The sequence below is a fragment of the Lissotriton vulgaris genome, chromosome 5 (assembly GCF_964263255.1).
Source record: "Lissotriton vulgaris chromosome 5, aLisVul1.2, whole genome shotgun sequence".
Classification (NCBI taxonomy): domain Eukaryota; kingdom Metazoa; phylum Chordata; class Amphibia; order Caudata; family Salamandridae; genus Lissotriton; species Lissotriton vulgaris.
In genome coordinates, this window is record NC_141693.1 from 456,206,176 (window position 1) to 456,350,354 (window position 144,179).

Sequence of the window (144,179 nt, forward strand, 5' to 3'; positions counted from 1 at the left end):
TAGAACAAGCAACATATTACAACTATCCTACAATCCTTGCAGGTTTGCATTGCAGGGCTCCCCTTGTTCTGTGTAGGCAGTATAACTTATTAAAATCCCATTGTATTCCTTGCCCTGATGTATGGCGTGTTGTATCTTGCATCCTAATCGATTGCATGTAAAGCACAGGGGAGCATCAGTCAAGGCACCATGGGATGTCCTGAGTCTCCTGCGGAGTCTCCTGCGGAGCGTAGGCATGTATAATTTTATTGTGTTGCGTGTAACATCACCCAGGCCTGACGTGTCATGCCCTACAAAATGGCTTTTAATGTAAAGGGATACGTGTAGTGCAGTAGATACACATTCACGTTACTCAGGAATTTGTGCAGTCTCAATAATATTTAAATGTACACACGCTAACACTTTCTCCTGCATTACCCTTTTGTGACTGCACTCCCATGCATTAATGCATTGCTGACGTGTGAACTCAGCCCCTATCAGTAGCATTCATAGGCAGAAATTAAAATGCAAGATGGTTGTTCATTGTGTTGGGGGAACAGATGTGTTTCACAGTGAGATGATGTTTGTCAGCGGGCGTGATTGTGGACATACGTATCAAAGAGCCATACTGTATGTTTAAGTTCTGATGCCAAAGTATGAGGTTGATGATTGTTACTCAGTATCATGGCACCATGCGTCAATCCTAGAAATGGGGCACCAAAGTGTGTTATGGACAGTCTGCAACACATGTAATTTGCTTGTTAACAATGTTGCACATTTATCGAGTCCTAAACACCAATTCTGGCCATTCAGGAGACTTGTTGTAGGAAACCCACCTCTCTATAAAGTGAACCACAATGGGGTACACTGTGTTGAGAGGTCGAGGAGAACCATAGAGGTTTACAGAGGCAAAAGTAGATAACACAAATGCTCTATTTTTGTGGAAGTGCATGTGAGCAGTTAGGATTATCACAAGGTAGTGCTGAGCATTTGTTGTACTCATATAGGCAATAATAATAAACACACTTAATGAACGAAGTCGAGACCGAATTACAAAAATAGTACTTTTTATATAAATATTCAGACCTAGAACTTTGGGTACAAGGTAAATACTTTTCACAATATGAGAAAATCGCAGTAAATGCAATATCTACAGTTGTGCGTAATTATGCACATTACATTTCCTATGATATGAAAAAGGCAATTGCGAAATCAACGCAATACAGTTACTTTTTTTGGTTCACCTATTGAAATCGGGAGGCACCGGCCAAGGTCCAAAGTTCCAAGGCCAAGTTCTCAGGAGCTTTCCAGGTTTCTCGCGGAGCAAGGGAACTGTGTAGCTGGCACATGTAAAGCAATGTGGGACTTGTAGGCAAGTCCGAGGGTTCGCAAGGGAAAGTAGTGGGCGCAAGGGCTCTGGGGCCACAGGAGCACAGCTGTTTGAAGATGTCACAGCCAGGCGGGCTGGGTGCAGTGAAGCTGTGCAGCTGGGCAATGGCGCACAAAGATGCACCTCGTGATCAGGAGCTGGCACCTTGGAGTGACTATTCCAGAGTTGCTGAGCCACTGCTGAGTTGAGCAATGAACCTTTGGCTGGCACTCAGAGACATCAGTCGGTGAACTGGATTTCACTGTTTTTGCTACCTGCGGCTGCAGGGAGATAGATAGCTCTGCTAGCTCACAGGAGTTCCTTAGAGATTTGCAAAGTGCTGATGACCCTTCAGGTTTGTGGAGGCCACACAGTGCCAAGACGAGCTGGAGGGTGGCGATTGTTGAGTTCTGTGGCTGCAGACAGGAGTTTTCGCCCAAAGTCCAACACAAGGTCTGCAGTTCTCGGTCCAACAGCGTTTCTTCATTCGTCTTCTTCTTGTGTCATTAAGAAATTGATGAAATGCCCACTTAAGAACTTTTTGGACAAAGGACAGGTATGGATTCTACAAAAAGGCAGGTGTAACCATACACAACACACTTACAACATCTGGCAGTTTAGGAAATGTTTATGCCAAATGTACCTACCATCTGTCATGTGCACACAACAGAAAACAGATTGTACTTCTAATTTTATGACAACCAAAACAAGGTTCACGGTTGCTGCTCTTCACTGAGTTAGCTAAACTGTTCACTAGATAGTGCTACTTATGCAACTGGTTGCCTGGCACGACTCTTTTACTGGGCTTCAAAGAGCGCTTCTCTCCACCTGCTCAAAGGACCTCACGCTGACAGGTGATCACTTTCTCTCCTCTCACTCAGTTAATGGCTAACCCTCTGTCAGGGGAAATAAACCCACAGTAGGTGAGGTGTCTTATCTTCTACTGTCTGCCCATATGAACCTTGGACATTACCTGGCAGTGAGTGTCTAGATTCTGAAATTGGGCTTCTTCGCACCTCTGCCCTTCTTATACCTCTCGCTCTTCAAATCAAGAAAATGTCACTCCTCCAATCATTGTTGTAGTATTCTTATTCCATCCCCTCCCATGTGCCTAGAAAGGACAGGCCTCTTTCTCATCATGGAAGCTGGCCCAGTCTTCCGTGTAGAGCTTTCCTCCCTTACGGGCCCAGTAAAATTAGGAGTCACCTTGAAAGCCAAAGACAAATTCGATCCTATTTTAATCTTTCAACAGTTCTGCCCCTGGAGGGACCTCTCTCAACATTGTTTCATATTTTACTGGGTTTTAAACTTCCCATCACTTTCAACCCTCATATTCCTAATTCCAGTTTCTCGCGGATCACTGTGGTATGTCCAGATCATAACATATTAATAATTGCAAAGCTGAGCACACCACAACTCCCCATATGTTCCTACTAATAAGAAAAAAAAACTAGAAAATAACCAGGAAAACTCATATGCTGGGTGAATGAATGAATGAAGTATTTATAGAGCGCAGGAATCACCCCGGGGGGAAGGGGGGGTATCTCTGCGCTATATGGATGCCACTGTTTTTAATATATAACCTGAACTAAATGTATGTGCATCTTATGTCACACTGTCTGCATACACAACGGGCATGCCAGATCACCGAATCTTGTGTCAGAGCTGGTTAATGTCGAATTGGTCCTGTTTTGTTGTTGTGAATTTTCAATTATGAGATAGTGTTGGCATATTGATGCGATCTACCCCAAGCATGAGCCAGCTGCCCATCAGGGTTGGCGTTCAGATGAAGTGGTTCCCGGAGTATATTAAGTGTTGCATTTCGTGACTTTGAAGTGGAGGAGTGTGGCTCACTGATTAGAGCGGCAGACCCTGATGCAAAGGTCTGGCCCGGGACCAGGGTTCAATTCCCGACGCGGCAGGGTCCTGAGCCCAAAAATGTCCACGGACTCGATAATTCTCGCCTCGGTGCCTACTCTAATCATGAGGTCCCACGCTGCAACTCTGGGCAATAGCTTGCTTAATCTCCACTACGGCGGCCCACCCGCTACAGGATGCCTGGCTTTCACCTTGGGGATGCCCAGTAGGGGTTATCTCACAGGGAAAAAGCTAGGACGGGTTCCCAAGGCAAGCGCCTTGATGCCTTTGGGTGATACGTGCGCTATATAAGTCGCAATACATACATACCAGGGGCTTGGAAAATGTATGTAGGCCGAAATGAAAGATGAATTCATTTAGTGAATGCTTCTGATTTCAAAGGCTTTACACTACATAAGGGTATTTCGGTACAGGGCTCTCACCCAAGTAAAATATACAGGTAACACTCTATGATGACTGATCTTGGGGACTGGTACACTCTCATTTCACTATAGGTTTTTATGTTTTTAATATACCTGCAGCAAGAGAAAGAGATCATTCCATGCTCACTAGGTTTAACAACCTTGATTATTTTGAGCAGAGTATGAATAAGAATGGAGCCATTGCTGTTGTTTTCAATATAATGCAAGGTTTCTGCTATTGTAGGGTAGAATGTAGACATATCGTAGAGAACATTGTTAGTATCTGGTGTTCTGTCATGTTTAGAGGATGGTTCTGGTATGCTATATTTTCATTCCCCACACTAGAATTCTGTTGTCTTGTATTTTCTTCTGCTATTTCCTGGCATGCAGCATTAGTAGATCAATTGTCAATAATCCTCTTTTTGGGTTGCTGCTACCCAGTAGAAAGAAAAAAGGCCAGCAAGGGATTTTATTGACTTACTGTTTATCAGCACTGGTAGGATCTGTTGTAAATAATCAGAGTACCTAAGACTGTTTTCAATCAGTGGCTGTGCTATGTTATTAGATTTTAGTATAGAAGTCACAAAGGATCAGTACAAGCAGTGTTACCACACTAACACAGTAAATAAAAGTAAATAATAAATAAATACAAAGAACCAGGGTTTTATGTTGTCTGAAAGTTATTATTTGTTTCCAAGACAGAAAATATATATCTTTATACAAAAGAGATAAACATTCATATAAAATAGGGTGCATACATAGATATTGTTTAGATATTCAAGATATCGATTATTTCCTCCTTTAGTATATCTAAATCATAAGTTCATACTGCTCAAAAATTGTTATTACATTGATTTCAACTCAAAGTCAGAAGAAAATCAAAGGTGACAAATTAGATCAAGGTGCAGAATTGGACTGAGTAGTCGACGTTTCGGTCTCTTTGGGAATTTTTTCACAAGACCATCATCAGGACAAAAAGAATTCTATATACAATAGATGACCCTTTTTACTAAATTAGAGACACGTCACTTGTATAGTCAGGGCAGCAGCAGCACTTTCAATTGTGGCGTTGATGCGAGGTAAAGAAGTAAATCTTATTGTGCCAAAATTTACTCGGATTTTATACAGAAGTGTTGCCAAGAATATTTCGACAGGATATCCGAGTTTGATCAATTCCAGAACACTCGTATTTTTTTCAAATCTCGATCGAAAGCCCGCCAAAGTCCAAACGAATCAAGGTGAGGCTTGATTCGAGCCTGTTAGTGTGGTAACACTGCTTGTACTGATCCTTTGTGACTTCTATACTAAAATCTAATAACATAGCACAGCCACTGATTGAAAACAGTCTTAGGTACTCTGATTATTTACAACAGATCCTACCAGTGCTGATAAATAGTAAGTCAATAAAATCCCTTGCTGGCCTTTTTTCTTACTACAAGTATTGCCCGAGCCCGCAAGGGTATATTGGGTTGCTCACCTACATATCTTGTTTGCTACCCAGTAGAGGCTTTTGGAGGGAGTGCTGTGGGGACAGGGCGGGGCAGGGTGGGGGGTAGTAAACTCTGGAATACGGCCGAACTGAAGTAAGTACATTAAAAATAAACGAATTACATTGCGCACGCTGCATCGCAATTTGGCGTTGCAGCGTGCCAATTCTAATTCATTTTATTTATGTATTTATGTACTTACCTCCGCTCGTCCGTATGCCGAAGTTTACTACACTCCCACCCTGTTCCTCCCCCACCCCGCCCAGCAGAACTACCTCCAGGAGCCGCTACTGCTGCTACCTCCATATTGCGGTGTGAAAAAGTAGAGCTTCAGCTGCTTTATGGGTGTGCCAGCTGATAACTTACAGGTTTCAGGTGGTGCTGGTTTTTAGGAATGACTTCTGATGTTTCTGGGATGGCACCCCTCTCTTAATAAGGGCAAGTGTGCTTCTTTGCTCTATCTCTCGAGGCACAAGATTATACCATTCTCTTTCTATGCAGAGGAACCAAAAGAAACACTGGCCAGGCCAGGGCTAAAATATATCCAGACTATAATTTGTTAGGTCCATCAAGAAATCATTCTCCGGAAAGGTGGAATGTGTTTGGTACTCTCATGCCAGCTCAGTGCACCAGACAAGCCTTCTAGACTTTATTGAACACATGAACTACCTTTTAGTCAGTGGCGGCCCAACTGCAATGGCAAATGGCAGAGGAGCGTCGCCCCACTGCCTGGCTAAGAGCCAGTAAATGAAAAATAAATCTATGTCATAATTTTAGCTTTCATTTTCTTTCTCTGAGCCAGCTTGCGAAGGGAGGGGTGGGGCATTGCGATGTGCGCTCCACTCCCTAAGGGCGCATGTGTGTTTTGGCCGGCCGTCTCGGGCCGACCAAAACACACATGCGCACTTACTCCTACGGACTCCCTGGTCTGCGCAGGACTTCTTTCCTGCCTGCTCAGACCAATCCCTGCGCTGCTCTCACGTGAGAGCAGCACAGGGATTGCAGAGAGTCCGTGGCATGGACCCAGTGTTTGCTGGGACCAAGAAGGACTATGTTGAGTGCGTCGCGGGAGGCAGCAGCAGGTACGTTTTTATTTTATATTTATTTTTTATTATAACCCTCATCCCCAACCGCGTGCTCCCCCTCATCAGCCTGCCCCCCTCCACCCGCCCCACCACCTGTTTTTGTTGCAGCCACGACTGCTTTGAGTAAGAGCAGCGTTTGTTATATTTGCATAGACTCAATCAGTGCAAAAAGCATGTTGCATACATGCATTTTTATAAATCAAAATGTTCAAAATAAGCCAAAAGACAGAGCAAGATATGATCTTATAAGAAAGTAAATTTCTACCCGCATGCCGTTTATGCCAGTAAGGCTGGTAAAAGGTGGTTGTAACAGTCCTGAATATCCAAAATGAATGCCATATTTACTGCAGTGTCAAGTCTTTGGAAGGATGCTCGAAAACTACTGTAACATTTGCCTTGTTTCCAAAAGCTGGCCTTTTTTGCTTGCAGAAAAGGCTGACATTCATTATGCCAACATTTACCTACTAAGAGGACAAAGACCATGGTAAATTTTGGTTGAAACATTTAGTGAGCATTCTGTTATGTACTGTGACTATCTGTGCATGAGAGCAGTGGTATTGGTGTTTGCTGTGAAAGGGGGAGTATGCCTGCCTGTCAAGATTCTCTCACTCCATCCACTTCACCAAGTGCAACAGGCAAGTTTTTTTTACCATCCTGGTGGTGGTTATGACATCTCCTCACAGGCTTTCTGGTCTTCAGATATGTTTCGTTCTTCAAACTGCTGAAGTGACTCTAAGGCTAGAAGTGGAGATGGCAGTACTTTATCAGATTCTGTCACATTTGTACTGGAACATTTACTCAGCTGAAAAATAGGCCCTGGGGGGCTTTGGGAGGCGACTGACAGGTCTAGGTCGCACCGCACAAGGCAATCTAATGCCCAGTGACCAATCGTGCCATTTAACCTTTACAAGGAGACAGAGTGTTCCACTTGCGCCCATTACATAGATAGGACTTGCCCTACTGTATCCAATTGGGGCAGTAGGGAAATCAAAGACAGGACAACATCTTTGGTTTGAGTTTCTGGCTTTCAGTTAGTTAGGTAGCTCATAGCCTCACATCTGGGCATCCTTTTAGATCAGGCCAAATCCTACTCAGACTTAGATCCTTGCTAGGTTCTCAACAATATATTACATTGAATGGTGAACACAACACAGAGACAAACGTTCTGCTTTGATGTTATCCCAGGTTGACATAACATGATTCCTCCACTCTATTCCTATATTGCTTCATTCATTTTCCCTCCCTTCTGCACCCTCTCAATTATCTCTTTCCACCTTCTTCCCCTGCTTGCTTTCGCCCTCCATTCATCTCTCCTTCCCTTCCTGGCCCCTTCTGTTTCTCTCCAATCTCTTTGAAGTGAACCCTGGGTGATGCGTTTGTGTTAATGATGTCCCACTTTTAGAACGCAACTATTCAATCATAAGTCATTTTTATGGAACATCCAGTGACACAGTGAGAGACTGTGAACTAATCTTTACAAGAAAAAGGAAATAGGCACCTATGAGTATAATTCGCAGATCACTAAGTGAACACAGAAGCGATTGACCGGCTTTAAGACAATTGTTGGGTTGTTCTGAAACGCCTGTGGATGTCTTGTGGAATAATGGCCTTTTGCCTGTAGGTTCAAATTCAAATGATAGGAAAACGTGGCACCCTCTTTTATAATTTCAGCATATTGTAATGGAATGGAATGGTGTCTGTTTGTTTTATGGTTTTATGTTTAGAACCAAACAAAAACTAAAATTAAATTAATTTGGATACAGCAGTAGTGAACAACTAAATGTGTGTGCAAGAGCCTTGCTAATTAGGTGAATATTCAAGCATATACAACACATACTGCAGGACACTACTTCATCTATAGAGACGTAGAATACAAAGAGATTATGATTATATCAAACAGTGAAAACAATTTCTCAAATAAGGTGTATTTTAATGGTTTAGCAATCTAATCTTTTTATCATCAAAAAGCATCAACGGCATTTCAGTTTAGAAATAGTATAAAAGAGCCTTACTCAGGGCAATCAGTGTGAAACCCTTTCTAGGGAGAATAAAAGATCCCAAAAAAATGGCTTGTAGAACCTATGGAATGGAAAGAAGTCAATGAAAGATGATGCAGTGAGTTAAACAGAGGACTTCTGTTGTATATGTTAATGCAGTACTAAAGAATAGAGTCCCACGTTACACGAACAAGGTGGAAAGGTAATTGCGTCCATTATGCTTATTGAACATGCTCCAGCCATCTCTTTAAAGCAAAATCCAACCATCTTTGGCTCTTGAAAAACATAAAGACCTGGCTTTTCACGTCAAAGCTAACAATGCAAGCTTTTCTCTGGCTCATTCTATTTCTCCAGCTTCAGGGTACCTTTTTTGTCATTGCTGCACTTCACAAATCTTTCAGCCATTCAAAGTAAAAGTAAAAGATTAATATATGTAATTTGTCTTTAGCTAAGCATACAAAATGGTAACCTACAGTTCTTAGCCTTTCACTTTTTCGGATAATGGAGAAAATAGGATATGTGAAAACCATTCAGGCTATTTTTTCTGTTTGCAACAGTGTTGTTAACTGAGACCAGACTAGTACAAATAAAGAGCACTGGCTCCTATTACATGGCAGCACATTAAAAGGGGCCAAGTAACTCCTAGATAACATTCATGGTGGTGTTAAGCAGTCTACAAAATACTAGCATGACATTGGGTGCACACTTTTGAACATACACTGGTTCGCTTGTATTTCTTACTATAAAGCAAAGAATAAAGCCAAGAAGGACTACTTCTGTTCGACAGCGTGGAAAGCCATTAGCAGCCCACACAAACTTTTCAATGGACTGAGATGTATTTACCTCACCCCAGCATAATAACTACCATACTCCAAGTTCATGAACACTGCAGCACATTTGGAGACTGTTTCTATCTAAACCTCCTCCCAAGCACCTAACCACATCTCAGGAGCACCCCAAAGGACACTTTACAAATTCTCATGGGGGTCATTAGAGGTCTCCAAGTGTCATAGCTGAGACCCTTGGCTTGCGTCTTGTAAATCCTGGTGCAGCATGTGCAACACAGGCCTTGGAGGTTGAACAGCAAATGCCAAGACTACAAGGGCTATATAGAAGTAGGTCTCTCACAAGAAAGCGTCCAGACGTAGTTAGTTGAACTGAGTAGACTTTATTCAAGTAAAAAGAAGCTTAGAGACCCCATCCAGCAGCAAGCCAAGTGTAACTGAACTCACAGTTCAAACAGTGCTGGGCAACCTTCACCACATTCCAGAACCAGGAATCTGTGGCTTACAAGAAGGTACAGAACACTGTATCACCTTCCCTCTTCATAAACAAACAGAAGATAGAACATAAAAAAGTAACCTAATGACAAAGGTAGGCATCAAATAAATTATTATTAAAATTATTATTAAAAATATTTATACAGCGCACTATCACCGTCGGTTTCTTGGCGCTCTTGATAAAGATAGCGGAGATCCAGGGGGGGAAATTAATCATATGCAGCTTGAAAGAGCAGAGTTTTTAGAAGAGAACGGAAGCTATCGTACTTAGAACAAAGACGGAGAGTTAGGGGTAAGGAGTTCCAAGTAGAGGGAGCCAAAACAGAGAAGCTCAGGCCTCCGTGTCTTTTTCTTTTAAATCTGGGGACCTCAAGAAGGTTCAAAGATGCAGAGCGCAGAGCTCTGGCAGGAATATGACGGGACAGGGCTGATGAAATGAACTTAGGGGCTGCGTCGTCTAGGGCCTTAAAGGTGGTACAAGCCATTTAAAAAAAAAAAAAAGAAACAAGTTGTACATAACACAAATACATTAAGAAACAAAATCTTGTAAACGAAGAGGAACGCACTTCAAACAAAGTGGTCTTATACACCTCTCTGAAACCTCAGATTCTTGTTCTACCCACTGTGAAGAGAAACCACTGGTGGGCCACAAATGTGGAGAGCGGCATTTTGCCACTCTGCCCAAATTCCAAATCCTGTGATCACTTGTCTTTATGGCATTCTTAAACACCTTGATGACCTGAATTGGCTGACTGAATTTGGACTTACCAGACGTGTACCCTGGCAACTTGATCTTGACCCAGTCACCAACTTCAATTATTGTGCTCTTCACAGCCTTTCTCATATCATAACAGACTTTCCTTTCATCCATCTTACATTTCTCCCTTTCCTTCCAACCATCCGTGCTACCCATCTTGTCATCAACCAACGCTCTCTTTGCAGAAACCCAAGAGGGAGCCACCTTCACGTTTAAACAGCGGAAAGGGAGCTACACCTGTTGAGGAATGAGGAGTGAAATAGTATTCCCTAACCATTCTTCTCACAGCAACCTCCCAGCAATCACAAGACCTTGCCTGGTGCATAGCTACCTTAAGGACCTTGATGAACCTTTCAACCACACCATTTCTTTGTGGGTGATACAGGGCAGAGGTCTAGTGTCTAATCCCCCTTGAATTCAGAAAATCCTCCACTAAACGAGAAGTGAATTGAACTCCATTATCAGACAAAATAGTTTGAAGGAAGCCTTCCCGGTCAAAAAGTTCATCCAAGAACTCTACTTCAACCGCAGACTCAACAGAGTTCACAATCTTAATCACCGGCCACTGTGAAAACAAGTCAATACACAGAATGCCATAACGACCTTGCGATCTCAACTTCACTGGCCCCAAAATGTCTATGGAAATGTCAGACCAAGGAGCAGCAGCTTGCTCTCTAACTAGCATGGGTTGTGTCCTACACTTGAACGACTTGTCACAAGTAGCACACTCTGCACACTCCTGAACAAGTCTTTCTATAAAAACATCCATGGCAAGCCACCTGTACACATCCCTGATTCTCTCCTTGGTCTTGGCAATGCCCATGTGCGAGGCATAAGCATTCCTAACCAATTTCTCCCTCAAAGCAAGTGGTGGAACAAGCTTACTACCACGCATAAGTAAACCTTCTACAATAGCCAAATCCTCCTTGACATACCAAAACCCCCTGAGCAGATCATCACAGTCCCTCGTTTCACACCAAATACCTTTCACCATGGCAATGACCTTTTGCAGAGTCATATGACCAACAAGGTGCTCCTTCCATTCATTTTCCGAAACAACACTTTCACTGATCAAACAAACATTCACATCCTCTTCCAAATCTTCTCCTGCAAACCACTCAAAATCATCAATCATGTCATCATTCACACAGCCAAGTCTTGAAAGACAGTCTGCAAGAACATTGTTAGAACCAGGTAAATACGATAATTCAAAATCGAATTCTTGAAGAACCACCACCTACTTGCGAATGCGGTGAGAGACAAGATCTATCTTCTTCTTGGTAAAAACCTCTTTGAGAGGTTTGTGATCAGATAGAATCTTAAATCTTTTACCCTACAAAAATGTTCTTAACTTGCGCACAGCCCAGAACACCCCCAGCGCCTCTTTCTCAACAACAGAGTAATTGCATTCAGCACCTCTTAGAGGCCTGGAGATGAACAACATCGTTTTTTCATCTACCTTTTGTAATAAAACAGCCCCTAGACCAGTTGAGCTGGCATCAGTCATGAGATAAGACGATTTTTCAGGGTCAAAACTACTGAGGCATGGTGCATCGTTGAGGTGATTCTTAATACCAATGAATTCCTTTTCACAATCTTTTGACCATACAAATTCACTCCCTTTCTTCAACAATTATCTTAGGGCCAAGGTTTTCCCTGCAAAATTTGGAATGAATCTATGGTAAAATTCAGGCATGCCCAAACATTTGATAAGCTCATCCTTGCTAGAGGGTGAGCGTAAATTGAGACTAGAATTTACAAGAGCCGCCTTGGGTTTGATTCCTTCTGCTGAAACAAAATGTCCAAGGTACTCAATTTCCTTGACAATGAACTTGCATTTATCAGCTCGAAGGGTTAGTCCGGCATCTTGTAACTTCCTTATTACAGACCTCAGCATCAAGTCATGTTCCAAATCAATTCCAAAAATAAGCATGTCGTCCTGATACATCCAATACCTCCAATAATGCCCTCCATTACCCTTTGGAAAACGAAGGCAGACGAAATTAGTCCAAAGGGCATTCTTAGAAACTTAAAAGTACCAAAAGGTGTCACAAAGGCCGTGTATTCTTGAGAAGAAGGATGTAGCCTAACCTGGAGGTAAGCAGAGGTTAAATCCAAGGAGGAAAAGTGTTTCGCCCCTTCAAGGGAACACAACATTTCAGTAATATTGGGTAGAGTGTAGTGGTCAACGACCACCGCTCTGTTGAGTTCCCTGAAGTCCACACAGAGTCGGGCCTCGCCATTGGCCTTATGAGCCATCACTACCGGAGACACCCACTCCGTTGCCTCGACTTCTTGGTTGATACCTCTGGCCAGGAGTTTGTCCAGCTCACACTTCATACTCTCTCTCACTAAGAGAGGAACACTCCTAACCTTGGCAAATTTGGGATAATATTTTGCTTAAGTCTTATGCGATTAACGTAATTTTTTAAACAGCCTAGGTCACTTGTGAAAACAGCAGAAAAAGCTTCATCTAATCATAAATCAAATTGTCAACCACCCTTACGGGTGACAACTCCTTCAGACCCATCTGAGGATCTTCGTTGGGGTCAAGAAACACATGCAGATGCCTTTGATGAAGCCAACTAATAAGTGAGTAACCTTTCATTGAGACATACATTTTTCCAGTGATCACCCTCCCCTTGAAATTAATTGACCCCCAAAAGTAACCATGTAGATCAATGGTGACTCCACCATATCCTTTTGGTCTGATATCAGGTTTTTTAAGGACAACTTTATCTTGTAAATTACTCTCATAAAATACTTTGGGAACTAGTGTAATATTGGTCCCAGAGTCAAACAGCATTTTGGCAGATGCATCATTAATTAAAACATCCTCATAAGGACCCTCAGGCTTATCTCTTGAAACCTGACAAATAATGACTTCTTCAATATCGTCATCGAAAAGATGAACTTTTTTTACAGTCTTGTGAACTTTACCAGATTTGTAGCATTTGAAAACATGACCTTTCTTACCACAAATTTAGCAAATGACTTTCCAACCTGGACAGTTCTTAAAATTAGCCATGTGGCCAGAGTCACCACACCTGTAGCCCTTGCCTTGAAAGTGCTTTTGATTAGAAAATCTTTGAGCTTGAAAAGAAGGTCTTTGAGCTTGGTAAGAAGATCTTTGAGCATGATAAGAAGGCCTTTGATCCAATGCACTTAGATTTAATAGACTTATCAGAAACAACCTTCACCTCAGAGTGATTGTTCTTATCAGCAGAAGATTATTTCTAAATTATGTCGGCACACGCTTTCGAATGCTCATGGCTCTTTGCGATGGTAATGAACTCTTGAAGAGAAGGATTGTCCTTTTGCCAGAGGACATCTCTAGTCTTGTCTTGAACGCAACCCAACATACAGCTGATCTCTCACTTGTTCAGAGGTGTGTCACATTCTAGTTAAGGATTTCACCTACACGCTGATGCGCACAGCTTGAATTCTTACCTTTTATGTTATGCGCTGACGTCCACAGCTCTTTTTATCTGGCTTCACCACATGTCTAATCCCACTCTTGTCGCCAAAATGTAGAAGTAGGCCTCTCAATAGAAAGCGTCCAAGCGTAGTTTGTTTAAGTGAGTAGACTTTATTCAAGTAAGAAGAAGCTTAGAGAACCCATCGAGCAGCAAGTGTATCTGAACTCACAGTTCAAACAGTGCTAGGCAACCTTCACCACATTCTAGAACCAGGAATCTGTGGCTTACAAGAAGGTACAGAACACCACTGGCTACTTACCCTTTATGAGTGAAGGTTGGGACTTCACCCTCCTTGTTTTCTGACTATTTTTATTATACTGATAGTGAATGATGTTCTATTCTTCACTATTTGTGTAACAAAAGTGGAGTAACATTTAGCTGGAATGGGACCTTCACTGACAGCTGAGGTAAGTAAAAAAGAATGATTTTAAATATATGGTGTGTTCATGCTCATAGGTGGGAATGTTTTTTTTAAGTTATGTACTTTTTATTGAAATGTAATATATGGTAAACAGTACAGTATCTAAGCAAAATATAACAGGTTATACAGAGTTCAAAGTTAATACAGTCGTTTGAAAAAAGGAATCTCTTCAAAACAGAAATACGAATTACAAATCTAGTGCTGAGAAAAACTAAATGAACCAGTAATAATGATTTATGATTTATGAGTTTTTTACAAAAAGGAAGAGAGAGGAAAGAGGAAGCTAGAAAGAGGAAACAGAAAAGAGAAGGAGAAAAAGAAGAAAAGAAAAAAAAGAGAAAACATGTTTTTATATGAGCGCGAGCATGTGTATGTGTGGATGTTTGTATCAGTATGAGTGAGCATGTCTGTGTGAGTGAATGTAGGAAAGTAGGATCTACGTTCATGCTTACCCCCACTTTTTGCTGTTGTTAGTCTGACTGGGATCCTGCTAATCAGGACTCCAGTCACTGTGCTTCCTCCCCAGGGCCGGATTGGGAACCACAACCGGCCCTGGCAAAGTGCTCGGTCGGCCCCCCCTCCCTACTCGGGGGGGGGGGCCCTGTGACAAAAACGGCCCACAGGGGCCCAAAACCGGCCCCCACCCATGCGGCGCACCGAGGGATTGCCCGGTGCCCGCTATGGCCAATCCGGCCCTGTTCCACCCTAAAGTTAGAAGTGGTAAGTACTTTGGTACCTTCCCAATTGTCTACTGATGGTAGGTCTCTAGTATATGGTACTAAAGGTACCCAGGGCATAGGTACACCATGGGTCTCCCATGAGCTGCAGCATGCATTATTCCACCCAAGAGAGACCACACAAACTGTGCCTACAGGCCTGCCATTGCAGCCTGTGTATGCTGGTGCTAGCACAACTTACGACAGACATATGTTTCCTTATATTGGAGGTCATTGCACTTAAAACCTATCAGTCACCCTTAAGGCAGGCCTTTCAATCCTGAAGGCAGGGTGCTAGGTTATAAGTGTGAGAGTGCCCTGCAGGAGCAGGACACCCCCTACAAACTCTGGAATCGATTCTCCAGGCTTTGTAAGTGCAGTCAGCCATTCTCATACATATAGTGGCCATGCGTCATGACGCAATGGCTAAATATATCTTGGCTATGCCGAACCTGGGCATGTTTGGTATCAAACATGTTAGAATCATACCCCAACACCGTTATCGGAGGTGGAGGTATGATTGCATGCACCAGGGGGCTCATCTGGGAAGTCCCCAGTCCTCCCCGTAACAGCCTTCCAGGGTCTGTCAGGAAGCTAGTGCTGCTGCCGACCCCAAACATGATTCTGCCCTCCTGCTGCTGAGCTGTGCTCAAACAGTGGAAGGTAGAACAATAGGTTTCCTGTCACAGGCAGGTGTGACTACCTGCCAGACAGGACTTAGTGAATTGGGCTTGGGTGGAGACGCTTGCTAGCAACACCAGACTGCTTTGAAGGGCACATTTGGTGCCCTCCTTACATACTCAAGTTTGAGCCAGTTTAGGGAGCCACTGGCTCCCGCTCTGGCGCAAAACTGGACAATGGACATGGAAGTATACTCCCCTCTGTCCAGCCCCTCCTCTGTGAGGGACCTTTGAATTGTCCCCTTTCCCTAGAGAGTACTTAAGGTCTTTCCTGTGGGTGGCTCTTCAGATTCGTTGTGGGACAAGATTCAAACCCAAAACCACTGCAACTTCGACGTCTGGGCACCTTGGACTTCACCTGGAATCGAGTCTGCCTCAAGGAAGACTCCTGCTGCTTCTGATCTCGCTGTTCTGTCAGTCTTCTTCACCATCTGTGCCTGTGCTTCATCCAGGTTCCTCTCCAGGCCTGTGGGGATCAAGGACACCCGAAGTAATCTCCCTTGGAGTGAAGGAGTCACCCAACTGCATCTGCAGGCACTGCAATGAAGCTGACTGGTCTGCTGCTCCTGACATCCCACAGACTCCGAAAGGCTCAGCAACACAGGTAGTGGTTCTGGACTCACTCGAAGCCTGACCTGTCCTCTCAGCAAATTTGAGGCCAGTATCCCTCGTTAGAACCGCTGGAACAGAACCCCTGTGCTCCTTGTCGACTTGCCATTGCCAAGGCTTGTTGGCTCTGGACTTCCAAGATCTTTGGACTACAAGAAGCTCCAGCCTCCGGTATCTATTCCTGTCATGATCTTCATCCTCACTGCATTCTCCTCTGCGCCATGGGCCTGCATCTTTGGTGAGCTGCTCAAGGTCCTCTTGCGACTCCTGTGCCCACTTGAGGGTCTTTTTGTGCTACAGCAGGCTTGCTCTGGCCTGCTCTGACTCTCCTGCAATTGGTGAGTCTCTTGGACCTTGCTGGTCCCAACATTGCTCCTATTTTGTTTACCACATCTGTTGCTGCTGCCAAGGCTTGTTGGTGCTTTCACCGGACACTGACCCCCTAGTTCTCAACTTCTGGTGTGAGACAGCTTGTGAATGGCTCCTAGTCTTCCATAGCGTTGCTTGGTTGGTCGTCACACCTGCAGCGACACGGTCACCGTCATCACTCCTGCATGTTCCATCATCGGTCATTGGTCTTCCGTGCCTCTGGTCTCCTTCGAGTGCCATAGGCTCTGTCCACCTCTGCTTGCAGGTACTTTTCTTCAAGAATTCATCCTTGGATTCTTCCATACTCCTCCACCTTCCTCGCCAGCGGCATCTTTCCTGAAGTCCTCCATTGTGGTGTACAGCAGTTTCCGACGTCACTTTGCACCTATGTATCCGCTTCGCTGGTGTAGGTATCCTGGTTCCTAGGCTATCCATGGGTGGGGTTACTCTCCAACCTTCTGTATTCCACTGGGTTTCTTCAGGGTCCACTGGGAACTTTCCTGTAGACTTGCATTGAGTACATGGCTGTGTTTCCACTCTGCGCACAGCCTTCGAGGAATTCTTGGGTACTTACCTAGTGTGGTTCCTTGTACCCCCAGCTCTTCTGAGTCTTTTAGTCCAAGTCCCGACTTCGGTCGCAGTTTGCATTCCACTTCTGCAGTATATAGTTTGATCTCCACTGTGTCTTTGTGCTTACTTATCTATGTACGTTTCAAATATTGTTTGTATTGTGTTGATATCTCCGGGTAGCAGATATACGAATGTGTTAGTGAGTGTGTATAATAAATATACCTATTTTTTATACCTACACTGTGTGGGTATTTTTTGTTTAACCCACACTACATGATTAGTTCTGGTAAAACAAGCTGCTTAACACTCCATCTGAACTAAGCCTGAAGGCTGCTCTCTACAGCTACCACTTAGAGAGCTTTCTATGATTGTCTAAGACCACTAAATTCACCATATGGGTTGTCTGGATTAGTGCAAGGTGCTTCACTTAAATAAGGGTGCATCATATACTAAATAAAACATGAAATAGCAACGGGTCAAAAAAGAGATAGAACTATCTAGAGAAACTGTGTAATCTCAACGGGGTACAATCACGAAATCCACAGAGAGTAATTTGTGGTTAAAAAATTGGGTTCCCATCAGATACCCATCCTGTACCGCCCTAAATCATTTGGGATCCTTCACCCGAAGGAAGTGGTAAACATCCACTATGGATTAGGTAGATTGTGGCCTAACCTGGTCAAAGACTGCAGAAATGTGATGGTAAAATTGATGGTATCAGGGGGTAATCCGACTAGCAGTGCAAGAAATAATGATAAAGTGACTGTGCTGTGTGCAAAAGTGGGTGGTTAAGATTGGGTTGTGGAAGTGGAAAAACAATTTGAATAAGATCCTATCCACACCCAAGGATAAAAACAGTGCAAAGTAGTGTTTAACAAATAACTACTGAGATGGATTGTAGGTCGACATGTTTCTGCAGTTGGTGTGGGGTCAAAGGATCCCCTCCTGCTTCATCAGGACCTTAATATGATGCTACTGCTAATATGTAAAAAGAAGTGAGAAAATAGACAAAATTCATACCACCCAATATGTGGGGAATTCACTCTCCACCTCACCTGGCTACAGCTCAGGTCTTGGCTGTCTTTGTGGGAGGTCCTCCCACAAAGACAGCTAAGACGGATGTCCGGAGTACCGACGGACAGAGCGGTGCTCCATTTTTACCTGAGCTGTTGGATGTGAGTGAGGGAGGGAATGTAAGTGAGTGTCAATTAGAATGTGGCAGTATGCTTGTGAGTCTGCTGTTGCCCTGGCATACTGAAGGTAATTCTTGTATTACAGTGGCACCCATGGCAAAATTCTAGCTTTGGCATACTGGAGGCAATTCTTCACAGAATAGGCACCTGTGGCAAAATACCAAGATTTTCAAACTTAAAGGGGGGGCTATGGAGAGAGGAGGGGCACGTTTGCGGGGTGGTAGCGAGGGAATCCGAGGAGGAGTTGGTCATAAGGGGGACCGGGCTCCACCAGCGCTAAGGACAGCCCTGAACATAACCAACTCGGAGATGACGACCCCGAACCGGCTTCCATAAAAAGAAAAGAAAACAAGAAAAAACACTCCCGTCCCAACTCACAGACCTTCAACTGGCGAGCGCCAAATAAATGCTAGTGCGTGCCAAAAGGCGCTGCGATCGGCGCGTTCCCGGCGCGCCACGCTCCTGGGCGCCCTCTGTGTTATTATTCTGTCCGAGTTGTATTAAAAACAATAAATATATTAAATGGATATGATTCGCGGCGTCGCTGGCTGGAGTGTTGCGTCTGACACATTATGTCTCGTGCACTGTAACCAGCTGCAGCCCCGACTCTGGCACTAGCGGACAGGCTCGTGCCTACTTTGGATGAGGAGGGCAGCCCCAGCCCATTGCTGGGGGGCACGGTGTGTGCTCTGAAGGGCTTGCGGCTCCTGTGCCCCTCACACCCCACCCTCTTCAGTGTGTGCAGCAGAGATAGTGCTGGAGGGAGGGCGGGGGAGGGAGCCAGCAGAAGGCAGCAGCCACTCACAGAAACAGTAGTGAAATATCCTTAACACTTTAACTGTCAATCAGACTTAATGGGGTATAAAACTCCAAGTACAGAGCCACCGAGAGAACACAGGCTGAGCGAGAGTGGAGAGGGAGTGAGAAGGAAAGCGAGAGACAAGCACGCAGCGAGGAAGAAAAAGAAGAGGAGAGAACGATCTAGAAAAATAAAGGGAGGAAAATATAGAAACCTATAAGAGAGCGGCGGCTGCAGAGCGCGCGCGAGTGGGGAATGCAATGAATGAGACGGTGGCACACTTATTTTCTACAAATCCTGAAATCTGAACTTGGCTGTGCTGAGAGGGGGTGGAGGCAGCAGCCTTCGCTGTACGCCCCCACCAGAGAGGCAGCAGTTACTGGGCCCCCTCCCTGGCCCGGGGCATCAGAGTGAACTGCCTCTCTCTTTAAACTGCGCACCCGGGTGTCTCTGAGCCATTTCCTGGCTCTAAGAATAGTGAGCGGCGCGCACGGAGGACCGAGCGAGCTCTGTGCACACGGGCTGCTGCTCCCTGCCAGAGGAGGCGGGAGGCCGAGCAGTCACCTCTCCCGGGTGGGACTGAACTGCTCGCTGCCCCTGTGGGTCCTGACTCCTGCACCCCTACCCGACCTGCCCCTGGAGAAGGGGTTTCAGGACTGCACCGAACCGCAGCACTCTGCCTTTACATTCCCGGAGGTCTGGTTTTGGACACTTGAAACGTGATATTTTTGGAGGTACTTTGGTGCTGTCCCTCCGTGAGAGTGGCACGTGCTTGGCAGTGCCCTCCCTGTGGACCGCGCACCCCTCGGAGCCGGACTTTCTCCTGGGTGGCCTCACCCTGAGCAGTTGGACCTTGTTCCGAGGGCACCGAGGATGGAGTGCCGGGCGCTGGGCAGCCTCCTGCTCTTCCCCCTGCACATGCTTTACCTGGTGCTGAAGGCGGCGGTGCGCCTGGTGCGGCCGCCCCGGCCCCGGGACCTGAGTGGGGAGACGGTCCTCATCACCGGCGGGGGCCGTGGCATCGGGCGCAACCTGGCCCACGAGTTCGCCAAGCAGAGGGCTAAGAAGGTAAGAGGTCAAGGAAGGGGCGCTGGGTCTCACAGCACCCTTGTATTGGGACCCCACACAGCGCCGCACACAGCAGACTTGGCACTGGCAACCTTGCATACACCACCCACATAGACCAGCCTTTCGTGTAGCCATCCACAATAACTCTCCATAGAGTACCCTGCGCTAGAGCCACCCACACAGCTTAACAAGGTGTGGACTTAGTTCTATATTTAATGTATAATGTACCGCTCACGCACCTTCCACACAGAACAACCTGCCCCGTGCCACCCACAAGCAGCACCCACAGAGCAGCCAGCACTGTATTCGCCGTCCCCAACCCCCGGAGCTCCCAGCAGAGAGTCACCGACACATCGCCATGCAGAACTGACTTTGCTAAATATCTACATCACGCACAGAACAGCCTGCTGTGTAGCTGTCCGAAAACAACAACGCAGTGCGAGGGTGTAAGCCACCTGTACCACATTCACACTACATATTCAGCACATACACAGTGCCACATGGACCAGCCTCGGCAGCATTCCCATCTCAGAGAGCACAGCCCCACATATGGCGGCACGTGCAAGACTCCCACCACGCAGCACGTGCAAGACTCCCACCACGCAACACGCGCACAGAGCATCCCCAGTCCCACCTACCTCACACACAGCAGCCACCAGAGCCGGGCTTGCCCTGTGCATCCACGGCATGGAAAGTACACCACAGAGCAGCTTGCACTGCACACCCCCTTGACAGAGTACACCTCCAGCGCGCCCTGATGAGCACCCAAAGGGATGCTCAACCGTACAGAGCAACCACCCTGCATACTGCCCCAATGCTCGTACTACAGCTTCCCCGCACCCTGCCGTGTGCTCTCACCGAGCGCACACGGTGGTGGAGGGTCAGTCTTCAAACGCACTGCTGTCTACAGTGGAGCATGCGTTGCCGTCACACGCTCCCCCACAGAGCAGCCCGCGTTCTTCCCCCGCCACACACCACCAGTTACCGCCAGTCTATGCCCACCTCACACAGATCCACCTGAGAGGACGCACTGCACCCCCCACCTCCCACACAGCACCTCCGGAGAGCAGCATGTATTGCATTCCCACTCCGAGCTCACTGAGTACTTTGTTTTCCTTCTCACACGTGGATTTCACTCATTCCTTTAGCACACGGTTTACTGTTGGTCTGTACGGCTTCTGTGACAGACGGACAGGAGGAGAGGGCGCATTGGGGAATCAGAGGAAGAGCCCGAACAGGCTATTATTATGCACTCAATGGTAATTTCCAAACCCGCCTCTTCACAGCGCCAGACCCCCCGCCAGGAAGTGCTGTGCTCATGAACTTGTTGGATTTAAAGGAAACGCGTTCATATTTATTTGTTGCTGTCAGGGTTGAAGCAGATGGCTCGCTGGTTGCTTCTGTAGGGGGGTGCTGGGTGATATGCACCCCCCGACTCGGTTCACAGTCCAGTACTTCCCACTCACTGCTAGTGGTGCCCCCGGGTTCTTCAGGGTGGAGGCACTGGTGTGCCAGGGGAACGTGTTTTCTTACCACTTGTTGGCCGGGCACAGCTTGCCCGCGGTGCCCGCCTGGTGATCTAAATAACGCCTCTAGACTGGCACTTTCTATAAGGTTGCTGGAGTGAATGAAGCGCTCGGGGGTACACTGACTCCCCCGATACCAATCAGATTGAGGGTGTTAAGATTGCAGCACAGTGAGCCGGGTCCACAGGGAGCAAGTCGATCGCTAGAACACACCCGCGGCCCCAGTCTTAAAGCACACGGCCCAATATCGCCTTAAATAAACAACGTCTCACCCACCTTTTCGCGTTTAGAGCACATACCCCCTCCCCGCATATACCTCCTTTCGTTGGCCGCACGTGCTTCTGTTGATCACATTCGCGTCACCACACCCTCTTCCACAAATCATATCACCCCACAAATCCTTCCAAATGCCATGTCACCCTCCATATCTCTCCACATGGGACATGTCCAGCACACCTACTCCCACTGATCCATCCTAAGTCACATCTCCCCTCGAATCACATCCTCGCCACGATTGACGTCTTATCCAACGCACCCCCAGCCCCCCCGCCACATCCCTGCTCACAGTCCCCGGCCGTTCAACGTGCAAAGCGTGAAAACTCTTGCGGTGACGCGCACTAATAATATGAGGAAGGACACTGTGACGAGACAGGTATCCAACACAATCAAATGAGTGAAGTTAGCGCGGTGAACTTTGGACAGACGGCCAAGTGCTTTTATTAACTCTTTGTGTCCCGCGTGGGCGACACTGCTGCAACTCACAGCATGTTCTGAGCACATTATAGGCTGGCCTTAACACTGCGACCGCTCTAAACAGGATCCTAATCTTTCACACCGGGTGGGGTGGGGGGTTTGGAGCGCAGGCAGCACAGGGGTTCTTGGTCTCCCACAGTAACTTCTGTAGTAACATACATAGCACACTATCAGCTGTAGAGGCAGGGCGCTTGCCTTGACGTAGCCCATAGTTGCTGTCTTCCTGTGCACTGTGGTAGTAGGCTGCGTGGCAGTACCATGTTATGCTGTATTTTTTTTCTCTGTGGTTTGCTTCCTTACTGCCTGCCTACTATGTAATGTAATGTTCTTTCTGTTTTTTACTGTATATATGTAAAGCACTCTGATACCTACGGGTCAAGCTAGCGCTATATAAAACGTTTAAAATAAAATAAATACATAAATACTGGGGCTCATTCATAGCCTGCCCCTACTTTGTAGCCAGGCTCATTATATGCTGGAATTTGTTGGTACATACTTGGGCGGAACATATGAAACTCAATGTCTACTGGACCGGTTGGCAGCTGTGGGAATGTTGTTCATTAGTGCAGGGCTGTACTACGTGGCCTGGAAAGGAAGATACACTCATTAACCTGTGATGTGCAACTGTAAGGGGAGTGAGGACTTTGCAAAGTGGCACAGGCAACGATTGTGACCACTTGACCTTCCTCATCTTGGCTAACTGGTACTTATAAATCTAAAGACAAGAGCACTAGTTTTGTAAAAAAAAACTGTCTTGGCTGGTTTCTTTCCTGTCTTTGCCCGCATGTCCTGAAGGGCTCAGGGCTACCAACGCCTACCTGAACCCGAGCAAGTCACCATGATCATTTCACAGTTTTCCCTATTAATGGCTCGAAGTCAGTAACCTAGGACCTGGTAAAAAAAAGAAACGGCCCCAGTGGAATACATAGCCATGAAATTGGTGGGAATGTTGGCAACAAGAGGCATGTGCCAAGATAAACAAAACATGTTTGTTAGGCGTTCATTCTTCTTTAACATGATCTGCGTGATCATGGACTGCCTGTTCCTGACCAAACAAACAAGATAAATACTTGGAAGTTGGAGAACTTGGCATGTTATTTTAACTCGGTCAAAGTACAATGTCTCCACTCAGTAAATAAAATAAATGATAGGTCTGGCTTGCATCAATGGTTTAAAAAAACAGCCGATGCCCAGGGTCTAGTTGCCACTGGGCACTCTCCTACTTCACCCCTCAACCCCTGTCCTTTTGCTTACAGACTTTTATCAGTCACACTCTTCATGAACGACAAGTCCTTATTACACGTTCCTTCTACAGGTTCTGAGTGGTGTTTCTAGTGCAAGAGTTAAATCCATGTGGCTGTGATCCCTTATTGATCTAATCAAAATTGTATGGGTTGGACCAAACAGGTCCATTCTACAGCTAACTTCCATAGGTGAAATGATCATTGGAAGTAAAGGACTATAACTTTACTTAGCTTAGGAAGGAGGTAGATCAATCGATGCGCTATAGTTCTAAAGGGAACAGATCCTCTGAAAAAGAGGCATCTCCAAAAGAGTAAGATCCCTTAAATGAGCTGATATGTAGAAGGCATTGCTCCCAAAAAGGGATGGATCCCTAGAATAGACACATACCTAGAAGGGGTGGATCTGCAGAAAAAAGAGTTCCACAGAAAGGACCGGATGAGATGTTATAAGAGAAGATCTACTGAAAGTGCAGCTCTCTAGATGAGGTGGATCCGTGTAGTGGACATATTAATAGTAGTAACCGTCCCATAGAAGGGTCAGATCCGTCAAAGATCCATTGAAGGAGCACATGAGACAGGCCCATAAAAGAAACAGACCTGCAGATAGATGAATCTGTAGTGGGTGTGGATTTTGAGAGAGTGGGTTATTTCCCCTAATGGATTGATCCATTGATTTCTGGTTCCTCAGTAGGAATGGATCTATAAAAGGGGGGAATACATTGAGGAAACTGTAGTATGGTAGGTAGATCCATAAAAGAGAGCGATCCATAGAAGCGAAGAATCTGTAAATGGAACAGAGCTCTGTAGATTAATGATTCAGTCACTTGATAGATCTGTAAATTGATAGATCAATAGACCTAAAAGAACCATAGAAAGTATTCGTCTATGGGAGGATGGATGTATGCAAGGTGAGATCTGACAAATGGAGCAGAGTTTTCCTGAAAGCAGAGGTGGTCTTGAACTTTCTTTATTGTTAGTCCAACATCATAATACTGCTTTTGAGAGTCTGGTTGCAGAACAGTGTAAACTGGAGAATCCAACTTTTTTGTTGTCTCTAATTTGGTAGCGAAGGCAATAAGGGAGCTCAGCTTCCTTGGTACCACCTAATATTGTCCTACCCTCAATTTTACTTCGCCTCTCAGCAGCCTACCTTTGACAGCATTCTAATATTCACTAGATTCATTCATTTTGGTATTTCCATTGGGGCCCTTGTGCTGTGAAAACACGCGATTTACAATATTTTAGGGGCCTTTTGATTCAAATTCAAATAAACTCAACATTAAATCACACATTTGAAGTAATTACTAATTAGCTAATTATACACATCTTTTGAAATGATGAGGTGGAACACTTCAATGGGGAATGCCAAATAATTGAAAACTTGTTTTTCCTATACTGACCAGTGGAGGGCGTGCAAGATGTTCTCCGTTTTGCCAGCCGAAACCATGAATGCTTATTTATCTTGTGGCATTTTTTTGATAACGTTTGGTGTGACATTTTCACGTTATTTTCTTGTGGTTTGGAAGAATTCGGTCAGGATCTATTTTTAGTCACCGTTTAACGGAGAACGTCAGTTAAAAATGTATTTTGTTTCCTGTAGTTTGAAGTCGCCAATGTAACCGGGAGGAGGTAGTGAGGTAATCATTTGATGCAATGTTAAATATTTAGCTAAGTCACATTTTATTACCATGGAAAGAAACAGACGAGCCAGATATTCCGTTTTCTTTCCTGCTTGTGTGCCTGCAAAACGTCTCGGTGAACTGGTTGTAAACACCAGCTACTGTTGTTCCCATAACTCTGCTGTGTGCCCCGCCTGGTTCTCCTTCTACCACAACAAACATCAGCCTTTGTGTGCAGTTGCTGCTTGCTCGTCGTCTTCATAGCAGTTATCTGCAAATATCAGCAGTCACGCCCAGCCCTGCCCTCTTGAGAAAAGAGTGCAAACTGTGCAGGATGCTGAACCTATTAGCAGTGGCTGCCACCACATACAACAAGCATTTGCAATGCAATAGGTCTCGTATTAGGAAAGTGTGAGCTATTGGCATTGTAAATGACACATTTTTTTAATATGTGTTGGCTTTGAAAATATATAAATTAATAGCATTGTTCTTAACAAAGCCAATAGATTACACTTTCCTAATGCGAGTCCTATTGCTATGGCAATGCTTGTTGGTAGCAAGCAAGGATAGTGCTGTTGTGGTGCCGAGTGATGATGTGGTTGGGCTGAGTGATTATGTGGTTGGGCTGAGTGATGTGGTGGTGTTCCTGAGTGATGTGGTGGTGTCCCTGAGTGATGTGGTGTCCCAGAGTGATGTGATGGTGTCTCAGAGTGATGTGGTGGTGTCCCAGAATGATATGGTGGTGCCCCTGAGTGATGTGGTGGTGCCCCTGAGTGATGTTGGGTGGAGGTGGAGGGTCGAGTTGGAGTTGGAGGGTGGAGTTTATTTCTTCGGTGAGAAGTGTGTATGTACCTTTAAAAGCGTCACGAAAGACCTACTGATATCCAGTGAACTTTAAACTAGCTCGGAGAAACAAGAGGGTTAGAAATGAGGAGAGTCAGCTGGTAACGGTAAGGCAACCTTTCCAAATTAGTGGCGAACCGATATATATTACAACAGTGAGCGGCAAGTGATGTACGTTTCTTTTATTTATGCAATGAAGTTCGGCATTTGAATCTATGTATGAACGGTACGGAAACACCCTATTGGTCAGGCATGGTCAACGCAGAACATAGAGTTGATTTGTAATGCCTGTATAAACTATAATTAAGAACATTGTTTGTTGGTAATGTTTTTAGTTACTCGTGGTCAATGTCAAAAATCCCCTCGCTCTAATCTATGAAGAAATTTTTAATCCCAATCTATTCTATTACATGGGTTGTTAATTTTGCACAGCAAAACTCTCATGGGTGTGCTAATCTGGAGCTGGTTTGGGATGAGAATGCAAGCTCCAGATAAAAGTAAATAAAGGCTCACGAGAGCAAGGCCAGCAAGTTCGGGAGCGCATTCCTTTGAAGTCTGATTGGGGGAGTGGATGGGGGGGAGCGGCTTCCTTTGGAATGCGAAAGTCTTAGATAGGCACATCGCTAACAGCGTGATGGTGGAATGGGGACGGTTTCACATAAAAACAAGCACCAAGGAAGTTGTTCAAGGCGAATAATGGGGCACACGCCCGTTTGGCAGGGGAGGAGGCTGCAAGTCTGTGTGTAATGAAAAGTGCAAACATCTGTAGAGCACTTCTGAGCTGAAGCAATAAGGGGGTTGAATGGAAACAGGCGGGATAGAGGCTCATGATGGGGAGAGAGGGTGCTAACTGGGACAGGGTAGGAAAGAGGGGAATGGACGGGGGAAAAGGCAGGTAAAAAGATAGATGATGCGGAGGGCAGGCGAGAGGGGGCGGGTGAAACAAGCTCTCGGCATTGCTGTGGCGGGGGTGTGGGCGGGGGAGCAGCAGCCTTTTGAAAAGTGCAAACATCTGTAGAGCACTTCCGAGCTGAAGAAATAAGAGGGTTGAATGGAAACAGGAGGGACAGATGCTCGTGATGGGGAGAGAGGGTACTAACTGGGACGGGGAAGGAAAGAGGGGAATGGACGGGGGAAAAGGCAGATAAAAATATAGATGATGCGGAGGGCAGGCGAGAAGGGGCGGGTGAAACAAGCTCTCGGCATTGCTGTGGCGGGGGGTGGGCGGGGGAGCGGCAGCCTTTTGAAAAGTGCAAACATCTGTAGAGCACTTCCGAGCTGAAGCAATAAGAGGGTTGAATGGAAACAGGCGGGACAGAGGCTCGTGATGGGGAGAGAGGGTGCTAACTGGGACGGGGAAGGAAAGAGGGGAATGGACGGGGGAAAAGGCAGATAAAAATATAGATGATGCGGAGGGCAGGCGAGAAGCAGCGGGTGAAACAAGCTCTCGGCATTGCTGTGGTGGGGGGGGGGTGGGCGGGGGAGCTGCAGCCTTTGAAGTCTGATGCCGAGGCTCAGACAAATGGTGGTGTACGAGCGGCTTCCTTTTAAGTCTGATGGGGGAGGGGGGCGGGGGAGCAAATGGCGAGCGCGTGCCCGGCGCACATGTACTGGCCATAATCAGCATTCCAAAGCCCTCTTGGTAGGATTTTCTGGTGCCCCTCTATATCTCTCGCCAGCAATGCGCAAGCGCATTGACAGGCGAGACCTAAAAACTGGTGGGGCGGGGAGGAGGGAGTGTGGGATGGGGGGCGCAAGGGACTTTAATCATGATAATAATGTAAAAAACAGTTAAACTTTCCTGCTGTCGGGTGCTGGGTCTTCCGTGTCTCAGCAGACACTGCGACTACGTTTCAGACTCCCTGTCCAATCCAGCGTGGGGATTGGCCTAAGCTGGCTGAAAAGACACTCTGCTCAGGTCAGGGAGTCTGTGGGGTTTCTCTAACCTGGCTGTTCAATACACCTAAGTGTGTATGTTTTGTTTTGGTTGGCCTGAGACAGCCGGCCAAACACACATCCACACTTAGAGAGTGCACATAGCACTCCTCCTTCCCCTACTCGAGCTCCGACCCTCCCTCACACAGCGAGCTGCTTAAAAATAAAACAATAATGAAATATAATTTTTTATATTTTTGCTGCTGGATCTGAGGCAGTGTGGCGATGCTCCTCCGCCATTGCGGAGGAGCCACCCCTGCCTATTAGGAAGTGCCTGCTTAAGCCCGATTCACAAAGTGCTCTGTTATTAAGGGACACCATTTCCAATTTTGGACGTTCCTTCAACCGAATGCAGTCTCCACGCTGAACTCCAACGCTTCCAGGAGCTTCCTGGCTGAGGCGACACAAGGAGAGGAACAGGTGTGTTTTCAGTTATTTCCCAGGGTAAGATTTTCTCCCAACATCAGCCATAGAATCATGGAGCCCTGATATTTTAAGTATTTTAAAGATTGAACCATCATCTTCACCTCAAATGAGAAAGAGAAATGTGTGAGTAGCACTCGAGTTGGTAAACCGGGAAGAGGGATTTTCGCCAGCTCCATCAAAGCCATTAGCCAGACCCTCCAGGATTTCGCGATTTGCAAAAAAAATCATTGCAAAATCAGCAACTTTGTAAAAAGCATGTGTTTTTTTTACCAAAAGTGTCAGGGAAATTCCAAAATTTGGCAAAAAGAAGAAATCCCTCCTGGTCCCCATGTGCCTTGTGGGCCCTAAACCCTGATAAAATGAATTCCTCCCCTTAGGGCCCATTCAGGGACATTCATTTTTATCAAGTTTTGGGCCAGCTGCCCACAGGGCACATCGCAGGCCGAAGGGACATTTATCTTTATCAGCAGCGGGCCCCAAACATGATTAAAATAAATGACCCCATGGCCTGCCCCCACAAGACCCACCAGGATATTGCGGCATGGATTACTAAATTTTACCGCACACATGCACACATTTTGCGTATTTTTTGTAGCTCTTTCTTGTGCTATTTTGATAAAAAATAAATGCCCCTCGGTTCTGCAGTCCCCATGGGCAGCAGGCGTAGTCATTAAAAAAAGTATTGCCCCCCCCCCCCCCCCCCGGGCCCGCCACGTGCACTGTGGGCCCAAAACGTGATCAAAACTAATGTCCCCGCGGGGGGGGGCTTAATTTTTTATCACGTTTTAGGCTTGTTGCACACAGGGCATACAGTGTGCCCGGAAGGCATTCATTTTTTTAAATGGTTAGGGCACGCCGCCCATACTGCAGGCCCTAGTCATTTGGAAAAAGAAATGCCCCATGGGTCCGTCCAGTGCCCGTGGGTGGCGGGCCAAAAACCTGGTAACATTTAATACCCCCTTGTACCGCCACCCACGGGCCACCTGGGGGCATTAGTTTTTTTTATCAAGTTTTGGTGCCACAGGGTTCAGGGAGGCCCTGTGGGTATTCATTTTTTTAAATGATTAGGTCTGGCCGCCCTCTGGGGCAGTAGGCCCTGGGGCATTTATTTTTTTGCCCAATAAAGTGTCACAAAAATTCCGCAAAATTTGTGTATTTGTGCCACAAAATGTGTGTATTTGTGCCGCAAAATGTGCATATTTGTCCCGCAAAATTCGGTAATCCATGCTGCAATATCTTGGTGAATCTGATTAGCTAAATGTGAGGCATACTTGCAGTTTACAAGCCAGCAGACTATATGGTACGGGGCAGAAACGTAACACAGGCCCTTTTGGAGCATGAGGCCCCTAAACCTTTCAGGGGCCCCATTCAGCTGAAGGCTAATAAATAGCTGTGAGAAATGGTAGGCTTAGTGGTCCCTCATCACATTCTTCGGGGGGCCTTCTAGGGGCCTCTAGAGCCCTGGGAATCACTGCCCACCTCCCCATAAAAAGACATTTTGGTGCTATGGGTGGGCTCCCCGGGGCCTCTGGAGACCCAGGGTCTCGTAGCCTTCTCTTCCTATAAACTATTTTTGCCCCCAGGGTGGGCTTCCTGGGGCCTCTGTCTACTCCAGAGGGGTGCCACAGCGATTTCTTTTTCTTTTTGGCCCCAGGGGTGTGGGTCCCCCGATGGGGCCTAGGGAGTAAAGGTATCCCTACCCTGCCCCCTTACATTATTATTTTTTCTTAACTTCAGAATAGGGGACTAAGTCCCCGAATCCTGTAATGGCTGCCAGCAACATTATTCTCATGTTGCTGGTAGGCAATCAACCCGGTCGCTCATACTCCTGCGAGAAGGTTCAAGGGAAATAAAGCTCCATGGGACAATTAGAATGCTCTAATTTTAAATTGGTGCGCCCGCTAGAGTCTCTCGAGGCTCTTGCGGACCCAACCGTCCAGATATACAATTATTTTTGTCCCTTAATTTCTCAAAAACTACTGAAAGGATTAACACCAAATCTCAAAAAGCACAATCTGCGGACCAAGATCTAGCTTTCTGTCAAATTTTCGGTAATTCGGTTAAGCAGTTTTTGCTGTTGCCTTGACTAAAGAAGTCTCTTGTAAATGGCCGCAGTTTACTTCAAAGCCAAGGCCCGGTTGATGGGGTCCCCCGTGGCTGAAAGCAGCTGCAATATACAATAATTAATACCTTCCGGGACCTGGTCCACCGAGGGGCCTAGTAAAAACAAGGGCAGGAAACTGCACTTGTTTTTATAAAAACATTTCAGCCCCCGGATCCTCTATGGATTCACAGCTAAATTAAAAACAATGTTTTTGAACCCGGGTCCTTGTTTTAATCACTGAGAGGCCGCCTCCACCAGGCCTGTGGGGTCAGGATATTCCTACCCTACCTCCTGGATCTAAATAAAAGAAAAAAAAAATCCTGAGATTCAGCTGAGTATGAGTCCCAAGATGGCTGCCGCCAACTCCTGGTTGTAGTGGTGGCAGCCAATCAGATCTCAATTTGAGATTTGTCGGATCTGCGGATCCTTCACATCCCTAGATATATACATACATTTTTTTTAATGACTCCAAAACTACTGAACAGATGTACAACAAATTACAAAAGGGTTCTTTTGGACCAAGATCTAGCTTTCTGCCAAATTTGGTGTAATTCTGACAGCGTTCCGGGAAGTTGTCTTGTCTAAAACCCCTATCGAAAACCTTTGCCACTTACAGAAGGGTTAAGCATGGGTGTAGCTATTGTTAGTGAGTAGGTTCACTGACACAGGGGCCTGATGGTTTAAAGGGCATACTGCACTCCACGTCGATCACCATTTTCTTGCACAAAGCTCATGGAATTCTTGCTGTTCGTGAGTCAAATACATTGGGAGTAAAAAAGTACAGTAGTTTTACAGCTCTTATTTATGGGTAATAAACTGGCACCCATCTGGTGCACTGATGTAATCCCGAGGATTTCCTGGACACCCTACAGTTTGCCTGGGTCTGCTCCATTCTCTGTAGACAAAATGTGCCAAGTGATGGCAGCAGAATGACCACACGCCCCCACATCTGCCATTTGCATCTGTTATATATACGGGGAGCAATTTTCTTCACCTTTTGGGTCTCAGTTCTTCAAAGATTCCTTGGGTTTTGTGATGACACAGGGTCTTGACTTTATATGAGCAGAGATTCACTCTTCCAGACCTTTTTAAGCCACACACACCCCACAAGAACTTATTTTTCATAAACCCAGGCTTAGAGTGCAACAACCAGACCAATATATTCACTATCAAACAACAGTTAATGTTGTGCTATCCTTTCCTGCGTTCCCAAGGCTCTTTCTTAATCTGATGGAAACTAGGTGGAGTGCCTGCGATGTTTTGGTGCCAGAGCTGTCATTTTGGGTGTGTCTGGGTTGTACCAGCGGGCACACCTGCCAGCAGGAATGTCGGCGACACGCCAAAAGGTTCATGCCAGTATTCCTATGTGCTGGCAATTATTCTGGTGTCCATCATAAATAATGGTAGGCATCGTGAAGCGAATCGATTGTGAGCAGAACGCCTTAACTCCACCTATGGAACCACTGGACTGCATCCAACAAAAATGACAACAATTGCACATGAGTTGCACAACACCCAGATCCCAAACCTGTGCAACCTCAACAACTCCTTTATATTGCATATCATCCCAGTATGTGAGGCATCAATGTTTGCTGTGAGAATCGCCCAGTCAAACTTTATGATGAATCCTCACTTAAAAACTAGATGCTAAATTGCTTCATTCTGATCGATGAATTACTCTAAAGTATAAATTGCCCTAATACATATATCAACTGTACAACCAATTTATAGCACTTATGTGACTTCGGAAAATGATGGATTAATTTCCAAATATGTATCACATTTGTTCACTATGTGGGCATTGTGTATTGCACGTTTACATCTCACTGTGTGTAGGAGGGGTGGTGGGGACTTCATAGTCCAGTGCTCTCACACCACACTGACATATGCAGACTTATATTGCATTGGTAAATGCTGATAGTATTACGTTTTATTCTTAACATCAAAACTCCACATCTTCTCAATTCTATATATTCTATTGCCAGTAACTAACGCAGTCCTTAGTGGCGGTGTGAGTGTTGGACGCTGTTTTTACTATTATTATTACCTCTGCTGATGTGAGAGCATGTATGACGAAATTTTAGAAATTGCTTGTTAAATTTGCCTATTTGCACAATCGGTCCGCGGCTGATTTCAAAAGCGCGCCGGACAGATCACTTTTAATTGTCCATTCCTACCTGTCCTTGTGACCGACGCATTGCCTACACTTCATTGCCCTCGTGGTCCCGTTCCGCCCCGGCTTGTGCCGTTTGTTGCGGAGGACCAGTCCGAGGTGCGCACTTCCTGGAGGCTGACACCACTTCCGCCCTGCGCTAGTCCTGGCAGGTGAGCGGTCTAGTGGTGCTGAGCCCGCCATTATTTAGATCGGCGCTAAACGCCCCCGGCTCCAGTAACTAACGCAGTCCTTAGTGGCGGTGTGAGTGTTGGACGCTGTTTTTACTATTATTATTACCTCTGCTGATGTGAGAGCATGTATGACGAAATTTTAGAAATTGCTTGTTAAATTTGCCTATTTGCACAATCGGTCCGCGGCTGATTTCAAAAGCGCGCCGGACAGATCACTTTTAATTGTCCATTCCTACCTGTCCTTGTGACCGACGCATTGCCTACACTTCATTGCCCTCGTGGTCCCGTTCCGCCCCGGCTTGTGCCGTTTGTTGCGGAGGACCAGTCCGAGGTGCGCACTTCCTGGAGGCTGACACCACTTCCGCCCTGCGCTAGTCCTGGCAGGTGAGCGGTCTAGTGGTGCTGAGCCCGCCATTATTTAGATCGGCGCTAAACGCCCCCGGCTCCAGTAACTAACGCAGTCCTTAGTGGCGGTGTGAGTGTTGGACGCTGTTTTTACTATTATTATTACCTCTGCTGATGTGAGAGCATGTATGACGAAATTTTAGAAATTGCTTGTTAAATTTGCCTATTTGCACAATCGGTCCGCGGCTGATTTCAAAAGCGCGCCGGACAGATCACTTTTAATTGTCCATTCCTACCTGTCCTTGTGACCGACGCATTGCCTACACTTCATTGCCCTCGTGGTCCCGTTCCGCCCCGGCTTGTGCCGTTTGTTGCGGAGGACCAGTCCGAGGTGCGCACTTCCTGGAGGCTGACACCACTTCCGCCCTGCGCTAGTCCTGGCAGGTGAGCGGTCTAGTGGTGCTGAGCCCGCCATTATTTAGATCGGCGCTAAACGCCCCCGGCTCCAGTAACTAACGCAGTCCTTAGTGGCGGTGTGAGTGTTGGACGCTGTTTTTACTATTATTATTACCTCTGCTGATGTGAGAGCATGTATGACGAAATTTTAGAAATTGCTTGTTAAATTTGCCTATTTGCACAATCGGTCCGCGGCTGATTTCAAAAGCGCGCCGGACAGATCACTTTTAATTGTCCATTCCTACCTGTCCTTGTGACCGACGCATTGCCTACACTTCATTGCCCTCGTGGTCCCGTTCCGCCCCGGCTTGTGCCGTTTGTTGCGGAGGACCAGTCCGAGGTGCGCACTTCCTGGAGGCTGACACCACTTCCGCCCTGCGCTAGTCCTGGCAGGTGAGCGGTCTAGTGGTCCCTCACCCTTAGTACTTAATGGGGACATGGAGGAAGCGCAGCGGACGAGCGCAGCGGGAGCGCCGACTTCGCGCCGAAGTCGCGCACAAGTCAAGCCCGTCTGCGCCCGTCCGCGCCAGTACGTGCCCAGGGCCCTGTCCCGCTGCCCCAACCTTAATCACTTATACCCGTACTGCTCTACTGCGGCTGCGTGGCCCCCCCTGTTCTTCGAACTCTGCTTTGAACTGCCACAATGCTCCACTCTCCTGTCCTTCCTGCAATCTCTCATTGGATTCTGTTGCATCTCGGATTGACCTCAAATCCTCCTCCTTTTGGAACACTCCCTCCCGGCGTAGCTCCCTTTCTTCCAAACTACCCAACCTTAGTCCTCCGCTGAAATTTATCAGTATTAATTGCCGTTCTCTCGCCAAACACAAGAGAGACATTTTTGACCTCTTACAGGCAGTCAGCCCAGCTGCCATGTTTCTAACAGAAACATGGTTAAATGAGAGCTCCGGCCCTGACATCGCCATGGCTCTCCCCACAGACTACACCTATGTTGGGCGAAACCGCCCTCTTAAAGATGGCGGGGGAATCGCTATCATTTTCAGGAGAGAATTCTCCTGCAAATGGGAAGACCTTGAGTTCCCTAACTGTGAAGCTGGTCTGTTTAAGCTACTACTCACCCCGCACTTCTCTCTTACCGGCACGCTGATCTATCGTCCGCCTGGATCTGCAAGTAGCTGGGCCGCCTCCCTTCCTGACCTCATTGCCCCACTCCTTTCACAATCAAATAACTTTTTGGTCGTCGGTGATCTAAATATCCACTTTAACTCTGCCTCATGTGTCACTGCTACCCGTCTTCTACAGGATCTTGGAGCGTTAGATCTCCACCTTCACAACTCTGATCCCACTCATAAGGCTGGCAACCTTTTGGACCCTATTATTTCTAATTTACCTACCATTTCGTACCAATCTTCATTGCAGGTCCCTTGGTCGGACCACTTTCTCGTAAATTTCTCTATTGAAGTGGCTTCTCCTAGACCACCTGCTCCTACCCACCCCCATAAAGCCAGCAGAAATTGGAAACGTCTGGATATCGCCAAATTAAACTTGTGTCTCACTAATTCAATGCCTCCTCTGCCTGGTAGTTTGTCTACTAGGGAACTACCCTCGGTTAAACGATGGTTGACTAGTGCCTTAGACGTTTGTCTTCCACCGCAAAAAAACAAATCCCATATCCACCATCCACCAGCTCCCTGGTTTACGGATGCCCTCCGATCGGAAAAATCCAAATGTAAAAAATTGGAACGCCTATGGCGCTCACACTACGATGCGGGCCACAAAGCAGAGTATAAGGCCGCTCTCAAATCGTACCACACTTCGTGCGATTGTGCCAGAGCCTCCTTTGCGAATACCACACTCCTCAAGGCACAGAACAGACCTAAGGCCCTGTTCAAAATGGTGAAAGAGTTGTCAGGTGCATCTTCCGTCCCTAAAGCCCCCTGTCTTGACACCCCCCAGTGTGAAGCTCTGGCCAAATTCTTTGTTGAAAAGATTGAGAAAATCTATGATACCTTCAACTCTCCTCCGGTACCCCCTCTCCCCGTTCCTACCTTAGGTACTCTATCAGCTGATACCCCCCCTTGCTCCACTCCCGTGCCTCCACAACTCCTCGCTTGGGAGCCCATTTCTCCTCCGCTTTTAAAAAAGTATCTACAGGACATACAATCTGGGTCCCCCCTTGATCCTTTGCCTCCCCAAATCCTGAGCTCTTTGGATCCAACCATACTTCTGATTATTCTCAAGGTCTTGAATGCCTCCCTCATTGAAGCTAGCATTCCCAAGGATTGGAAACACGCTATGGTGGTCCCGTTACTAAAAAAGGCCAACTTAGATCCTAATAATCCATCCAATTTTCGACCCATTTCTTTACTCTCATGTTTTTCTAAAATCTTGGAGAAACATGTTAACTCGTTGCTTAGTTCTTATGTGGAAACTTCTAACCTTCTTCATGGCTCTCAATCCGGGTTCAGGGCTGGTTTCTCGACCGAAACCACTCTCCTTGGCGTGTCAGAATCCATCAGGCAAAGGGTGGACAACGGGGAGACCGTGGCACTCATTCTATTGGATCTGAGTGCCGCATTCGACACCGTCTCCCACTCCATCTTATTGTCCACCCTGAGAGGGGTGGGTATCGATGGCACCGCCCTGGCCTGGATCTCCGACTTTCTGTCTAATCGCACGTTTCAAGTCTTTTCCACTACTTCTGTCTCCTCTACCTTTCCTTCCAATCACGGTGTTCCCCAGGGTTCTATTCTTAGCCCCCTGTTTTTTAATTTATATGTGAGACCTCTTGCTTTTTTGGCGGAACAGGCAGGTCTCTCTATTTACTCCTACGCTGATGACACTCAGGTCATCTACTCCCTCTCTGCTAATAGGCATTCCCCCTCTTCCTCCCTTCAAGCTGGTCTTACACAGATCTCGGCATGGATGTTGGAGCATAAATTAAAATTAAACGGGGATAAAACTGAGCTTCTCCTGTTTGGCCATGATACTCCACTCTGGGGCCCACAACACTGGCCACCGGAGATGGGCCCTCTCCCTACCCCAACCTCCTCTGCTCGCAATCTTGGCATCCTCCTGGACAACCAACTGTCCTTCAGGCAGCACGTCGTGAAAGTTTCCGCCACCTGTACCACCATCATCAGGTGGCTTAGGAAAATCTCGTGGATGCTGCCTGCCGACACCCTGAGAACTGTAGTCCAGGCTCTTGTCATCTCTCGCCTGGACTATGGCAACATCTTACTTTTGGGTGCCTGTAAGGAGGTAACGAAGAAGTACCAGGTAGTACAAAACATGGCTGTTCGCCTTATTTGTAATCTACCCGCCAGATCCTCAGCCTCGTCCCATATGCGTAAACTACACTGGCTGAAGATCGAGAGCAGGGTCAAATTTAAGGCACTATGCTTTATGCATAAAATAATGTCCGGAAAAGCTCCTCGCTACTTATCTGCCCTGGTTCAGCACTATCTTCCACCACGTACGCTTAGGTCCTCTACCCAGAACAAGTTCCGGATTCCGCGCATCAAGAGAGCAAAAATGGGAGGGCGCTCCTTTTCCTTCCTGGCTCCCTCTCTTTGGAACTCTCTTCCCCCCCCTCTGCGCTCTGAAAAATGCTTCCTTGCCTTCCGCAAAGGAATTAAGACCTGGCTTTTTGATCTGTAAAAACGGCTGGCTGGACTCTCCCACATTTGTGCTTACTGCGATTACTCCCAGCGCCGGGAAACCTACGGGTAGCTGTGCGCTTAAGAAATCTAATAATAAAAATAAAAAAATATAAAATATCCTTGTCCAATGGATCTTACATACATTAGTTAAATCTTAGTTTAGGAACAGCAAATGAGAAACAGAAAAAAGTGCACTATGTGACCTTTCCATTTAAATTTCATTTTATGTTTATGTAGACAAAATTGCCTTTCACACAATCACAAAGACAAGAAAGAAAAAATACAACCGTAGGTCACCAGAATTCACAAGTTACAATTCGGCAATTTCACTGACAACAAAAAAGTGAAAATAAGAAGCGCCTAAGGCCAGATGCTACATCTTAAAGACATTTTTGCACAAAAATATTTCTGGCAAATGAGCGAATCAATGAAAAATTATAAATAGAGTTTAAATTGTTTTTTGATGTAAAGATAAAAAACAAATCCAACAAGTCGCGACAGCAGTTGCGTTTACAATGTAAAAAGCAAATAACTCTCCCATCATTGCTAACATCTAGATCAGTCACCCTAGGAACAGAACGCAAGGGGATAATACTCAATCCTATTTTATACAATCTTTGCCCGCTGCTGCTGGTCTGTGGGGGGTAACAATTAATGTGTTATTAGCACAGTTAAAGATTTTCCTTCCAAGTAAGTTCAATCCCTTTGGGACAACAACAAATCAGATTGTCTCAAAAATTATTCAGAAGGAGAAACTTTACTCTTGTCTTTGAAACCAAGCTTTCTGTGCAAATCTTTAACAGAACAAATCCTTCTTACGGTCTTCTTTGTCCAAGCTTATCCAGTGCTTAATATCTCCTTCCACCATAAATCTGAAATATTTGTTTTCTTCCACAAATTTCAAGAGTGACCAAAAGTTAATAGTCACATATCCAAAATAATATACCAAGGTGTAAGCCCCAACTCCTGCCTAACTTCCAGGATCACAGTATCCAGCAGAAGATTTTGAACATGTTTCAAAACAGCAGATTTCAATATCGACTATTGTGGCTTTACTATCACAAACCAAAAGCGCAGCACCATACCACACTTATGAAACAATTTTACTTTTCAACGGTTTGAATAAAGGCACCTAACCCCTTCAGTAAAGGACGTGGGGTGGGGATGGCTGTATGTGGGAATATTTATACTAAAGTGCATCTGTCTGAAATATTCTGTCCTAAATTTCACTTTCAAAATATCATCTTAATGGGTTTTAATGTTCTACTGTTAATGCCAATATCTTTGTAAACAATATTTAAGACATGATAATTATGTTCGATAATATTCTGACTGCGGTATGCTGTTTTAAGTCATATACATGCTACTTAGTCTTGGTCGCTGCACCCAGCTCAGAAAAGAAGAGCTATAAAAAAATGATGGAATATCGTGACTCAGCTACCTCTACCATGATGTGCAAATGTTTCGGGAGAGCTTACATTTGCAGCCAAATTTCCTTCAGATAGCTATTTTGATGCATGGGCATGTGCATTTTCTATTATTCATTGAAGATGTGAAGCTCATCTGGGTCAATCTGCACCTGTACACACAAACATGTTTGTGGAGAGTTTTTTTGTTTACTTTACATAAGTGCTAGCACCACTTTAAAGTTGCTTCTGAGAAAATTGATTCTGTTGAGTGGCAAATGCTGGTCCCGGACAACTGGGTCACGATTGCCATGACTGGTAAAAGGGGAAGAAAGAACAAAATTATGGGCAATAGACTAGCATAATGCATTCACGTGTGCTTATAAGTTGTTAATCTTCTCGACTAGAAGCTGGTTGAGGTGATGAGCTGTATAAATGGCGGAAAAGACCTGCATATGATTCTCAAAGAAGAACCCAGAGCTTCTGGCTAAGGAGGAATGGTTGTTTCCTGGAGAAGTGAGTAGTGACAGACTTGAGTGATCATTAGGTGGGTTGCAAGAGATAGAATATGTCAGCTTTTCCTAAATTTGATTTTAGCCGCCAGGGTAAGTGGGTGAAGGAGGAGAAAAGAGAAATGTGGATTTTTGAGCACAAAAAACGCATCGATCTAAAAGGCATTTTGTGGCTTGGGGGCAACAGAAAGTTTTTTAAATCAATGGTAAGCAAAATATTCTGAGGCAGTGGTTTGTGATGAGGTTGGACGACTACGTAGGCATTCCAAAAAAGGTGGTATGGGTCAAACAGATGACAGTTTTTTTTATGGAGGATTGAAGTTAATACTTGTGCATATGTTCTGTGTGAATAAGGTACATGAAGGTAAGATTGTGTTCTCAATAGCTGTGGCAGTAGGACAGTGAATGAATTTAGGTGGATTTTGTCTGGTCCAGCACTGATGTGAGGACAGCAAGCGAAAGGTTCGATACTGCAGGGATTGTATGGATTCAGTTCTTTATGAGCAGAGCATCCATACTGATTTAAAGGGTGCAGAAGATGGCTGAACTACAGCTTCATTAAAAGGATCAAAGGAGTTAAGTAGTTGAGGGTCAGAAGTTAAAGGAGGCATTGACAGTGTGGTACTTGGTCAAGGTGCATAGAGCTTTCCAAATAAAACTGGTTCAGAATTTTAATTTATGCTAGTAGAATTCCCATTGTAAATCTGAGAGAATAAATATTTTAGACTCTCTTCAGTCAACGAAAAAGGTGACTCGTTTGCCCCAAGTATAGTAGATGTTAAGACGCTAGACCTATTCTAACTGAATGTTTTGATATTCACTCTTAAATTTTGAGGTGGAAGGATTTGTTATGAATAAAGAGCTGTATATTAACAGCAAAACTAAAGTTAAGCTTTTTTTAAAAGTATTTGAGACTACTACTGAAGTGCACTGCGTTTATCATGAGGCATTGAGACAAATTGAGTGCTGGGATGTGAGGCAGTGTGCTCCCACCCTCCTTCTGTTTGAAAAGGCTCCCTTGAGCCACTGAGCAGACGAGCTTGGGTTGATGAACCTGGGCCAGTGATTGGTACCCGAGGCCTGAGAAAACTTTGGACAGCATTCCCTGCACCCTAAACCGACTTGTTGCTCTCCACTGATGAAGACATTAATCGAGAAACAGGTGCCTAAAGTTGCACAGCGCAAGTTGCACCCGCATGGGTGAGAAATTAAAATACTACTACTGAAGTTGGTGGTATCCACTACACTTACCATGATGCATTGGTGCAAATTGGGTGCTGGGGTGTGAGACAGTGTGCTCCCACCCTCGTTCTAATTAAGCTCTGTTTGTACCATGTGCTTTTCCTTTGAGACTTCATGTGGGTTTCATTTCCAGTTTTTAAATCATCGGCACAAAGACTAACTCTGATTGTAGTTGGGTTGTAATTGACAACCCTCCAATTCCTGAAAGAATGCTAAAGTTAGTGGAGAATCCATTTATTTTCCTCCAGTTTCGTCATTTGCACCAGAAATGTGTGGAGTTTTTCATTACCGCCCAATTCAAACTCGGGATAGTATGGGCATATTCCAGATACATGTGTCCCAGTTGATGCAGTATTTGGAGCATCCTTACCTGCAAGATGATTGGTGAAGAGTATGAACGTTGAGGGAAGTGGAAAGCAGCAGCAATAGTAAATTCTTTACTGGTATAAATTGAAATGGCGCGACAAATGATCTTCAAAAATGTTACTGGTCCTGTCTTCGTCCAACACATAATCTCCAAAATGTACGCATGTGTCAGTTGAGGATATTTCCAGTTCTCCCAGCTCAGAAGCATCCTGTAGTTGTATCTCACCCAGGCTGCACAGTGTTATAGGTGTCACCCTCATTAACTCTGAGCTTGGAGTATACCAGTCTCCCCTGAACTGGCTTACACAAATACTACTTCGAAGATGTCTAAAATCGAATTTTATTTTCTCTGGTTCAAAAATTGAGACTCATTTTCATGCTAAATCTGTCTTCACCAGCTCCATCTGTGATTACACATCAAATTCAGAACTCCCCAGGTCCCCAAAATCTTCACAATAAAGTCACCTTAGATATGGTTTACTGGAACTTTTCATAAACACCCAAACGTTTTGTTTACCACCCATTTAACACCACCTCCATATTTGTGGGACACGGCCATCATTATTTCTTCATTCGGGCAGTGAAGTTTTGGAAGCCACTTCTTCCAATTCTAGGTTTTCACCTTCTGATGTCACTTAGAAAGCACTTCACCAATCCGCAGTTCGGTCATGGCTGCATCACTCAGAAAGGGGATTGCATCTGGAGACCATTCAGTCCATCAGGTGTGGGTTACTAATCCCAGGATAAATGTAAATATTAGCTCAGTCAAAGTCACAGAATGTATCATGTTTTTCAAAGTTTTTACTGTTTTGTGAAGAGTGCCTGAAAGATTTGGTAGAATTTCTCATTTTATTTTTTCATTGTTTTGCTCCGACATGTATTCATTCGGTTTACTGACCATGTTTCAATCGGGTATAGAAATTAGTTGCTGACAGAATTTCACGTCTCTTTTTACGCCTTTGCCCAGTGAAGACACATGACCAGTGTTTGTCATCAATACAAACATTGATCAACAGGTGGAAGAAGGACGGCATCTTGAACACAAAGAGTTATTTTGCAGACAGATTTCTTGTTGTAGCTGAAAGCTTAACTTTGAATTTGTCCATTACGAAATACTGAACTTCCTTCGACCTCAACCTCAACCCAGTACTGCCACCGCAACAGAAAATAGTAAAAGAGCCAACATCCGGAATCACACTTAACCACCACTGCATCTGAGACACATGTCCCACTGTGGCTTTTTTTCTGGGTAATTATGGATTTGCCGCATTCACCACCTCATCATTCATCTGCTACATACACAATCTGCAGATTTTAACAAAAACAAGTTGTGTTTCTAGGTCAAACGAATCAAAAGTTACTGAAAAAGTGGCAACGTTGGTTTGCGTGCAGTGGAACACCCATTGCAACGGTTAACTGGTCATCTTTTGGGCTCTTTTTTCTGCATTTGGTTGTTAAACTGGTACTAATGAGGTGAAATATTTGCCCAGACAGTATACTTGTGTATAATTTACAGAATAAGGAAGTAATAGTATCAAAAATGGGCTGCATTATGCCGCATAATTTGCCTATTCTTGCACCATAATTTAGTCAACGCTCCACAGAATTTGGTGCTTCCCTGCCACATAATTCCAGTGGACAACAATATAAACTGTGATAACACTCCCACTCGACCTATATCAATTTAACAATGGCTACAGCTCACTGGGCTCCCCCTTTGCTATGGGACTACAGTAGATGCAACAATGTTTTATTAATTTACATTCTTGTTTATTATCTTCATTTTTTTGAAAGAGTAAAACGATTTTTTATAGAAAACATTTCTTTTGTACTATATATAAAATACAATTTGTGCGTGATCCAACAGTTTATAATATATGATATAGGTCGGGAGTGTTTTCGCAGTTTATATTGTTGTCTTTTGCCCCCTTCTCCCAGACCGTACAATCATTCTTTAAGGAGGTACCTCTATGTCATTACATAATTCCAGTGGCCCACATAATTTGGGAGCAGCGTACAAGACACCCCCAAGGAGCTCCCCTGTTGCGGTAAACCTGCAATCTGCAGTTAATAAAGGCATGGGGAAGGTAAAAACTGCTGCAATGTGGAAAAAACAGCTGCAAAATGGAAATCAAAATCCAGCAGGTGACTATCTCCACAGTTTCCCAATAAAATAAGGCCAAACTGAAAAGGAATTTCTGAACGTTGTGCTTTATAACCTAGCAAGACTCGCCCCAGCAGTGGTCCCTCTTTTGATAATTAAATAACATCTGACCCTTGTGCGTTAGCTTGACAAGGGCATGTGTGACTGGGGCGGCTATTTTTGTTCGCGCTGCCTCAGACATGCTGAAAACATTTTGTTTTGAAACGGATACTGTTGATATTTCTCTGGCTTTTGCAACGTGCCAATGGCACATGAGTCACTGACGCCACTCATTGGCACGCTCACATTAAAGCACCGAGCGTGCTGCCAGAGCAGAGCTTTAAATATCAAGGCAGCCCATGGGGCGCTTGATATGTTATCAAAATAAAAGCTGTGTTAAACTAATGGCGTTAATAAACTCTTAATTCAATCCAGTGTGACTTGAATTTAATTCTGGCAAAACACACAGGCCCTCCGCTTCAGAGCGTGTGCAGCTGTGTAAGAGGTACTGCCTTTCACACAACTTTCCTTGCAAGCAAATAAGCAAAAACAGTGGTTAGCAAGCATTGGCAAAGTCAATTGGGCTGGCGTTGGCTGTCCCACTTTGACTTTGCCAATATTTTTGAATGTTTTTTGCAAAACTGTGCAAGGAGGTTGCTATTTGAATGTACATGCACATTGTGCTCGAGAAGATCTCCACCCTCAGAGTGCTGAGCCAATGGCTGTAGAGGGATGGCCCCTTGTCCTATGATCTGTGTGGTATCAGGCAGCCAATAAAATGAGAACAATACAATGAAAGGCTGGTGGGTGAAAAGGGCAGGTGAATGCCCTAAGAAGTATATTATAATTATCATGTTAGTGAATTCAAAATGTCTTGGCTAATGTCAGACCTAAGACACACAGGGAATCGTCAGTTTTTACCTTAATAAATTCACTGTATTTAGGACCAAAAGGATATTTGAAAGAATTATACTTAAGGAGTTTCGGATTTTTTAAATCAAGATCTAAAACATTTTCTTCTTTAAAGTCAAACCAAACTCATAACTTCAAAATAATCATGTTTAGGACAACCATGCAGAAAATGAATTACTAATACATTTTTTCGTGAATTCCAAAATGTAAAGTGATATACTCTATTGTGTACGAGCACTACCAATTATAGTCAGTGAAACAACTACGAATGAGTTAATCTGATGTCAGAACCCAACAGAATCCCTGTCATTGGCCTTATTGTTTGTTCGTTTTCTAACTGGCTTGTGGCATAATCTGTAAGTAGTTCGTTCGGTCTTGGGGTAAAGAAGATAGTCCAGCTCACAAGCTTCCCCTACTACTGTGTTATGTGGTGTTCCTCTCTAGCATCTAGACAAATAAAGAAGCCTTGTTTGTGCATATTCTCCCTTAACCCCCCCTCCCGTTGGAGGTCGTGATGAAGATGGGTGCCCTCCTCCTGTCACCTACTGGTCTCATACGCACACTGATATCTTTGTATACAGATTGTAAAGCCCCATAAGTCTCCTCATAGTGAGTTTAGAGGGTTTGACAAAGGGAGTGATGAGGAGCAGGAGGGAAAAGGAAGGACTTCCTTCCAAGTGCAGGCCGAGTCCAACCAATCCTGGAGCTGTTTGCATGCTGTTTGCAGCATGAGAACAGGATTGCTTGGAGCAGGCTAACCCAAGGCTCATTTTTAGGCTGGGGGCCTGCGTCAGCAATCCCCCAGCTGTTTCACAGTCCAGGGATTGCTGGGTCTGAAGTGCTCATGTCTAATAGGCCGGCTGTAGACAGCCGACCAATCTCACATGCGCACTGAACCCTGGGAGACTTCCTGCACCCTCACACTCCATTTGCGAGGCCGGCGGCACACAGCATAATAAAATGGTAATGACCATTTTAGTATTCTGTGTTTACCACTGCGTCAGCAGGTGTGGGAACACTGTTCAACCCATGAAGAGAAACGTCAGCTGCTACCACTGACTTTATTGCGGAGTACAAGGTAAATAATGTTAGAGTAGTGGAGAGGCACCAAGATGAGGGATCGTCTTTGCTCAATGTTGTGGCCATAGAAGGGGAGGAAGGATTTCTAGAAGGAGAGAGTATTGTAGCCCAGAGGGGCTAATGCAAGTGAATAGGCTTTTGTGACACCTCTTTCTCTGGTAACTATCCCAAAATATTCTCACAAAAGGGAGAGCGAGCGGCTACATGCCCAGTTGCGTTCTCCCAAAGCCACTATTCGCACATAAGAATGGAAATAGAAAAAAAAGATAAGGACCCAGTCCGAAAGGAATGCCACTTCCTAGGACCGCCCAAGTATCAAAAGTTATTGAAGCAGATGCCTCGCTCTCTTTATCCCTTGGCAGGAGCTTTACTGACCACCATACAATCACCACCAAGTATGGACTACTTCATTCACAGAGCACGCATAGGAACATGTAATGAGTCCGATAATAGGAGCTATAACACAAACATGTAGCCAATTTCACTCAGTGGTTCTGAATGGAGCACCCAAATGGAATATGTATTCAAACAATGCCTATTGCAGGCATGACTCCGCCACCACTGTAGTAAAAAAACAAGACTAATATTTATCCAGCCTAATCGCCAACATTTCCTAGCCAGATTTAACAATGATGATCCTTGTGCCTTTGATTTCATTTAATTTAGGCAACTAGAAGAAAAAGACAACAGGGCTAGGAGTCCAATGGGGTCCACAATTTATCTATAGAATAGGAAAATATACCTTTTTGCATATCTAATTTAATGACGTTTCTCCCTTTGGCAAGAGTGTGACTATAGAACGACACTACGCTCAGGCACGCCGATCCATAAAAAACTCATAATAAGGGTAAGCAGAATGTGTGCATGATTAGTTTACGTAACAATTGATTACCAAGCATGTATTTAGCTTGAAAGATTGCATTGTATGAAAAATGAATTTGCTTCTAGACCATCGCTTAGTACCTTTTGATCGTTTTCACTATTTTAATTTAGGGATGGCGACCATAATCAGGGGTGGTCCTATCCTGACTCCGTTTCTGTTATGTTCCCATGAAATTCAGAATGGACCAACAAGCTATTATGCTCATGTATAACAAACTGTACATTTGGATTTGTCTTCTTCCTCGCTGACACGCCTTTTGTCTCTTAGGTATATCCCAAGGACGGAAGGCTGACATCGCCGAGGCCTTCCGTTCCGAAGCTACCCGCTCCGAAGCTACAACTAACCACATCCGCTCCTTCCCCTCACCATGTAAACATAAACTGATAAATTCTTTGGATTAGGGGTCATAAACCCCAGCATATTTTATTACAAACATTATTAAAACAAAACACACAGCATTGTGCGTAGCAAGGCAGGGATATACACTATTCAGCCCTGTTAAAGGCCCCAGACGGGTTTTAGTGCAGGTCAAAACATGTTGGCGTTTATGTATTAGGGTTAATTGAACAATCAGATTCAACATAAAGCCTAAAAAACTTTTTATTTATAGCCCGGGTACCCTACAAATAAAAGAACCCTTTGAGCATACCTGTAGGTATTTTTAACTTTTCACCCTCTTCTGGATCCCTGCTTATCCAGTCTGATTTTATCTAGGAACTTCCATTCTTTTGGTTGAGTCTGCCCTGGTGGTACAACCCAACCACAGTGTGGATAGGCGCCAATGATGAAGCATGTCACGATAAAGTGAGTGAGGCGTCTACTCTAATATCTTTGATACCCGGGCGGTCCTAGGAAGAGGCATCCCTTTCGGACTGGGTCCATATCTTCTTTTCTATTTCACCTAGTTGCTCTTGTGTGTGAATAACCATCCCAAAATGCCTTCTTAGATGGAATCTATGAGTTTCTTTTGAGACGTTGGCATTGACACCATTTTACGATCCATTGTATTGAAAGCTTAAGAGAATTCTGGTAGGATCTAAATAGCACAGACCCCCTTTGTCTATAATTTCTGGAAGGTTCTCAGGCACTGCAATCTTTGTTGTGTTTGTCAGATTGATTGCTGGGAACCATATGTTTTGCTGACTGAGCAATATGCTGGAACAGATGTGGCACCTCTTCTGTATTTGAAGGCATGCTACTTGTCTCCCCTCCTCGGGGTATCTAACTCTAGGTTTGTTTTTCCACCATTGGTTTTACTCAGTAGCCTTCACACCTGTGGAAAAAAGCCTGTTTTAAATCTGCCATTCAGTTGCGCAAAAACGATTGGTGAGAAGGTTTTGATTATCTTAAATTAGTGAATGACTTCATGATCAGCGGGATACAATAACAGTTGAGTTTCTTTCAGACAGTTGGCGTCTTCCTAGCAAATTGGAAAATAATACATGGAATTGTGCAAACCCTGTATAAAAGTCCAACAGCCAGGGTGAAAGACGGGTCAGGGAGCACAACTACAGATTCAGCTTAAGCAGCAGAAACAAAAAACAACTTTTCCTTTTTCTGATATATATTTCTAAAAAGAAAAAAATGATCAGCAGAAGAAAGATATTTCGGGCCATATGTTCATATTTTTGTACGTTGTAGGTCAGCACCAGAGGTCTACAGTTTCTGTATGTTTCTATACAATCTGAACCACAGCATTTCTTAACCTGGGCTACTGTAAACTGATTATGATATCTGTTTGCAAAATTACTAACTGCTTTTTAGTGTGTTTAATTTCTTAGAACAGATTTGCCTTTGGTTGAGCAATGAACATGAAATCAACCAAACAATCAATCAGGGTTTCTTTTAAGTGCACTACTCACCTGTGAGGGTTTCAAGGTACTGGGGCCGGTGGGCGGGGGGCGGGGTCAGCTCCGGCTTAGCCAAAAAGCCAGGTCTTGAGGCTCTTCCTCAAGGTGTGCAGGGTAGAGGAGCATCTGATGTTGACTGGGAGCTCGTTCCAGGCCTTGGCTATGACGTAGGAGAAAGCTCTTCCGTCTGCTCTGGTTCTGCCGATGCGCAGAGTATCTCCTAGGGCGAGATCGGCGGAGCGTAGGTTTCTTTTGGGGACATGGAATGAGACTCGTTCATTCAGGTATTTGGGTCCGATGTTGTGGAGGGATTTTTATGTGGGGGTAGCTTGAAAACCACTCTCTTCTCGACTGGGAGCCAGTGGAGGTGTCGATGGTGCTGGGTTATGTGTTCATGTCGTGGAGTTCCGAGGACGAGTCTGGCTGCGGTGTTCTGTATGGTCTGTAGTTTGTGTAGCAGGAATTTGTTGATACCGGTGTAGAGAGCGTTCCCGTAGTCCAATCTGCTGGTTATGAGTGCATGGTTGACGGTCTTTCTTACTTCGGGGGGGGGTCCACTTGAAGGTCTTGCGGAGGGAGTTGAAGCAGGTGGAGGCGACGGCGTTGATTTGGCGAATCATGGTGAGGGAGGAGTCTAGAATGATGCCAAGGTTCCTGGCGTGGTCCGTCAAGGTGGGTGGGTTTCCAAGGGCCACAAGGTGTTGTCCCAGGCCGTGGGGGAGGGTCCGAGGATGAGGACCTCTGTCTTCTCCAAGTTGAGCTTTAGGCAACTGTGGCTCATCCAGCGGTACAAAAGGGGGTGGTAATGGACGGAGCATCTGAACCAATCAAACACTCACACCCAGTCAAAAGATCTGGGTTTAATCCATCACCGTTATTTAGCCCACTCTGCCACCCCAGTTCAAACATGGATATATGCAAAACAGTCTGACCCTGTGCCTCATGGGAACAGTCCAGCCAGAACTGCCAAGCCATGCCTTCCCTGGGCCAGAAACAAGCTCATCCAGGCTGCAACTTTTTCCATTTCTTCCTGGAAACTGAGTCTAGTGTCTTCAGGGTTCTTCGTGAGGGAGAGGATAAGCTGAGTGTCGTCGGCATAGGATACTATACTGAGCTCATGCTGACTGACAATGGCGGAGAGGGGGGCTATGTAGATGTTGAAGAGGCTGAGTGAGGATCCTTGGGTACTCCGCAGTTTATCTCTGTGGGTTCAGAGAGGAAGGGTGGAAGTCTGATCCGTTGGGTTCTGCCGGCGAGGAAGGAGCGAAGCCAGTCAAGGACGATTCACTGTATGCCGGCGTCATGGAGTCTGGCTGCAACAGTGCGGTGGGATATGGTGTCAAAGGCTGCAGAGAGGTGTAGCAAGATGAGGGCCGCGGTGTGGCCCTGGTTGAGTAGCACGCGGATGTCGTCAGTGGCGGCGAGGAGGGCAGTTTCGGTGCTGCGGTTACTGTGGAACCCGGACTGGGAGGAGTTGAGGATGCCGTTCTCTTCGATGAAGGTGGTCAGATAGGCGTTGACAAATTATTCGGTGACTTTGGCTGCGAAGGGAAGGAGAGAGATGGGTCGGTAGTTTTTCAGGTCCGTTGGTTCAGCAAAGGTTTTCTTGAGGAGGGGCTTGACCTATGCCCGCTTCAAATTGTCAGGAAGATGCTGGATTCCAAGGAGGCGTTGATGGTGGCGGCGGCTCTGTGGAAGATGTGCAACGGGCAGGGTTCCGTGGGTGCTCCTGAGTGTGTGCTCTTCATGGTCGTGGTGGTGTCCAGGTGGAAATGGTGGGCTGGCTGTCAATGCATGGGGAGCGGGGGGTATCTGGAGTCTGTTCGCTGAAGTTTTCAGGTGGATGTTGGAGCTAAGCTTGTTGCAGAGGTCCTGGGATGGCGTGACGTCCGCGGCTTTGCTGAGTGTTTGATGAACTGTTAAATAACGTTGAAGAGTTCCTTTGAGTTGCTTGCGTTGGTGAGGATTTTGTTTTGGATGGAATCCTCCTGGTGGCTTTGATGAGTTGATGGCAAACTGTTGTGGCGTTCCTGTATGTGTTCTGGTCCTTGGAGGTTTTGCTGCTTCTTCTTCGTTTTTCGAAGCGTCTGGCTTCTTGGAGGTCAGTGGTGAATCAGGCGGCCTTCCGAGGGGTTGTCTGTCGGTGTGGCGGAGGGGTGCGAGCTTGTCTGCGCAGCTGGATATCCAGTGGTGTAGTTCCTTGGCTGCAGAGTTGGCATTGGTCGTGGCGGCGGGGGGTTGTGGATGAGGGTGGAGTTGAAGTGTTCCGCTGTGACCTTGCTCCATTTTCTTTGTGGCGGGCGTGGGGCAGGCTTGTGTGCGGTGGTGGTGTTGAAGAAGAAGTGTACACAGTGGTGGTCTGTCTAGAGGGGCTTTGAGGTGTGACAGAAGTGGACTTTGGTCCCTCCTGCGAAGATGGGGTCAAGGATGTGTCTGGCTTTGTGGGTGGGGGTGGTGACAAGCTGTTTCAGGCCGAGGTTGGCAAGGTTGTCCAGCAGGGCTGTGCAGTCGGGGTCACTGCTGTTGTCGGGATGGAAGTTCAGGTCTCCAATAAGTATGTAGTCCGTAGAGGTGATGGCGTGAGGTGCGATGAGGTCGGCGATGGAGGTGGCGAAAGAGGCACAAGGCCCTGGGGGTCTGGAAGCGAGGGTGCCGCGAAGTGTGGTTCTGGAGCTGGTTTGGATCTGGAAGTGGAGGTGTTCGTTTTGGTGAGGCAGTCGCTCGAGCTGCAGCTGGAGAGTCGGAGGGAACTCTTGTGGAGGCGGTCCTTCCTCTGGATCTCGTATCCATCGGGAATGGCGGTGGCGATGTTGGGGCAGAGGCAGCATTTGTACAAGTTTTCGTGAAGAAGGCAGCGTCTGGCAAGAGGGTGTCGAGGAGTTCCCAGATCTCTACGGCATGTCTGTATAGGGAGCACGCGTTGAGGAGGATGCACTTGAGGGGTTTGTGGTACAGACGCCCAGCGTGGGTGAGGCGGTCCGGGGTGCTGCGGAAGGTGAAGGATTGATGGCAGTGTTGGGAGAACTGGCCATGAGTGGTGTTCGGCATCAACCACTGGCAGTTGTTCCTTTCGGGGTTGAGTGCGAGGAGGGTGGCGGAGTCGTATCAGTGGAAGGTCGTAGATCCAGGGTTCCTGGTACTGGTCACAAGCGGGTTGGCAACGGGCGCAGACAGGCTTGCCTTTGGCGCACCCTCAGCAGGCCAGCGGCGCGTCCACAGGGCGGCCGCACAGCAGCCGCCATTAAATAGGGAAGCGCAGCTGGGAGGCGGGAGAGGGCTTTGGTAGGGGGATGGACCGCAGGGGGTCAGAGGTGGGAAAGGGTGGCGGAAAAACAAAAATACAAGGAGGTGTTACAATGGCACAATGAGCACAACTGGAGACAAATAAGGCACAAATACAACAAATAAGGTAACTGGTGAAAATAAGGCACAGATACAACACTTACAATAAGGGACAATGAGTACACTGATGTAGGGAACAAGCGTGGAGAGAGATGGAGTCAGAGAGCAGGAGGGCCTCGAACACCTAACAGGAGGAGGTGTCGGGGGCAGCGGCAGGTGAAAGCACAGCAGAGCTGCTGGGGGGGAGCGGGACTCAGGCCAGCACAGACCAATGATTTAATAGGTTTTTAGGGAAGATGATGGGTATGACCATATATTTTAAGAATAAAAATACCCTCTTCGTACAATAAGAGGATATTGCAAGTCACCTCAGAATTCCATCACCATACAAAGGAACTCAGCCTTTGGCCTTGTTCCTGTCTCTGTATGGCCTCATAAAACTCATTGGCTTGCAATTTCCTTGTAATGTAAGCTGGGTATACTTTATCACATAAATAATCAGGGAAACTAGCATGATGCAGTGAATGGGCATATTATGCTGCAGGCTTGACTAAATTATGTGGCAAAATAAGGCAAATTGTGTAGTCTAAAGCTCGACATTCTGTAGCAATATGTTTCTGCTATTTTTACTGTTTTTTAGCACATACAGTAAATGACTGGCCAATGTTTGTGCCTCATTAGTAGCAGTTTAGCCCCAGAATGCAACAATCGGAGACTAAAAAGTAACGATTTATCATTTTCAAAGAATTTGTCAGGTATGAGATGCCATATGTAGTGCTTTCGGTTAAGTAACTTTGAAGGGTTTGAGCTAACAAAAACTTTTTTGTTGAAATCTGCAAATTATGCAGTAGATGCTGAATTATTTGCAAATGCAGTAAATCGATATCTGTGCGAATTCCGCAGGAGAGCTACAGAATGGCATCATTCCAGTTAGCTGGAATATAATTTATACCCGCGGTTTTATGTTATTCATATTAGCAGTTACTGTTTGAGCGGTTAAACGGTGTGGAGATTTCCCTTACCTGTGTGTTGAAATGTTCATTGACATGTGCTATGGGGGAGCTCACCCAGTGGTTTATTTGCAGAAGAATACGTGCCAGGAACAAAGGAGCAGATTCAAAGAGAAGTGGCGGAGTAAGGCGTTAGCCTTCCTGGCTTAACGCACCATTTTTACAAGAATGTGGTGCAGCCCTGCGTTTCCACCTGCGCTGGCGCTACACTTAGCAGCCTAGCGCCAACGCGGGCACCCTTGCACAATAGTGCAAGGGTGTCTGCGTGCAGGGGAAGATTGTTTATGTACAGAAAGGACCCCGTTCCTGCACATAAACAATCTTGAAATGCCATTTTGTAACTTGTATGTGTGCTGCAAATGCAGCATACATGGAAGTTACAAAACAGCATTTTAAAAAAAATTATTGTTAATGTGCACAAAGGGGACCGTCCTGTACATAAACAATCATTGACCTTTTGCTGTTTTCATGTGTGCTGCACAACGCAGCACGCTTGAAAACAGCAAAAATAAGGAGAAATTAAATGTTTCTCCGCGTTGAACCAGGGTAAGACCTGGTTTTCCCTTGTCTTAATTCTGGCGCTGCCTCCTATTTAAGACTCCTTTGTAAATAGGGGAAGCATCAGAATCAGTGGGTGTTGCGTTAGAATGCCCACTGCAACACCAATTGCCCTCCGCTTTCACGCTAAGCATAGCGTGAAAGGGGGCCTTATTTACAAGGCAGCATTAAGCCATATTAAGTGGCTTAACGCAGCCTTGTAAATAAGGCAAAGCCACTATCGCCACAGGAACGTCGCAAAAAATTATGTTCCTATGGCGATAGGGGCTTGTAAATATGCCCCAAAGTTTTTAGCAGAAGCCCCCAGCTGGTGCTATCGAATGTCGGGGTTGCCAAAAATCAAAGTTACATAATCTTGATTCCCTCCTAATGTCCTTTCACCTACCGCCAGACTCTCCCTGATTCTTTATCTCATTATTCCCCGTTCTTTTTCATCCTTGCTTTCTTCTTTACCACTGTTTTTCATCTTTCTATGCCTCCTTCTTTTCCCCTTTTGTGTTTCTCACTGTCTTGCTTTGGGTCAAAGTCCGAGGAGGGAAAATAAATGCAGGTCCCCAAAACTGAGTGGTGGGCACCACCTGCAACCACTGGCTCAAATTAAGCATTGGCATCACCTCTTGATAAAACCTGGTTGCCTTGCTGTCCCTGTCTACAGAGTCAAAGTAGGTCTATGTTTTAATAGTATCACTGCAGCTTTTCCACTAGCAGGAGGAGAAGAGGTCAATGACACCAAAGCGAAGTTTTGTGGTTTACCATTTTAGCAGGTGCTCATTTAATCTCCTCTAACACTCAGATGCCCCAGTCCTGAGCGCACTTCGCTTCTCATCCTTTCGGCCTAGCCTTACCCCTCCTCTGGCTTCCTTCATGTAATGCCCAATTAACCCCGGCGGCCGTGACTTGGCTGGTGCACTTCAAGGCGCCTCGTAGGATGTGTGATGATTGATACATGGCTTGTGGTGGTGCTGGAAGACCTCCTTTGACCCTGGTAATGTGGCAGGGAATGGCGGACATCCTGGTCATCGGCCAGCCCTGGCTGCGAGGAGCAAGGTGATGAGAAAATAGCGAGGGACAGACAGGGAGGTACATTTAAAGCAATTTATATAGATGGGAATAAAAAGAGGAAATGTGCGAAAGACAGTCAGGAGCAAAGGCGATGAGTGTGTGAGAGAAAGACGCTCGGCAGCCTCACGGTCCTTGCCTTTTACGGATTTAACTTAGCTTAAACGTGAGGCCAAACATTCCCGATGACCTCTTGTGCTAGCGCTTGGACGGCTGAGTTTTCTCAAATATCTCGCAAGATATCATAGATATGTCCTCATCTATTCAAAACCTTTAACGTTGCCCAGGGCAACCAACCTTTGAGGGTCTTAAATATGAGGCAAAATATAATGGACAAACTGTTTGACCCTGGGATTGCGCAGGCTATAAGTTAAATCCCTTTCTGAATGTACTTTTTACTCCTGCCTTCAGAAGAACTTTATGAAACCACGTCTCTCCTCAAAGGTCCTCTGCTTGGACTGGACTGGAGGAATTTGTGCATTTATTCTACTTGCAACAACATATGATCAGGGTCGAACTGAGATATAAAATAGGCCAGGGCATCAATAAAAAAGTGTGCCCCATTAGCAAATCGGATAGTTTAAAAAAAAGTGCAAGTGTCCCTTGTTTACAAATCGGTGCAGTTTTGAACCTGGGACAACAAGCGACAAGCAGTACAGGTGTTTTACAATGTATGGGATACTGCATGCATTTGTGCCGGCTGAAAGCTATGTTTGTGAAACTAGCTGAGAAATCAAAAGTAAAAACCCTACTCGCCAAAACAGGCTCGCAAACAGCCAAAAAACAATTCACACACTGACCTATCAGACCTGCCTTTCAAGCCCTGCCACATTCCCCATAGACTAGTCCGACCGTGCATGTGATTTACATTGGTATGGAGTTGCTCTTGGTTTTTATTGTTCGTTTTAAATGGGTTTCTCTTTTTTTTTATTATGACATTCTAATAGTCCTGCCTTGCATTTTACCTTACATAGGCTTGCATGTGTGTTTTACACTTTCATAGATGCTAGTGCTCTTTGATGATGTACTTACTGATAGTTGTTTCAATTTTAAGATAATTACTGTTTATTTTTGCTGTTTTTTGGCTTTTTTAACTTCTGTTGCACAATAACAGGGCAACACACTCCAATATGTGCCTTTAAGAGTTAGCACATTCAGGCACACACAGATGCAAGTCCGCTCCCACACATAAACTCCTTGGAAAATGATGTCATGGCAGGAGGTGCACTCTGCCACTGTGTCATTAACAAAATCCAGTGACGGGAGAGCAGAAATGTCTCCTGACAGCAGTGAACAGAGATGGAGCAGACCATGCTCGGAAGTGGTCTCTGACGCAAATACAAATAACCCGAGACCAAACATTCTGTTGTGATGAGAGAAAGCAAGGCACAGGTCGTGGTTAAAAATGGCTTGCACAGAAAAGGGAACAAAATACAAATATTACCAGATATCTCAGCCTTCATGCTCATCAGACACTGCATCATGTGAAAGAGTAAAATCTACCATATCTTCCACAAGGGTGAAACCTGTCCTTGATTTCTAACTCCTCTAGCAGGAGATGGAGACCAGAAATGACAGGACCATCTCACCATGCCAGAGCACACACCAGTGTTCCTTGACACCTGTTGCAGGGGATGTCCTTAGGCAACCAGGCCAAAGACCTAAACCACTGGCACACATGAGGTTGTGGTCACACAGCCATGGAAGGTGGCTGCAGGAGTGGATCGAGGCAAAGCACTCTTAGCTCAAGGGTAATAGCCCTCCTCCGGACAAAGCAGCCTCCACCCACAAAGCTCCTCGCCACACAACTTTCCAGAACCAGCAGACGCCATTTGCACAGTACTGTGTGCCTGTAGCTGTTGTTCATAGGAAGCAGGTGTCGCAGGTTCAACACCAACGCACCCCGGCCAAAGTGCAGTGAGACGCACACTTTGCAGACTCTTCTGTAGGACAAACTATATTGTATGTATTATGGATGCTGGATACACTGACACACCCACACACATGGTCTAACGTGCAATGTATGAGCAAAGGGAGTTGCCACCAAGGCAGACCCAGGCGTACAGGTGTGGACACACGTGGGAGCGCGAGGGAACATCCAATGGCCACTGCAATTGTATTTTGTTTTAAGGCACAGGAAAACGGCTTTCAAAGGTGGCATGCACCTGTTGGTGTTGGGGGCTGGAGGATTGCCGTGGGGGGTGGCGGAAGGGGGGCTGCAGGGGCAAGGTCAACCAGCATTTCAGTTGGTTTGGGCCAGGTGCAGGCCTTAATGTTTCCTTCTGGTGCCCCTGCAGCCCATCAATGTGCTCGCTGTATCCTGACACTCATGTTGCTGGTTTTACCCACTCACCTATCCCTAATAACAAGTAACATGGGGAGCTAGGTGGAAGTTTTTTTTTGTTTTGGTTCAGTTCGATTTTGCTTGTCTCATTATTCTTGGCTGCATACTTTCACATTCTTGATTGTGGTTGCTGGTTTGGATTTTTCTCATATTTTGCAGCAGCAGGATCAGTATTATCAGGAGTCAAAAAGTCCAGGAAATGTTGGATTAGCTTGGCTTTAAATCTTTCTCCAAGCAAGGGCAGTGGTACTATGGTGTTCAGTCTGGGCCAGAGACAGGCGCTACAGCTGCGTTCTCTAGCCCTTTTGGGCAGGTGGGGATTTAGTGCTTGTGTCAGGGGACCAAACTATGGCTCGGTTGCCCAGGCCCAAACCCCAATGGATGGCTGGAGGATCCCTCTTATGGGTTAACTCTGTTATGGTTATTTCCTGGTTCAGCTTAATGTTACCCAGGACCCCTTGTATGAAGGAGAGGGTGAGTTTGTCCTGTGAAAAGATACATGTAGGCGATCCCTTGGTTCACTGGCGCACAAGCCAATTAACTGGTGCTGTAAGGGCCAGCTAAGTGATTAATCAGGACTCCAAGAAAATCTTGGTTAGAAGATTCAATGTCTTGATTATTATCAAAAAAACATGTAAGAAAGTTTTGGGATATATTTTGTAACTCTGAACAAAACATTTATATTTTATCCTTTGATGCGTTATAAATATATCCTGAGAACTTTTCATTCTCAAACGCAACAATCAGTCGGACTCAAGCTGTCCATTTCTTTCTTTTATGTGTTATCAAGTGCTTTACTTTATAGTGTAAGTTAGCCCCTTAGGCGTCGCCCCTCCCTTCTAGCCGGCTTACCTGGGGTTTCACACCAGTGTAAACAAGCTATCCTTTTGAAACCACTAGACACCTCCAGAGTATCTGCACCATTGTATACATTACTCTACCTGGCAGCAACTCTGCCTCGCCTCCGGTCTGTGAACTGCTCTCAAATTCAGAAAAAAGGACACCTGAGAACACCAAAAAAGTTTTTCAAAAAACATTTTAGCATTAAACTTGTTCATGGACGGAAATCTGTGCCCCATGGAAACAGTGTTTATCATGAACAATTTATGTTTTCTTCAGAACATTAAAAGTTGAAACACTGCAAAGAAGCCACACTCATGCTCTTAATATAAGCAAAAAGTCCCACTGGCGAGTAGACATATTCAAGTGTACCAAGGCTGAGATTTGTATGATCACGGGAAGGTATTAATTATGATCCAGATTTGTAAAGCATGAACATATCACCCCTTAAGGTTTCAGGGTGCTGGAGGGGGGGAGATTAAGTGAGCAATTGCCCAGAGTCACATTTGCCGAGCTGAGGTGACGTCTGCAGCGAACCATGAGCCCCACGCTCTGGAGTCAGTCGCTCTGGCCGCTGCGCCATACCTTTCCCTTTAGGCGTTTGATTGCATAGGCTATTCCCTCTGTGCAAGACCTCGTAGCATGACCTCATGGTCAAATAGATTTATGGGGTACACATGTGAACTCTGTTTTAGGACACTTCATCTTGCCTGTTCTTCATGGAGACATCATGAATATCCTGAATCAGGCCTGCCTAACTCCCAGATGAATTACAGAGCCTGGTTCAGTGAAAGCCTGACTGGAAATCAGTTTTTGCCAAATTAGCCAAATTTCTCTCTAATGGGGAATAAACAAAATTAGAAATGCCTTAAAATTTGTGACTTCCTACTCTGACCAGGCCTCTGGGGCTGGGCGTATTTACTTATTTGAAAAGATCCCAAATTTTAGCGAGTCATGAAATCCTGGTGGAAAGCGTCTGACTGGCGCATGTTCAAACCTCCCAGGTTTGGCTGCTCTTGAACTGGTACGCAACCTTTGAAAATGTGCCATAATGGAAAAAATGACTTCTTTCCTGAGTGTAGTGTGCATTGTCTCTGGATACAACACTGCCCTACAGTGTGCTGGGACTCTCATTAGAGAGATCTAGGGAAGTATTCTATCACATGTCGCCATGGTTCATTTAGAGTGCAAAGGTGCAAGGCTCCATGCACACCATTTAAAGCACTGCACATCTTGAAATCTGTGCAGGCAGTGAGCGAAAGTGCTGGTCATCTTTAGGCCATATTCACGTCAGTGTGTAATAGGTACCGTACTCAGGCCACACACAGTAAATTCTGTGTAGATCTTTGGATCAGGTAAAGTCTGTGTGTACGGGATACAGGATTCAGTCCCATGCTGTGAACGCCTTGCAGTTATTTGAATCAGCCCAAGTCTTTTTTTTTTAGTTAAATAATTTTTTATTTAAGAGAAAGAACACAGAAATACAAATACAATATTGCGCTCAGAAGAGAAGTATAAACAAATATTGTACAATAATACAATCTATGAAAAGTAAGAGATATATATGGAATCAAAAGATTGCATATAATTGTATTAAAACTCCTAAAACTGCTCGATAAAGAAAACATAATAATTATAAAACTGAACTTTGTATTAAAATACTGTGTTCTGGTAGAAATTAGGGGAGAGTATAATATATTACTGAATTTTATTTATAAAAAGAAAGGGGGTGAAATTGGAAAGAATAAGGACAGCAAAGAGAAAGCGACAGGAAAAGAAAAAGAAGATACTGAATAAAAGAGGAAATTATAGGGAAGATAAGTGTGATGACAAAAAAGTCGTGAACGGTAGACTTAGTAAATCAGATTAATCTTAGATGTATGGATGCGTGGGATACAGAAGCAATTCTATGTTCACCACATTGGCATCAGACCAAGTGTTGAACATAAATGGTTCAGTCCATACGATGTGAGTGCCCTGCACTTTTAATCAGTCATGGCTGAGTTTAAGGGGTATATGGTTCAGTCCACCCACTGTAAATGTCCCTTGCCTCAGGTTCTGCCAGTGTGAATGGGGCTACAAAAGGCAATAATATCACTTCACAACTTTGCTCCAAGCGCAAGCGGCAAAGGCCCTGTCCTTCTCGAGTGTGTAAGGACAGACACTAAGTGCACATGCACTGTAAACTCGGGGTTCATATCGGGTTCAGTCAGTGTCTAGCTGGGCAAAGAGTTTTTCTTACACTGCAAATGTACAGGATTCGGGTTCAGTTGCTGTATGGGAATACTTGTAGATTGTCCCGCGCATTGCATATTCTTTCGGTGTGTAGTGGAGGGCAGGGCTGTGGGACAGACTAGAAATGTAGTGTACATCTAAGGCCCAGTCACGGATTTCTGCATCCTCTGCAAATGTACTGTGCATCACAGGCTCAGTCTGTGTGTGGAGAGATGCTGGGGCCTGGCACGCGGTAAATGCCCCGCACATGTCCCATTCAATCGGTTATTGTTGAGCCGCTGACAATGCCGCAGCCACACTCTGAGTGTCACGTACATGTTTACGTCAGGTCAGTAGCAGTGGGAGTATACTCCCATGTATAGTCGCGCAGGGAACCGTGCCCTGCAGCACAGTGGGCGCAGGCCCTGTGTGTGTGTGTGTGTGTGTCAGGAGTTGCAGGCCACCTCAGCCCACACAGAGCCTAACCCTGGCTCTTCGAGGGCCTCATGTCCTCGGATACCCCCAGTGCCATCTCCGGGGTACAGAGCTTGGATGCGGAGGCCGATAGCACTGACGCCAGCAGAGCAGAGGCCCATCTGTGTGCAACCCGACCTTTGACCAGCACAGATTAAAGTGATCCTTAATCGCTGGTCACAGTTGGCTGGGTACTTTGTCGTGGATGCAGCCACAGAATTTCAAAGCTACACGCTGTGTTTATTGTTTTGTACTTGCCTTAGCGCTTCGTGCCCCTGACGAGGCGCCGAAGCGCATTAAGGGACGCTGCACCGTCGGAGTGTGCTTGGGTGCAAGAGTGTAGGGGGCTGGTGGCACGCCAGCTGTTTTCAAAAGCATACGTAAGCTTTCCACCTCACTGCGGAAGTTGCACTACTTGGGTAAAATTCTGCCATCTTCTGTCTTGAATGAAGAGAACGCATACAAACCCACTCCCGGAATATCAAAGGACTGTGGGTGCTAGGCATCACCAACATATCCAGATACGCGGCATCAACCTCTATAGAAATACGTCTCACGTGTCGGTACACTGCATGAGCAAAGGAAACCAACATGAGAGAATATTGTTAAAGCGAGGAGGAGGGGGAAAGGGGGGGGCGCTGGTTTGGGGGTGCGCTAGGTGGCTGGGGGAAGTTGCAAGCCCCAGTAGCTTTTTTAATGGAACTAGAATAGGGTACCGTGGCGCTCAAGGAAACTTTTCCTGTCAGGCCCAGAGTTCAGGACACGCACATAATAAGGAGCCTTCTGTTCGCCAAGGAGGCGCACAGAGGTCTCTTTGTATTCTGCGGGTGCTCTGGAGCATGACAAGAGCTGTGTCCTTGCACCCTATTCATTGACTTGATGAAAAACATACAGGTGCCAAGAATGGCCTGCAGGTGCTCCTTAAAAACACCTGACATGCTTGGGCCTTAGAAGGGCGTCCAGCTATGGGGAAATAAAGCACGACAGGCAGTAATAATACTTTGTTTTATGTAGCACTTCCTTAGGCGATTCTGTTATTAATCTGTAAATAATTCAGCTCTTACTATTACCCAATGCAATGGTACTCAGTTTACCGCTGAATAATTCTACCTCTTTTTTCAAAAGACCCATAATGTCTGTATATTTAATATTTGTATTTCTATTTTATTTTTTATTTCTATTTTTATTTTTATTTTATCATTATTTTATTTGAATGTATTATTGTTGAGTTTGTAGGATGATGTGCATTCGTTTATTTCCTAACATAACCTGCAAGCTTTTCGCTGACATTCTACTTAGCATACTGGTACTCTCTAGTCTATGTAAATCTCTTAATCCCTAGAATGCTCTCCTCCACCCTACCTCCGTGGCTCCTCAAGAGTGCGCCCAGCCTACTGCTTGATTGCTATTTGCGTCTCAACATTCTTAACATTCAATCATGCTCCATCTAACCCCACCCGGAACTCTAATCTTGTGCGTTACGGCGGACCCAACTCCTGGTACATTAATTACCCTAACAAAATGACCAGTAATGCAAAAAAGAACTTCAAGCACAACATTCTAAAACAACACCCTGATACACTCATTGTAGATAACTATCGCTCAGTGGCCAACGGCAGCACGAAAACAAACTTCATTTTCTACACTAATCGCCCGGCTCAATGGAAAATCAGCTTCTCTCTTCAACTTCAAGTCGCCAAGTCAGTAACAATTCCCTATGGTGAAAAAATCTCCACCACCATCTCTCCGCCCTTCAAAGGGGATCTCACCATTTCCATTTACAGAACTGGAACCATTCTCATACAAGCCACCGACCCTCACCTCGCCACTTTTGATCGCCACTTCCCCACACTTCTCACCTCGCTAAACCAACTGAGCGATCAAACCCTTTCTCCCCTATCCCCCACTACCCTCCCTAATATCGGGAAACCGAGCCTATCTCCCTGCCCTGACGACCCTCTCCTCAACTCATGGACTTCCACCATCTCTTGCTACAATCACTCTACCCCCATTCTCACTCTCCATCGCCTAACACCCACCATTCTCACATCTACTGATCCCTCCAGGAGTAACAAACCCACTACTAACAACCCCCCCCAAGGCCAATCTTAACAGTTTGGTCTCTAACCTCAGCCCGCCCGTGACTGTTATGCCCACAAATTCTCCTCTCTCTACCCCTGAGAATATGCACCCTCACACTCATCCTTCCCCTACCACCTACACAGAACCTGTTCCCACGACCCTTACTTCCCCCTGGTCCAACGGCATTTCCACTCCAATGGTCTCTATCCTCCCTTCTACAACTTCACCATCCCCCCGCTGTCACACCCCCCCCCATACACAACCCGTCTCTATCCTCTCAGACACGCCCCAGAACTCCGATAGCCTTTCTTTCATTTCTCCTCCTCCTCACCTGGACTCTAGTCCCACTTCTCCTCCTCTGAACTCCTTGATTGGGAACATTACTAATCCGGCTCCCTGCGTCCAACCCCTCCCCTCTCCTAATCCAAAGGACCTCACAGACTCTCCCCTCTCTACCCCTGAAAATCGGGACCCCTCCTCAAAATCTTCCCCTACCACCTACACTGTCCCTATTCCCTCGACCCTTACTTCCCCCCTATCAAACGTCATTTCCAGTCCTGTGGGCTCTCTCCCCCTCCTACCACTGCATTCTCCCCCTCTGATGTCGCACGCCCATATTCACAACCTGCCTCCACCGCCAATCTCGCTGACAATGCCCGGAACCCCGACGACGTACGCCCCAGAATTTCTCTCCCTCCTCATGTGGACACCAGTCCCTCCTCTCCTACACCGAACTCCTCTAATAGGAACATTACTATATCGACTCCCCGCCTACTACATCACTCTTCTCCTAATCCCATGGACTGCATCCAACCCCTCACCCCTGCTCAACCTCCCTCCATAGACCCTAGTCACCCTCGACCCCTGCCTAAATCCTTAAACTCCCTCAGCTCTATAGAAGAGCAACTGAACAGAATGGAGCAGAAAATTAACTCCCTTGCTGCTGATTTCCTTCACTTACAACAAGTCCTTCTCAACAGGGCCAAGCCACCGTGCTCCCTCCCCCCGAGGTGTTGTGCTCCTACTTCACTCAATACATCTCACATAGCCCCACAGTGCACCCCTCGACCCTCCAGCCCATCATCGAGCCAGGCCCACAGTCCCAACAGGGATAGCCAACCCTTTTCAGTACCGAAACCTGTTGAACTCTACGACTCGCACCTCATGTTGGACCGGAAGTCAGCCCCAGTCCACATCCCTGTTATTATCAGCACCAACAGAATCGCAACTACTTTCCACTCGCCTAGACCCCTGCTCAATACACCTCTATCCACCTAACTCCCCCCATCATCGAGGCTCCCTGTCCTCTCTCTTGCATGCTCCTAAACTGCAGATCAGCAGTACAACACGCAACTGACATTGCTGAAGCTCTTCTCGCTGAAGAAATTGACATCGCCTTCCCCACAGAATCCTGGCTCAATGCCGACTCCACCCCCATTCTTGCAATTCTCCCCCCCCCTTCCCCTCCCCCCCCCCTCCGGGTACAACCTCATCAGACAAGACAGGCCGATGAAAACTGGTGGGGGTCTAGCCATCTTGCACAGAGATGGAATACAGATTACCAAACTCAAGCCTGGAGTATACCTTTCGTTTGAATACCTAGGCGTCAAACTCACTACCAAGGGCATCCCACCAATCAAATTCCACACTATCTACCATCCTCCTGGAGAGCGTACCCTCTTCCCAGAGAAACTAACAGACTGCCCTGAACTCCTACGCCCGCTCCTTGTTCCCTACACCCCTCAGCGTACTTTACGCTCTTTAGGACAACACCTTGTGACAGTCCCCCGTTCCAGGCTGTGTAGAATGGGTGGACGTTCCTTCAAGGTCTTGGGGGCAAGACTGTGGAACTCCCTGCCTCTACACATCCGCACCCTAACCAACTTAACTGCCTTTCGGAAAGAATTAAAAACGCATCTCTTCTCCCTTATCTAGTCCTCTGTTGGTTATCCTCCTTCACCCCTCAGGTACTGGCTGGGTTAGCGCCGGGACGCCCCGTTGCTGGGGCAGCTGTTTGCGCTTTAAAAAACTGGATAACATAACATAACATAACACGATTCTCCTTGACAGACACCAAAGACGTGTTCTTGGGTAACCTCAATATCCACTTAAACAACCCAGAAGACTCAACAGTCCTGAACCTTTCCAACCTTCTGGAAATATATAACCTCAAGCAACTCTGCAATAAACCAACTCACATCAAAGGTGCAACTCTAGATGCGATCATAACAAACAACAATCTGATCTCCTTGAGAGAGTTTTCTCCCATTGACTGGTCCGACCACAACCTCATTCTGTTCAAGATTGACACCCTTGCCAACCTCCAACCTACCCGTGATGTCAAACCCAAACTCTTAACCAGAAACATCAAAGAAATACCTTTATCCGAACTTGAAGCCAAGATTCTTCCCCATCTTCAACTCCATCCCTCATCATGGACGGCTGATGACCTAACTTCTCACTTCAACTCAAGAATGGCAGAGGTCTTAGACCAAGTAGCTCCTCTCAAACTCAAACAACTGAGGAGAACCAAATCAAATCCCTGGTTTAACGTGGAGCTGAATGATGAACGGCGCCACCTCAGACAAACAGAAAGGTCTTGGAGACAAAACCCCTCATCCCTGCACCTAACACATCTTAGATCTGCTCGACGGTCTTACAAAAAACACATCTTCAATGAAAAGGCATCTTTTTTCCGCAGCCAACTAGATCTGGCGAAAAACAGACCAAGAGAACTCTTTAACATTGTTAAAAGCCAAACTAACTGCACTCCCTCTCAAGAAATCGAAGCCACCAATGAGCGATGTGAAGAACTTGCCACCTTCTTCATCAATAAAGTCTCTAAAATTGATCAATCCTTCTTACAAACTGCTAACCCCCCTTCCACCTTAACCTGCCCCCCTTCAACCTCCCTGGACGACTCGGAAAGAGCTCTTAACCAGGACAATCAGACCTACCTTCAGCTCAAAAACAATGCGCATTGGTCCGACTTTGAGCTAATGTCGGTAAACGAGCTCTTCAATATAATTTCCAATCTAAAACCTTCCTCCCACACCATGAACCCCCTCCCTTCCTCAATCATAAAAGAACTCAACCACACTATCTCCCCTTTCTGGACAAAAATCATCAACGCCTCTCTCACCTCAGGCTGTGTCCCAGACTCCCTTCAACTAGGACAAATCACACCCATTCTCAAGAAACCTGGGGCTGACTCTAATGATCTTAACAACCTCAGACCTATCTCTAACCTCCCATTCCTTGCAAAAACATTAGAGAAATGTGTTCTCCTTCAACTCAATAATCACATTAATGAGTTCAACCTCCTTGATGCCTGTAGCACGGAAACAGCTATGCTCAATGTCGCCGACGACATTCACAAGGCCCTAGACGAAGGAGATGCCTGCCTATTAATCCTTTTTGACCTATCTGCGGCATTTGACACAGTAAACCATCCAGCCCTTTTGGAGACCCTGTCGAAACGGCCCGGCATCAATGGCACAGTACTAAAATGGTTTACCTCCTTCCTTCGCCACCGCTCGCAACAAGTTAAAATTAACTCCTGTCTCTCAAAACCAACTAAAGTTACACTTGGGGTCCTGCAAGGCTTGATCCTCTCCCCGCCCCTCTTCAATCTCTTCATGGAGCCCCTCACAATCATATTGAAAAAAGCTGCAGTGAATGACTACCTTTACGCGGACGACACCCACATCTATTTCAGGATCAAGTCTCCCAGCGACATCCAACTCCTCAATACCACCCTGACCGAGATCCAAACTTAGTTCTACGTTAACCACTTAAATCTCAACCCAGACAAAACTGAACGAATCCTGTTCTCTCAAAAAAGTAACCATCGCCCAATCCAAAAGTAGCTCTGGAAGCTGGTTGCCCTAAACTGCCCCCTTACTCTATCCGACTCAGTTAAGTCTCTAGGCATCACCCTTGACAAGAACTTATCAATGGAGGTCCACATCAAAAACTCTGCAAAAAGTACTTTTTTTCTCTAAAACACCTCAAGAAACTGAAACCTTTGCAACCCCATGATTTTTTTTGTCAAATCTGTTTATTAGCATTTTAACATTTCATACGGTTCAGGATACAGCACAAAAGAAACAATCAAGTTATCATGGCATTCCGATCTTGCCGGTTCAACAGTCAATCATTGCAATTCAGTGTAAAGTGAGACCACAAAGTCTCTCTGGCAATGTCTCGTAAACGAAGTAGCTGTGCTCAGGACTGACCAGTGCAGGTGGGGCCCGCTTCGGCTCCCGGAATATTGTTCATGTCCATCTGGTGGTTCAGCCTTGCACGTAGCATAACTATGAGGTGGATCCTTTTAACCTTATATTTCCGCCTAGAAATGACATTATCCTAACAGGTATATAATAAAAGAGAACTTAAACAATAGCGACAAAATGCAGACATCAAATCACACCCATCCTCCTCTCCCCGCCCCTTCCAGGTGCCACCCCCCCGTGCAGATACGTCTGTGGGCTAGTGTGTGTCACAGGCTCGCGCATCTAAAGGCTGGAAGAGTGCATGACGGGCCATACGGACAGGAAAGCAACCCGTGTTTTATTTTGGCCCCAGGCCTTTCGTCTAAGACTGTTCAGTAACCTGATCGCCACCTTCCCCCGGCAACTGCAGGGCCTTAAGCATGCCCTCCCACTGGTCCGCCATGGGTTCCTTTTGTAGCCCCGTTGTTTCCTCCCTCCGTATGGCTATCCATTCCGCCCGGGCCCACGCCTGAAGGGAAGAGACCCATGCTTGCGCAGCTGGCGGCTTGCGCGCTTTCCATCGCCTCGTGAGGAGGCGCTTGGCCACCACCAATCTCAGGTCTAAGAAGCGGGAAGATGTTTTATCTTTGGGCGACCTCTTGAAAGGGTGTAAGATGTACTCTGGCCAGCTAAAGGGGATGATGCGGCCCGTGCACACCCCGAGCATTGTATGTATCCCATTCCAGTAATCCCCCAGCTTAGGGCTGTGCCATAAGAGGTGGATAATTTCTGCATCCAACTCATTGCATCTGGGGCAGGACGTGTCCAAGCGGTGGAAGTACCTATTGATTAGCTCAGGTGTGGGATAGGCTCTATGGACAATGAATAGCTGTATCTGGCGAAAGCGCATGTTGCAGGGTATGCGCACCGGGCTCTTAAGGACTCTCTCCCATTCTTTATCGGACAGCGCCCTATCCAAGTCTCGCTCCCACTTGCCTCGGAGCGGAGCCAAGCTGATCTCTGTGTGGGCTCTTAGCGATGCGGCAAACCAACGGACCAGGTGCCTGCCTCTCCCCATAACATGCAGATATAGCATGGTTAAGTGTTGTTCAGGCTCTGCCGCCATGTCTCCCAATCCAGCCGTCAGCTGTGCTACGAGCGAGCGATGCAGCAGGAACCCCCCTGGGGGACCTTTTCTACCCCATGATGACCTCAAGACAGTAGTCCAATCCCTAGTTCTCTCCAAAATCGACTACGGGAACGCCATCCTTACAGGGACTCCAAAAGCTCACCTAGCCCCTCTAAGAGCAGTGCTGAACATGTCCGCTCGACTCGTATCTGGAGTTGAAAGATTTTAACACATCACTCCAGCCCTCAACTGCCTCAATTTGCTTCCCATGGAAGGGAGATGTATCTATAAATTGGCCGCATCACACACAAAACCCTTCACTCTCCTGCCCCCAACTACTGAAACAACAAAATGATTAGAGCAGGCCAATCCAAAACACTAAGAAGCTCCAACTCACTCCTTCTTATTCCTCCGAAAGTGAAAAGGAAAAAAACCCAATACCGATCATTCTCTGGCAACGCTCCCAGGATATGGAACTCTCTCCCTGGAGTCCTCAGTTGCAACCCCTCCATCTCCTGTTTCAAAAGGGACCTGAAACTCCATCTCCTCAACAAATACTTTCATGACCAACGTCAACTAACCTAGTCTTCTTTATCCAAGTTGTCTCCCCTCTCCCTGGACTTTTAAAGATAGTGGATGACCGGACATACAGCTTGATTCATCAAAGACCCGTTTTGCGAGTCTTTAATAGCGATTCATAAGGAATCGCTATTACAGGCTCGCAAAACGGGATTCATGTAGGAATCGCAAAAAAAAATGCGATTCCTACATATTCCTTATTTGCGATTAGCAAATTGCTAATCGCAAATAAGGAATAACTCCCCATTCATTCCTATGGGCCAAAAGGCCCATAGGAATGAATGGGAAGTATTCCTTATTTGCGATTAGCAATTAGCTAATCGCAAATAAGATAGCGATTTAAAGGGTGCCAGGGGTGTCCAAAGGACACCCTGTAGCACCCCTTAGATGCAAATTTAAACAGGTGTTGCGTACACACATGTCCAAAGGACATGTGTGTGTGCAACATGCAACTTAGAAAAATGCTTTTAAAAGCATTTTTCTAAGTTTTCGCTATTTACCACGAGGTTTGACCTCGCGGTAAATAGCGGCCCGAAATAGCGAATTCGCGATTTGAAAAAGGATGATGAATTGCATTTAAGGAATCTCTAATAGAGATTCCTTAAATGTAATTCCTCGCAAATTTGCGAATTCGCTATTACCGATTTTTGCATTTGGGATGATGAATCCCAAATGCAAAAATTGCGCTCGTAAAGGGCCAGATTCTGAGAATCTGGCCCTTTGCGAGCGCTATTTACCTTCATGAATCTGGCTGTATGTCTTCCTCGCCCTTTCTTTTTGCTTTCTCCCCCCTCCGCTGCACTGCATATTTATTCCCATGCTGTATTTTTGTCTGTAGTTTGCTTCCTTACGGCACGCCTACTATGTAATGTATTGTCCTTCTGCTGTTTTACTGTGTGTATGTAAAGCGCTCTGATACCTACGGGTCAAGCTAGCGCTATATAAACTTTTAAAAATACAACAACAAAAAAATGGAGGTTGTGAATAAAGCAGCCAAGAACATTACTGATCACTTGCGCCACGTGTCATGTGTGCAAACGAGCACCTCTCACTTTGTCACTTCTCGCTGGCTCCCCCTTAGTATGTACTACAGCTGGTTGTACAATGCCTCCTCTGCTGACTCTCTACTAATCGAAGGTGGTCGAACCCCTCAAAGCTCGAGCCAGATGATGGGCTCTGGCTCAGCTTGAGATGCTATTGGAACTTTGAGCCCAAAACAAGCCCTGAGCTTTCATGTGGCTTCTGTCTGCCACTCCCGCTCTACCCTTATGCTCAAAGTTAAAAATAAATCATTACATTTTCAGGTAAAAAGAAGATACAGATAGAATACCCATTCAGTGGCGGTGGCTGCCTTCCTAAAGTGGTAGGTTGGCCGCAGGTGGAGAGGGAGGCGGGTTGGGGAGGGGGGAGGGAGGTATAAAATATAAGTATTAAAAACACTTACCTGTTGCTCCACTGACACCTGCCTCGCTGTTCCTCTTGTTGGCCGACTGCAAGAAAGGGATGGGCCCTCAAGGCACAGGCTCTGCACCCAATCCAGGAGCTGCTCTCACAAGAGAGCAGCGCCAGGATTGGTCTGAGCAGCCTTGTTTGCCGCTCAGAAGGTGCATTGGAGTCTGTGCTGTTTCTCCAGCCCGGCTGTGTAACACAATCAGTTTGGAGAAACATAAGTGCACATGTGTGTTTAACCGGCCTCGGATGGCCAGGACAAACACACGTGCACTTTTGAGGGCATGCTACTCCTCCCTGCCCGGCCTCGTCCTATACTTTTGTATTATCATTTTATTTATTGCATTTTATTTATTGACTGCTGGCACGGGCTGTGGGGTGACACTCCGCCATTGCAGTGGAGTTGCACCTGTACTCATTTTGTAGCTGATTTGCACAAAGTGAAACTAGTAAACCTGAGATAATCCCGGCTTCCCCACATAACCAAACGTTATGATCTTAGTCAAATATATAGTTTCACCAGTACGCATTTTTCTCCATTACCTCTCAATAAACCTATGTGACATATTTATGTAAAAGTTGTGACGTTAAAGAATTGAATTTTTTTACTTTTTAAGAGACTTTATCATATTTTACGTGATATTATTGGCTCACCCTCCTCTATAATTGATGGGCCACCTCTTTAAGATGGTGGCTTTCACCTCTGGGAACTTTCTTACACCCATATGCCTTGTTTTTTAAACGGTATATACAGACCACACCACAGATACTAGTTATTCATATGTCTGACTGTGTTTGTCTTCACAGTTTGCTCCTACACCCTTCCAAGGGCACAGCTACACACAGGGCACAAGTCCTAAAAAAAGAAGTGGGGGACGCTGACGTCACAACAGGAAATTACGTCAGGAAAGGTTGCTTACACCATCAGACCCATTGTCTCACCCCTTAGATGCGATTGCATCAGAGAAGCCAGCGCGTGAGCAGCGTTCTGAATCAGCTCCGATCTCGCCCCAGAGAGGCCAAAGAGTGAATGTGTGGCTCCATTTGCTCCAGTTATCGAGCTCCCGTTAAAATAAGTGGGGGGACATTGTCCACCCTCGTGGTACCCCGACTCGAGCCCTGGCTACACACTTGTTTATTCCAGTTTTACGAAAAGTCTCTGTCATATATGCACGACATACCAAAACTGATACAAATACCATACTACACATGCCCACTTGTTTCCATCTATGCACTAGTGTCTAATGCTAAAGTATCCTATCCCACTTTTTTTGCTACCAATTCACTCTTTGGCAATAAATCATTCAGGGTCTTGTATAGGGCGGCTACCCACCCGTGAGGGTCCCAAGGCGATGGAGGAAGAAGGGCTGCTGGTCGGACTTTGGAAGAGTTACAAAACATGATCAGACAGTGACGTGCTATGTCTCCCCACAATGTTTTTACTTTGCAGCACCTTTTAAATATACGATGCCAAGTCTTAGCCTAAATTAGTTGATCATAAATATTAGGTGTTAGTATTTACCATACCTGGTAACTGCATGCTCGCATGACCTTCTACATTCTTGCGGTGCCTAAAACATGTCTGAATGAACAACTCCCGCTTTCAGCGACGTGGGCTGAGAACCTCTCTGCACTCTGAACCCTCTCTGCACTCTGAGCCCTCTCTGCACTCTGAGCCCTCTCTGCTCTCTGAAACCTCTCTGCACTCTGAGCCCTCTCTGCACTCTGAGCCCTCTCTACACTCTGAGCCCTCTCTACACTCTAAGCCCTCTCTGCACTCTGAGCCCTCTCTGCACTCTGAGCCCTCTCTGCACTCTGAGCCCTCGCTGCACTCTGAGCCCTCTCTGCAGTCTGAAACCTCTCTGTACTCTGAGCCCTCTCAGCACTCTCTGAACCCTCTCTGCTCTCTGAAACCTCTCTGCACTCTGAGCCCTCTCTGCAGTCTGAAACCTCTCTGTACTCTGAACCCTCTCTACACTCTGAGCCCTCTCTGCACATTGAGCCCTCTCTACACTCTGAGCCCTCTCTGCACTCTGAGCCCTCTCTGCACTCTGAGCCCTCGCTGCACTCTGAGCCCTCTCTGCAGTCTGAAACCTCTCTGTACTCTGAGCCCTCTCAGCACTCTCTGAGCCCTCTCTGCTCTCTGAAACCTCTCTGCACTCTGAGCCCTCTCTGCACTCTGAGCCCTCTCTGCAGTCTGAAACCTCTCTGTACTCTGAACCCTCTCTACACTCTGAGCCCTCTCTGCACATTGAGCCCTCTCTACACTCTGAGCCCTCTCTGCACTCTGAGCCCTCTCTACACTCTGAGCCCTCTCTACACTCTGAGCCCTCTCTGCACTCTGAGCCCTCTCTGCAGTCTGAAACCTCTCTGTACTCTGAGCCCTCTCAGCACTCTCTGAGCCCTCTCTGCTCTCTGAAACCTCTCTGCACTCTGAGCCCTCTCTGCACTCTGAGCCCTCTCTGCAGTCTGAAACCTCTCTGTACTCTGAACCCTCTCTACACTCTGAGCCCTCTCTGCACTCTGAGCCCTCTCTACACTCTGAGCCCTCTCTGCACTCTGAGCCCTCTCAGCCCTCTCTGCACTCCGAGCCCTCTCTGCACTCTGAGCCCTCTCTGCACTCTGAGCCCTCTCTGCAGTCTGAAACCTCTCTGTACTCTGAACCCTCTCTACACTCTGAGCCCTCTCTGCACTCTGAGCCCTCTCTACACTCTGAGCCTTCTCTGCACTCTGAGCCCTCTCTGCACTCTGAGCCCTCTCTGCACTCTGAGCCCTCTCTGAGCCCTCTCTACACTCTGAGCCCTCTCTGCACTCTGAGCCCTCTCTGCACTCTGAGCCCTCTCTGCACTCTCTGCACTCTGAGCCCTCTCTGCACTCTGAGCCCTCTCTGCACTCTGAGCCCTCTATGCTCATCAGGAACCATTTCCCACCTGGCCCATATTACCCTCACGCACTCCGTAACCATTCGTCACCTGCTCTAATGTTAAGCCTCGTATCCATACCCGCTCTTTGCTGCCCGGCGCGTTTGCTGACGCACTACCTCAACATCCTGTCCATTTATGCCACACCAGACACACTATCCCAACCATTGCGCTTCCAGGGAATAGCTCGTTAACCAGCTACAAATATCCCTGGGAACCTCGTTGGTGTGTACAGCGCTATATAATAAAACCAACAAAACATACAAGCATTGGTAAATGCATTAGGTTTCGCCTATTTAAGTTACTTTTTGTTGTAAACTGATGCTGCATTTAGCTCCTTCGTAAATAATGGCATTTGAAGCACCTGCACTTGAGTGACGTCCCAGCTGCACGAGTTCAGCTGCGTTCGGGTGCACGAGGGCAGAGGGGCTTCAACATGAAGGCTTGGTTGCAGCGCACTCGCAGGGGACACTGGTTGACTGTCTGGGGCGGGAGAAGGCGGGGCGAGGGGCGTTGTCCCGTGCATCTCATTTACAGCCCAGAGTTCACAGGCAGGTCAGCCAGCTCCTAATGACATCATTACCCTTGTTTACCAGTCGCGGAGGGGAAGTGGCGCTCTGGGCTCGAGGGAACGGGGGAGGGCCGGGTCCACTTAGCATGTCACTTTAGCCTGCAGCTCTGAAGGATCAGATGCCGCCTGGAAACCTCTTATCATCGAGTCTCTTCCGCCTTAAAGTAAATCCGTGACTTCACTTTTTGCAAAGAAGCAGGCGGCACTGTATTTGATTACTGCGTATTCATTTGCTTAGCGTCGACAAAAAAAATGCTGTACAAAGGTCACATCAACTAGTTCGTTAGCCAGGCTGTGGACGGCAGCAGAGCACACGTGTTTGACGAGTGAATCTTTTAAAGGCCGCTGAAAAGTGTAGTCTCCAGATGGGGTGCCGAGCTCCTCGGTCTAGCAGTGGCCGTGGGGCCAGTACTTTATATGGGCAGGTGCATTAAGGTACTGAGTCCCTGCACTTCGTTCATTTGAAAGGGAGAGTACCTGCACTTCTCAGCACTAGCGCAATATTTTTAATGAGTACCAGCACTACTCAGAGGCAAGCGGGTACTCTGGAGTAGTGAGTATCCACACTTTTCTATTTCCATGAAAAGCAATGTGTGGCGCGCGACGCATGTGCAGCTAAACAACGTGTCTTCTAAGTGGTTAATTCTGCTCCTCATACTCTGCCCACACACAGCTCTTAAATGTCAACTCGCATGCATGATCGTGTCACCTTTTCACTCATATTCATCCTTCTGACCGAAAAAATCCCCATAAACTTTAGTATAGGTGACCCGATTTTTCAAACTTATATCACATTTCAAAAATGTTCATGCTCTATATGATTTAGTGGGATCACCCTCTCGAAGGCTGATTTCACATTATTTTTGATTCAAGAGTTTATCAGGCATGCAGTTTAGTTGATAGGCTAGATTTTCATGCATTGTATCTATTAGTTTGAGTCTTTGTACAGTGTGGACTGCATCAAGTCGATGTCAGGAGTGTTTTACAATGTAGAGGGACAATGAGGAGAACCACTTTCTTGAACATATAACAAAGCCATAAGCTAATCACAGTGAACGTATTGAAAGTCAATTGAGCAGACACTACTTGTCATAGACATTTGCCCTAGAGAGCTGGTCTAAGTAGCAAAGCAGTGAAAGTTCAAAGAATATATCGCCAATGTTCAAGGTGGATGTTAAGGTCACATATAGAGATGGAAGATGAGTAAGGCTAGAGTTATGTGGGATGTTAATAGTACTAGGCATGTCAAAGAAGTTAAATGGTGGTAAATGGGCTTTCTTTCTCTACATTGAATGGAACATTTGGACATGCAGCAAGCGGTTAATGGCACTAGAACCCTCTTTTTATAAGACACTGCTGTATGGTTCTTTGTTGTGTGAATATTTAAAAGGTGCAGTGTCACTATCTGACTTTACCACTAAATATGACCTTTTGAACTGACATTTCATACATGAAGAATTCATTTTCTCCCAAGAACATGAGATGATAGCGATGGAAAACAGTCCAGATTAACTACTATGCCAGCAGCTATTCCTTAGCATAGATGTCAATTCACCAAAATGGCAGTGGAAGCAGAAGTGAGATCACATACCCTTGGGCTGATCTCTGATTACATTCCTGAACAACCCACTGTCCCACTCGTAGTTACTAAAGAGCCTCCCGGAGGCTGCTGAAGGTTTAGGGGACGGGCAAGAATGGAAACTAGAAACACTTTCTTATGTAACCCCTCAGACCAGGATGTGGCAAGAGAAGTGTCAGTAGTAAAAAAAAAAGGGAATCAAGGGCTAGTATGTGCTACCCCTGCTATCCTCGCTCCTTAGCATAACCATCTGTGCATTTCCTCTGCCCCTAATTGCTCGAGAACACAAGCAACCACACATATGCTTGCTGGACTCAGCCGTAAAGCCCACATTTTACAAGCAGTTCTGCTTTTTTTTAGGCTATCCTGGTGCTCATGTCGTAACCCACCCAGACTACCATTGGAATAGACTAATTTAACTTGTCGCAAAATTGACTACATCCCCAACATAATCTTTTGTCAGAGTCAGGCTGGCTGGCACTTGGTGGTTCCCAAATTTAGGAATGTTACAGCCAGGACAGACTTTCTCCTCGTGCACCACTGTAATTTGGAACACTGCCTCTCGCTGTCCATTCCCCAGATCAATTTCATAGAGTTGCTAAGACCTGATTTAAAAACATGTAACTGCCTTCGATTGTGAAATGCTTTCCTGTACAATAATGCGCATCCTAAATTATAGCTGGTAGAGAGACACAGCTTTACATTTGGCATAGCGCCAACAAGCCACTAGTGTAAGCTGTTTACTTTAGAGAAGCTGAAAGAATATGAGCCCAATTTAAAAAGCTATTTCCAAACCTAAGTGGACTTGACAGCGAAAATAACATCACGTATCAACGCAAGATCCTTTAAAACGTAAAACCCAAATTACGCCCATAGAGCACCGTTTTTCTGGGAGAGAATCTGCTTATCGCAGTGGATTTGTGGGTATTTGCAAGATGAGCCCGCCAGCAAAAGTTGACGAACACCAAAAACTCCCATTAATAAACCTGTTGCTTATTCTTCCTCACAATAACATTTTTCAGAGATTTACTCGTCCCATGAGCAAGAAGAAATCCGTTTCTTGAAGGAAAGGGAGAGGCAACACCGCAAAAATAGAGAAGGGTATGTGGGAATTTGTTTCTCCACAAAGAAAAATATGTTCACTTTGTAGCGAAAACAAACAAAAAATAGTCACGTAGTGCAAATTAACTGTAGACTCACTGTTCCCATATATGTCATTACTTTTTCAACTTCGTGCGTAAATGGCCACACCCGTTTACTCCTGGAAATCTACACCGTGTAAAGGTTCCAGATACTTTTAAAATTCTAAGAGTTCTGTGAAAGTTATTAATGTATGCAGGCTGCTTAAATTCATGGCATAAGTATCAATAGTGCAGGTGGTGCAGTGCACCAGACCTCCATGTGGTGAAGGTCCCAATGCACCCAAATCGGTCCAGAGCCAGAAGGACCGTTTTCTGTGCATGTCACCCCAGCTAAGCCACTGCTAAGGGTGCATGAATCCAGCACTTGGCACCATCACCCACCTCGGCTCCTACCCCTTGTCCTCGGTGAGGACTATCTGGGTTTAAAGTCGAGTTAAAGAGCCTAGAAGTGACTGAAGTAGCAGTGTTGCTTAATCCCACAAACTAGATCACAAAACTGCAGGAGGGCAGATAAGCGCAAGGAGCTGCTGTTGCCGAGTGCACTCTGCGTGACCCCGTTTTTGGGTTCATCGGAGTGCAATGGCCTGACTCCCACTTGACCTTTCGTTTACCCACCCCGCTCTGCGCTATTCTGAGCGCAGCCCAGCTCTGTGCGCGGCCCCGCCCCTGAGAGCGCATGTGTTCTGAGCATCTGTATAGGAAGGTCACGTCACAGGGGAGTCTGTGGTGAAAGGCATGGATTCTCCGACTCGGATATGATATCGGGGCAGACACAAGTACTAACCACTTTCAAAAGCAAAGCGCCCTACCCATGCAAATAAGTAACTTCAAACATGTGCCAAGGCCTAGGGCCTCAAACCTTGTTGCTTCTGCTTGAGTACCTGAAGTAGCTTAACTCAAAGACCACAGGGGAGGTAGAGGAGCTTAATGAGCACATACCCCCGCCCCCTCCCCCCAAAAAACATGTATTAATGGTAGAAGTGATCAAATAATTTGCTACTTAGAGTCAGTTTATTTGAAAATAATAGCTGGAAACTGAAGAGGTCATAAATATAAATAACATGATTTTTTTTAAAACACATTCACGGATGGTTTTGAGAAAGCATTCCCCCAAAGTCTTTGTGAGAGGCCTACGTGATAGTCAGGTGAACTCTCCTCTACTCCCCCCCCCCCCACCCACCCCCACACACACACATACACACTTGTTAAAGGTGCACAGCAGCTGTGGCGTGCAATACATTTCAATAAACTGCACTGTAATTAGACCTGAAGCACACCCTTTTTCTTTTTCCTTAACTTGCTTAATGTTTCTTTAAAAAAAAAAAAATCCGTTTTGGCGTGAGGCACTCCGATGTGCTCCGTCCCAAACAAGCATCTGACATAATAAGCTCTGTAAGTGGCGCAGGATGTCCGTGTCATGAAGGAGTTGCACAGTCGTATGCACATATGTAAATAATATTCACACGTATTCCATATTTTCACCAAATTCGTCCAAATTTTATTCCAAGGTTTACTCGTTCTTTCACCATCACGTCAAAGACATAAAGTGTTCATGTTTTATGTATCTTGATACTCTGAGAGTGCCCATCCGGGCTTCATCGTAGGCAATAACTTAAAACTTCATAGTTCTAGAACATTCCATTCTACCCAATGCATTTCGGTCCACACGACCTCCTTCGGGGGTGTCTATAATGTTAAAAGCATATTTTAGTGGACGCTACATTTACACGACAATGTTGCAACTAACATTTAGCCCAAGTGTCCCTCCTAATTCATCAGTGGTATAACTAAATTAAATATATTGCCACATAAGCGTGCTCGTCACTACCCCTCCTTCAATCTTTAAACAGCCCGTCGGAACTGCCCCGGTTCACATTACACATAATCTTGATGTGTCCTCCCTGTGAACCTTGCGCTCGAAACCCATTTAAGGAAACAAAAGTGAACAATCAACAAAAGTACAACCTACGTCGATCTAAGTAAACAAGTGCACCTTCATGGCACGGACATCCCGCGCCACTTACAGTGCAATACATTTAGTCACAGAAAAGTTGTTGCAGTTACATAAAACCAGTACGCGCAGTTTGATTTACTACATACAGTCTTGTGAACACTCTTCATATCTTTTAAGAACTCGGCGAGAAGAAGTGTGGTTTACCCCAGTTTCTCATATCAGGAGGTTTGATGTGCCCCCTGTTCTCGCCTCTGGATTTTTTTTTTTTAGTTCAGTAATTTTTATTGAAAATAAGACATATATACAAGGTACAGAGTAAAACACATGGGGAATGGGAAAAATAAGGATAGGAAAAAACGCCCCGGGGGGGGGGGGGGGGGGGGAGATTGGGGGGCGGGGGGGAAGCCATGCAAACACTGTCTCTATTGGCCTGTGCCTGTAAGTTCATAGTCCATGTTCCACGCTGGCTTCATCTTCTTCTCGTAATCCTTTAGGCTTCTCCCACATCCCTTGCGCGCTGTCTGATTATCTTCCTACCCCCCTGGTGGCGCGAAGAGAAGAAGAGAAAGGAGAGGTGTAGAGATATAGAGAGTGCAGAGAGCAATTATGTCGCTGAGTAGGTGATGCAAGTGGATTGTGAGTGTTGCCTAGTCTGGACATTCAGGGAGGCTTATGGGAGGACAGGTAGTTGTCTAGCGACATCCACATCTCGCTTTTTTTTCCGGAGTTCGGTAGGCTGTTGGTTGTTATGGTGTCGGCTGCGCGTAGGAAAGTGACCCAGTTGAACCAGGCTTTAAAAGTTGCCTTTGCTGTGTCTTTCCAGTTGGTCAACACCATCTTGACCGCCGCTGTGAGCAGGAGGTCAATCAGGTCCCTGTCATTCCCAGATGTTATTGATGGGTCTATGTACCCCAGTACTAGATAGTGAAAGTCCAGTGCTAGTGTCTGTATATATCATGACTACCGTTTGGGGACTTTTGAGGTTGTGGATTCCTCCCCTTGACACAGGAACTAGTTGGCACCCAACATAATATAAGTGCTTACTAAATGAAGTTCCGACTATAGGTAGTATATTCCATTGATCACTATGAATATTATTTCAGACCATAAAGAAGAATAGCTTAACAGTTGGCTGATTTCCTGCTTTAAATTGCCTTGTAATATATCTCGTGGGTTAATGCACCTGCAGCTGATATCTTAAATCAGCACATTTTTGGCTTTGTAAATAACTACGTAGAGTGCTTAACTAACGCAGAAACACTCCAGCTATCAACTATCTGCTACGCAGCCCTTCTTTCCAACTTATCATGGCGAAGTATGGACAGATAAGAGGAGCAAATAACAAACCCTTAGCCTGGGCCCTGGCAAGGAAAATAGTACCCTTCCCGTCCATCCCCCTTCCCATGTGCTCTCTCTGCACCGTTTGGGGCATTATTTTCAGTCCAGTGCCACCTTCAAATCATTGATGGGCAGCATGGACAACCGACTTTGGTAGTAGTAATCACATACACCATACCAATGGCTCTTATTGACTACAATATGTGAATTGATACAAACAAACAGTTAACTGGTCGTACGAAAGGAAAGCTAGGAACAAGCCACACAGCATATTTCAACATTTCTGAATTATTGAACAAACATCATGTGTTTGTTTTTGACAGTGGGCGGCCAATCTCGATCTACCCAGAAGAGAATAAGTATTTCCGGCTTCCGGATGCATGTCAGTTTTCTACAATCCCTCAAGTTCCGCCTGATAACGGTCATGCAGCGTTTTAGGCACGAGCCATGCCTCTGCGCATGCGCTCTGTCGCCAGGGTCGCCTGGGCAGAAGCGCTGGGCAGGACGCTTGCAGGAGCAGCCCTACCTCAGCAGGGGTTATTCGTATCACTAGGTTGCTGCCCCTGCCAATTTTCTGGTCACTACATTTTTCAAAAGAGCAGCGTGTGAGCCGCAGAAGGTGACGGGAGACAGGGGTTTGGATGGGTTCCAGACGGTCAGAGTGCTCAACTCATCGCCTCGGAGTAACAAACAGGCTTGTTATCAATGACAGGATTTTTTAGAAGTGAACGTACCACACAGTCAATATTGGCGGTACGTGTGTACTCCTTACACATAAGATTTTGTGCACGTGCCCACGTCCTTATAGCTGTGTTTATTGTGATTTTTTTCAGGAGCCACGTGTCAACGCGCACCCTTCTTCAGATTGCCAGGGGCAACTGGCCTGCCAGGAGATTAACTGATTTCCAATATAGTTATAATAGTTATATAGTGCATGCGCTGATATGCACAAAGTAATATCCTATTTATTTCCAGAGTTAGGTGTGGCTAGGAACTGGACCAATAAATGGCTTCGTACACTCAGTGTATCATGTATAGTTTAAGCCAGGCTGTTCTTTAGTGTGCACTAGTTACAAGCTAAGGTATTTAACAATAAGCAGAACTCGAGGGCCTAAATTAGGCCACTGCAATGGAATCACAATCACTTGGCATTATGAATAACCCCCCAGCATTTTCTTTTTTAAAACAATTTCTGAATGGAATTTATGGTGCACAAAAAACTTGTTTTTCTTGCCAGATGTCATTGAATTTTAGCATGGAAGGCTGACTGAGGCGCAAAAATAAATACTTCAGAAAAATCTCTACACTTAAATTCAGTTTTGGTAAAGCACAGGCGATTTATTCAAGAGACAAGCCAGGAGTTGGCTCTCTCTAGAAATGGGTGTGTTCTTAAGAATCTGCAAAGCTCTCCAGGCTGGTGAGCTGTCTGCTGGCTTCTCCTGGGGGGGCTGCCTGGCCTGCAGATCTGTCAGCCGGTGATGAATGGCCCTGTCTGGCTCGACTGTTTCTGCTGCTGCTGTTCCTGGTTTGACTGAAAGATTGAGTTACAAGGACTTGTGTGTAATGGAGCTTCTGTCCCCATTGTACGGCTTCTTTCAACACTTAACTCCCCTAAGGGCAGGAGCTCGGAGGTCTTCAAAGAGTAGTGTGCTGCGGTGGGTGAGTGGGTGGAGTATGGGGAAGGTCAGGCAAGGGTGACTGCAGGCTGCTGGATTTACCCAGTTTTACTATCTGCAGTATGTGATAACCTTTATGGCATACACCACACTGTGGTTAGAAATGTCCCGGATCTTGAGACTGACTCTCAAAACTCTCTCAATGATATGTGAGAGCCCAAAATCTCTCAAATGCAATTCAAGATTTGTATCTGTGTTTGCACGTGGTTGCCACAATAACTCTTTTTTTTTAGGCCTGACACTTGTTTTTCATCGTCATACTTTGACCCGAGGCAAAACGGGTAAAGATGTAAAATCGAACACGCAGGAGGAAGTAAACGATAGGGAAACAGTGGCAAAAGAAGAAAGCATGGATCAGAATGAGAAGACAAGTGAGATAAGGAGACAGGAAGTGTAGGGTAGTGGAAGTCTTGTCTGCCAAGCAACACTGGCAGGGGGCTTTCAAAAAATCTTTGGGCCCTTTGCTAGCATATATATGTATATATATTTTCACATATGAAGCACTGCTTAAATGACCAGTTATCCTTAGTTCTCCTAGAACTGCTCACATCTACTCCCCTGTTATCCCTAGCACTGTACTTGTGATTTGAAATCTCACATTCTCTCTCTTATCGGTCCATTACAGTTTGGGACTAGAGGCAGGGAAGTTTTGGTCAGGGATGTACACAGTTGTCCCTTCTAGTCTTGCTGCACCAGGACTAATCAGTGGCCCATTCAGACAAAGCCAGCCTTTGGGCGTTAGGCATTTCTGCATCTGAGATACTGGAATCTCATAGTCCTTTACCCAGTTTTGCCAGGTCGGGGAGCGTGGGTGGGGACCGTTGTTTCACTTTTTCCCCCTGGCTGTGATATTTGGCTTATTGTAGCATATCCAGTCTCGCCTCGTTCCATATGTATGTGTGTAGTAACCGTGTCAATATCTAGTTGTTTTCCTCCAGGTCGGTACATCTCTAGGACGGACTCAGCACATCACAGTGGCAAGCCTGGTCAGCCATACTTCTGAAGACTCGCTGTTTAGTTTGTTATTCCTTTGATGTTTTGCTATAGTTGCTGCCATAGCCTTCAGATTGTACCGGAGCACTCAGAAATCGGAGGGGGGGAGGGGGGTCTCTATGCTTGTACAGACTTCTGGCACTATGACCCCACCTTGAAGAAAATTTACCAGACGAGTAACAACAGATAACTTGTATCTTCAAATGTAGCCTAATAGCAAGCATAAGTCATCAGTGCTTCACCTGTACTGTTGCTTGTGTCAGATTTACTGTGCTGCAGAAGGTAAAAGATGACATGTGAGAAAGTAAATCACAGAAGAATGTTTTTTATTGATTTAATGAAAGATTTAATAAAATCTCAAAATAGACACAAAAAGAAAATACTGCACACAAAAAAACTGATAGAAAATAGAGTAATTGCAGCAGCTGCATTGAGCAAAAGGGAAAAGTACAACACAGAACCTTTAAAAAGCATATCTTAATACGTCTTTATAGAAGTTTGTTCGACCACAAACTTTGGTACAGTTTTAGTGGCAGAATACTACAGTGGCCAAAGCAGAGAGGGTATGCGTGAAGCCTACGTGTAGGAAGCAGTGGTTTGTCTTGTCATGAAACCTGGCAGTTGCTCAACTGGTCAGCCCTCCTCTCTGTTACAAGCCACACAAGCAGACGACTGAAACAAGGACAGTAGAAGGCTCTACATGCCATGGATGCGTCGGTAAATAGATCACTCGAGTGACACCCTTACCTTTAGCCACTTTATCCAAGTCAACTTCCGGATACAGAGATGTGAGAACCTTCACATGTATAGTTTGGCACTTGTCTAGGATGGCCTGAGTTCAAGTTGGCATGTTTCCATCCTTGGTGTGGGCAATGTTGCAAAACCTGGCTAGCATGTGTTGTGGCACTTGGCAGATCCGATGACGGCTGAAAGGGCACCTAGAAAAATAAATGCACCACGTGGGCCAATGCTTCGGATCACACACAGGCAAATAAATATAGGTGACTTGGAAGAGTCACCTGGGTGTGTGTGTTAGCTTCTTCTTTCTATCTGGGGTGTGTCTGGCAAAAAAGATCTAGGCCCTGCATGCACAACGAGGGGGAAGGGTGATATCTTACAAAAACCAAACCCAGCACCTTTACGATTGGGTATATCATGCACATGCACTCCACCGGTCGCGGGAACGCGCTTCATTCAAGGGTCCTGCACACATGAAGGCTGCTGTGCGTCCCATCCTATATTTTGCAGATTATGCTGGTATTTTGGATTTTGCTGTTTCCTTTACATTGAGGCACAAGCATTTTATGATGCAGGCTGTGCATAGTCCTATGCAGGTATAGTTTTAGGCACGATATTGTGTTGGTATTCACTATTCACCTGAATACGAGTAAAATGAATGGCAGGCCTTAGAGAGTCAGACGCTTTAAGGTTACACGAGGAGGTGTTTGTTGAACTGTGGCTTGTCTTCATATCAGGCTCCTTAGAGAAGCTGTTTGTTCAGGAAAGGCCTGGCACTCTCAAACTTGCAAAATGTATTCAGCGCTTGTAAGGTCATCCTGACATGACAGGTTTGCAAAGGTAATCTCCGTTTGTAAATGTAATCTCTGTTTAACGTACGAGAGACAGAATTGTATCCACACACTTTTTGAACCTCCAAGATATTTGGTTCAATAAAGCATATCCTTTTTTTAAAATAAAAATCAAAAAAGTTATTTATTTTGCGCTTTGCAATATTTCAAAAGTGCTATGGGCCCACCTCCTGCCCCAAAAGATTACAAAGTCAAGTCTAGTTTAAAGGGAAACGTGTGAATTTCTTGAATCAATGTCAGGAGCTGAGAAAAGGATAGAATCCGACTGTCTTGTTAACTTACTTTTATTACAGTATAACTGAAGTGTGTGTTTGTGTATATGTGTGAGTGCACGCACACTTTTGTGCATGTGCTTTCTTGCAGGTGGCAACTGGGAATATATGTGGCAGAGGTTCTAAGTTACTGCCGGTTCACCTGGACGATTTAGGTTCTAATCCAGGCCCTGGCTATTGACACATCTGCATTTTATCTTGGTAAATCAGTCCTCTCCTCATGCCTTCACCTGTGAACTTTATGTAGCTATGTGGAATGGAAAAATATTACACAGTACAATGTGTTATTGTGTATTGGCCCAGGTACATGCTCCGACATCGCATTTCTAGAGCCAGTCTTGAGTCGGAGCGCAGTTGTCACATTTATTCACATAGAGCCTCCTCCAGAGACCATAATGTTCTCTCAAAATCTGATCCTTGGAGCTAGGCTTCTGTTGTGTCAAGTACCAACACATGACTGCAGCCCTGCTGCCTAACTGCTATTGGGACACACTGAAACCGCACTGACACAAACAAGAGAAAAACAAGCATTGACAAAGCTGATAGATATGTCTGGCATTGACTGTTGCCTTTTGGCTTTATCAACGTTTGGCGATTTTTTTCATGTTGTTTTGGAGCTATATTGTTGAAGGAGCTCCCAGGCCCTCACTAAAATAATAAACGTTGACTAAAAGCAAAAATACTGCATGCTGTAGTGGGTGGAAGACAAATGTGAATGACACAGCAATAAACCAATTAATGAAGAAGGCTGACTGAAAGTTTCTGTAAATTAGCATGCTATATGATGGTATGTAATTTTACTAAAATCAAATGTATTGGCTAATTCCAGACCTAATGCAAAAAGATTGAGAGGCCTAAGGTGATCTGTGGGTGTTTGTTTTGTGATATTCAGAATCACAGTTATTGCTGTATGTTTACTCGTAAGTTTTTCTATTCTATATTTTATTTAAAGAACAATGCTTGGAGGCTTAAGTGATAAAATTAAAAACAATATTGTGCAGGTTCTAAATGAGAAATGTGCTAATTTGTGCAAGCACGCAACTGCCTCATTGGCTTCTAAGTGGCAACTTGGTGCTCAGCTTCTTTACAATTTTGTACCTTCATGCAACAAGAAACCTTACCCCTTGTACACTTGCGCTGACTGTGTCACACCATTGCTTTCATTACGGCAGATTATTTTATGGGGTCGGACAGAGAAGTGTCTGAAAGAAACCTGTGAGGAGGTGAAGATGATGGGCACAGAATGTCACTACTTCATTTGCGATGTGGGCAACCGAGAGGAGGTTTACAGACAGGCGAAGGCTGTTCGGGAGAAGGTTAGTATATGCACCAGACTCAATCCATTTATAGTAAAAGTATGAACACTGGGGGTAATAGCGAAGGTTCTAACCAGATCTTAACTCAATTGGCTGCTCTAAAGAGAGCAAGAATAGAAAGACAAAGAGTTTGCCTAACATTTGAATTACTGTAACTTCAATAAGTCAATAAATGTATATCTAAAATCTTTGGTAATAGTTTATTGGCCCCAAATTGTTTCCCAACCCTGGAGGGTGCTTTGAATCCATCTATTTAATCAATCCTTTTGTGAATATAGAAAAATCAATCCTAATATGAACACGTGAAACCAGTAGAAGGATTTCTGTCAAACAGTTATCTTGATCTAAAATCCATCCAGACATAACATATAAAGTTCTCCCTCCATGTTAAAAAAATGATCACTACTCCGAGGCATGTATTAAAGCCTTAAGAAAGGTGCAAACTAACTTGATACCAGGCATTGTTTTGAACTGCAGCCAATAAAAGTCATAGAAGAAAGACACAATTTGACCCAACAATCAGAAACATAGGGGAAACCTTTCCAATGCTTGGAAACAGCACATATTCTTTTTCAAAAGTGGGCTCCAAATAACTCTCCATACTTGCTAATGCGACCACCCATGAAATAAGAAAAAAAATGCAAGCTGCTATGCTCGTTGTTTAATTCAATAATCAAGGACTTATTAAATATCGACTAAAATACTTATGTCAATTACCCGTGAAAATGATTGGATGTCAGAATATCAATAAGAAAAATATTTTTGACATAGACATTGTGGACTTGTATCGTTTAGAAAAAAATATTGCTCCATTGAGTGTAGGATTTGTATTAACTACAAAGGTGGAATATGTAGTACACAATATTTTTGTCAGACAATATTTAGACCACAATATTCTATTGCCAGACTCTATAAAAAGTGAAATAATATTTAAGACACAGATCCTCTTCTGCTGGTCGTCCTGTATTGCAGGTGTGGAATCCATGCATTATATACAAAGTCTCATCATAAATCAACAAAACCTGTAAGAATAGGATACTCAGGGGCATATTTACTATCCCCTACCGCCACGGGGACGTCATTCGATTTTTACGACGTTCCTGTGGCGATGGAGGCTTCGCCTTATTTACAAGGCAGGCTTAATGCTCCCTTGTAAATAAGGCCCTGTCACACTATGCTTAGCATGAAAAGGGAAGACAATGGGTGTTGCTGTAGGAGTTCCACAGCAACATCCATTGATTCTGACGCTGCCCCCTATTTACAAGGGAGGCGTAAATAGGAGACAGCACCAGAATTAAGGCCAGGGAAAACCTGGTCTTACCCTGGTGCAACAAGGAGAAACGTTTAATTTCTCCTTGTTTTTGCTGTTCTCATGTGTGCCGCGTTGTACAGCACACATGGAAACAGCAAAACACCAATGATTATTTATGTACAGGAAGGTCCCCCCCCCCTTCCTGCACATAAACAATTATTTTAAAAAAATGCCCTTTTACAAATTCTGTTTGTGCTGCATTAAGCAGCACACATAGAAGTTACAAAACAGCATTTAAAGATTGTTTGTGTGCAGGAAAGGGGACCGTCCTGCACATAAACAATTTCTAAATGCACGCAGACACCCTTGCACTATGGTGCAACAGTGCCTGTGTTGAGGCTAGGCTGCTAAGTGTAGCGCCAGCGCGGGGGGAAAACCAGGGCTGCACCATATTCTTGTAAATATGGTGCAGCCCTGCGTTTCTGAAGTGGCGGAGTTAGGCGTTATGCCAGGAAGGCTAGCGGCTCACTCTGCCACTCCCTTTGTAAATATGCTCCTCAGTTCGTCTGTCGATTCCCAAAAACTTCTCAGTTGGCTACATTGAAGTACAACCATGGAATGGTTTGCCTTAAATTCTAAACTTTTTTTCACAATTCAGCTCTTTCAAGACCTCAAAAGTAACTTTCTCAGCAAGCGGTGATGGCTGTTAATCCAATCGATAGCCTTTTACCTGTGCCATTATCACCTTGTATCCTGCTACAGAATTAAAGAAAAGATGCAGTATGATTATTTCCTTTTGTTGTTCGCTACCCCCCCAGCCACCCCCAAACACCAGTAGCATAATGCAAAATGATGCCCCCACCTGCAGAATATGATGGAAGCCCCTGAGTCTCGTATATCTAACAGAAATTTACTGGCATTGAGCTGCTGAATGGAGGCATCCTGAAGTGTTGGAGACTTTCTTGAAGGGTTGGGGTCCCCAGAGGCTGCAGGAGCCTTAGTTGCCCCTGCTTCGCACTCTTACTTGGTAAGTCATCTTGTCACAGCGCTTAGAAGCATCACTACTGGCACGTAAAATTATACAAATACATACACTTTTTGTATTGGGCTGCATATCAACTGAATTCCCAGCTATGCAACCTACTAGACATTCCACATAACAATGTAAATGTAAATGTTTTTGTACTTGTATAGCGCACAGCTACCCGCAGTGGGTTTCCCGGCGCTTGTACGAATACCACAAGGGAACCCTTCCTGACTTTCCCTGTGAAGTGTCCACTCCTGGGCAACCCATGGTGCAGACCAGGCATTCCTCGTGTTGTGGGGGCCGTTGTGGAGACTAAGCAAGCTATTGCCCAGAGTTGCAGCCTGGGACCCATGATCAGGATAGGCACTGAGGCAAGAATATCCGGTCTGGGGAATTAATGAGCCCGAGACCCGCCAGGGCAGGAATCGAACCCTGGTCCTGGCCAGAGCTCTGCATCGAGGTCTGTCTGCTCTAACCATTGAGCCACACTTCTCCACTAACAATCTTACTGTTTTTCTCTGCACGTGTAATGTTGATGAGCATTTACCAATTAAGCTATGTGCCCGGTGAGCCTATTGACAATGACAAAGGATAAATCTATCATGGACATTTTGCAGTGAAATACGCCAATATAATTCACTGCATAGCTTGACTTTACCTTTATTCTTTAAAATTGTGATATTACCCTTGAGCTGTGACGACTGTCCCGTCTTTTCCAGTACCTTTTTCATTAAGAAAGGACTGAAATATTTTAAGGTTATCTGTCAAGGTCACTTCTGACACCGAGTATCAAATATGATGGGCAAGAGTTTTGGGAGTTCTATGCTTTTTGAATTGATCAGATTTGTCTTTGTGTACTCATCTTCTTGATTTTAGTGTTTCTTTTTTTAAAAAAAACATATTTTATTAGGTTTTCAAGGTACATAATGGGCCATTGCCCGCTGTAAACATGTTGAACATTGGATAAGTCCAAGGTGCTTGCGTTTGTGAGAAACTGGAACCCCTGCAAAACATGCAGGCAAAACAATGCAAACATGACACAGAGCATTTTAACGCCTTAACTGCGGCCGTTATTTCGGCGCAGTGCGGGCGTTCTAAAAGGTGGGCAGTGCCGCGTCGGCCGTTGGCCGACGGCAGCACTAGCGAGGTAGTGCTGCAGTTGGCCAACGGCCGACGGCAGCACGCAACGGGTTAAACCGCACAAAATAGATTAAATCAGGATATATATGCGACCACCAATTACAGTATAATAGTGTCTGGGCAGTTCAGGGACTGAACTTATATGAGGAAGTTATTCTATAAGGAGTCTGTATGCGGTAGAGGTGGTAGTTCTAGCGTTTATTTTAATAACTCGTGCAAACACAACAGCTTTGCACTTTCATTTCAGTTTAAAACTCCTGATGGTAAATATGGAAAATATGAAATAATATCCCTTCCTTTCATAAAATACCTCTATCAGCTTTATAGTATAACCTTCAAGACCAGAAAATCTGAGTGATTAAACTCATTTAAAGTCTAAGCATGCCTCAAAAACTTCTGTCAGTTGAACAAAGTCTGTCAGATTTTAAAATCAATCTAATAAAAGTGCTTCTTGGGATAAATCTCAGTTACTGGGGTGGCAGAGTGGGCTAAAGAACGGTGATGGATTAAACCCAGATCTTTTGACTGGGTGTGAGTGTTTGATTGATTCAGATGCTCCGTCCTTCACCACTCCCTTTTGTACCGCTTTTGGCCGCCATAAGTGTGGCAGGGTATGCTCAGACGTGAGTCCCTTGCTCACTTTGCCACTGGATTCAAGCAAGCCGGGCTGACGACGGCTGGAATGCCAGAAACTGGTCCTCGGAAGCTTGTTTCCGGTCCAGGGAAGACATGGCTTGGCAGTTCGGGCTGGACTGTTCTCATAAGGCACAGGGTCAGACTGATTTGCATATAGCCATGTCTGAACTGGGGTGGCAGAGTGGGCTAAAGAACGGTGATGGATTAAACCCAGATCTTTTGACTAGATGTGAGTGTTTGATTGATTCAGATGCTCCGTCCATCACCACCCCCTTTTGTACCACTTTTGGCCGCCATAAGTGTGGCAGGGTATGCTCAGACGTGAGTCCCTTGCTCACTTTGCCACTGGATTCAAGCATGCCGGGCTGAAGACGGCTGGAATGCCAGAAACTGGTCCTCGGAAGCTTGTACCACCCTTGTAATGAAGACAAACTCAACTTACTGCTATTTCCAGGTTTGCTTTTTGTTCGTATATTTAAAGGTTACATAGTACATTGTTTGATTCACAGTGTTGTGTTAATGTAGAGGGCATGTAGTGCTGGATGCATGATAGTACAGAAACGAATACATAGTTGATAATTGACTCTGATATTGTAAACTAGCCAGTGATAAGGCTCCATCTTCTTTCCATTTGTTTTCTGTCGTAAATATCATACTTTTGTACTGAGGAATTTCTATGTAAGTTGTCCTTTTCTAAATCATGTAGACTTTCTGACTTGGCAAAAGAAGATGCATGATGCTGTTTAAAAGCAAACCTTACCATGGAGAATCATTAGGTGAAAAAATAGGTACCTTTGACACAGCAAGTGCTGTTTAAAACAAAATACATTTCAGAGGTTCAAACAAAAAACCCAGTTGTTATATATAGAATATAAAACAACCGCATGTTGGAGGATGCTGCAAGATTGGCAAAGTAGCAGCTTTTTTACCAATCTGTATTATTCTTTTTGGCAGGTGGGTGATGTTACCATCTTGGTGAACAACGCAGCAGTGGTTCATGGGAAGAGCCTGATGGACAGTGACGATGATGCACTTCTTAAATCCCAACATGTTAACACGCTAGGTCAATTTTGGGTAAGAAGATCAGTAGTGATAATAGTATACTGTTGGTATGTTGCAATTGAGTCTTTTAGGTAGTTCATTTAATCATTTTCCCAGGGGATACTCCTGTAACTCGCTCAAAGCAGAATAAAGCCACAACTGAGGAAGTAACTCTTTCAGGGCTTGCATGTATCAGAGAACATCCAGCAAGTACAAATAGTGTGCCGAAGTTAAACTGTGCTTGAGCACATGCATGACAGAGCATGAGGCTAATGATCTCATTCGAGTTTGCCACATTTTGGTAAAAGGATATGGGGTTGGGTGTAATCTCCAGTTTCAGCTTGAATCCAAATACCAAAATAGGACACTTGCAAGTTTTGTGTCGGAATGTTGAGAAAGTGTCGTAATATTAGGACCTTTTCTGGTGGATTTTCACCAGTTCTGGTGAGAAATCTGTTGACATTTTTTGACTTGAGAGCAGGTGGAAGATGTCAGCGAGAGGCTCAGTGGAGGCCAGAGAGGTATGGGGTGGCACAACAGTCTAGGACAGATAAGGTGGTTAGGCCACTTGACATCTCTCTACCCCCCCTCCCTCTCCACACACACACACACACACACACACACAGCCTGTGTTTGCTACAGCAGTTTCACTGGGTGCTGATATGTCCAACACAGTACTTTGGTTCTGATCTGCACAGGCCACTCTAAAATAACCTTTTAGCACAGTACAACTCAAGCATCCAGCACACACAATTGGCCCTATTTTCACCTCTAGTCATCTGGAGTCCTTCAGAACTCTAGCACCAACCTCGCCTGACTGCACGTCGACGCAAATGCTATGAAGCAGCCAAAAATCTCAGAAAATGATATTCTATTTATAAAGCTTCATCCCGTAATGATACATTTAGAAAAAAACATCCATTCATGGGCTCTAAGCTTCGCAAAAAAGAAGAAAGGAAGTAAAATAGTCATAAAGGATGTTTACACATAAGTGAAGAGAATTAATAACTGTTATTTATTTTAATATGAAGTTCGAGAGGTTGTTAATCAACCTCTTTAATTTGACATTTCAGTCAACCAATCACGAGCACTCTAGCATTGTTTTCATATTTAAAGTTAAGAGACACCAGCGTAATTGCTCTATTTCACTACTTATTGCACCCGTCCAAAATGACAGCCATTGTCGTTCATTTAAGAAAGAATAGGACATTCATGTATTATGCTCATGCCAGTGAGCACTTCGCGAAGGATTTGAAGCTGATTTGTTCGACGAAATGTCTGCTGAGTTGGAATAAGTGTGGTAAGGGCCCAGAAAATGCACCTGTCTCGCTCGGACTCTGCCACCCAATCAAACTTTCATGAATTTGATTCAGTAATGAATTATCCGTGTTCATGCTGTATGAGGAGCCTTTAGTAATTCAGTAAGTTGGGAAATAAGTGCAGGGATTTTTAAAAGACATGCGCAATGGATTTCGGGGGCCTGCGCCCAGTTTCAGTTAAAATTATTTTCGCACAGCAAAGGGGCTTCTTTGACCGCCAGCATAAGATGGCGTTACTTGCGCGTGGCTGGTGCCACGGCGTGCTCGGCATCGGGCAGCGTCAGACAGGCGACCCAGTGACGCCAAACGCAGCAGTATGTCACCACTCGGCATTCTATGGCCATTACATAGTGAAGGGAGGGAGCCCATGTTGAGAGCGTTAGCTGACAAGTAATGCAGCCTATGAAATAAAATATGCCGCCTGTGGTCGGTGTGTTTTCCATTGCACAGCTAAGCGAAGTAGCATATGGAGTCGGATCCCTCAGAAGCACCGATGCACAGACTTAAACTTGGCTTTCGTTCCCTGTATTTGAATGTGCTAGGAATGCACAAAGGCTTGATTCAGAATGTTGCTGCATAATCGCTTCAACATGTTAAAAAGAGCGACCAACTGTTAAATAATTATGCTACTCCTAGACTTCAGTCTGTGTGCTAATCATTTTAACTCGTGACATCTACTTGTGAAGTGGTTTTTATCTGATCTATCGTGGTTTAAATTAATGGTTTCAGTGCATTCTGCCAGATGTCCATAGCCTCGAAAGGTTCACTCTTTTTAAATTAAAACAACCTTTTCAAAAATGTAGCTCAAAATGGGAAGCAAAGGCCCCTTTCAAAGACAACAAAAAGCAAGGTAATTTCAAATGAGGTCCAGCTCCCCTTATTCTGGAACTTCTACAGATTTTGTCCCAGGAGAGGCCTGAATCCTGGCCATTGGCACATATTCATTGACACCCATTGGTAGGGCAGAATCTGTTGATGAAAACTGTTGACCATGGTATGCTGCTAATGTCTGGCCCCCTTTCATGTAAGCAGATTAAAAAAAAATTGTATTTAGCATTTTGCAATTAAACATGAAACACTTTATCTAAGTGAATTTTTAGTCTATCGGAACTTGTGACCTGATGATAAAACCATGACTATTGACTTTACTAGCAGTTAATACCATAGCTTGAAGTGGACGGGGTCCTGCCGGTGCACAGCACTGGCAGTTCTTAAAGGTAGGTGCTGAGACCGGTCCCTATCGAGATCTCCATTTGCCCTCACTGTCAGGGTGAAAAAAAAAACAACTCGAATAAAAAACAAAACGTAACTCTGCAGTAGTATCACCCTTCACTGCTTTTGATGTAACTTAAAAGAGACTCGTTTTTTTTCAGTTTTATGTAGCACAAACTCGGCTGAAGGTGTTGGAGCGCCTTACATGTGCACCAGTTACACTTCACAAGGACACATTAATTTTTTGTCACTGGATGTCGAACGGATGTCAGGCTGAAACCTGCTTTCTCAGTACCAAAGTCCCCTCTAAGCTTACGCCACAACCTCGCCCTCAAGAACTGAGGCTTTTTCAATATTATATACAACTATGTAGTTTCTTTTTATTTATCATATGCAACTTACAGCCATTAACGAAGCTAATAGTCCTGTCTTGCAGGTGTAACGTTACTTGCGTTAAATATCTGAATGTATGGACAGAAGCAGCAACATACCAGTGGGGCAGCACACTATGCTATGTACAGAGTTTTAGCTTACATGTTTTAAGCCACGCCCTTAATTACATCGGCCACGCCTCACTGAGAGACCCTCTAGTTTTTTCACCCCACTTACAGCCCTGGTTAATACAATCTGATTTTCGCAACTTAGACAACTAAGAAAAAGGCAAAACTGGAGGTACACTATTTGGAAGCACAGATTTATGAGAAGATCAGAAAACTAATAAAGTTGCCGTTAGCATTCAGTAAAAGATAAAATATGTACCATTATAGCTCGAAAGAGCAGACCAAAAGAATATAGGTATATCAACTTTTCAGGCTCTTTCTATGCCAGTTCACTTTATCCCTTCATTGTCTCTAGTTATTCCGTATTTGTACGTCCACATCCCAAGCACAAGGCCAGAGAGCCCAGAGTTATAAGGGGATAGATTTAAAGAAGAAGAATCCATGTCAGGCAAACATTGCCTGGGCACCCCATTATGTGAGAAGTAAAGATAGCTGGTCACTTAGACAAGTTTTGCTTTCTTAAGACATAAAGCCTTGGAAAGAGAGCACGGGTTTCAGTTCAGATCAACTATTATGATCCTTCTCTAAGGGCACGTTGAGGGTAAAGCAGGCTTGAACTAAAGTTCAATGAAAGGACATTTTTGCTTTCGTAACTCAGTTTACAGAGCAGATGATAACATCAGATGTCACTGGAACTCCCAGAGATCCAGACTTTGTTTAACTTGCTGTGACACAAATGTTATTCTTGCAGCTCATTCAATATTTTTTTGCTTTTTTTTAGACCACAAAAGCCTTCCTCCCACGAATGATGGAGCTACAAAACGGCCACATCGTGTGTTTGAACTCCATCCTGTCCCTATCTGCCATTCCTGGTGCCATCGATTACTGCACCTCAAAGGCCTCCTCCTTTGCGTTTATGGAGAGCTTGACTTTGGGGCTGTTGGACTGCCCCGGGGTCCATGCCACCACAGTCTTACCATTCCACACCAGCACAGAGATGTTTCAAGGCATGAAAGTGAGGTAAGTGCGAGCTAAGCCCAGTGGTCCAACATCCAGTAAGCAACAGAATTCACCCCACCGCTGATTCTCTTACTCTGTTGTGAAGTAATACCACAGCCTGGACTTCCAGAAATCATCATTTATTTTTCTCACCTACTTTTTCTCAAGCCTGATTATCTGGGGTGTCAGTCATACTTGACTAGAAACACCCGCTTATTAAATAAAAAAATCTTTTCTATTAAAAATGCCAGAGTTTTTCCAGTTCTTGCCAGGATTAATGCTATGCTAAGGCAATCCGAGCCCGGGCTAACTCTGCCGCCAGCATCGGTGGCCCAAATTGCCAACTGAAGTAAAAACGGTAGCCCTTTTATTAGAGACAGAGGAGTGATAAAATGGAAACTGGTCTATGGCACCTAAAATTATTGCACCTTCCAAGATCCTTTTTCCAGGAAGGAGGCGTAACCAGCAGAGCTGTGAGTTTAGAACACGGACTGGTCCCGTGCTTAAAAAAAAACACAAGCATGGCTTTAATATATGTATTATATGAAAAATTGATGATTTCTGCCAGTTTGAGCGTATGCTAGTGTGGCCTTTACAAAAGCACGCAGTTTTTGTAGTTGGGGGATGTTTAAATGAATGCATTTATGTAATATGCTGAATGCTTTGAAAAAACCCCACTTACAACATTTTCCCTGCTTCTGGGCAAGTTTGAATGCGATAAGATAACCAAGCCCTGGCAGGCAGGAAATATAAAGGAACTTCGTGTGACAAAGGTGCAGAGAGGCATAGTTCTTTTTTGTCCAATAGTGTAGTCACAGCCTGCTCACATCCACTCGGTACAGAGTAGTATTAGGCTTGGTGAGGAGAGAGTGATGGAGACGTGGAGTGATTAAAAAGATTTGACTTGGTACTGAGTACAGTAGGCTGCAGATATGGTATTTGGATGTGAACAAAGAGTCTCTAATCATTGGCTCAACTGACTTGTGTGAATGGACCTGACTTGCTATGACAGTTCACAAAAACATTACTTGTAAAAACTGATGCAGAATAAAATGGTCCCTAGTTTATATCTGTGTTTGAAATTCCTTATGTCACTTATATCATTTAAAAGAATCCCAACAATTGATAGACAGTTAAATCAATATTCCTCCCAACTGGAGTTTCTAAAACTATTTGTGATTTTTTTTTTTAGGTTTCCCAACCTTTTTCCATCCCTGAAACCAGAGACGGTGGCCCGGAAGACTGTGGAAGCAGTTAAATTGAACCAAGCCATTCTTCTCCTTCCTTGGACCATGCATCTACTTGTTATCTTGAAAAGGTAAATATCCTCCCCAAGTCTAATACACAAAGGATAAATGGCAAGGATCCAATCTCCTGTCTTGCAAGGCTTTTCAAACAGCATGGCAAATCAGCTTCTAAGAGCTCACCCTCTTTGCAACAGCAGGCACGTTAAACAGGCATGATTTTGCACAATAATTATGGTATTTATGAGAAGCTCCCTTTGGGATAGTAGTGACAAATAGCAATTTTTATCTGTTTCTCTGCGGTGATTTTATATAGTGCAAAGTATGCCCAGGCTTCATCAGCAACACATTTTCAGAAGAAGGAAAAAAGTATCTAGTGGTGGTTGTTACTGTATCCTCGTTCTCTCAGAATAAACAGTACTAGACCACTTTTATTTAGTTCTGCTTAGGAGCACCTTATGGCACGACTTGAGCATATTATAGTTATAATGGACGTCAAATAGAGCATTTACATAAAAAGTGTAGGAGAGCAAATCAATACATTCTTACAGTCAAAGAAAATTCCCACGGGTTTCACAAAAGCATTATGAGGATGCCATGAGAATCTCACACGTCTGGGATGTTAGGGATTTGCACTATCATAAACCGTAAGCGACTGTCATCAAAGCCGTCTATTGGACTTTAAAAATCTTTTACCATTAGATTAGATGCTGTGTGCAAAACTTGGTAGATATGGCATAAAATCAGCATGCCCGTCGTTTTCATTTATCACCACCACAAAAACGGGAAGAGGAGCCATTCATAACTTGCTGGCCCTTAAAATTACAACCACAACATTACAGTAGCAATCATTCTTAATGCTCACAGCTGAAACCTACCACCCACAGTAAATATACTTTGCTAAGAACTAGCTAACCTTGACTTAAAAAACCTCATGAAATCTTGGAGTAGCACATCTTAAAGGAATCTAGGTTGCAGGATAATGTTTTGCAACTGTAGAAAACATATTTCTTTGCCAGCCCATACAGATGATAACACAGTATTAAAAGGCATCTCCTATGCAAGAGCTAATGGTTTTGCCAATATGCTTTAGCCTTGTTTTGTACACCAGCCTGGCTGCTGTTCAGCATGGCTAAATGTTAGTGGGGTAAGGAGAGTGACGTGGAGAGAAGTGCCGTAAAGTTGAGCAGAGTTGTGGTTACTGTTCAGCATGGCTAAATGTTAGTGGGGTAAAAAAAGAGTGATGTGAGAAGGGCAGTAAAGTGTAGCAGAGTGGAGTGTTATGGAGTGATGTGGAAGGGGTAGAGTTGAGTGGAGTGAAGTGGGGTGTCATGGAGTAGCATGGAGTGTTGTGGAGAGGCTTTGAGGGAGTAGAGTGGCGCAGAGTCGAAGAGTGTAGCATGGAGTAGAGTTAAGTGACATACAGTGGAGTGGTGTAGAGAAGAGTGGAGTGGCATAGATGCTATTGTAAAGTGGAGTTGTGTGTTGTAGAGTAGAGAGGCATGGAACAGAGTAGATTGCCATAGAGTGGTGTAGAGTGGATTAGTGTAGGAGAGTGGAACGGCATAGAGTGTTGTAGAGCTGATTGTCTTAGGGTGGGGCGGCATAAAGTGTTATAGATTGGACTGGCGTAGAGTGGAGTAGAATGACGTGGAGTAAATTGGAGTAGTGTGTCAGAGAGTGGAGTAAAGTGGTATGAAGGGAGTTGCGTAGAGCGTCAAAGAGTAGAGTGGTGTTATAGAGTGGAGTGCAGTGGTACAGAACAGATTAGAGTGGCATGGATGATGCAGAATGTAGTAGCGTAGAGTGCAGGAGTGTGGCATAGAGTTGAGTGGTGCAGAGTAAAGTGCAGTGGCGGAGCGTACAATGGCATAAAGTAGAGTGGTGTAGAGTAGAGTGGCACAAAGTATAGTGGTGAAGAGTAGGATAGAGTGGCTTAGCGTTTAGTGGTGTAGTGTGCAGGGGCGAAGAGTGTTGTAGAGTATATTGGCGTAGATTGCAGTGGTGCAGATTAGTTGGCATAAGAGTGCAGAGGGGTAGAGTGCATTGGCTTTGAGTAAATTGGTATTTCGAGCATTGGCATAGAGTACAGTTCTTTAGAGTAGAGTGGCGCAGTGAAGAGTGCAGTGGGTTAGAGTTCAGTGGCAGAAAGTGCAGTGTTGCACAGTAGACTATCAGAGTGCTGTGGTGTATAGTAGAGTGGCACAGAGTGAATCGGCGTGGAATGCAGTGGTATAGATTACAGTGGTGCAGAGTAGAATAGAGTGACATAGAGTGCAGTGACTTAGAGTAAAATAGTGTGGAGGGCAGTGGCGTAAAGTGTTGCAGAGTAGAGTATAGTGGTGTAAGTGCAGTGCTGCAGAGTAGATTAGCCTAGAGTGCATTCCGTAGAATGCACTGGTTTTGAGTAAAGTGGTGTAAAGTGCAGTGACGCATAGTGGAGTGGCATAGAGAAGATTGTTTAGAGTGGAGTGGTGCATAGCAGGGTACAATGGCTTAGCGTGCAGAGTAGATTAGGTAGAGTAGAGTGGCGTAGAGTGAAGTGGCATATAGTGGAGTGCAGAGACGACTTGTGAAGTGGAGTGGCATAGTTTGGAGTGGTGCAGAGTACGGTGGAAGGGCATAGAATGGAATATGCATGGTTTGATACCACTACCATTACAGGCAGCACATCTTCAATGGAAATGACCAATACATTTTGCACAGATATACATAGTTTTACTGATAAAAAGTATACAGGTCATAAACGAAAGTGTGTGGAAATGTCATCACCTAGTGTACTGATTTGCTTTGATCATATTAAAATATATGTTTCCACCACTCTTCAGAGTTACCAAAAATGTTCTTTATTTGCGCTATTCTATATCTAAGATATTCTGGAATATCTGTACATTTTGTTTACTGGCTGTTTAATTTCTGTTGTGTGCTAGAAAAAAATAACATGGTACAGCCTTCCTCAAGCACTACCCCAGTAGCCTGCATGAATGTCCCATAAATCCTCCCACTTTGAAGTCAGAGGAAGAAACGTAAACACCAAACTCCCTGAAAGACAGAGCCTGACATGCAATTGAATTGAATTGTTGAATGCACAGCAAATGTGACAAGATAAGAGAAAGGTTTAAAGGCCTGTTTACAGAAATCGAGTACTGGTGGAAGAATTCATTAAATAAGGTTTGGGAAAGGGAAGGGACAAACTCAAGCTGTACAGCGTAAAACAAATGGAAAGCAAGCAATTGTGGAGTACAAACCACAAGACCAATCGTAAGCAATGGGTGGAATTCATTCCCAAGGAAGGTTTTCAATGTCCCCAAGATGTCGTTGGCAAATCAGGCAGCGGCGGTGTCTGGTAGTGTTTTACTAAAAATGAGCCCATAATTATAATAATTTGTTTTGCATAGCACTTAAAACTACAAAGCTGCCATTTTTAAGCCTTGTAAATAACAGAGGTCCCAATTATTCAATTTAATAGCACTCATTTTACTATCACCGAGACATTCTAACGGCAACTGAGCCATTTCCGACACAGTATTTGCCACAAGATAAGATTAAACAAGGGAATAACTATCATCCATTAATCCATTCAACATGTTCATCTTTTCCACTCTTGAGTGCATTAATTGTTCAGTAACCACAATTGCGTGAGCATTTGAGACCTTTTCGTTATTCAGTAGACGCATGGCACAGGTTATCTGCATAGATCTCTTGCAGATTGATTTACCGACCGATCTTTACCAATTTCTGTTTTCTTCTGTTGTAAGCATTGTAGGAGAAAAAGCTACAATTTTTTGACCTATACATGCATACGTTTAAGCTACAAGTTTCTGACCTATACATGCATACGTTTATCTGTGACTCAGTTAGACATGTCTACACTATACTGAAGCCTAATGCTCCACTTTTTTCATGTGCAAAAACATCACATTTATTATTTTCTTCAATGTACATATATGTACCTTGACTAATTATATCTATCTCAATATGTATATATATATATATATATATATTCCAGAAGCTTGGCGAATTTCATGCCTGCACCTCCTTTCCGTGGCGGGCCTCGACGGGGTTTCGCCTCGCCCCGTTAAAATCCAGACACATTATCAAAACTCAACGCGTTTCGCAGCCTTCGCCGCTTTTTCACGTGAAAAAGCGGCGAAGGCTGCGAAACGCGTTGAGTTTTGATGTTGCCAAATAAATAGCACTTGGAAAAAGCAAAACTGGGCCACGACTCTCTGTCAAGGATGTATGACGGTAATGTGTCTGGATATATATATATATATATATATATATATATTTTTTTTTTTTTTTTTAAGGTACGTAAAAATGTGAAGTTAAGAATAATAAATCCCAGACATTCACTTAACTTTCGATATTTTTATCTTTGATATATAGGTTACAATTATGGTATACCGATATACCGTACTTGCTATGCCACACTACAACACTTTTAACTGTCTATCTGCTTTCCTAGTGTAAACCTGCATGTCTAGAGATTCATAAAATATCTAATTTCTACAATTGCAGACCGGTCGAAATGGTCACATGTGGTTCAAGGCACTTGTCAGATCGCAGGGCTCGCCGGGATGGAATTGGAAGCTTCTGCCCAGCAATAATATCTGGCTCGGCCTCGAGTCCTGCCCCCAGCCTGGTTCCTGATTCATATCCTGTGTTCAGCTCCATGCTTCCTATTTACGTTTCCACGCAGTGACTCAAACTGTTTCACATGATGCAGCCTGTTTGTCTGCCTCGGGCTGTACTGATTTTGTTCTGCCAAAGTTCCTATTTAAATGATTCCTCTCGTCAGAAGTAGCCTTGAACTGTGCTGCCCGGGATCTGTCAAGACTGCAGGGTATGAACCCCGACCTACTCAGTTGCACCAAGACATGCTTCAGAACTTGAAGGGATGAAAAAATCACACAAAGTGACCCTAGACTAAATGTATACAAAGGGGAGACCACTTTTTGGTTGATTTGTTTGGCAGTTAAAATAGATCGTTCAAAGCTAATGGAAAGTACAGTACAGCTTCAGAGTGAAGAAAGACAGGGTAAATATTGTAGTGTGCTGTGTTATAGCACTTCTCACTCTTGAAGAGGCCACGAAGCATTCGGGTTTATGTCGAGTTCTTGGGCTTGGTGATCATGGTTAATAAGGTGTTCAGTGCAGTAAATTGAGGGTTTAACTTCATAAACCACATAAATGAACCAACCAAATCGCCTAGTTTGAAAGACAAGTTGCGAAACTATAGAAAAACAAGTAGTTACAAGTAGAGGAAGTGAGGCTGTAGTTCCTCTTATAGTGATTAACTGGACCAAAACTCATTCGTATTTGCAGGATGCTGGTGCCACTTCCTCGCTTTGCACTTGTGAGCACAAAATTGTTCCACAAGTTCCTTTCCCTGCTTCATTCAGCCCTTCAAGTTTCTCTCCTGTTTGGTTAAGGTCACCAAAATAATCTCTGCCGAGTGTGGTCCTTAGTGGTTCGAAGTGTGGTCTTGGTTCAGATCATTCAAGGCAATTGACTCGAAAGACCTAAAGAGATAGGGGCTTATTTACAAGCTCATTGCGCCGCCGGTGTATCACTTTTTGTGACTCACCGGTGGTGCTGTGTGCTGGCCCATATTTACAAGGCCACAGGACTTTTTATGGCCTTGTAAATATGAGCCCCTTTCATGCATTACTCTGCGTGGGTGTTGATGTGGGTGTTCCCACACAACAGCCATGGAACTTGACACATTCCCAGATTGACATTTAGTAAAACTGGGAATGCGTCAGAATTCTACGCCTCACCAGGGGAGGCGTAAGCAGACGCAACGAGGAGAAAGAGGCAGCGAGGAGAAATACTTTTATTTCTCCTCGCTTTTTCCTCTTTCTATGATTGCTGCATTTTGCAGCATGCATAAAAGAGGAAAATGCCATCAATGTTTGATTTTGTGCAGGAGGGTCCCCCTCAGCGCAGGCACCCATGTAAATTACGCAATTATACCTGCTCTGGCGCATGCAGCCAATTGTGCAGCAGCGCAGCGGAAAGCACAGGGATACGTCATATTGTTGTTAATATAACGCATCCCTGTGATTTGCAAATGATGCAGCACAACGCAGCTAAATGGCTTGCAGCGCCGTTCTGCTTAATTTTTCTGTAGATGAGGCCCATGTTTAGCAGCTGAAAAGTGAGTGACTGTAAAAGTTGTGTCTCGATGATATAAAGAACATTTAAAGTTGGTAGGTGCAGGCCGCGACGCCCAGCCTCTCAACCTCGTGATTCCCCCACCCTATTTAGAGATGGGGAATTGTCAGATTTCCACTGGTGGAGCATCAGCTGGGTTCGCCACTGGAATTCCTTGTCTTGAAGGCCAGTCTACAGTCACAGTGGGGCTGGCATACACTATTAAGGTAGGTGCAACAATTACTAGATCACCCTACTAGGAAATGCCACACGTGGCATTATGTTCCAGGGCAGGAAATGCCACACGTGGCTTGACATAGATAGGCAAAGCTCATGCATGCCAGGGCCAGTGATTTATTTCCTAAAACAAACTCCCACTTTTAAAGTTTGTTTCAGAAAACCATAATAGTATGCTGAGCGGGACTGAATGAATTAGGGCGCCCAGTAGGAATATTGTTCCTTCTTTATGCAAATGCCGCCCCCTCTTTGGGGCAGAAGGCAGGGAGATCCCCACTAAGCTGGTACTGATCTCATAATGTTGGAGCTGCCTTCCACCAGTGGGCAGAGTCCATGGCCTCTGCTGCCTCCGAGGGCTAGCATTCCTCCAATCGGTGTCTTAAGTCACCCTGCGAATCTGTGAAGATTATTGAAACAAGCAGAAGCATTTTTATCGGAGAGTAGGTACAAGACTACAATTAAGGTTGACTTGGGGTAAATTACGGACGTACATATAGAAAGTTACAAAAATGATAGTTGAAAAGTACATAGTATAGAGCAGGTTCAATATCTTTGGACAGAGGTGGGTCCGCACATGGAGTTGATGGCCATATTCAGTTACGGTTTATGTGGACGGAATTTAGTGGTTCTGCGGAAGGGCTGGCTGCGCATATTTAGCTGGGCTTCACCCTTAAAAGGAGGACTCGCATGGATAGGGAAGGATGGCCATTTTTAGTAGTTGTAGTTCTCTTTTAGGAGGTGGTTCTGCACAAAATGTGGATGGTTCTCCATTAGAAGGTGGTCTGTTTTTGGGCGAGTGTTGAAGGGGAAGGGATGTGACTGCTTGTAGCTCAGCTTTGAGCGACTGCCAGCGCAGGGACGCTTGAGGGTACACAACTACAAACTACATTTGTGCAGGATCATCAAGGGATGCTTAGCAGGTTGCAATTTAGTCATCAATTGGGAGTTTTACGTTTGAGTATTGCAAGAGAGCATGTGGGGCAAGTATAGGGAAGCAGCCCCATCTATGTCTCGATCACTAGTGTTAGCAGTTTAAATAGAGCCCTGTCTTAAGCAGAAAGGCTTTTAGTCTACTATCAGAAGCGGGAGGCATGAGATTGTCACGGATGGTTAAAAAGCGTGTCTGTGGCCAAATTGATAACCTTGTCTAGTGTTGCAAGGACACCCTGGGGTTGGCAAGCCTTCTCATTGTGTTTGTTTCCCTCCTTCCCTCTGCAGCTTCCTGCCTACAGCAGCCCTGGAAGAAATACACAGATTCTCAGGATCCTACACCTGTATGAACACTTTCAAAGGACGGACATAGACCCCGAGACGAGAGACTGATTTGTGCAGTTACAAGAGGAGAACTTTTGGGGAGGCTGATGGACAGCTCTCCTGGCCTGCGTCGTATTGCCGTCACAGGACTAGTGCTGTTCAGAGGCAGAAGGTTCTCCAAGGTCGTGTCTGTGGAGCCAAGACCTTTTCGTGCAGCCCCAACAGCTGTGGCTGTCAATGCTTGGAAGGAAGACAAGGGGCCGCTTTGTACAGTTTTTCTTTTATTCTTTTAGGGTTTTATTGTTGAATTTGCTCTTAGCAAGAAGATTTCCAAAACATCTATAGACTATTGGCAAGAGCTTTTATGTTCTGTTTCATTTTAACACTTGCACTGTAGCACAAAGTTTGACGTAAACTTGAACACGTACCAGTTCGTAGAAGAATGATAGAAATGAAAGAGTGACTTTTAAAACTTGCTGGCCAGGTTATAAGGCTGGAAGAAGCCCATGTATTGACAGCGCTCTGCTGGGTCCAGTTTCAGAGAAGTACAGTTGACTAATATTCACTAGACAATGACCATCTCTCAATGATTACCTGGGCATAAGATCAACAACACTAGCATTAGCTACTAGATTCGCTCAAAATGAGGCGCTGCTAGTGTGGCACAAGACCATCATCTGCTAGTTTTCCTTGAGGAGCAACTAATGTACTATGAGATGAGTACCTTGTAGTGAACCATAGAAGGAGGCCCTTACATTGGACCAAAAGACTAGTAGACTCGGTTAATATTCCATGAGTTGAGGAATTCCTAGTGAACTGTAGAACGAGGACCTGCTAGACGAGACAAGGACCTGCTAGTGTAACATAGCCATGAATTTGCTAGTATACCACGACCCAGGGACCCACTAACGTAGTGTGAGGTAAGGACCTGGAGATGTACCCCAAGAATGCACTTGGCTAACGTTCTATCAGGTGGGAAATTGTGTACCACACACATGTCCATTTGCTGGTGTACCACGTGACCAGAGCCTTGCAGTATACCGCAAGCTGAGGTCCTGTTAATATAAGAAAATATACGATCCTACAAGTGTAGTACATGCCAAGGACCTGCTGATGTACCACAGTAGTGAACCAGAGCATTATGGCTTGATAGTCCAACACATGACAAGATACACAAGATTGGGTCCTGCTATTGTTCCATGAAAAGATGGCCTGCTTGTGTTCCACCAGCAAAGGGCCTGTTATGTACCACAGCTCAAGAACTGCTAGGGTATCTTATGACCAGAACCGGCAAGTGTGCCACAAGTCATGGGTATGCGATTGTGGTACAAAGTGAGGAGCGGCTTGTTATCCACAAGCAAAGGGCCTTTTGCTAGTGTATTAGGCCACCAGACCTGAAAATATGCCACAAGAGGGGCTATTGTACCAAGAAACATAATTCTTTAGTTAGCCAAGGACCTGCTGGCCTGCGACAATAAAAAAAACATGCCATAAACAGCCCAAGACTAATAAATGGACTGCAGCATGATGGGTAGTTATTTCTCTGGATGGAGAATGATGTACCATATGACTAAAACAAAGGAGCATTGATTTTAAGTTTGTAGCATAAAAATGGAAATAAACATTTCCAACTCTTATACATTTCTCGTGCATTACGTTATTTCACAGTGGATTTTGAGCATGAAGCAGTGGATACAATGTTTGATTTGCACCATTAGGTGGTACAGCTTCTCTGATCACAGATTGGGCAGCTCTTAGGAACAAAATTCAGGAGTACATTGCTAGGTGCCATGATCTATGTATCATCTGCACCAACAAGAGCAGTTAAATGGTTACAGGTCAGGAGACCAAAACGGAAAGTACTGTGGGCAGTGAATACCTTTGCAGAAACAGAAATGCACAATCATTGTACAGATGTGCATAGAGAACCTCCAGGCTACAAGGTGCTGCACATTGCAGTAGGAGATGCGCAAAGCACCTTCTTCCACTTCAACCAAACTTCCACAATGAAAACATTTACAATATAGGCTTCTCAAAGCTCTGATCTGGGCTTGGTGCTCATTCTTTGCTGAGAAATTCAATGACAGCTTGTTAATGGCATATCAGTTGTGCTAAGCAAGTCTATACAAATTATGTGAGTTTTTTTGTAACATTTTAAAAAAGTGGGAGCTCTTGTTTATGGTTGGCCACAATTGGAACTTGGTTGGCAATCTAAAGAGACCACTGGGTGACCGACCTTGCTAAACAATACATCAAAAATAAAAAAAACACTTTTTTGTTTTGTTTGCATATTTTGCTACTTGTTTGCTTTGATTGTATGTGTAAACATCGACAAGAAAAGAACAGTGGGATCAGAATATCAAGGAGAAAAATATCCAAAATGTAAGGGTATATAGAGAAATGCAAATGTATTATTCTCAACTCAACATCTCCATACCTCGAAGATATATGTGTGTGTGTGTGTGTATGTGTGTGTGTATATATATATATATATATATATATATATATATATATATATATATATATATATATATATATATATGCCAAATTCTCCGTCAACAGTAGCCTCTCACGGACAAAAGGACGAAAAACGGACCCCAGATTCTTGGTGCCAATCAAGTGATGTTTATTTAGTGCTCAGCCGGTCCGCCATTACGCGCTTTGACCCCCACTCGGGTCTTGATCACATGACGCGTTGCGTAATGAAAAAGCGACATTTAAAGTGATCCCAGCATAAAGTCAAAGTGCAAATGCATGGTAACTAAAAAGTTACTAATAGCAGCATACAAATTCTCAGTGCAAAACTTTTTACGCATTTTATAATAAGCCAATAAATATATAAATATGCTCTCATATGCTAACATTGTAAACACAAGGTATAAAAACATTTTTTGCAATACATACCCCAACATAAATTACAAAATCGTCTTTTATGTAAAAGAAGAAAATGCAATAATGTTAAAAATGAGTACTGACATATGGCATCTAAAATTTTATGCAGTGATCCAATGGATCTACACATAGCTAAAAATGCCTACTATTATACTGTATGTGTGCCAATCCAATGCATATTCCATTTTATACATGGCTATAAAGTGCTGTTGAGTGCACAACTTGTTATGCTGCTAGATGTAAGGTGCAATAATGCCCAAATGGGCCATCATAAACAATGTCAGTCATTGAATAACCTGCATTAGAATCACCCAGTCGATTCTGAATTTGTGCAAATAGTGCAAATCTATGAAAAAAGGGAAAACTAAAAAAGAGAGTGTAAGAACAATCATGATCTAAATTTCATATATGTGTAAGGAGATATGGCTATACAATGCATTTCATTTTCTTAAAACGAAATTGATATCTAGAATATATACATAACAGCTGATTCACACACACATTGCTAAGTGAGCCCACTCTGTTTTCAATCTGAAAATCTTAAAATTCAGAGACAGGTGTAAAAACCCTAGCTGGCATTTAACCCTTATGGATACTTAGGGGCCGATTATGATAGCGGTTTTCCCGCATCCTCCGGGCCGGCGGAAGCCACCGCCGGCCCGGAGGATGCGGGAAAACCGCTGTGGAGCCTCGAAAGACCCACCGCCATATTAGGAGGGCGGTGGGTCTTGAAATCCGTCCACAGCCTTTCCGCCGCGGTCGCCTTCCGACCGCGTCGGAAAAGCTTTAACATGGCTGGCGGTGTCTATTAGACACCGCCAGCCATATTAGGATGGTGTAAAATGTATGCTTTTCCGCGGCGGCTTTTCCGCCGTGGAAAAGCATATAGACCTAAACTTCGGGGCCCTGTTGCGGGCCCCCTGGGTGAAGGGGGGGTGGGGGGTGCACCTGCATTTGCGTGAACAAAGCAGCAGGCACCGTGCGGTGCCTGCTGCTTTGTGCACGTAAATACGGTGCATGCATTTTTAACATTGCGGCGGGTGCAGCTTGAAGCTGCACCTGTCGCAATGTTCAAGATAGAGGATGTGACCGCCACCCTGCCGGTCACATCCTAATCTGCACGGAGGGAACGCCGCTGCCCATGCGGACGTTCCCTCCTACTCTGGGGTCGCGGACGGACTCAAGTCCGTCCGCGATCCTAATGAGCCCCTTAGTGTTGAGCATGTAACGGGTTTCTAGGAGGCGCAGTTTCGCCTCCCGATTTCCACCTCGTTTGAGCGGTAAAACCATATCAATGATAAAATATTGGAGATGTATAGGGGTTACTATCATGCTTTTCCTCAAAATGCCTAGCGACTGGATAGGCTTGATCATCATCACTGATTGCCCTTATGTGCTGGAGTATCCTTTTGTGGGCTGGCAGTTTGGTACTGCCAATGTACCTCAACCCACAAGGACACTCCAGCACATAAACTGCATACTCGGTTTTACAGGTCAATTTCTTGTTAATCATGATAGGGTCTGATTTAAAGGGGCTGTTGTACTGTGTTTTGTTACATCCAAATTTGCAAGCCTTACAGCTTGGACACCTTCAGAACCCCTTGCACTGTGCCATCCAAGTAGTTGGAGCAAGCACTTCAGGGCTACTGCTCACTAGGGCATTACTCATTGACGTGGATTTTCTAAAGGTCACTGTTGGTTTAGCTGGAACAAACATACCGATGACTGGATCTCCTTGTACCAGATTCCAGTTACGGTAAAAGATTTTTCTGAGTTCCTGATGTTGGCTTTTAAACGTCAATATAACCCTGGGTTGAATTCCTATAGTTGTCATACTCTCTGCTGTCTGCTTAGTTCTAGGAGTGAGTGCCTCCCTTCTAGATAGGCTCCTAGTTTTTCTAATAGCACTGTCTAAGGCGCTGTGCCAAGAATCTCAGCTTGCTAGCCTCATGTGCAGCCTCACACTCCAGATCCGTACTACAGATGCACCTGATACGCAGCATCTCACCATATGGGATGCTGTGTATCAGGTGATGCGGATGATGACTCGTCGCATGCAGGACCGTGTTGCCTGCAGTGGACTTTCTAAACAATCTGGTAGCGATAGAATCGCTGTCTACATAGACCTCTACATCTAAAAAATGAACATACATAGCACTTATGGTCGATGTGAATTGAAGGTTGAGGCAGTTGTTATTTAGCGTGTCCACAAATTCTTTAGCACTCAACTCAGTGCCCCTCCAAATTAAAAACAGATCATCAATGTATCGTAGATATACAATTGCATGTTGTTCCATTGTCGCTTTGTGTTGTCCCATCAGGACCTGCTCCTTCCACAGCCCCATATGCAGACAAGCATAGCTAGGGGAGAAGCAGGCCCCCATTGCGACTCCCCTGATCTGCTGGTAGATCTGGTTATTAAATAAAAAGAAATTCTGTTCCAAACATGCCAATATCATTGAGAACATCTTGTTATGCATGGAGAGATTCATGGGACCCAGATTCAGATAATGCTCCACAGCTTTGAGATCATCACAGTGCCTGATAGAGGTGTAGAGTGAAGCTACATCAAGAGTTATTAAAAGCATATCAGAACACCCCACCACATGTTCAATTTTGCGCGGAAAGTCCGATGTGTCCTGCACATAGGATGCCAGCCCCTTGACCTAGTCTTGCAACCCACGTATTTAGAGGTATTCTCCATTACACTATCAATGGCAGAAATTATTGTCTCCCAGGTGGTTAATCAGTACATTTGTGAATCTTAGGAATGAGATAAAGGGTGGGGATGACCGGATGTTCCTTTTTTAAAAAACAATATTCATCATCCGGAATCAACCCCCCTCTCTTCCAGGCCAGTAATTTACGATAGTGATCATTCCATGCTGCTTTGACTATATGGATATTGCTCTTTCTGTAACATGTAGGGTCCGCCAATTGTTGTCCCACTTTTTCTTCCATATAAAGCTGGTGCGGCCATAGGACAACATTGCCACCCTTGTCCGCTTGTCTCACGATGATGTTATCGGATTGTAGTTTTTTATTAATTGCTTGTAGCAAAGATTTTGTTTGTCTATTCCATGGCGGACTTTGTTGGTTGCCGTATACAGTTTTTTCAGATCCCTATATATATATATATCTCCAAGGCACATACGTCTCCCTTTGCCGCACCTCACATCCCGGGTGCAAAACTCCAGCGGTGGTGAGCCACTACAAATTCATTCACTCTGTCAAACCAATAAGTGTCTGACCAAGAATGAGTGCACTCACGAGTAATAGGTTGCAAAGTCCTTTAATGTGCGAGCCTTAAAAGCCCCGACAGACTCGTTGCAGCACATCGCCTTTCTCAATGTCAGTTTGCATCTTTTTTTTAACCATTTTATAATCCATAACATAAATTCATTCAAAGAAAAGGTCTACAAGTGTTTATCATTCACTAGTTATAATGGCGGCCATCTTATAACATTTAAAAGAACTAAACATGTAGTGGTGATGTGTGTTAAAAAACAATATTGAAATCAATAGATCAACCGAAAAGGGTGGGAATAATAACACTTGGGGGAAAAAAAGGAATCACATTATGATTGATCAAATGTAATATATCCCTCCCATGAATTTCATCGATTCGTATAGATACAAAATGTTCAAATTGTCCCACTCTTCCACAATCAAGCCCCGAATGGGCAATGATAATCCATAATATAACCGAGACACAGTGTGGAAGTGTGTATTCTCAAACACATAAAGATTCAATTTCAGACAGCGAAATAGTATGTATACAGGAAGGTGATATGTATTCCTGATACTTCCAAACAATCTCAAACATTTAGTATAAATGCAGTACTATTGTCCATATGTGATGAGGACCTGTCTTCTTTATTCAAGGTGAATCCAAAGCTCCTTCTGTGCCCTCTTGCCTTCTATGACACTCGTATTTCCTGTATTTCTGTGCCCTTTTTGCTTTCTGTGCCACTCGTTTTTCCCTGTATTTCTGTGCCCTCTTGCCTCTAGTTTTTCCTGTATTTCTGTGCCCTTTTTGCCTTCTGTGCCACTCGGTTTTTCCCTGTATTTCTGTGCCCTCTAGCCTCTGTGACACTCGTTTTTCCTGTATTTCTGTGCCCTTTTTCCCTGCTGTGCCACTTGTTTTTTCCCTGTATTTCTGTGCCCTCTTGCCTTCAGTGACACTCGTTTTTCCTGTATTTCTGTGCCCTTTATGCCTTTCGCGGCACTCGTTTTTTCCCTGTATTTCTGTGCTCTCTTGCCTCTGTGACACTCGTTTTTCCTGTATTTTTGTGCCCATTTTGCCTTCTGTGCCACTCGTTTTTTCCTGTATTTCTGTGCCTTTTATGCCTACCGCGGCACTCGTTTTTTCCCTGTATTTCTGTGCTCTCTTGGCTCTGTGACACTCGTTTTTCCTGTATTTTTGTGCCCATTTTGCCTTCTGTGCCACTCGTTTTTCCCTCTTGTATTTCTGTGCCCCCTTGCCTTCTGTGACACTCATTTTCCCTCAATCTTGTGGCCTTTCTGCCTCTGTGCCACTCGCTTTCCCTTGTTTTCTGTGCCCTTTTGCCTTCTGTCCCCTCCATCGTCCCGCCCCGATGCTGCGGCCGCTCCACTGACTGCCCATTCACTGCCCCCGCCTCCCAGCTGCTCCTCCCTCCCACCTCCCAATATAGGCTGGCCGCTGTACGGTGAGGAGAGCGACCCTTGACACCACCAGGTAGGTCGCTCCCCCTCCGCACAGCACCGCCTGTGTGTCCCTGCCCCAGCTGCCGCTGCTGAGGAAGTTCGAGGCCCTCCACCACCCGCAGGCTACCACCTGCGCCTCATCCCTGGTGGCCAGTGGTAGGTCGTCGGTTTGTTAATCTTCCGCTTTATTGTTTTATTGTATTGCTTGTATTTCATGGTTGTGTCTGTGACTGCTGTTGTTCTGTCTTCCCCTGCTGCCTGTTCGTGGTCCGTGCCCGTTGTCCTCCCTCTATTCCCCTCGCTGTCCCCGTGTCTCTCAGCCCGGTTTTTCCTTCTGTACCCCTCACTGCCCCCGTGTCTCTGCCCGCTCTCTGCCTGTTTTTTCCTTCTGTACCCCTCGCTGCCCCTGTGTCTCTCAGCTCGGTTTTCCCTTCTTTCTGTTCCTCTCGCTGCTCCTGTGCCTCTCTGCCCATTTTTGCCTTCTGTTTCTCAGCTGCCCCTGTACTCTTGTGCCCTTTTTGCCTTCTGTGCCACTCGTTTTTCCCTGTATTTCTGTGCCCTCTTGCCTCTAGTTTTTCCTGGATTTCTGTGCCCTTTTTGCCTTCTGTGCCACTTGGTTTTTCCCTGTATTTCTGTGCCCTCTAGCCTCTGTGACACTCGTTTTTCCTGTATTTCTGTGCCCTTTTTCCCTGCTGTGCCACTTGTTTTTCCCCTGTATTTCTGTGACCTCTTGCCTTCAGTGACACTCGTTTTTCCTGTATTTCTGTGCCCTTTATGCCTTCCGCGGCACTCAGTTTTTCCCTGTATTTCTGTGCTCTCTTGCCTCTGTGACACTCGTTTTTCCTGTATTTTTGTGCCCCTTTTGCCTTCTGTGCCACTCGTTTTTCCTGTATTTCTGTGCCTTTTATGCCTTCTGCGGCACTCGTTTTTTCCCTGTATTTCTGTGCTCTCTTGCCTCTGTGACACTCGTTTTTCCTGTATTTTTGTGCCCATTTTGCCTTCTGTGCCACTCGTTTTTCCTCCTTGTATTTCTGTGCCCCCTTGCCTTCTGTGACACTCATTTTCCCTCAATCTTGTGGCCTTTCTGCCTCTGTGCCACTCGCTTTCCCTTGTTTTCTGTGCCCTTTTGCCTTCTGTCCCCTCCATCGTCCCGCCCGACGCTGCGGCCGCCCCACTGACTGCCCATTCACTGCCCCCGCCTCCCAGCTGCTCCTCCCTCCCACCTCTCCATATAGGCTGGCCGCTGTACGGCGAGGAGAGCGACCCTTGACACCACCAGGTAGGTCGCTCCCCCTCCGCACAGCACCGCCTGTGTGTCCTTGCCCCAGCTGCCGCTGCTGAGGAAGTTCGAGGCCCTCCACCACCCGCAGGCTACCACCTGCGCCTCATCCCTGGTGGCCAGTGGTAGGTTGTCGGTTTGTTAATCTTCCGCTTTATTGTTTTATTGTATTGCTTGTATTTCATGGTTGTGTCTGTGACTTCTGTTGTTCTGTCTTCCCCTGCTGCCTGTTCGTGGTCCGTGCCCGTTGTCCTCCCTCTGTTCCCCTCGCTGTCCCCGTGTCTCTCAGCCCGGTTTTTCCTTCTGTACCCCTCACTGCCCCCGTGTCTCTGCCCGCTCTCTGCCTGTTTTTTCCTTCTGTACCCCTCGCTGCCCCTGTGTCTCTCAGCTCGGTTTTCCCTTCTGTTCCCCTCGCTGCTCCTGTGCCTCTCTGCCCATTTTTGCCTTCTGTTTCTCAGCTGCCCCTGTACTCTTGTGCCCTTTTTGCCTTCTGTGCCACTCGTTTTTTTCCCCTGTATTTCTGTGCCCTCTTGTTTTCTGTGACACTCGTTCTTCCTGTATTTGTGTGCCCTTTTTGCCTTCTGTGCCACTTGTTTTTTCCCTGTATTTCTGTGCCCTCTTGCCTTCTGTGACCCTCGTTTTCCCTAGTTTGTTGTGCCCTTTTGCCATCTGTTCCCTCATTGTCCCTCACCGCCCCGCCCCTGCGTCCCCGCCCCCTGACTGCCCACTCGCTGCCCCGTCCTCGACTGCCCACTCGCTGCCCCCGCCTCCCAGCTGCTCCTCCCTCCCACCTCCCAATATATACCGGCCGCTGGCGCACCTAAGGCAAGCCTGTCTGCGCCTGGACCGCGCCCAGCGCCAGAACCCCTGGCCCCCGCACCCGCCACGACGACCGCCGTCACTAAGACACCAGCACTCTGCACTTTCTCAACTCCAGACGAACCCACACCTGCTTCAAAGCCACCCCGAAACGCACAAACGGTTCCGTCACCTGCCGTAACTGCAGCTACACCAGCCTCAGAGCCGACGAACCACCGCCAAGAAAGACCTCACCACCTCCGATGCATACCACTGAAAACTCGCTCTGGACGCAAACACGCCGTCGATCTCTGGGACCTGCTCAACACAACATCCCCGGACGTCGCCTTCCTGACGGAGACCTGGTTGAACTACTCCTCCGCACCTGACATCGCCATAGCCATCCCAGACTGCTACAAGATCACCCGCAGAGACAGCACCAATGGAGTCAGAGGAGAAATTGCCATCGTCCACAAGAACAGCATCAGGGTCTCGACTAGCACCGACGACGCGACGCGCTCAGCACAGCCGAACACATGCACTTGAAGATCCACACAGACCCTAACTCCACTCTCAGAGGCACCCTAGTCTACCGACCCCCCGGACCCCGACCCCAGTTCAGCGGCTCCATCGCCGACTTCATCAGCACGTACTCCCTGACCTCCACCGACTACATCCTCCTCAGAGACCTGAACTTTCACCTTGAGAACAACAATGACAACAACTCCACAACCCTGATTGAAGCAACTCGTCACAAAGCCCACCCACTCCACCAGACACACGCTTGACCCCGTCTTCTCCTCAAGCCCGCAAGTCTCTGTCAGCCACATCACCGAACTCCTCTGGACCGACCACTGCTGCATCCACTTTGCCTTCCAGAAACTCACGACACACCACCGCACCCAACAGATCCCCGCCGCTGCTGGAGCAAAATCATTGAAGACCAACTTCATGCAAACCTCGCTCTCAGCCCACCCACCGAACCCTCCAACACCGACGACGCTGCCCACAGCCTCAGACGCTGGATCGAGGACTGCGCCAACACCCTCGACCACTGGGGAAACCCCCCCCCCCCCCCCCCCACAGAGACACCAGCAAGAGGTCCAGCTGGTTCACCCCAGAACTCCTTGCCTCCAAGCAAGCCTGCTGGAAACTAGAGAAGGAATGGCACAGTGAACAAACTCCGGACAGCCACGCAGCACACAAGGACTCCAGCCGCAACCACCATCAGGGCGGCCACAAAGCCCACCCACTCCACCGGACACACGCTTCACCCCGTCTTCTCCTCAAGCCCGCAAGTCTCTGTCAGCCACATCACCGAACTCCTCTGGACCGACCACTGCTGCATCCACTTCGCCTTCCAGAAACTCACGACACACCACCGCACCCAACAGATCCCCCGCCGCTGCTGGAGCAAAATCACTGAAGACCAACTTCATGCAAATCTCGCTCTCAGCCCACCCACCGAACCCTCCAACACCAACGACGCTGCCCACAGCCTCAGACGCTGGATCGAGGACTGCACCAACACCCTCGACCACTGGGGAACCCCCCCCCCCCCACAGAGACACCAGCAAGAGGTCCAGCTGGTTCACCCCAGAACTCCTTGCCTCCAAGCAAGCCTGCCGGAAACTAGAGAAGGAATGGCACAGTGAACAAACTCCGGACAGCCACGCTGCACACAAGGACTCCACCCGCAACCACCATCAGGGCGGCCAAGAGGACCTCCTTAAAAGACCGCCTCGACAACAATGCACACAATAGCAAGGAGCTCTTCAACATCATGAAGGAACTCCCCAACCCTAGCTCCAATGACATCCCGCCGTCGCAAGCCCTGTGCAACTCCCTCACCACCTACTTCGACCGCAAGATAGCAGACATCCACGATAGCTTCAACACCCAGACAGCCCAAACAGACAAGTACACAACAGACCCTCTGCACACCATCGACCATGACCCCCTGCTAGCCTGGGCCAGCGTGAGCGTCGATGACACCATCAAGACCATGAGCAGAATCCACTCCGGCTCTCCGTCAGTCCCATTCCCGCACCACGTCTTCAACAAAGCAAGCAGCTCCATCGCACCCCATCTGCACAACGTCATCAATCTCTCCCTTGAGATCTTCCCAGAGAGCTGGAAACACGCCGAGATCAACGCCCTACTCAAAATTTCCTAAGGCAGACCCAAGAGACCTCAAGAACTTCCGGCTCATCTCTCTGCTCCCCTTCCTGGCCAAGGTCAACGAGAAAATCGTTAACAGACAACTAACCCGATACCTCGAAGAAAACAGAATCCTGGACCCTTCCCAGTCAGGGTTCCGCAGCAACCACAGCACCGAGACTGCCCTCATCACCGCCACAGACGACATCAGGACCCTACTGGACAAAGGTGAGACCGCAGCACTCATTCTCCTAAACCTCTCTGCCGCCTTCGACACCGTCTGCCACCGCACTCTACGCCGCAGGGATCCGAGACGAGGCTCTGGAATGGACCACCTCCTTCCTCTCCGGCAGAACCCAGAGCGTCCGCCTCCCCCCATTCCGTTCCAAAGACTCCGAGATCATCTGCAGCGTACCCCAGGGATCCTCCCTCAGCCCGACACTGTTCAGCATTTACATGGCCCCGTTCGCACACGTCTCTCGATAGCATGACCTCAACATAATCTCCTACGCTGACGACACTCAACTGATCCTCTCTCTTACCAAGGACCCCATCACCGCCAAAGCCAACCTCCACAAAGGAATGAAGGCCGTCGCCGACTGGATGAAGATCAGCCCTCTGAAGCTGAACTCTGACAAGACGGAGGTCCTCATCCACGGCTCCAACCCTTCAGCCTGGGACGACTCCTGGTGGCCGACGGCACTGGGGCAGCCCCGACACCCACCGACCACACACACAACCTGGGAATCATCCTCGACTCAACGCTCTCAATGACCAAGCAAGTCAACGCCGTCTCCTTCTCCTGCTTCAACACCCTCCGCATGCTCCGCAAAATCTACAGATGGATCCCGACAGATACAAGAAAGACAGCCGCCCAGGCCCTTGTCAGCAGAAGACTCGACTACGGAAACGCCCTCTACGTGGGAGTCCCGATCAAGCTCATGAAACGACTACAACACATCCAAAACGCCTCGGCACGACTGACTTTCGACGTACCACAACACATCACCTCCCATTTGAGAAAGATGCACTGGCTCTCTGTCAACAAGAGTATATCCTTCAAGCTCCTCATCCAGGCACACAAAGCACTCCACAAGACCGTCCCAGCCCACCTCAACAGACGGCTCTATTTCTACTTCCCCAACCGCTAGCTACGCTCTGCCAACCTCTTACTCGCCACCGTCCCGCGCATCCATAGAACAACCACCGGTGTGAGATCCTTCTCCCACCTCGCCACCAAGACATGGAACACCCTCCCACCTCGCCTACGACAGACCCAAGACCTGCTTACCTTCAGGAGGATACTAAAGACCTGGCTGTTCGATCAGTAGCGGCCTCCACCTCCCCCCCAGCGCCTTGAGACCCTCGTGGGTATGTAGTGCGCTTTACAAATGATTGATGGATTGAAACCTCCTATTTATTATTCAGACCTTGTGGGAGCTTTGTTTGCAGATCTATAATATAATATATAAAAGGCGTCGTGCTGAAACACCTCTGTCAGTGCTTTTAAGGCTCGCACATTAAAGCACTTTGCAACCTATTACCCGTGAGTGCATTTGTTCTAAAGCTTACAGGGACATTATATTAAGGCTCACATTCCACTCGTCCAAAACCAGTGAATTCTGCAGTTGTAGTTACCCGAGCTAACTAATTTCATCCCACAATCCACAGCTTATGACCTCACATATATTACATCACACATGACCTGGTGAGTGAAATCACTGATAATATCATCCACAGAACCACTCACACACCCATTCACAACCTGATACAACTTCACATAAACCCACTCAACCACTCACTGACTCATACAAGTGCTCACACACTCACTAACTGATTCATAGCGCCACTCATACACCCACTCACTCATACAGCAACTCACACAACCACTAACTCACCCATACAGACACTGATGCACCCACCCACTCATTAATACAGGCACTCACACATCCAGCCATACAGAAACTAACACCCACTCATACAGCCACTCAGTCAGTCACTTATACAGCTACACATATTCTCTCTCCCATACAGTCACTAAAACAGCCACTCACTCCCTCACTCATACAGTTACTCAAACACCCACTCGCTTACTCCTACAGATACTAACATGTACTCACTCACCTATGCAGTCACTGATACTAGCACACACATACTGCCACTCACATTCACTTGCTCCCACATGCATTCACTCATGTACTCATGCATACACCACTTATGCACCCACTCACTCACCCATTTTTTTTTTTTAAGACCAACGGTCCCAAACTTTATTTAGTTTCACAGATAAGTCAGTAGTTATTCATACAGTGTCATAACAATGCATTATTGTCGCAAACGGCACACAGCAAATAGTACATGGTGACATTTTGGTTATACATGAGTGAAAATAAACATTGGCTGATGGAAGTGCATTAGTCCATAAGTGACGGTAACAGGAAATGTCTCATGACGCAGTGCTCGCGGGTCGTAGCACTGCAGAAGGACCAGCGTGGTCTCGGGGGCCAACAGTTATTGTCCGGAGTTGAGTTCCCTGATCAGCACTGTAGCGGGTAGAGGCGGTGCCATCCCCTCTGCTGTTGTATGGGTCGCTAGGTGCCTGTTCCCTGACCACGGATACACCCAGCCTGCTGTATGCGAGACGCGAACAGGGAAGGGGGGGGCCAGCAGTATCATGAGTACAGTATGAACAGCCTCTGTGTCAACCAAAAGATATAACGGGGGAGCATAATACAAGGGGAGGGGGGAAACCTGTCAATAACTGTTGGACTTGCATTTGCGTGGGTGGTAGTGTATCTAAAACTCTAGCTGTGTGTGGTGCATCCTATGTGGGTCGCGCGGGGCGGGGACAATTGGAGAGGTGGCGTTGCTGCAGCCGCAGGGCGAGGGGGGAGGGGGGGATGAGGGGGGAAGCGGCAGGGGGACATCTCTGTCGTGCGAGGTCTCAAGGAGCCAGGGGGGGGGGGGGGTGTGGCGGCGGAGCCTGTGCCAGGCGTGGGCAGCAGGTGATTGGGCCCTTGCTATTCTGTGTCGGGACGGCACTCAATGCCGGCCTGGTCGCACGCTCGGTGGTAAACGAGTAGTGTAGCATCCCAGTCTTGGGCTATCGGGTATTTCCGTAGGCCAGCGGTCTCCCCCCTGTGTAGAGACACACTCTCCGCACAAGCCCAGTTGCTAAGAGAACGGCGCCAGTCCGCAGGGCGCGGCGGGGCAGCATTTTTCCATCGTCTGGTAATAAGGCGTTTGGCCGTAATGAGGCCCAAGTCCCAGAAACGCTCCCGCAGTTTAGTCTGCTTGGTTCTCTTGTAGAGTCCCAATAAGCATACTTCCCACGTCTTGGGGAGGGTGACGCCTGTTGCCGCCGTCAGCATGTCCGCGACCGCCGACCAGTACGGGGTGAGATGAGTGCAGCTCCAGAGTGCATGTAGGAAGCCGGAGTCCATGAGGCCACATCTGGGACAAGCTGACGAAGTGAGTCCAAAGTAGCGATTCAGCTTATCCGGAGTTAGGTATGCGCGGTGGATGATATAATATTGGATAATTTTAAATCGCGCGTTGCGGGGGACAACTCTGGCGCCTGCTAATACAGCGGCCCACTGCTTGTCCGTCCAGTCCGTGCCTCGGTCGTTCGCCCATTTCTCCCTCAGTCGTTGAGAGGAGAATTGAGTATGACTGTGTAGGGCTTGCGCAAGCCAATGCACAATGTGGGACCCATTGCCCATCACATGTAAGTACTGGATGAGCAAATGGGTGGGTGGCTCATGGCTAAGATCACCCCATGTCTTCGTCAACTCATGCAGGAGTCTGGCGTGTGCTAGGAATTGACCCATCGGCAGCCCTGTGTCCGCGGCCAAGGCCTCGAAGGGCAGTAGCTCTCCGTCGCTATATAGGCCGCTCAGGTCATCCAAGCCTGCCGCAGTCCAGCTGCGCAGTTCGGTTGAGGACAACGTGTCAGCGCCCAAGGGAGTCCCCAGCAGAGGTAGGTTCGGGGCATAGGGCACCGTGTGTTTGGTGAGCTTGAGGCTCCGTGCGAAGCACCGTTTTGCTACCGCCACATGCACCTGCGTGGGAGGCCGGCCCTGTGTTAGGGGGTGGAAGAGCGTTATTGCCTGTACGGGAGATAGGATGGTGTCGGCGGTGGCCGTGTCCATCAGATTCTTACCGCTCAGCCAGTAGGCTACCCACTGCAGCTGCGCTGCTAAGTAGTAGAGCTCCTGATCGGGGACCGCTAAGCCTCCGGCGTCTGTGGCTGCGTATAGGGTCTTCAGCGCCACCCGGGGTCTCCCCTTGTTCCAAATAAGGCGTCTGGTGAGGGTTTCCAATCCCTTAAATATGCGCGCCGGCACATACACTGGCAGGTTGGTGTAATAATGGAGGAGCCGGGGGAGCATTATCATCTTGGTTAGAGCCACTCTTGCCGGCACATTAAGTGGGAGGGAGTTCCAAAACGTGACCTGGGCCGTAAGCGAGGATATCGCTCTCACTAGGTTACCCTCCAGGAGATCCACTGGGTCCCGATAAATTAAGATCCCTAGGTACCGGAATACCGTCGGGTGCCATCGGAGCGTCTCACCCATCATGCGCACATCGCACTGTGGCATCTCGCCATCGAATGCGTAGGCGCCCGACTTGGCCCAGTTAATCGTTGAGCCCTGACATGTCTCCAAATGTTCGAAAGATGTCCGTGATTGCCGTAGGAATGCGTGTGAGGTCCCTAACGTAAAGTAATAAATCGTCGGCATACAGAGACACCGAGTGGATGCCATCCGCTAGCGGATGCCCCAGGCGATTCCGGAGACGCGGAGCATTTCCGCCAGTGGTTCCATCGCTAAGGTGAATAATATAGGGGAGAGGGGGCAGCCCTGCCTAGTACCTCTCCCGATGCGGATCCTGTCGGAGAACAACCGTCCAGTCCGGACCCGGACTTCGGGCGCTCGATAGAGGAGTCCCACCATCTGGACGTAGGCGTCGCCCAGCTCGTACTTCTCGAGGACTCGGAGGAGATATGGCCATTCCACCGAGTCGAACGCTTTTTCCAGGTCAAGCACGATGCACCCCGAGCGTGGCCAGGTCGGGATTGCATATCGCTGGACTCTGAAAAAGCAGCGTAGATTGTAGGATGTGCTCCGGGTGGGTACGAAGCCATTCTGATCAGAGTGTACCAGAGCGGGGATCAGTGGTGCAAGCCTCCGGGCCAGCGCCGCTGCGAGTATTTTATAATCGGTGTTGAGGAGCGCTAACGGTCTATATGAACCGAGTTCGTTCGCTTCCCTACCCGGTTTCAGCAGGGAGACCACGTTAGCTGCATTTAGGGACGCCGGGAGTTCAGCGTCTTCCGACGCCTCCTTATACATTTTCAGCAGTTCTGGTATCAACACCAGCGAGTAGGCTTTAAAGAATTCCGCCGGGAGTCCGTCAGGGCCCGGCGCCTTGCAATTGGAGAGGGAGAAAATCACCTCCCGCAGTTCCTCGCCGGTGAGTGCGGCACCTAGTTCCGCTTGTTGGGCAGCGGTGGCAGTCGGGAGCTGTAATGTCGCTAGGTAGTCTGTGATCTCTACCACTGTGGCCCGCAGCCGTGTGCTGTACAAGGATTTGTAGTGCGATGTGAACGCTTCATGGATCTGCGTCTGGGTGTAAACCTCAATGCCATGGGCCGTACGGATTGATAGGACTGACGCGGATTGTGTGTCTTGCCGTACCAACCACGACAGTAACCTGCCGGGCTTGTCACCTGCGTTGTTGGTGCGCGCGGAGTGTGCTGCGAAGTTAACGTTCTTTAGGCGCTCCATCAATACGGCGTGGTCTGCCCTAGCCGAGATCAGCTGGGAATCATCGCCCCCGTTGCCTCCCGTTCCCTGTCTAACAGTTCCTCCTCCGCCTGCGTCAACTCTCTTTCCACCTGTCTGCGCAGGCCCGCCTGTACGCCGAGGCAGTTTCCCCGGGTCACCGCCTTGAAGGCGTCCCACTCGGTCCTCGGGGAGGAGGTCGAGTCAGTATTGTCCTCGAAATATTGTACGATCTTCCCGGATATCTCCTCTCGGAATGTGGTGTCAAGCAGGAGATCCGGTTGCAGGCGCCATGTGGGTACGGGCGGATGTGGGCGCCTCCATCCATAGACCAGCGTGTGTGGGTTATGGTCCGAGTGCGTCCGGCCCAGGTAGTCAGTGTCTGTCACGGAGGGGATCAGGTCACGGGTCAACATGTATCTGTCCAACCTGACGTGTAAGGAGTGGGCTCCCGAGTAGTAGGAATACACCCGGGCAGTGGGGTTTCTGACGCGCCAGGCATCTCGTAAGTTCCATTGTGCTGCCCAGTCAAGCAGGGCCCTGGAGGTTGTCTGCACTGGGGCGAGTGCCGCTGGGGGGGACGAGCGGTCAAGGGAGGCATCTAACACGCAGTTGTAATCCCCGCCTATCATCAGGGGTACGTCTGGCCAGGTCACAATTACCGCCGATAACCGCGTGAAGAATTTCCCTTGGTCTACATTAGGTGCTTATATGGAGGCTATGACAATCTGTTGCCCGTCTAGTCTGCCCTGTATGAAGACATAGCGCCCCTCAGTGTCAATAGTGCTATGTGTCAGTGCAAACGGAACTCCGGGCCGAACCCAGATCAGGGTCCCTCGCGCAAATGCTGAAAAGGTGGTGGCTATTATCTGTCCTCTCCACCTACGGCGAAGCGCGGCCACCTCGGCAGCGACCAGGTGTGTCTCCTGTAGTAGTGCAATCTGGATCTGATGTCTCTTAAGATATGAGTACACCTGGTATCTACGTGAGGGTGTGTGCATGCCCCTAACATTCCAGGTGCAGAATTTAATCGTAGCCATCATGGTAATTATTGCGCCCAGGTGCCCATCCCTCCCCCCCCGGCCCCAACCCACCCCGACCACACCCACGCAGCGGCAGCAAGCAGTGAACATTTTATCCCCCCGCCCTCTCCCACAGACCCAAGGATGCACGCAGTTGCATTTCAGTGCCAATACAAGTCTCAAAACGAAGAACCTGAACATAAACATAATACCAAAAGGGCAACAACAAAACGTGTCACCGCCCAAACGCTCTATCGAGCTCAATCAATCCGTGAGTTCAATGGGGGGATGACTAAATACAGCACTTGGATAGAACAAGGTAGTTCGTAACGCCAAGAGAGCTGTGGAGGCTCCCCTCCACGGGCATTGGGCCATAAGGGCACCAGGAGTCAGTGTCAATGTCCGCAGACAGGTCGGAGTTCCCAATGTCGCTGGACCTGGACGGTCAGTCCCACGGCAGGACCATGTCTTACAATCCCTCCGGGAGGGGCACTCACCTCCAGGGGTCCGTCCACCCCTTCAATGGTATGGTCCCGATGGCCTTCCAGTGAAATAGCTTCAACTCTCCACCCGGTGCCACGGCGACTCCGCGGCAGCCCGGTGGATGGGGGGGTCAGAGTATAGAGTACATACCCTGAGGGTGGGGGCGTACATGTCTGTCGGGGTCGCCAGGGATGCTGGCGTGGGCCCTCAATCGGGCCATCCTCGGAGGTGAGTTGGCCATTCCGTTATGTTGGTTGCAGTGATCTAGCCAGAGCTAGGCTGGGGAGGGTTTCTCATGCTATCAGATAAGATGTTTGGGGTGTGACGTCTGGCAGGCCCTCCGGGTTCGAGTCATCCGGCAATCCGTACATGTAGTCGTCGTCCTCGCTCCCGCGTGATCGCGGGCTGGCGTTGGAGATCAGGATAGGCGATTGTGACCCGCTGATCTCAGCTGTTATGCGGACGGCCTCCAGTTGTTCATTCTGCATCTGCTCCGGGGTGGGGCCGATTTCTGCTTCCACGGCCGGGGACCCGGCCCTTGAGTTGCGTCGTTGTCTCCGCCTGCGTGTGCCTCGGTTCCGGCGTTGCTCCATTGGTGCGGGTCCGGGATTCGTGTCCACTCCTGAATCTAACCAGGCCGTTGCCGCCTCCGGGGTGTCGAAAAAGTGGGTCTTGTCCTGTACCACCACTCGGAGTCGTGCCGGGAATAGCAATGAATACTTGAGAGCCAGGAGTCTGAGCCGCTGCTTCACCGCAAGGAAGGATTGGCGTCTCCGTTGAACCTGTATGGTGTAATCAGGGAAGAACATCACTTTGGCGTTGTCCACCTGTATGTTTGACAGTTTCCGTGTTTCGCGGAGGATGGCGTCCCGATCGCGGTAGTTCAACACTCGCATGAGCATAGGTCTCGAGTTGGAGCCCTCGGGGGGTGGGCGGGATGGTACTCTGTGCGCCCTCTCCACTACAAAGTGTGGTGACAGCGTGCCCTCCGGTAGTAGCTCTCTTAGCCAGGTCTCCATGTGTTCCGCCGTCTCTCTCCGTTCCCATCATTCCGGCAGACCCACTATGCGCACGTTGTTCCTTCTGGCCCGTCCCTCCGCATCCTCCGCTCTATCCTCAAGGAACTCCACTCGGTTGAGCAGGTCCTGGACGTGCTTGTCCGTCTGTGCCAACTTGGGTGTGGTCTCCGCCACCGTATGTTCCAGAGACATTGTGCGGTCGGATAGTTTCTTGTGGTCTGCTCGGAGGAGTGTCAGGTCCACAGCTACCTTATCAATCCTGTTCTCCAGTGACGTACGGGTCAGCTGCATGGACTCCTCCAGGCGCTCCATGGCTGCCAGCATAGTGTCCAGTTTGGAGGCCGTGTGGTCAGCTTCTGTGGACTTCACCATTTTTCCTTTTCCCAGTGGCCCTCCGGTGCCAGTCTTCGCCCTGGTTCCCCCTGACATGAGGGTGGTCTGTGCAGCTGGGCGGTCAAGCGAGTATGCCCTCGCAGTGCGCAGTGTTGGGGCTCGTGAGTGTGAGTCTCTCAGCCAGGCTCTCTGCGTCACCCGTGGTGGATGGCGCGTGGTCTGTGGGTGGGGGGGTGAGGGCTGCCTCACTGCAGGGTTCCAGGATTCTGCGTCTCGGCACTGCCTGGGGAGGTCGGGGTGATCGTGGAGTGGCCGGTATGAGATACCCCAAGGTGTGCTAGCCCATGCCGGGAGCGCCCGTGTTGCAGTTGCCACTCGGTTGCACTATGCGTCGGCCTGCCAGGTTGGGTCTCCAGATCTCTCCGACTGTGTCTGTCCTCAGGGCCTGGGAAGGCGCACCGCGCTGGGTGATGCCAGGTATCACCAGGCGCCACGTGGGGGCCCCGTATAGCTCAGCGGCAGTCCGATATAGGCGGCGTGTGCTCAGTGTCCGCTCCTGTACCAGTTAGGAGATTCTCCCAGGGTCGGGCCGGTCGTCAGGGGGTCAGCGTAACGTGGTTCCAGCTTGCGCGTGGCGTGGCCTGGACCCCTCGGTGTCAGATAGGTCCGGCGCCGACCAGGAACGGTATCCAGGCAGTGGACGGGTGCAGGGGGCCGGAGGGGTCGGGCCGTGTGGCCTCCGGTGCTGGTCGGCTGGGTCCAGGGGAGACGGTGTCTGCGTGGGCCCTGCTACAGCCGGGCCCGGTGATCCTCCGGTGTCCGCCAAGTCCGGCCGGGTGGCTCCCACGCTGGTGGCCGAGGCGGGCTGGCGTCACTGCCCGCCACGGGCCGGCGCGGCCTGGTCACCGGCAGCTCCCGGGGCCCACGAGTGGCTGGGTCGTCGGGTGGATTGGGTTCCGTGGTGTGGGTCCCTCCCCTCGGCTAGGCTCGTGTTGGGACGATGGGCGGGCAAGGGGGTCCAGGGGACTAGGCCTCCCAGTGTCCGTTTCGGGCCGCCATGATCCAGGGGCGATGGCGCCAGAGCGGGTTCCCAAACAGTCCCACGCACTCACCCCTCGGCTCACACGGAGCTTGGCGGGCCGTCCCTCGAAGTGGCTGGCAGGGCAGGCTGTGTGTATGGGTCGCCGTGGGCCCCGTCGGCAAGCTGAATGTTCGGATCTGGGGCCCCTGTGAAGCCGGGCCGCTGGGGAGTGTCCGGCGTGCAGGACTTGGTCTCCGTTCCCCGGTCAGTTGCGGCGCAGAGCCCACATGTGCCGCGGCCTACCGCGCAAGGCCGGATCCCCGGCCTCAGGTGACTGGGGTCGCCGACCGGAAGTGCGCTCTGGGCGGCCAGCTGCCGGGGCCGCCGCCGGTCGGAGGGTCAGGTGCTCCGATTCTTCCAAAAATCGTCCTGGTGGTGGATCAGGGTCCCGGGGGCACTCGGTTTGAGTTTGGGCCCGGCACCCCTAGAAATGAAGGATAAAAGGCCCGTGGTGGGGGAGCCTCTCACGGAGCTCAGCCCGGGCACGTCCTCTCACATCTCGTGCTTGGCCACGCCCCCCACACACTCACTCACCCATACAGCCTCTCACATACCCACATACCCATACACAACTGACAAACCCACTCACACAGCCACATGCACAATCACTCCCTCACATAGCCACTCCTTCCCCATACATCCACACCTATAGAGCCACTCAGACACCTACTCACACACGGATACACACAGCCACTCACATGATATGTGTTAAATATAGTATTAATCTTTAGTAGTACACAAACTATACTTATTTAAGTGTTATAGTATCTTTGTATATATCTTTAATACTCAGAAACTTTTAGAAAACACACCCTGGATGATGTCATTTGAGATGTCATGAGTGATGTCACGGAGCATGTCATGAGTGATGTAATATGCGAGTTCATAAGCAGTGTATTGTGGGGGAGTAAGTTACATTTAGCTCAGGTAACTATAACTGCTAAATTGAACTGATTTTGTACAAGTGAAATGTGAGCCTAAATATGATGTCCTTATAACCTTTCAGTGAATTTCTAAAGTGTTTTAAATTCTATTTACTACCAGTAACCTTTGAAAATGAGTGAGTGAGTACAAGAGTGCCTCAATGGGTGGGTGACTGAGTGTGTGAGTGGTTTGTGTCAGTCAACATCCCTTTAGTTGCTAGCAATCTTGCTTAAGTCAGAAGTGGTTTTAAAGAAATGGTAAAGAGGAGAAAGCTTTGCTTGTCCTCAGTTCTAGTGGAGGATGTGGTTCCAGCAATAATTTTTGCTTGTTAACAATAAGCCAATGTTGACTGCGCTACCAGTTTGCACAAGCCTCACTGTTACACCCCTCTTGACACGGATTCCCCTTCTGACCCGGGTTTGGTTCCCTTAGTTGACCAATTACCCGATTCGGCTTTGGCACCAGAGGTGTCACTGTGCAGGTTTCTGCCACTTACATTTGATATATTTACCAAGATAGCTAGAGGGATTGTGTCTGGCTCTCCCCTGGACCCGGTGCCCCCTAAAATTTGGAAGGAATTTGAAGATGAGTTTTTCCCCACACTCCATCTCATTTGCAATCAATCCCTGGTGACTGGCACCGTCCCTGCCCATTGGAAACGGGCATTAGTATCCCCTTTGCTAAAAAAACCTTCCTTGGATCCCGACTGCTCTAAAAATTACCGGCCCATTTCACTGCTGCCATTCCCCGCCAAGATAGTTGAGCGGGTGGTTAGTAACACTCTTTCCACCCACCTGGAACATCATCTCCTACTTTGACGAGGACCAATTCGGCTTTCGGCCCGCTCATGGAACCGAAACAGCTCTTATCTCCACCATGGATGAACTGCAAAGGCGTGCAGACAGAAGACAGGCTTCATTTTTGATCCTGCTCGACATGTCTGCCGCCTTTGACACAGTAAACCATAAGATCCTACTAAGGCGGTTGGCGGAGGTAGGAGTGAGAGACTCTGCACTGCAATGGTTCCACTCTTTTTTGACTGATAGGCAGCAGGCTGTTTCTATGCCACCTTACCAATCATGCCTTTCTCCGGTGCTGCACGGAGTCCCCCAGGGCTCTGCTATTAGCCCAATTCTTTTTAATGTGTACCTTAGGCCGCTAATTAGGCTTATTAAAGGATTTGGCATTAGAACTGTTAATTATGCCGATGACACGCAGTTGATCCTTTCATTGGAAGGAGAGGACTCCGTCTCCTTGGAGGTCTTTCATAATTGTCTACGGAATACGTCAAGTTGGTTAAAGACTAACTCACTTCAGTTTAATGTCGGGAAAACCGAAGTGCTTTATAGCGCTGGAACGAGGATCCCCCGCCCTTTTCCTAACAACTTCTGGCCCCCAGAAACAGGCTCTAACGTACAGCCTGCAGAATCTGTCCGCAATCTTGGGGTCATGCTAAACCAAGGACTCAGCATGGACACCCATGTGCAGAAAACGTCGGCTTGTTGCCTCGCTATCCTTCGCTCACTTAGGAAGGTTCTGCCCCTCTTACCCACTTACGCGCGTGCCCAAGTGGTCAGATGTACTATCCTGAGCAGGTTGGACTATTGCAATGCCCTCCTGCTTGGGGCCCCTGAATATCTACTGGACAGGCTTCAAAGGGTTCAATCCGCGGCCGCGAAACTGGCCTTGGGGTGGCCTAGAAGATTTCATGGACCATTGGCCTTGGCAAAGCTACATTGGCTCCCTCTTAGACAAAGAATCCAATTTAAAGCCCTCTGTACAGTTTTTAAAGCCCTTCATGGCTGCGGTCCAGCTCCTCTACAATCCAAGTTTGTTTGGTATACCCCGACCAGAAAACTTCGTTCATCTGATGCTAGACTGGTAGTGGTTCCTAGATTTAAGAAGGTCAGAGCTGGAGGTAGATCCTTTGAGGTGGCTGCCGCCAGACTCTGGAACTCCCTCCCCATCGAGCTTAGGTCCACAAAGGAACTCTTGCAGTTCAGAAAAAAGGTGAAAACCTGGCTCTTTCCTTGCTAGCCTTCCTACTCTGTCTGTTCTTTACCCCTCGTTGGTCTCTGTCAGCGCCAGGATGCCTGTAATGGTGACGGTGCGCTTTATAAATTCTCAAAATAAATAAAATAAAATTGATGACCATTTCTTGTACTGGCTCCTTCTGGTTCCTGCCCTGAATAATATGGACAGGTCAGTAGCACAGAGGTCAAAGATGGTAATGAATGCTGTTTTTTTAAATTTGAGTTGTTGACTACTGCACACCCTTCATTACCCCACCTGCCTCACCAGTCCTCATTCCCAAAACAACCCCCAAAATCATGAGTTCCAGTTTATGGTTGTAACTCAAGCTTTTATTGACTTCACCACAAGAATTGCAAAGCCAATTAGTCTGCAATGTTTGCTAGCCTTTTTGGCTTTTCCCAAAAAGGACGAGTCACTTCAACTCATCCTCGACCTCAACCTTGTAAATCACTACATCCTATCAGAACACTTCCACATGGTCCCATTTCAGGAAGTAATACCATTACCACAAAAAGGCAACTTCATTATCCGCCTTAGACCTAAAGGACTCCTACTTTTCAATACCTGTACACCGGGATCCAAATCACAGAACACTCATGCAGATTTTGGGCATAATGGCATCCTGCACCGCAATAGTCCCACATGCCCTTTTTTATATAAGACCGCTGTAAGAATGTCTCTCACGTCCATTTACACAGTCACTGGGTCAACTGCATGATCTAGTGTTAATATACAGCTGTACACATAACTCTCCGCAGTGTTGGAATTCACTAAACCTGTACAAAGGGTGGCGGTTTCTAGACCCATTTCCCCAAGACATTCTCACAGCGGATGCTTTCCGGATGGGTTGGAGAGCTAACCTTCAAAATCGAACCATTCACAATGTATGGGACTCCAAACACCAGGAGCTCCATATCAATTACCTAGAGCTTCAAGCTGTTCACCCAGCATTGAAAGCTTTCCTACCTTACCTAATAGACCAAGTTGTTTTAATCCAGACGGACATTATGACAACTATGTACTACCTACATAAACGGGGGAACTCCCTCTCTGCAATTATCACACCTAGCCAGACCATATGGCACTTAGCAGTACATCACAGCATTCATCTCCTAGAAGAACACGTACCAGGGTCAAGCAATCAAGTTGCAGACCTTCTCAGCAGGAAGCAGCAACAAGTCCACAAATTGGATCTTCACCCCAAAGCTCTCCTACCATACTTTCACAAGTGGAGTTTCCACAAGTAGACCTGTTTGCAGCCCCAGAAAATGCCAAATGCCGAAATTTCTAGTCCAGGTTCCCACACCCACTATCCAAGGGCAATGCTCTATGGATGTACACTGGTCGGGGATATATCCCTACGTTTTTCCACCTCTCCCACTACTTCCATTTGTGGTCAAAAAGCGCACACAGACCTCTCTCACCCTAGTGCTGATAGCTCCAACCTGGACTCATTAACCATGGTTCACCACACTACTGAAACTCTCACAAGCTCCACACAAGAAGCCTTCCCTCACCCTGAACCTTCTCACACAGAGCCATGGCAAAGTCAGACATCCCAAGAACATGAACCTTGACTTCTGTAGTAGGGGATCTCTGTGTATAGTCATAATCATGTGAATAGTCCCGCCCATGTGCGCGGACCCCGGAGCACTTCATTAGATATATCCTCTTAAGTTGTCCTCTTCTGTAGTCCTGAAAAGACACTTAAGAGAAAATAGACAATTATGCAGCCTAAAACCAACTAGGCTACGCTGGCCATAACTTCATCCAGAAGTGAAAAAGATAGCCAGGTGACAGTTAAATTTTAATATTTTACTAAGTTTCACACAGAAAAACTCACCTTCACAAAGATGCCTTTTTCATGATAGAGATGAATGGTTGGACAGACAAGCCCCCGTAGATTGCCATTATGTGTCTGTAAATGGATACCGTGCCTTTAAGAATCTTTCCAGAGACCCTCGGTATCCCATGATGCACAGCCAAAGGCTAGTTACTTCCACAGTTATTTTTTCCGGCTCCTGCTATCAGGACCCTGGAGCATTGAGCTCTACCTTGATTGGTATATTTTCAATATTTCTAGCTTGAAAGGGAGTTTTTTCAACTTAACTCAACGTTTTTGACCTTTCTCTTGCTTCTGATGCACTTTTTGGGTAGAAATTCCACAGTTTACTTGTCATAATGCCATCCTTATTAGACAAGTGTCCTGACTGTGGGAGGAAAAATGCAAAGTCGGATTCACACGGAGTATGTACTCTGTGCCTGCCTGCCTCTCATATTCCTGATACCTGCGCATCTGCAAGACCTTTTCTAGGCGCACCGTGCGTGAGAAGATTCGACTTCAAGGGATGGAGCAGAGGCGACCGACAACTTCTACAGGGACCTCTGGGCAAGGAGAGGGTAAGTCATCTATTAAGACCCATGCGCCGGCCTCTGGGGGGCTCCCCAGTCGCAAATAGGCTGAAAAACGGCGCCGGTCCCCTTCGTCGAAAACTGCTACGACGACATCAAGAGCAGGTATGACTATGATCTGCTCCTCGTCGACCCAGGGCTCTGGATCGAAGTGACGTCGACGCTCAGTGTCGAGGGGAAGGATGGCGAGATCTCGGCCGAGGTTGCCGTCGCTGCACCGATCGACGTCTAAGCACTATCACTGTCTATCAAGTTCAAGGCACCGGCGCTCGCTGTTGAGGCGACAATGCTGCTCACCATAGACGTCGACGAGGCGCCCAGGGGACGCTCAACGCAGAGAAGCTCAGCGTCGAGGAGGCGCTCAGCGTCGAGCAGACGGTCGACATCAAGGAGACAGTCGGCGCTGAGAAGGTCGCAGTCGACGAGGAGATCAACGTCGAGAAGCCATCAAAGAAGCTCGATGCCGAGGTATCACTTCCGGACGTGCTCAATTGTGAGCCTGTCGTCAGCAGGGAGTTCAAGACGACGCCGACGCCGACGCTCGCCGTCGAGTGTTCCATCAAGATTGAGGAGGAAGTCTAGGGCACAAAAAAGAAGAAGGGTGGACTCAGAGTACTCCTGTACTTATTCTCCTTCGAGGACGCCTCCTCGGCAGACACCGCCTCCTCCACCATCTCTGCCTCCTCCTCCTCCTCCTCCACCTCCGCCTCCAGTGTTACCTTAGTCTCCTCCTGCGCCTGGGCCAGCAGCACCTTCGCCAGTGCCTTGCATGGAGCCTAGCAGACCAAGATCAAGGCCTCGTCTGAGGCATTGTTCTCGTTAACGTCACTGTTCATCCACGTGCTCTCAGCAGCGCCACAGTCATGGGAGATTACGTTCCCGGTATACCCGAAACACGTCCTCGACGAGTACAGGCCAGTACTCTCCCACGCTAACAGACTCTCCTCCACATAGAGTGTCACCTATTGATGACGTCGCCACTTTTCAGGAGGTTTTGGTCAGAGGCGCTACTAAACTTAATATTCAGTTGTCGACTCCAGTACCTTCAACATCGTAATATTTGTTTTTTGTTTGTTTAAACTTTATTTATATTTTTATTCAATGCAGAAACAGGTACATGAATAGGGCAATTGCACAGTCATCGTAATTGCAAAATACATAAAAACATCGGAATCCCATGTTAGCGGGCACAGGGCATGAATGCAACTGCGACATGGGTGTAGTACATAGCATTTAGACCATCATGCAATAAAATGTATAACAACAAGAGTCCAGGAGTAAATGGGAAAAGTAGGAGCAGGAAGCAAATGTGGGTTATTCATCCTTTAAATTTATATCTTACAACATAGCTGCCCGTCATGAAAACCTAGCAACATGAGCCATGAAATGCAATTTGTCTATGGGCAGTAATTATGTAAACTGACTCGCAGTACTTTAATTCACTTTCTACTAGTAGGACTGTATGATGTACATGTCACGTGTGTTTATCAAAGCTGGTGTAGAGACCATACATTGAATCGTGTCCGAGATTCTTCTGTTATTGGTCGGAGGGTGTGTTAGTATCCTCATCAGTTGCCTCCTCATAATTACTAGGGGTGTCTGTAGTGCTCAGTAAATATACTTGGAAGGGTCCCCAAATATCTTTAGGTCTGCATTTCACTGGTAATGTGTCTGCATGTACCGCTGTCTGTTCCTGATTATATGTGAGGTCTAATAACCAATCCTTAAATTTAGGTGCCCTTCCTCGCCCCCAGCGGCACGCCACTCTTCATTTGGCTAGTAGCAGTGCCAAGGATATGAATTTCCGATGTTGCTTGGGTATCTGCATTGTGTATCCCAGTAGCATAATCAGTGGGTCTTTTTCGAAGGAACATCCAGTAATTGCTTGAAGAGCCGTATGGATTTCCGTCCAATAGGCCCATACCTCAGGGCATTCCCATGCTAAATGTATGAATCCGTGCCCCTTCCGTCTTGCATCTAAGGCATCTATCGTCTTCTGATAATCGAAATCTAAGTTTCAGTACTGTTGTATAATAAAGCTGTTGCAATACCTTATAATGTATCACTTTTAGACGGCAACATCGTAATATTTGAGACACTCCAGCAGAGACAGTCGTCTCGTCCCTTACTTCAACTGATACCTGGCTTGCTGAAACCAGCTATGGAGCTGTTCCTGATGCCTTTTTTGGTAAAGTCTCCGCCTTCCCGGCTTCGGAAAAAATACAGAGCTCCTGATTCGGATCCTGTCTTTCTCCAGATGGACCCCACCCCGGGCTCAGTCATTGTAGTGGCATCAAAAAAGCAGCATGCTACGACTCCGATGTCTTCTGTACCACCGGTCAAGGAAAGCTGTAAGCTGGATTCGGTGGGGAAGAAAGTCTGCAGCTCGGCAGCCACATCAATGAAGGCAGCTACTTCGACTGCCCTTCTCGGGAGGTATGACCGTTCCCTGTGGGAATCAATCAACCAATTTCTGGATCTCCTACCCAGAGACAAGTGGGAGGACTTTCAAGAAATACTGAATGAGGAACTGATGGTCTCTAACCAGATAATCAGTGCTGCAGCGACACGTCACTCTTGTCGGCCCACGAATATTGTCAAGGCGTGGCTCTTCAAGGCATTTGTGGCTCCGCCTTACTTCTTTAAAACCGGAGGCTCACCAGCGCATAGCGAACTTACCATTCTCTGGCTCGACTCTTTTTGGTTCGCATGCAGATGAGGAGATGGCACGGATGAAATCTGAGATGGAAACCTTTGAAGGCTGTCGGTTTGGAGAAACCCAAGTAGCAGCGTAAGACCTTCCGCCCGTTCCAACAACGGTACTCCTCTCAGAGGTTCCAGCGTGGTCAAGGCAGGCAGTATAGTCAGCAACAGCAACACTCCGTTGGGGGGAAGCATTCGAAATTACCTGGCAGAGTGGCAGAAAATAACACAGGACAATTGGGTGCTGAACATAGTTCGCAATGGATACTCTTTAAGGTTCATCAGCCCTCCTCCGTTCATCCCTCTGACTCACTCCTGTTACATGCTACGCGAGTTACAGGCAGAGGCAAACATCTTGGAGAAAAGGGCAATAGAGGTAGTTCCTCTTGCACAGAAGGGAACAGGACTGTATTTAAGATTCTTGTCTGAAAAAAAGACAAGAACGAGTTCAGGCCCATCCTCGACTTGCGACAGGCAAACAAGTGGATTCGCAGAGAGAAGTTCTGCATGTTGTCCTTACATCAAATCAACCCTCAGCTCCATCAGGGAGATTGGTTATGTGCAATAGATCTGCAAGATGCATATTTTCACGTGCCAATCACCGTTCCCTCTAGGGCGCGAGCGCGCTTCCCCCCACGCCAGCGCGCACCGCCTTTCGTGGAGCGTGCACACAGGACGCCGTGTGAGTCCCACTGCCAGCTGCTTTAAAGAAGCGAGCGGCGCGAACATGAGGTACGTGAGGAGTGCAGCTAAGGAGGCGGGGGGCTGGTGGGGCTTGCGGCTATGTGGGAGCGCGGGGAAGACTGTGGCCTTTTGTTTAAGTATTGCTGTTAATCGGAGCCCCTTCACAGGCTCTGATTAACATCAATACTTAAACAAAAGGCCACAGTCTGCCCCGCACTTTACTTACAAAAGCGTAGTCAGTTTCCAAACACAGCGCGTGCTTTAGCACAGGCTGTGTTTGGAAACTGTCTCTACGCTTTTCGTAGTAAACCGTGGGGCAGACTGTGGCCTTTTGTTTAAGTATGCCTGTTAATCGGAGCCGGTGAAGGGGCTCCGATTAACAGCAATACTTAAACAAAAGGCCACAGTGGGCAGTCAGGAGGGCGGGCCGCAGGGGGCACATCGGCTGGGTAAACGAGCGGAACAGAAGGCAAAAGGGGCACAAAAACAAGGAAAAAAACGAATGGAACAGAGGGCAGAAAGGCACAAAAAACGAATGGAACAGAGGGCAGAAGGGCACAAAAAACAAGGGGAAAACGAGTGGAACAGAGGGCAGAAGGGCACAAAAAACAAGTGGAATAGAGGGCAGAAAGGCACAACAAACGAGGAAAAACAAAGTGGAACAGAGGGCAGAAAGGCATAAAAAACGAGGGAAAACGCGTGGAACAGAGCGCAGAAAAGCACAAAACCGAGTGGAACAGAGGGCAGAAAGGCACAAAAACGAGTGAAACAGAAGGCAGAAAGACACAAAAACGAGTGGAACAGAGGGCAGAAAGGCAAAAAACAAGTGGAACAGAGGGCAGAAGGGCACAAAAACTAGTGGAACAAAGGGCAGAAGGGCACAAAAACGAGTGGAACAGAGGGCAGAAAGGCACAAAAAACGAGTGGAATAGAGGGCAGAAGGGCACAAAAACGAGTGGAACAGAGGGCAGAAAGGCACAAACATGAGAGGAAAAGAGGGCAGAAAGGCACAAAAACGTGTGGAACAGAGGCAGAAAGGCACAAATAATGAGTGGAACAGAGGGCAGAAAGGCACAAAAATGAGTGGAACAGAAACAAGTGGAAGAGGGCAGAAAGGCTCAAAAACAAGGTAACGAGTGGAACAGAGGGCAGAAAGGCACAAAAATGAGTGGAACAGAGGGCAGAAGGGCACAAAAAATGAGTGGAACAGAGGGCAGAAAGGCACAAAAATGAGTGGAACAGAGGGCAGAAAGGCACAAAAAAACAAGTGGAACAGAGGGCAGAAAAGCACAAAAACGAGTGGAACAGAGGGCAGAAAGGCACAAAAAACGAGGGGAAAACGAGTGGAACAGAGGGCAGAAAGGCACAAAAAACGAGGGGAAAACGAGTGGAACAGAGGGCAGAAAGGCACAAAAAACTAATGGAACAGAGGGCAGAAGGGCACAAAAAACAAGGAGAAAACGAGTGGAACAGAGGGCAGAATGGCACAACAAACGAGGGAAAAACAAAGTGGAACAGAGGGCAGAAAGGTACAAAAACCGAGGGAAAAACAAGTGGAATAGAGTGCAGAAAGGCACAAAAAACGAGTGGAACAGAGGGCAGAAGGGCACAAAAATGAGTGGAACAGAGGGCAGAAAGGCACAAGAACGAGTGGAACAGAGGGCAAAAAGGCACAAAAACTAGTGGAACTAAGGGCAGAAAGGCACAAAAACGAGTAGAACAGAGGGCAGAAAGGCACAAAAAACGAGGGGGAAACGAGTGGAGCAGAGGACAGAAAGGCACAAAAACGAGTGGAACAGAGGAAAGAAAGGCACAAAAAGGAGTGGAACAGAGGGCAGAGGGGCACAAAAACGAGTGGAACAGAAGGCAGAAAGGCACAAAAAATGAGGGCAAAATAAGTGGAACAGAGGGCAAAAGGGGCACAAAATCAAGGAAGAAAACGAGTGGAACAGAGGGCAGAAAGGCACAAAAACGAATGGAATAGAGGGCAGAAAGGCACAAAAAATGAGGGGAAAACGAGTGTGTAGGAGAGTAGGGTCTGTTTTCCTATGGTCACCACACTTTTTGCTTTTTGCTTCACTGGTTTTCGACTTAATGTGGCTGTGGGCCTGCTAATCAGACCCATAGCCCAGCTGCTCTCTCTCTAAAGTCACTACAATGTACTTTAGGTACATTACCAGTTGGATACTGGGTCACCTTATGAGCCCCTGTACAGTGTACCATAGGTGCCCAGGGCATCGGTGCATCCAAGGCCTACCAGGGGCTACAGCATATCTTTTACCACCCCTGACTGGCCATTCAAATCGACACAACTGGCTGATCACTCAGCTGGGGCAAGGTGGTGTAATCACCCCTTGCTTAGATATAGTATACCTATATCTAACCTTATGTCTGGACACATATACACCTATAAGTCACTCCTATGGCAGGCCTTAACAATCCTGAAGGCAAAGTGCTTGGTTTTATGTGAGATGGTGCTCTAGCATGAGCTGAGCCTGTCTGCAGCTTTCGGTACCATGTCCTTTAGCTGTTCTAGGATATTGCCATACCATATACTCTTAAGTGCATTATAATCCTTGCGGTTAGATGCTAACTATGGTTTGACTTTATCAAAACATGTCAAGTAAGGTGTCATACAATTTGGAATACTACTCCCTCTCCAGTCCTGGCGACGGGGGTAGTATTCCACCCTTCTAGAGGGAGAAGACATGTTGTTCCTACTATTCTCAGTTAAAGTTAACCAGAGCCTCAGCATCACAAAATCGATGCTGCTGCCACAGACACAAGTCTGACCTCATGCTGCTGGGAGTCCTTCCAGCGAGGGAGGCTTGGACAATAGGTTTCCTGCCTTGGGAGGTGCTAGCACCACCCCAGACAGGACTTTGTGTATTGGGACAGGGAGGGCTGAAAGGATTGAGACACTGCCTGGGGCACACAAGGTGTCCCATGCATAGTCCAGTTCAAACCGGTGCTGGGGCTTCCCTGCCCCAGCTCTGGCGCGAAACTGGACAAAGGGAAAGGGGTGTAACCACCCCCTTCCCTGGTTCCACCCATAGGAAGGACCTAGCAGGTAAATCAGCCCCTAAGATTTGTATATAGGTAGGAGCTGAGTATAGAGACTTTAGATTATCCTGACTGAAACACTGAAACAAAACTCTGGACCTTCATCACTCTACTTTGGAAGAAGACGACTGAAGAATCTCCCTTGTGGTCAAGGAGTGACCACCCTGCACAAGCAGGCACCATCCAGTGATCGATGACTTGCTTTGCCACTGCCTCCCGCCGGAGCCCGAGCCCAGAGCCTAACAAGAACCGGATTCCCAGACATCCAACAGCCCGATCCACAGGCCCTGCAAAGCTGAGACCCGTGGAGGCGACGAGAGACGTGGGACCGGCCATCTTGAAAAGTCTGTGACCTGCACACTGTGCAGCCCCAGAGGCCTCCTCGAAGCTTGGGTTGGTCTAGAGGGGGCGGAATGACAATGATTGAGTAAAAAACCATGCAGGGAGTTGGTCATGCGCGGCCAGTGAGTTGTGTCAGGCAGCTTACCAGTTAATCAAAATTTTTTTTCAAGAATCCAAAGGCGGGGGAGGTTAGTTTCCGTTTCCGCAGTACCTGTATGTAGGGTACATGTTTTACTCAATCATTGTCATTCCGCCCCCTCTAGACCAACCCATTTGGAAAAACGTGGTCAAACCCGGTCCTGTTTCATCTACTTACTTGCGCGTTCTGATGTAAGCACGCATACCATATGCCCCTTGGTAAGCCTTACCACTTTCACTCCTGCATTACATTGCATGAGTATTACTACATTCCTTCATTTAAACGAATTTGCACTATTGCGCCGATGTTTTTCACTTGAGTATTTGTCTTTGAGATGTTCTGCCATAACTGCACCTATTGTGGCACTGCTCCTTATTTTGTGGACAACCAGTCACCATTGCGCCGATACACGATGTCTTACCAAGCATGCAATGTGGAATTCACTCATAATATTGTCACCATTGCGCAACAATTCCATTAAAAATGTTGTTCTTCTATGGTAAATTTACCAACCTTAAGAGCATGAGATGGAATGTGAAATGTGGGATTCACTCGCACCATTGCGCTGCTCCTCAATCGTCTATTTTTCCACCCTAGCCAGCAATATTCAACCTACTCCGCAACAATTAGTCAGTCACAAATCACATGTCTGCCACATGCCTGGACACATGCACTCAACCCCACTCGCCGCTCTCACTTGGTCAGAGGTTGACTTTATTAGTAACTACTGCACAAAGTCACGATCTTTTATATGTACAAAACTTAATGTTTTCCTTTCCTCCCTTCTCCCTGTAGGCTAAAAGAGGCTTATAATCTTTAAGGCAATTATTTGTTTGTCCTGATGATGGACCCCATCATTTAGTAAGGGGGTCCGAAACGTCGTCAACCTACTGTGTACCATATACCTGTAGAAATGATTGACTATACAATACTGTGTGATGGTACCTATAAGGAATTCTCTGTGTGAAATTGGAATTTTGCAGAGATTGTTTTTGCCTTGCAAGCCCTTTATGTATGTCCTTGTCTGTATATTTGTGTGGCTGGGTACAGGCTTGTGCCCCCCGTGTGTGAATTGTTGAAGGTGTTACTGCTTTTTATATACTTTGATCTAAATATAAATTTTGAGGACCACTGCCCGGCTGGGCATGTCTTCAACAATATAGAACTGACTGAGACTATATTTATTCTGCTTTCACGTGTTTCCCTGCCAGGGACCATTGTTGTTTCTTTATAATTGAGCTCCCCGAGGTCCCTCGCTGATACTAATTGGGGTCCCCTTGTTGTTTAAATAGATACTTGCTGTGACCAGGTCACAGGCCAAAAAGTGCCTCACTGAACAGGTCTTGGATCCTGGAACAATGGACCAAGTACCTTCCAAGAGAAAGAGCAGTAGGGTCAAGGCAGTGCCTTCCCCTCTGCCTTCAAGTGAAGATCAGCCTTCACAGGAAGAGACCCCTGAGGGAACTGTTCTAGAAGAACTTGAACCTGATCAGGTTGAGTTTCTTGGGACAGGGGGACCCTCAAGGGCAGACTTGAGGCAGGCACAGTTAGACTGTCCATCTCTTGAACCCCGCAGACAGCAAGCTGCTTCTGAGGCTGCAGGGAATGCTACAGGTACCCGCAAAGTTTACTAGGATGAAGGACTCCTTTATTCTGAGGCTAGAGACCCCAAGCCTGCTGCTTCTTAGGAGGTTGGTCATACCTCAGTCCTTTAGGGGTTTCCTTCTTACCTTAGCCCATGATATTTCCCTTGCAGGACACTTGGGCCAGAACAAGACTTGGGACAGGCTTGTCCCTCACTTTCACTGGCCCCATATGTCAGATACAAAGGAGTTTTGTCGCTCCGGTGTAACCTGCCAAGCCAGTGGCAAAGCTGGTGGCACTACTAAGGCCCCCCTGATACCTCTACCTGTGGTGGGGGTACCCTTTGAGAGAGTTGGGATAGACATTGTTGGACCAATAGATCCCCAAACAGCATCTGGGCACAGATTTCTACTGGTGGTAGTGGATCATGCCACCAGGTATCCAGAGGCTATTCCCCTAAGGACCACAATAGCACCTGTTGTGGCAAGAGCCCTCCTGGGAGTATTCTCAAGAGTGGGCTTTCCAAAGGAGGTTGTATCTGACAGAGGTACCAACTTCATGTCAGGATACCTAACTGCAATGTGGGAAGAGTGTGGTGTAAACTGCGGGGCACACAAGGTGTCCCATGCATAGTCCAGTTCAAACCGGTGCTGGGGCTTCCCTGCTCCAGCTCTGTCACGAAACTGGACAAAGGTAAAGGGGTGTAACCGCCCCCTTCCCTGGTCCCACTCATAGGAGGGACCTAGCAGGTAACCCAGCCCCTAAGATTCGTATATAGGTAGGACCTGAGTATAGAGACTTTAGATTATCCTGACTGAAACACTGAAACGAAACTCTGGACCTTTATCACTCTATTTTGGAAGAAGACGACTGAAGAATCTCCCTTGGGGTCAAGGAGTGACCACCCTGCACAAGCAGGCACCATCCAGCGATCGACGACTTGCTTTGCCGCCTCCTCCCGCCGGAGCCCGAGCCCAGAGCCTGACAAGAACCGGATTCCCAGACATCCAACAGCCCGATCCACAGTCCCTGCAAGTGAGTAAAAGTTTATTTGCACAATTAATTAAAATCATTGCAATTTACACAATCATGGTTAAAAGTTAAAAAGAGACACTTAGCAATTCTGATAAAAAGACAATAGGAGCATAAGATGAGAAAGGTCAGTTTTGAGGAATTAAAGCTCAGTCTTGATCTTCTGCTGGTATCAAGGAGTTCATTTCAGAGATAAATTTTACAAAGCGCGTCACCATTTGAGGTGAGTCGCCCCTCATGCATGCATCCCGTGCTTCTTGGCATGTCCTTATGTTAAGAACGACCCAAATCGGACAAAGCCAAAAAGTTCTTTGAGCTAGTAAGCATCTACAGATGCACAAGATGTGAATCAGGTTTTCCTCCTCCTGGTTGCAGAAGCGGCATTGAGTGGAGGCGGCTTTCTTGTATCCTTGGCGGAACTTATATGCCATCAGTGGAATTAGGCCAAAACGTAGTCTCATTAATTGATGTTTTACATAAGGTTTCATGGGGGATGAAAGATAGAGCGGTAATATATTTGCGGCGTAAAGTTTAGAGGCCCAGCTACTGTGGGAGAGCTTTAATACTAGTTGTGCGTCATGATCATTGGAAAGAATTTTTGCTTGTTTGGTTAAAAGTTTGTATTTGGACTCTATGGGCAGCGAGATTTACCATATATCCTTAGAGTTTCCAGACAAAAGATCAAATATTTATTCCACGATGTGTCGGGTTTGCTAAGAAATGTCCATATTCAGCTCTTTAAAGTGTGGGAGGTGGCTAGTTTAGTTTTTAGACTGTAACCGATGAATCTTGCGCTCATGATCCAGTGCTGGGAAGACAGAGAAAATTCCTTTCGGATTTGGGCGGGAGAGGTCGAGTTGGGGAGTTGGAATACTCTACGGAAGCATGATGACTGAGCTCTAGCTAGCCAGTTGATAATTTTATCTTTATAAGTTATAGCACCTATCAGTTTTATTAGTAGGACAAAGTCCGGGGAATGGAGAGCTCTCTTTCTTCTTATAAAAGCCCCCTCCAGGCTACGAGCAACAGCCTGCATTGCGGTTATATGCGCTGTCGGTCTCCCTTTTTGATCTATCCAAACACCCAGGTATTTATATGCAGTGACTGATTCCAATGGCTTCCCCTCAATAAACCAAGTGCTCTTTTTTGTTTTCGAGGAAGATATTACCATTACTTTGGTCTTGGTAGCATTTATCTCTAGCATGTTGGTGTTGCAGTACAAGATGAGGAAGTCGAGAAGTCTTTGAAGACCCACCTGAGTTTGATCGAGAAGAATGGTGTCATCAGCGTATTGCAGGGTTTGGATTTTTGTTAGGACAATTCTTGGTGGAAAGGCTCGACAGCGAGACAGCCATTCAGGAAGGTCTGCAAGCTACAAATTGAAGAGTAAAGGAACAAGAATGCATCCTTGCTTTAGGCCTCTGTTGGTATAGATTTTATTAGTGAATGACCATCTCGAGGTGACTCTTATTTTAACCCAGGTATCTGTATGTAGAGCTATTAGCGCATTCAATAAGGTATGGGTATTGCCCCATTGTGCCAATTTCTCCCAGAGTTTGGGCCGAATCACGCTATTGAAAGCTTACCGAAAATCAATGAAGCCCAAGTATAGTGATTTGCCTTTTGTGGCTAGCGTGGTTTCCATCATATGGGCTATGCAGATCAAATTATCTTCGATATGGCAACCCCTTTGGAATCCAGTTTGTGTAAATGGGATTAGGGAGCTGTTTTCGACCCACTTTGTTAGTTCTGATAAAAGGGCACTTGCATATGCCTTCCCGTCCACATCAGGGAGGGCTATCATCCGATAATTATCGGGGCTCCATCCCCTAAGATTCGTATAAAGGTAGGAGCTGAGTGTAGAGACTTTAGATTATCCTGACTGAAACACTGAAATGAAACTCTGCACCTTCCTCACTCTACTTTGGAAGAAGGCGACTGAAGAATCTCCCTTGTGGTCAAGGAGTGACCACCCTACACAAGCAGGCACCATCCAGCGATCGACGATTTGCTTTTCCACCGCCTCCAGCCGGAGCCCGAGCCCAGAACCTGACAAGAACCGGATTCCCAGACATCCAACAGCCCGATCCACAGTCCCTGCAAAGCTGAGACCCGTGGAGGCGACAAGAGACGTGGGACCGGCCATCTTGAAAAGTCTGCGACCTGCTAACTGTGCAGCCCCCAAGGCCTCCTCGAAGCTGTGCATTGGAGATTGAGAAGCCCCAGCCCCGCGCAGCATCTGCACCAAAGATCAGCCCTGCACACTCCACGAGTTCTGCGTGGGGCCCTTTTGCATTTTCCTGCTTGATGCGTCTGCCCGGTCACTTGCCCGTTGGCTAGTGGCCATCTTGGCGACGAATCTGAGAAACTACACAGCTGGTCTGGTTGCTCCAGAATGGCCCTTGCTTCCCTCAAAAGAAGCAGCCCCTCAGACATTGCTGGTCTGAGTAAGATTCAGAAAAGGGGTGGTGATGGACAGAGTGTCTGAATTAAGCAGACCACTCCTACCCAGTCCAAAGATCAGGGCTTGATCCATCACTGTTTTTAGCTCACTGCACCAGCTCTGCTTAATTCAGACACTCTGTCCATCACCACCCCCTTTTCTGAATCGTTTTGTCCACCATAAGCGTGGAAGGGTATGCTCAGACATGAGTCCCTTGCTCACTGCACCATCAGGATCAAGCAAGCCGGGCCGAAGACGGCTGTAATGCCAGAAACCGGTCCCCGGAAGCTTGTTTCCTTTCCAGTGTAAGAATTGGCTTGGTAGTTTGGTCTGCCCTGTTCCCATGATGCACTGGGCCAGGGACAGACTAATTTGCATGTAGCCAGGTTCTGAGCTGGGATGGTGCAGTGAGCTAAAAAACGTGAGGGATCAAGCCCTGATCTGTTGACTGGGTAGGAGTGGTCTGCTTAATTCAGACACTCTGTCCATCACCACCCTCTTTTCTGAATCGTTTTGTCCACCATAAGCGTGGAAGGGTATGCTCAGACATGAGTCCCTTGCTCACTGCACCATCAGGATTCAAGCAAGCCGGGCCGAAGATGACTGTAATGCCAGAAACCGGTCCCTGGAAGCTTGTTTCCTTTCCAGTATAAGATTTGGCTTGGTAGTTTGGTCTGCCCTGTTCCCATGATGCACTGGGCCAGGGACAGACTAATTTGCATGTAGCCAGGTTCTGAGCTGGGATGGTGCAGTGAGCTAAAAAATGGTGATGGATCAAGCCCTGATCTGTTGACTGGGTAGGAGTGGTCTGCTTAATTCAGACACTCTGTCCATCACCACCCCCTTTTCTGAATCGTTTTGTCCACCATAAGCGTGGAAGGGTATGCTCAGACATGAGTCCCTTGCTCACTGCACCATCAGAATTCAAGCAAGCCGGGCCGAAGACGTCTGTAATGCCAGAAACCGGTCCCCGGAAGCTTGTTTCCTTTCCAGTATAAGAATTGGCTTGGTAGTTTGGTCTGCCCTGTTCCCATGATGCACTGGGCCAGGGACAGACTAATTTGCATGTAGCCAGGTTCTGAGCTGGGATGGTGCAGTGAGCTAAAAAATGGTGATGGATCAAGCCCTGATCTGTTGACTGGGTAGGAGTGGTCTGCTTAATTCAGACACTCTGTCCATCACCACCCCCTTTTCTGAATCGTTTTGTCCACCATAAGCGTGGAAGGGTATGCTCAGACATGAGTCCCTTGCTCACTGCACCATCAGGATTCAAGCAAGCCGGGCCGAAGACGGCTGTAATGCCAGAAACCGGTCCCCGGAAGCTTGTTTCCTTTCCAGTGTAAGAATTGGCTTGGTAGTTTGGTCTGCCCTGTTCCCATGATGCACTGGGCCAGGGACAGACTAATTTGCATGTAGCCAGGTTCTGAGCTGGGATGGTGCAGTGAGCTAAAAAACGGTGATGGATCAAGCCCTGATCTGTTGACTGGGTAGGAGTGGTCTGCTTAATTCAGACACTCTGTCCATCACCACCCCCTTTTCTGAATCGGTCTGAGTAAGAAGCCTACATCGTCTCCTGCGTGGGTTGCCTTTGCCAAGGCTTCTTGCCTCCAAACTTTAAGCCAACACCGCCAACAGCGAGAGCCTTCGTGGCACAGCTCGTGCCTTCATCCTGGTCGTTGTCGACGCCTCCTGGTCCACGTGGCTGCAGAGACAAGCTTCCCATCAGCACCTGATTGCATGCCGACATCACCTGGTTCCGTCCTGGTTCCATCCTGGTCACTGGCTAGTGACCCAGACTCTGTCCCCTCTGCTTTCAGGTCCTCTACATCTTCGATCCACCCTTGGATCCACCCGGACTCTTCTCTCCTGGCCGCCTGCAGCATCTTTACTCCAAGGCTCCCTAGATCTACACGACGAAGCCCGACACACTTTGGGACCTATGCACCCGCTTCATGTGGGTTAGGTAACATGAGTACTACGGGGCTCCTGTAGAGGTTTACATCCCTAGTGTCCTAGTTTCAAGTGGTTAAGTTCTATTCCAGTCAGAAGACTCCTAAATCTTCAACTTTATAACTTTTACGCACCCATTGACTTCTATGAGTTAACTCGTGTGCTTTTAGACACTGCACACGCATCCCGTGGGCCTCCTGCTCCCTAACCATTGTTAGTCCAGTGAAGCCCCAGCGATTCCCAAGGCCCTAGGCCTTACCATTGTTCGTGTCGTGGTACTTATACCACTTTTTTGATATATGGTTTGACGGTCCACCCCGCCCTATCCATAATTGTGCAACTTTTGTCTATTCTATTAAGTTACTTGTTTTGCGCGTGTGCTTCTTTGCTCATAAAGAGTTCAGGGGTTTGTTTAGAAATAAATACATATATATTTTGAATATATATCTTGTGTGGTGTCCTTTCATTTGGTATTAAAGGGCTTTCATGTGGTAAAACAGCTGGCTTCTTGAGTTTAGCCTAAGACTGCTTTGTCCATGCTACCCCTAGGATAGCTGGTCTATAAGGTTGACTTTACAACCATCACCATGAAGGTTGTTTGGACTGGTGCAAGGTGCTCACTAGAATAGTGAACATCATATACCAGGCCAACATCTCAAGAAAGAAAACGAGTGGAACAGAGGGCAGAAGGGCACAAAAAACGAGGGGAAAACGAGTGGAACAGAGGGCAGAAAGGCACAAAAACGAGTGGAACTGAGGGCAGAAATGCACAAAAACGAGTGGAACAGAGGGCAGAAAGGCAAAAAAGGAGTGAAACAGAGGGCAGAAAGGCACAAAAACGAGTGGAACAGAGGGCAGAAAGGCACAAAAAACGAGTAGAACAGAGGGCAGAAAGGCACAAAAAACGAGTGGAA

General features: G+C 46.6%; 1 protein-coding gene across 1 annotated transcript; it reads left to right on the forward strand.

Moving 5' to 3' along the window:
• The first annotated feature begins 19,158 nt into the window (after positions 1-19,158).
• On the forward strand, positions 19,159-104,050 carry DHRS3 (dehydrogenase/reductase 3). Its single transcript, XM_086921892.1, has 6 exons — positions 19,159-20,137; positions 84,250-84,393; positions 89,403-89,522; positions 93,302-93,540; positions 94,712-94,837; positions 102,378-104,050. The coding sequence occupies exons 1-6, from the start codon at positions 19,943-19,945 to the stop codon at positions 102,460-102,462; spliced, it is 909 nt and encodes a 302-aa protein (XP_086778018.1). The 5' UTR covers positions 19,159-19,942; the 3' UTR covers positions 102,463-104,050.
• The last annotated feature ends 40,129 nt before the right edge of the window (positions 104,051-144,179 follow it).

What these genes read in the sequence shown, in the direction of transcription:
- DHRS3 (XM_086921892.1), top strand. Translation starts at nt 19,943, where the DNA reads ATGGAGTGCCGGGCGCTGGGCAGCCTCCTGCTCTTCCCCCTGCACATG. An exon ending in ACACGCTAGGTCAATTTTGG is followed by an intron (nt 89,523 to 93,301) that starts GTAAGAAGATCA and finishes GCTTTTTTTTAG; the next exon opens with ACCACAAAAGCCTTCCTCCC. An exon ending in TTTCAAGGCATGAAAGTGAG is followed by an intron (nt 93,541 to 94,711) that starts GTAAGTGCGAGC and finishes TTTTTTTTTTAG; the next exon opens with GTTTCCCAACCTTTTTCCAT.